This window comes from Apodemus sylvaticus, chromosome 5 (genome assembly GCF_947179515.1).
Source record: "Apodemus sylvaticus chromosome 5, mApoSyl1.1, whole genome shotgun sequence".
NCBI classification, from domain to species: Eukaryota; Metazoa; Chordata; class Mammalia; order Rodentia; family Muridae; genus Apodemus; species Apodemus sylvaticus.
In genome coordinates, this window is record NC_067476.1 from 105,363,430 (window position 1) to 105,507,608 (window position 144,179).

General features: G+C 42.4%; 2 protein-coding genes across 6 annotated transcripts; both read left to right on the forward strand.

The window, feature by feature from the left end:
- Positions 1-20,641: 20,641 nt before the first annotated feature.
- Bloc1s6 (biogenesis of lysosomal organelles complex 1 subunit 6) lies at positions 20,642-31,609 on the forward strand. 2 transcript variants are annotated; one of them, XM_052183442.1, is made up of 5 exons: positions 20,642-20,830; positions 24,983-25,124; positions 26,506-26,593; positions 28,315-28,401; positions 28,767-31,609. In XM_052183442.1, exons 1-5 carry the CDS (start codon positions 20,749-20,751, stop codon positions 28,884-28,886), a joined length of 519 nt encoding a protein of 172 aa, XP_052039402.1. In that variant the 5' UTR covers positions 20,642-20,748; the 3' UTR covers positions 28,887-31,609. The 2 variants fall into 2 exon arrangements, with proteins under 2 accessions (XP_052039402.1, XP_052039404.1); XM_052183444.1 differs by lacking the exon at positions 28,315-28,401.
- An 18,893-nt stretch (positions 31,610-50,502) lies between these two features.
- On the forward strand, positions 50,503-101,712 carry Sqor (sulfide quinone oxidoreductase). 4 transcript variants are annotated; one of them, XM_052183446.1, is made up of 11 exons: positions 50,503-50,595; positions 68,736-68,834; positions 78,189-78,439; positions 80,649-80,819; positions 85,256-85,309; positions 91,307-91,501; positions 92,101-92,310; positions 96,635-96,818; positions 99,840-99,907; positions 100,173-100,351; positions 101,437-101,712. In XM_052183446.1, exons 3-11 carry the CDS (start codon positions 78,206-78,208, stop codon positions 101,492-101,494), a joined length of 1,353 nt encoding a protein of 450 aa, XP_052039406.1. In that variant the 5' UTR covers positions 50,503-50,595; positions 68,736-68,834; positions 78,189-78,205; the 3' UTR covers positions 101,495-101,712. The 4 variants fall into 4 exon arrangements, with proteins under 4 accessions (XP_052039406.1, XP_052039405.1, XP_052039408.1 ...); XM_052183445.1 differs by lacking the exon at positions 68,736-68,834; XM_052183448.1 differs by lacking the exons at positions 50,503-50,595; positions 68,736-68,834 and adding an exon at positions 50,714-50,803.
- The last annotated feature ends 42,467 nt before the right edge of the window (positions 101,713-144,179 follow it).

Genomic DNA, 144,179 nt, shown 5'->3' on the forward strand with positions numbered 1-144,179 from the left:
CAAAATTCTTGAGGCTGGGTAGTTTACAAAGAAAGAGGATCAACAGTTCCCAGTGCTGGAGGCTGATGTCTCAGATTGTGTAGCCCATTCAATCCAGCTTCTGTGGCTCATGGTATCAAAACAGGTCACATCAAGGCAGAAGCCAGAGGGATTCGGGTACGAGGCTTGTTGTTTTGCTTTGTTTTGTTTTCGTTTCTTTAACATGATAAACAAAACTGGCTCTCCCAAGGATGGGATGATAACTACACTAATGTGATTATCTTCCAGTAGATAATCTGCCTACATGTTAGACTCTGCCTCTTAGACACAGTCCCAGTAGACACCGTGCTTTCAGCCTGGTAAGTGACACTAAGACCACATCTAAACTGTCACTTGGATTGTCAGGGTTTTGGTGTTGTGGTGATGAGAAACTTAAAACAATGGAGTTGATGATAGAAAGGAGTCACTCATGCATTTTCTTAGGAAAAGCCAAGTTACACACAGCAGAAGCAAGTGCTCCCAAGGAGCTCTGCCAATAGGGCTGGAAGATAACTCGCATGCTAACCTGCTTTATTAGAAACCTTAGGAAAGGCAAGTTTGCAGCACTGTTGCAGTTTAGGTTGCTGAGAATGTTTCTGATCATGCTTATTCACCAAGACTGACCTCTGGTTAGACTCCATTCTCATAATAAGAGGAGACAACCTGGACTTACAACCAGACATTTGGTCAACTCCATATCAAAGTATAGATCCCTAAAGGGAATCAGCCCAGGGTCACAATCACCAGAGAGTCCTGGTCTGCCATTAACTATCAGGAAAAGCATAATTCTGCTAAGTAGGCAGGATGAACCTGGGTAACACCTAGTTGAAAAGAACGGTATGGATGTACTTATGAATCTGGCAATATCTTTGCTGTGAGACTCTCCTATCTGCCCAAGTGGCCAAGAGTCTCCTGTCTCTGTTTAAATTGTTCAAAGTGTAACCTGGGCCTGGGAGCTAAAAGGGACTTGAGAATGACAATGTATATGTCTAAGCCTGAGGTGTGTATACATTAGTAAAATCCTCTGTTTGTGGCTGGCTTTTCTTTGGATATTAGCCAGAGATGGACATGTGCTGCATTAAAGAGATATTGATTTTATTAATCTCTAAGTGTGCAGAATGATTTCTCATCCACATGAAGGCATATTAATTTCAGAAAAGCTGTTTAATTTTGGTGACGTTCTACTTATCTTTTGGCTTTCTTTTGTTGCTGTTGTTTAGGGTATAATATCTTAGAAATCATTGCTTAATCATGGTCACAAATAGCTACACCTGTCTATTCCTTTAAGAGACTTCATTGTCTAGGTTCTGGACTGTGAACTCCTTTGAGTTACTTTTGAGTATGGAGTAAGGTGATGGACTGCACTGATTCTTTTGCAGGTGGCCATCTAAAAGTCTGCACACTGTTGAAAAGATGCTTTGTCACTGAATCATCTTTGCAAGTCCTTTGTGGAAGATCAACTGACCACAAAAGTATGAATGTATTTTTAGATTTTTCCATTACTCCATGTTACTCTGTAGCCTAACCTTGAGCACACTTTGATGTGTGATTCATTGGGCTCTAATTTGTGTTTTCCTGATGACTAATGACAGCTTTAGAATGGTTCTTCCTGCCTATTCCAGTCAGCTTCTCACCCCGCCCCACATCCATGCGTGCTTTGATGACTCTCTTAGTCTTGATTGTTTGAGAACTCTATGCAAAAGTAATGACACAGCATCCACACACTTGTTGGCATCTTTGTAGGCTATCAGCATACTTTTTACATTCATCCATGCTTGTGTACTATAGATTATTTCTTCACATCACTTTTTACAAAAAATTAACATTTCTATTTCCTTCATATGTAATTATGGTGTGAAAAATTATAACCTGTTGTTTACATTTCTCACCCAGTTGATTAATGTGTGTGGTCATGGATGTCAGATTTATTTTTTTTGCCTATTCCTAGTTTTTGTCATTTTTATATATTTAGTTTTAAAATTATTATTCCTTGATGGCTATATAAGAGTCAAGAGTCAGGGGCTGGAGAGATGGCTCAGTGGTTAAGAGAACCTACTGCTCTTCTGAAGGTTGTGAATTCAAATCCCAGCAACCACATGATAGCTCTCAATCATCTGTAATGAGATCTGATGCCCTCCTCTAGTGTCTGAAGACAGCTACAGTGTGCTTACACCTATAATAATAAATAAATCTTTAAAAAAAGAGTCAAGAGTCATTTTTTCTCTTTCTTTACTTAAAAAAAAAGTCACTTTATTTTAAAGAACTTAAAAATATCATGCTGCTAGATTAAGGTAGTCACTCAAACACTAGCCCTGTCCCCAATACTATACATCTCAACCTTTGTCTTTTTCCAAAAGATTTTATATATCTCTATTTTGTGTGTGTGTGGGGGGGGGCGGGTGTTTGCCTGCATGTATGTAATGTACCATGAAGACAGAAGAGGACATTGGATCACCTGGAACTGGAGGTACAGTCAGTTGTAAGCCGCAATGTAGGCGCTGGGTATTGTGACCATAAAAAGGGAAAGAGCTTAAGAGAATATGGTATACGGAGGTGTGGGGAAGGGGGTGCCTCAGTGGGCCCATGCCAAGGCATCCCTTCCCCCAAGGTACCAGACACACACATAGTATAGAGTAGAGTTTATTGAGAGCATGGGACGGAGTTAAGGGGGTAGTAGAGGCAGAGAAAGGCAGAGAGGGGGAGAGAGTAGAGAAGTGGAGGCCGGCCATGACCATGTGGAGAGGGGGGAGGGGAGCCCAAGAGGGGCAAGAGAGAAGCTGGGAGTGAGAGAGGTAAGAGAGAGATAAGTAAGAGGGGGAGGAGAGAGAGGAGGCCCAAGCAGCCCTTTTTATAGTAGGCCAGGACTACCTGGCTATTGCCAGGTAATTGTGGGGTGGAGCTTAGACAGAATCCTAACACTGGGAATTGAACCTGGGTCCTCTGCAAGATCAGCAAAGTGCTCTTAACCACTGAGCCATTTCTCTAACTTGGATTTTTTTTCTCTCTGTGCTCATGCATACTGCCATCATTTTATGTCTGACTTAACTCTATATTCAAGACATCCTATCTATTTAAACTCTAAATTTAATCTTGCTTTGAGTAACTACAGTATATAGAATACTTGTGAGTTTCTGTAAAAGTTGCCAGAATTATCCATAATGTTAGAACATTCTCACAGAGGAGGGGTTGTCCCTTCTGTGGCACTGTTTGCTTGCTATGTTTGCCTTTGCAGGTGAATGTGGAGACACTGGTTGTGAAGATACACACTTATTTCTCTGCCTACAAGAAAGGATAGACACAGAGAAAGAAACCAAAGTGAAGTTGGGCTTTCTGAAGAATAATTTTCTTTCATGCAGTCTGCAGATACTGAGGTCCGGTGTCCCCTCCCCCACCACCTCCACCCTGCCAGTAACTACAGCTGCTGAGGACAGTGGAGTTTGTGGTACAACCAGTTTCCTCACCTTTACACACAGAACTCTCAGTCTTTCCTCTTCTCCAAATAATCCTTGTCTTGGGCAGCTGTCAGCTAACACCCCTCCCAGGCTCCCTTTAGAGCCTCAGGCTCTTCCTTCACTGTTCTGTGCGGGCCTCAGGAAGCCCAACCCCAACTGAGTTAGACTTCAGTCTTCAGTTGGGGAATTAGAAACAAATGCACGTGTCTGCTAGGAGACACACAGCAGTGTAGGCACTCCTCCCTAGAGGGAGGGGTCTGTGTCTGCTCCGCCTACGGTGGGAGAGTGATGAGTTTGTTAGGCTGAATAAGGGATTATACCAGGAACTCTGGTCACCTTAGAGCTTCCACACTGGAGGGTGTGTTCTCAACACAGGAGATGACTGCCCGATGGCTGTGTATTACGGAGCGCTCTCCCTTGACCCTCTCCACCTAGGTGCTCAGATTCAGGTCCCTTGACCCTCTCCACCTAGGTGCTCAGATTCAGGTCCCCAGCTGGAGGCACTGTTTTGGGAAGTTCTGTAATCTGTAGGAGGTGAGGCATGCCTGGGAGGGGCAGATGGTTAGGGGTGGGTCTTTAAGGGGTAGGATCTGGCCCCACTTTCTTGTCGCAGGAAATATTTAAAAATCGTCCCTCCAGTAATCCTGTCCCTGCCAGGCTATTTCTTTGGTGGGGGTCCAGAATACCTCTTGCTTCCACGCAACAACACCCCCCCCCACGATCTGCCACCTCAACACCTAATTACCCGCTTGAATCAAGACTCTTAAAGCTTAATTAATCAATCAGATTTATGTATCAATAATATCACAATTTACAAGATGTCAATTCAATTTTAGAGCCAATTGATAATGATAAAAGATTTATCCCAATATTTCTAACCTTGTTGTAAAAAATAGCTACTTGTGGCTAGAAAGCGCCACGTGGCTACACTTTCTCTTCTGTTTTCTGCTTTCTTCTACATCAGCACAGACTTCTAATGCTTCATAGCCACTCTGCCATGTCTGCCCCACAATGATGAACTAAAATTTCTGAAACCACTAGTCAAACTTTTTTCTTCTTCTGTTGGGCATTTTGTCACAGCGATGAGAAAAAACCTAACTGGTTTTGATGAAGGGGGGAAGTAAGAATGAAATAATAAAGAACGGAGACATCTAAGGTCTTTGAGAGCTGGAGTAGGGCAGGCAAGGACTGAAACCCACTAGCTATTCCAAAGCTCAAGACTGCCTAGCGCTGTGCCCTTGCCTTCTGTCCTGTATTCTCCGGGGTTATCAACCATTCTTATTCTGTTATCTCTGCAAATTCCTTCATCTCTGAACCAACATATGTCCCACTGGCACTCCCAGGATTCTTTTCACACATGTGCCTTGACAGCTGCACCTAACATGCCTTCTTTGGGGCTTTCTCCAATCCCTGCAGCCCCGTGCACATGACACTTCTCCCAGATTTATCCCATCTTCTATAAAGGTTCTTACAAAGATCAAATTATTCTTCTGTCAAATATTTAGATAGAGGATGGGCAAGTAGTGCAGGAACATAAACAGATTAAGTTCTTTATCTAAAGACTTTGACTCCTAGAGCAGGGAACAGAGTGTAACAGGGAGGAGTGATCCGCAGATGTGAACAGTGTGTTCAGATTGTCAGATTTAAGAAAGCTGCGTGGAGCTCTTCAGCTGGAAGTCAAAGATTCAGAAGGATCCTAGGGGACGAAAGAAAGTTTTACATTAAATAAACTAAGTGAACAATGCAAGGATTCTTGAAGATGGGGAAATAATTCAGAGATGGCTTGTGGATTTAGTTGTAGCATGTAGATGGTAGATGGCTAGATAGAAAACCTTGCCTGGACCAAAATGGTTACACTTAAAATTGGCTAAACTGTTGTGGTGGTGAATAGGTATGGCCCCCTAGACTCATGTGTTTAAATTCTTGGCCCATAGGCAGAAGCATTATTAGGAGGTGTAGCCTTGTTGGAGTAGGTGTGGCCTTGTTGGAGGACGCATCACTGTGGGGGCAGGCTTTGAGGTCTCCTATGCTCAAGCTATGTCCAGTGTAGCACACAGTCTCCTTTTGCTGCCTGTGAATCAAGATGTAGAACTCTTGGCTCCTCTGGTTTCTCCATGTCATCTGCACACTGTCATGCTTCTCACCCAGCCCCAATGAGATGTTTTCCTTTATAAGAGTTGCCGTGGTCATGGTGTCTCTTCACAGCAATAAAACCCTAAGTCAGATGGTAAATCTTACAAATATTTTACTACATTTATCCTCTTCTGATGATTAGAATTCAACTCATTGTCCAAATCTCTTATCACCCTACCTAGACATTCCTTCCTAGAAGCACAGTCAAATGCATCTCTGCCTCCTCAAATCTCCACCTTCCCAAATCTCTGCCTCTAGGCTTTGTTTTATCTGAAATAAATCCACTACCAAGACCTAAAACATATAAACACAAAGATAAAATGTTTCCCTGTACCTTAGATAAGTCAGTTTACCTTCTCTCCAGCCCAGGCAAGTACTGACCTGCTTCCTATCACTCTAGATGGGTTTTTGCCAGGTCCAGAGCTTCTTGTAAATGGAAGTATAACAAAGCAAATTATCATAAATTTGAAAATATTCCATGTCCAGTGTACCAGCAACTGACCCTCTCAATATTATAGTTCACTCCATGGTGTGAATAGACTCAGTTTGTCTATTTGTTGTCTTCATGGTCAATAATTCAGTTGTTTTGAAGTATGTCTCTGTTTAACTTTTTATATATTTAACTTTTATAACAAGCTGTCAACTTATTTCAGCAGAGTTGAAGTAAAGAGAGAGAGGAGACAGGGACAGAGAGACAGAGAGAGACAGAAAGAATAAATCATCATAGGTGACACTGGAGCATCTCCTAATCCCACAAAATAAATCTAGTCTGAAAATTTAGTCAATGCCTAAAATATACTATCAGCAGTGAGGGCTATTGGCTCCAACCTAAGTTCTTCCTGTGCCTTCCTTCCTTCTCCTGATCCTCACCCTCCAAACACAAGGGAAAATTGCTCTTCTAGGTTTAGGATGAGAAGTATAACAGATAACTAATTTTTGAATAATTATTGACTGTGACACTTTTGAGTTATCTGTTACTTCCAATATAAGCGAGTATAAGTGAATCCCTTTGTGAGGTCCATGTGAGTCTGGAGGAGGAGGAGGAGGAGGAGGACGAGGAGGAGGAGGAAATAGTGGTAATGGTGGTGGTGGTGGTGGTGATAAGTGAAACAGATTAAAGTTCTGAGGGAAGTCACAATAGGAGAGTCTGATTCAAGCTCTGAAAGTGTGGTTCAGAGTAGATCTTGGTAGTTTATTTAATTCAGATAAAACAAAGCTGGAGGCAGAGATTTGAGGAGATGCATTTGACTGTGGTTCTAGGAAAGAGTGTCTAACTAGGGTGATAAGGGTTTTGGACAAGCAATTCTGATCACCAGAAGAGGGTAAATAAGCACGTTCCAGATGGGACAGGAGTATGTGAAGGCACAAAGACGCGGAAGGACGCAGCAGATCCAGAAAATAACCAGCAAAAAGGCAGAATGTAAGGAATGCAGAGAAAGAAGAGCCATGTTAAATAGCAGCGCGTCTGACGGCCCCTGAATCTGGCCCAAAGAACCTGGTTTCAGGCAGGTTGAGTTTAAGGTATTTATGGAAGAGACAGGAGATGGCGGGAAGGGACTCTGAGTCGGGAAGCAGGTGAGAGCTGCAGATGGAGGTCCGAGCACCATGCACCCTGAACGAGCTACGGAGGAGCTGCGGACTACTTCTCCAGGCGAGGGGGCAGCCTCAGGAAAGAGGTCCGGAAGTGATGCATGGAGGAGGGGAACTGGGAGAGGACTGCTTCTGGAGCCAGGGAGGTCATGAACAACCTCTACTTCCAACTAACGGCTCCATTATTTTTTTTTCTACTCGCTGACTGTTTTCCTGGGGTTTGTTTTAGAACCACATCTCTCCAAGCATCTATGTCACTTCCATGATCTCTTGTTGGATGGCTTTGGTGAGTTTCTTTCCCTGGACTCCTGACTCCGTTTACTGACTGATCTAGAATCACAGTGAGCTCAGGTGTGTTGCTAGGAGACCCCTATTGGCACAGAGGTGCTAACTTCTGTAGCTGCCCATCCCTGGCTGCTGACTGACTTACAGAACTGAGACCCTGACTAAAGGGATGCAGCACAAAGGCTGCACAGAGGAGTGCAAGGCCTAGACTCTTGCATTTATTTGAGACAATGTGAAGAGTCTTTACAGATCTAGAACTTTCCTCAGGACCAGGCAGTGTCTCTCGTGCAAGTGCAAGCAATTTAGCTCTCTACCACCAAGTCCTACTTTCTTCAGTTTCTTACAGGCATGTCCCTGAAAATGTATATCAGTAAACCTGCATGAAACCCTGGCCTTAGAATCCATTTCCATAAGAATTCCATCTAGGATGGTTGGTAGACCTCAGGCAAGCTAGCCATGAGGATCTCAAGGCTGGTAGCAAGCATGCTAATAGTGTGATCGTTAGCATGTACACTGCTGGTAAGCTGGGACAGAACATCCACAGAAGAATAAGGTGCTTGGAGGGTGCGGTAGCGGGGAGAATGTATGGATGGCTCTAGCTGTGTGCTTTTTGAAGCACTGTTAGGAAAAAGAGACAAAAGGCAGTTAACCTGGACTTGGGATGCCAAGGAGAAGCCAAGGACCTCCTTGGCAGCATGAATATAGAATCTGGCACCCAGGACTTGAGGGTATCTGGTGTGCCCATTGCCAGTTTGTTACCTCTTCACTTCAAGTCCATGAATTATTACTAGTAGACATGATCTAGAACTTTCTAGAGTGTCTTGTGTCTGGCATCTCCACCCTGTGCAACCACTCTTGTATTACACTCAGCCTGTGTGTGTGTGTCTAAATATGATAGATTAGGTTACATCAGTGGTGAACATGTCTGAAATCAGGTCTAAATTCATCTAGGATGATCTTCTTGTGTTCATCTAACTTAAACGGACGCTTCTCTGAATAGACTGGCCTATTCTGAGGAGAGGTGAAGCAGTGTAAAGGGCCTGGGTGGGGGATGGGGATGGGGATTCACATTGCAAGACAGCAGCCCATCAAGAAAGTGCTGACTCCAGTCCTGGGCCTGGAAGGAAAAGATTTCTCCTAATCACCTCTTGGAAACATCCTGTTCTAGTTGAGCCTCTGACAGACATGGCTCCCTCTGTTACCTTTGAGCCTTGTGAGATACTTAGAAGAAAATAATGAGTGATTGAGATTCCTAAGCCACAGACACTGTGAGAAAATAAATTTGTGTTAAGCCATGGAGTTTGTGGCAATGTGTCACAGGATAAAAATAGTATCCAAATGTGAGTTAGCATGCTAAACCTTGTCAGCAGGGGGCGCTGCAGAAGCTCTGCAGGAGGAAGAGTTTTGCTCATCTCCCATCTTGATCTCTTGAGCTCAACAGACTTGGCTTCCTTTGCATCCAGCTCCTGAATAGCACTGGTATTTCCTAGGCTGCTGGACCTTCCTGGGCAGTTTCTGTAGGCATCCCTTAGGCCGCCTTTTAATGAGTCACAGTGGCACTTCCTTGTAGGTGACTTCTCCCAGTATTCTAAGAGTTCTTAGGGCACGGCCCCTCAGAAATCTTTTCTACTGTTCAGTGAGCCATGGTTCACAGAATCTTGATCTTGGCCTTGGTGGGATCGAGCAGGACCTTATTGGAGGCAGTATCTCAGACAGTTGGTAGGGCTGTTCCCTACACCAGCAATACTTGTAGTGCCAGGTCTCTTTACTCCTTGCCAGATAGTCCTGTGTCACCTCATTGTCTGAAATAGGAATTTTTCATATTATACTTTCTGCTTTCAAATAACCGTAGGTGTTTTCTCTCTCAACTGGGACCTGGCGTATACTCTCGATGTGGACCTGAGGCCGGATCCAATCTACTCACTACTCTAGCTGCCTCATGAGGCAAAGGGAAGAGATGTCTTGATTTCCCATTTATGCCTTCCCTTCCCATCTCCCAACCTTTTGTCTCTACCAGTTCTTCCTTTGGCAAAATCCCACTGAAAAGCAGTTAACTCAGGGAGTGAAGAACAGTGACTCTCAGAGGCAGCAGAGCATGGGGAGGTGAGGATGGCACCAGGGCCAGCCAGGCCCGACAACACCCTTCAGTAGCCATCGAATCTACCAAGGTCATCACGAGGTGGGACAGACTGAGCTTAGTTAGCACTTTAGAGAACCAACAATTATCTCCCTCATCCCTGGCACACATAATAAGGGACTTTTCTGAAACCTTACAAGGAAATACAACGTTCTGAAATCTTCAGTTCTCAGTAAAGCTAATGACTGTTACTATGCCTTTTCATTTAGTAAATTAAATGAGCAGTCTAGAAAAAAGTCCTCCAAGATGAAGGCAAGTGAACAGCTCACTTTAAAGATAGCACTTTCATAAAATAGATCAAAAGATGCTGACCAGAAACTCAGAGGAAGGTCAAAGACCAAGGCAATAACCTTGAAGTATTTTACCATGGACATTCTTTTAAACAAAAATGAACTGGAGACCTGGACTCTCTGTATTACTGACCACATCATATTAGAAAGATATCAAGGGGCTGGAGAGATGGTTCAGTAATTAAGAACATTTTTCTGCTCTCGCAAAGGACACAGGCTTGGTTTCCAGTACCCATGTAAGGTAGGTAGCTCATAACTACCTGTAACTCTAGGTAGTTCCAGATGATCTGATGTACTCTCTGGCCTCTGCGAGCACCTGCATGTATGTAGTGAACACACACACAGACACACTCAGGCCAACACACTTACATGTAAAATAAAACGTAGACAAGTATCTAGAAAAGAAATTGAGTTTTTGAAGGCAGTGTACACTTACCTTGTTCTGGCACTAGCAAGTCTGCCTTTCCTTTTGTTTGACCTCATTTTTCAAAAATTAACCAAAACAGCCAGCCTTGCCTGAAGAGAACACGAGAAAACATCAAAGAACAAACCCCCAGATACCAGCCACGGGGCCTCCTGATCAGTAATCTTTCCTCAGGGATCAGAGTGACCTGAAAGTTGGTGACCTGAAGACACAGAAACACACAGAGATATTTACTGCTAGACAGAATGAATTTCCCCTGGAATTTGGATGTGAGACTTCTATTTTATATCCACTAGCTTATTTGTCAACAAAGTTGATGCTTTTCCTGTCACCTTGTCTCTTGAGTTTTTATTCAATGGCAGAAGAGTGGACTTCTCATGATTACAAACTTGGCTGGCCAGCCAGGGGAGTCCGTAGACTTGGGAATATGCCTATTAGTTCCCACAGCTGCCAGGTTTCTTAGTCTTGCCCTTTGTTCCTTGAAGTAGGATGCCCTTCACACCGTGATGGAGTGAAGCAATGACCCAGGAAAATCACCTGGCTGACTCTGAGGTTGGGTGAGTTACTTGGACTAAGTCTTACTCAAGAATTCCCATCACTTCCTTCTTGGCTCTCTTTCCCTTTTCCTTGTGGGAAAGGATAAGTGAGGGCTTTATCTGTTCTGTTCTAGTTTCTGTTTGTTGCTGGCACCTCCCTGTCATTGCTGCTGTGTTGCTGCACGATGGGAACCATATCATCCGTTCCCAGCAAGAGCCCTCTGGATTTAATCATGAACAAGTGGGCTGAGAACAGCGACAGTACCGTGACACAAATGATGGCTTTAAACTGCATCAGTGCCTATCCTCAGCATGCAGGTCTGAAGAGGAGGGCTTGATAAAGGATGCTCTAACCATTATAGCAGTCTAGAGTTAGACCTATTCTGCTAAAGGGTGGGGTGGGGTAAGGTAGGGTGGGGAGAAGAGTTCCCTCCTGTGAAGGCTTCATGTTATTCCCTCGAAACAAGAAAGCTTTAAATAGAATTTTGTTATGGTTCAAAGGGCCAGATGGGAAGCTGGACACTATCATCTAGTAAAATGGAGAATGAAGAAGATGAATTCTGGCTTAACCCCTTACCCTAACCTCCCTGTCTCACTTCTACACATCACAGAGGTGCAGAACAAAGCATAGATAACATTGCAATGTGCAAAGGGGTCTGCAGTGTACTCTGAGGCCATCAGCACACTGGATGGCACTTCTCCTCCATAGACCCAACAAGGAAGAAGAGTCAAAGAAGAAACTGCACTGGGAAGAGGCAATTTTCAGTACGCCAGTCTCCAACAGGTTCAATGCTCATGGAGAAGTAGTTGAATGCATATACAAGTATACAACTCACTTTCTACTACTAATGTATTTAATCAGAATAACAACACTCTATACTGTCAGGATCCTGCACAAATGACTAAGCTTTTTAAAATCCATATTTCTTTCCTTTGCTTTTTGCTACATATTACCCCTCCAAGGCCAATGCTTATACCTCCAGGAATGTCACCCTATGAGAAGACAGAAGAGCACAGTAACAGATAAAGCTAGACAGAAAGCTCATAAACTTCATCTGAAGATCCCTGTCAGTACTTTGGCAGCAAAAAGGCTGTCCCTACCACCAAGGTCACATGGAAACCCTACAGCTATGGAGGTAGGGATGATGAGAAATCACTTCCAGTACATTTATGCAGGACTAAGCAAAAGGGTTGTCTCAAGGCCAAAGAACCTCCATCACACACGGGGAGGTTCACAAAAATCTGATGATGACAACCAGAATTTCCAGAGAGGCTAGACCAGTAAAGACACCAAAGAACTTGAAGTTTATAAGTCATTAGTCTAGCTTTGCCAATGTCTCTAGTCTATGCCAATGTATCCTAGGCTTTTTTTGTTTGTTTGTTTGTTTTGGATTTGTTTTTTTTCGAGACAGGGTTTCTCTGTGTAGCTCTGGCTGTCCTGGAACTCACTCTGTAGACCAGGCTGGCCTCAAACTCAGAAATCTACCTGCCTCTGCCTCCCAGAGTGCTGGGATTACAGGCATGCGCCACCACTGCCCGGCTAGGCATTTTTTAAAAAAAGCATTACAAAATCACCTTTCCAGACTTTGTGTCTTTGGGTATGAATATCTCTCTGCTTGTGTTGCTTTTAAGGTTTATGCTTCTTTTTTGGTTCTAATGTTTGGAAGCCTCATTAAAGCTTATGTCCAAACTTCAGGTGTTGTGTAACCTCTGTGCGTAAAACTCATTTCTCACAGGTTTACCATTCCTGTAAGGTATTCCATGTCATCGCAATTGTCCCAGAGATGGAATACTTTTGAAGAATTAGAAGGAAAAGAGCAAAGTAACTTCTTAAATGGGTAGGATCTTTGACATTGTACTAACAATTCATTCTTCTGTTGGCTTGACACCTGATGAGGCCACCCTCTGACCACTGCTCAAAGTCAAGCAAGCACTGGAATTTAAGACCAGAGAGGAAGGCGATTACAAACAATATCCACCATGCCTTTGAACTAATCCAATAACCCCAAGAGCTACTTAAAAAAATACCCAAACAACAAGATTCAATCAATGAAACAATTTACATTAGTGTTGTTTATGATGATGATGTGAAGCCTGTTGTTGAAAGAATTAAATTTACTTTTCAGTTGGGCCCAACAGCATGCCAAAATATGGCAAAGACGCTTGATAGATATGTAGATTATTACTATATACATTATACTATATACATTATAGTCATTAATACAACACCAGAAATAAGATAAGCATTTGCTTTAAGATATTGCTCATGCTAGTATTATCTGATTGTACACAAACGAGACTCTAAAACAACCTGGTCAGAGGAGAACTTTTCTTCTTAAAAGATAACGATCTCAAGGCACAGACTATTACTAAATTTCAGTTAGATAAATCTTCCTATCTAGAGAGTGACCACAGACAGAATGAAGCGAATTTTCAATTTTAGAATCAATTAATCTGGCTTACATGTACTTTGGAACACATAAATCAGAAGGCTCTAATGTATTGCAGGATAACCTAATCACCCCTATGACTTATGGCCCAATTGTACTTGGTGGTTTTGATGGAGCCCTGATTTCTCAGGTCCATGATTAGATTGAGAAAAACTGAGTACTTATGCCAGTAATTAGGTGGTTAGTACCTTAAGGTACTCTGTGGCTACAAGGACAGCTTTGTAATCCTCACTTTCCCCACATTAGTTGGGAAGATGCACAATAAGCAAGAAAGACCCAAAGATATAATTTCCTACATAGGTGGATTTGATCTATATAAAATTGATATTGTCAATCAGCATCAAGATTTGTCCTTCATATCAGTCTGGAGACATATTGTGGCACATGGAAGCTCTAATTTCACCCATAAATCCTGAAATGGCAGTGTTCAAGCAATTTCTTTAATTAATACAGAAGGCTTGTAATGAGGAGAGCTGTTTCCCCCAAACTGAATGCCATTAGTCGTTTTACCCACATCTGAAGGAGCAGCATGTGTTATTGTGATGGCCTTTCCTGGTTGTCACCTTGGCCACATCAGGAGTTAACCAAAACCCCAACATGGAGAGCTAATTTGAGCTGGAAGAGACACACCTTTAATCTCAATCTTGAGGTGGGAAGACACACTTTTATTTGAGATCATTTGAGCTGTGAAACCCCATTTCTAATCTGGGCCTCACCTTCTGCTGGAAACCTATCATAGGAGAAGGAAGGTTTTGCTCTTTGCCTGTTTGCTCTCACCTTGCTAGCAAGTCCATTCCTTCACTGGCATTAGAGCCTACTTCTTAGAGATTCCAGTGTCTATTAAAGGCCAGTGGAGACATCCATCCTCATGGGTTGAACAGCTACTAGATTCTTGAACTTTTCATTCGCTGTCAGCCATTGCTGAGTTAGCTGGACTGCAGTCTGTATGTCATTCTAATAAGTCCCATATATATATTTATAAATTAATTATAAGTCTATATTTAGATATAGATTCATTCTGTAAGTTCTGTTACTCTAGAGAACCTGGACTAATACAGTGATTATATTCAAGTTGACTGTTGTATGCATATTTTAGATAATTTAGGGATAAAGCCTTTTTAGATCTGTAGGAAATATATACCCAAGTCAAGGACACAGCTGATGACTCCACTTTTAGTCTAAGCGAAAGGTTTAAATCATGGTCTGGGGGAAACTCTCACTGAGTCTGTCTGGAATTATTTGCATAGGCCGATGTGTGCTGTGAGATGTACTGTTGCCATAGATGATGTCCTGACTAAGGAAAGAATTAAAGGACCAATGTCAGGAGACATAAGAAAAATAGAACTTTGTCCTTTAAACATTTTTGATTGGCAGGTCTTTTTGTTCTACACACTGAGATGCCACCATAACTTCCCTGTGCAGCAGGAAGAGCCTCTCTACCTTCACCCCATACACATACACGATGGAACACTCCTGGAGCACACGGCAGCGGGGGTGGGGGTTGGGGGTGGGGCTGGAATAGAATGACCGAGCTAACTCACCCTAGCCCAGTCTTTCACTCCTTGTTTTTCTGCCCTATGTCTCACTCTCAAAATAATGAATCACTGCCGTCATCCCTGACTGAAAAGAATAAAAGCAATCAGGAAGGAACAGCCATCATGTGACCTCTAAATCAGCAGCCTTTCAGGAATTTATTACAAAGCTGAAAGACCATTGCAGTGCTCACCTGGCTGTGGCTGACATCAGACTCACAGAGACCCCCTACATAAGCTTTTATATCTAAGGCCTGCGGCAGGCTGGAATGGGGTGAGAGCCCTCCACTTTCCACCTGCCAATTTGTCGTGAGTGAAACTCCATTTTTATCCCATCAGCAACGTCATCCAATAACAGAACAAGATGCTCCCAGTTAGGGTCTCACCTTTTGATTTAAGAGATATTTGCAAGTTTTTTTCCTACCTGGCAACTAAAACACTTTGAAGACTAAGTAGGAAATAAGGGCTGTTTCTTCCTTCTTTTAGCAGTTTTAAATGAGGTAGGATTGAAAGAGCATAGCTAATTTAAATAAGTGTATTCAAAAGGAAAGCTGAGTATTGGAATACTTCACAATGCTCATAGTCATTAAAATAATATTTCTGCATAATGCAGAAGGAGAATGAATCAGCAACGGTAGCTGGATGCTTTGGTGTCTACACACGAGATTAACAGATGAGCTTGTAAGAAACCCCTCAGCAGAGAAATCAGCATCTTATAAACAGTCATTTGAGCGAATGAACATTTACTACTGTTCTCATGAACAGCCTTAAAACAGATTTCAAATGACTGTCACTCAGTATTTTGATTATTGATTAACTGTCAGAATTATAATTTTTCTTCTTATATTTAACATTTTAATATTAGTTTAAAAAGAAGGGTAAACAAATGAGCAAGGATCAAATTGAAATAGCTTACAAAATGAGGCAAGCTCATTCAAAATGTGGACCAACATGGCCGTAGCTTCTTCCTTCACTCCAGATCCGTCAACTCACGCTTTGCCCATTTAATTCTTCCCCTTCCTCCTCTGTATCTCTTCCCCCTCCTCCCTCTCCTCCTCCTGCTCCTCCCTCTCTCCTTTTCTTCTCTCACCCTTTCCCCCTTCTCCTTCATCTTCAATAGCTTCGTTAGTAAAGTTTAGTGGAGCTCCTGAGGTTGTATAGTTACATAAAGTGTGAGAGTTTTGACATCTGCTGTGCAAGGGTAGCTTCAAGTACGGTATGGTGTTTTATGGAGACTGAGCTGCATACCTGGGGCCTTGGTGCAGCCCGTGTGGTGTGCGCTCTTTGTGTGGTGGTTCAGTCTCTGAGAGCTCCAAGGGTCCAGGTTAGTTGATTCTGTTGGCCTTCCTGTGGAGTTCATATCCCTGTGGGGCCCTCAATCTTTCCCCCAACTCTTCCATAAGACTCCCCAAGCTTATAACCAAGATTATTTAAACCAGGGTTGAAGCGGGTCTTTTGACATTAAGTCCTTTGTTGTTTACATTGCAGTGTACTTCAAAATCCTTCCCCCAACTCTTCCATAAGTGTCCTGGAACTCCATCCAATGTTTGGGTGTGGGTCTCTACATCTGTTTCCATCAGCTGCTCTTTCAGAGGACAGTTAAGCTACGCTCCTGTCTGCAAGCATAACAGAGTATCATTAATATTGCCAGGGATTGGTGTTTGCCTAGGGGATGGGTCTCAATTTGGGCAGGTTACTGGCTAGCCACTCCTTTCAGTCTCTCTTCCATCTTTGTCCCTGCATGTATTTTAGACAGGACAAATTTCAGGTTGAAAATTTTGTGGGTATGTTGGTGTCCTTATCCCTCAACTGAGGGTCCTGCCTGGCTATGGAAAGTGGCCTCTTCAGGCTCCATGCTCCCACCGTTAGGTATCTCCTCTAAGGTCACCCACACTGACTCCTGGGGGAGTGCACCCCCGCCCCATGCCAGGTCTCTGGGACATCCTAGAGTTTCTTTCTTTCTTTCTTTCTTTCTTTCTTTCTTTCTTTCTTTCTTTCTTTCTTTCTTTCTTTCTTTCTTTCTTTCTTTCTTTCTTTCTTCCTTCCTTCCTTCCTTCCTTCCTTCCCTCCCTCCCTCCCTCCCTCCCTCCCTCCCTCCCTCCCTCCCTCCCTCCCTCCCTCCCTCCCTCCCTCCCTCCCTCCCTCCCTTCTTTCTTTCTTTCTTTCTTTCTTTCTTTCTTTCTTTCTTTCTTTCTTTCTTTCTTTCTTTCTTTCTTTCTTTCTTTCTTTTTTGTTTTTTTGGATCCCTCCCCTCCCCCCAGACAGGGTTTCTCTGTATAGCCCTGGCTGTCCTGGAACTTGCTCTGTAGACCAGGCTGGCCTCAAACTCAGAAATCTGCTTGCCTCTGCCTCCCAGAGTGCTGGGATCACAGGTGTGTACCAACACCACCTGGCTATTTCCAATTTTTCTGAGAAACTGCTAGATTGTACAAACTTGTAATCCCACCAGCAATGGAGGAGTGTTCCCCTTTCTCCACATCCATGCCAGCATGTGCTTTTGTTTGCAGATTTTTTATCTTAGCCATTCTGATAAGTGTAAGGTGGAATTTTGGGATTGTTTTACTTTTCATGTCCGGGATGACTGATGATGCTGACCATTTCCTTAAGTGTTTCTCAGCCTTTTGAGATTACTCTGTTGAGAATTCTCTGTTTAGCTCTGTACCATGTTTTTAATTTGGTTATTTGTTTGTTGGATTCTAACTTTCTGACCTCTTTATCAAGATCAGGTAAACTAAACAGTCCCATAACCTCTAAGGAACTGGAAGCAGTCATTAAAAGTCTCTCAGCCAAAAAAGCCCAGGATTTATGTAGGGTGTCTCTGTGGAGTCTAATTTCAGCCTGACCTAAAGCTGTACTAGAGAACAATAGTGATAAAAACTGCATGGTATTGGTACAGAAACAGAAATAATCTGTTGTAGGGTTAGGGTTAGGGTACTGGATCCAATTTGAGTAATTTTTAAAATGTTATTGGCCATTAGGAATGAGTTGGCTTTGCCTGGAAGCTGCAAGGACATGACAGATTGGGGATTTTTTTTTCTGCCTTACTGAGAGAGTTTCTTCAGTTGAAGCCTCAGAGTGGAGGGCAGACTAGGGACTGCAGAGAAGGAAGGGAAAGGATTCCTGACTTCACACAAGGGAATGCCTAGACTCGAACCCCAATGAAAACCTTGAGCTACTAATCTGAGGATATTTTTGCTATTTATGTATCTATCATTCCAGCAGCCACCCACCCACCTGCTATTTATTCTTTTACTTTGGCTTCCTATATACTTAATAAACATTCACTCAAAACCCAGCCTTTGGCTATTGTAGATCATTGTCTGGACAATACAGTGTTATACATTTTTTAATGTATAATATGTAAGCTCAAGAACAAACTCTAACACAAACTATGGCATCTGGTACATAGCCTTCTGGTAGATAGGAACCAGAACTCTGTGTGGCATAACCACCTAAGGGGCCTAGTTCAATCTTAAAAGGTATTACATTAAAGTATTTGGAGTGTATAATTTTGATATGGAAAAGGGAATGGGAAAACTAAGGACCCTACAAAAGACATAATGCAATTCAATAAACTGTTGTGTTCTTTGCAATCAAATTTTAGCAATTGCTTTGAGCTCTGTGTCACATACAGAGGGACCTTAACAAACAAGTGGCACACTGAATTGCAATCTGTAAGAGAAAAAGAAGGAAAAGATCAGAGAGAAAGGCAAGATGAATCTGGTACAAGCTCCTTGTTCATTTAGGTGATTTTGTTACAGTAAGTTAAAAATGTTGAAAAATAGTATTAAAATTCCTAACAAGAATTCTCCTTATAGCAAAACTCATCAAAAAGACAGTCAGGACATAACACTTTATTTCATCCATTAAATTTAGATAACCAGTATTTAAAATTTCATGAACTGCACTTAATACTGGCCAAGAGATGAAAGCAGCCAGTGACAAGTCATAGGACATGGCTCCCCTCCAAAGGTCCCACTACACTGTTGGTACATAAAACTTATAACTCAGCAAGGGTGTCAGGTGTTTAGTCAGGTTTACCATGTTGTATAATTCAGACTTTGGAAATTACAGATATTTGGAATTAGGGGCTACAGCATCACTAGTTCACGAATTAGCCAATTTATCAAGGATTATTTTGGTACTCTGTGCATAAGAGTTTCTATTTGGCATTCTTAATCCAAAAGAAGAAAACATGAAATAATGAATGCAAGGAGGAACCCAGTGCTAAATGGCAGGAGGATGCTTGTCGTTGTGAAATGTCATCACTGTGACTTCTGAATGAAAGCGGGGAGTGAGATGAAGAATGTTGTGTTTGGGTGTGCTGGCTCCCGTCTGTAATCAGTTTCCTGGCAGGCAGAGACAGGAGGACCAGGAATTCAAGGCCAGCCCTAATTACACATTGAGTCTAAGGCTACATAGCACCTCACCTCATGAAACAAAACAATAATAAAAAAAAGATATTATTCTAGAGCACTCAAAAGATGAATAGACCTTTGAAAAGGATACTCTAGTTTAAAGCAGGGGCAAGCATACACTGCACACATGGACAGCTTACAATGCCCAGATTGCAAAAGATGTTTGAAGAGTAATACATTGTTCTCCTATTTGTAGGACAACACTAATTATTACACATTCTATAGTTCAGCAACCTCACAGGGATGAAAATGAGTTCCATTACAAAAGCTTTAGGGGAGGAATTGGTTTCCTTGTTTTTCTGGAGCTCACCCACCATCCAGACGATGACTCCTTTCCTCTGTCTTCAAACCCATCAGTGTGTGTTTAATCACCCTTTGTAATCAAATCTTTTTTTTTTTTTTTTTTTTTGAGAAACACCTCCACCCCGTCAGTTTTAAAGACTCCTTGGGCCCATGGAGTAACCTCCCTATTGTAAGGTGTGTTAACTTGTAGCTTTTATTCGTTGCAACGCACCCTAATATATTTAGAAATCTCAAGGATTAGTCTGTGGACATTGTACTGTGAAGAGTTGAGAAGTTACTCTTGAAAAGTGGCAGGGGTGGCACCCGCCTTTAATCCCAGCACTTGGGAGGCAGAGGCAGGCGGATTTCTGAGTTCGAGGGCAGCCTGGTCTACAGAGTGAGTTCCAGGACGGCCAGGGCTACACTGAGAAACCCTGTCTTGAAAAACAAAAAACAACAACAAAACAAAGAAATAAATAAAGAAGTGGCTAAAGTGAAATTGAACATACGATGGAGACAATAGGGAGCCAGTGCATTCCAAAGGCATGACATACGTATTTATATTTATTTTTTTGGAGACAGCTTTGGCTGCAGTATGGAAAACTGAACAGGTAATCCGAGGAGCAACGTTAGATGCTACTAGAGGTCAGAGTTTACAAAAGTGTAGAGGACCGTTACATTTGTTGTGGTGCTGAGTCTGTCCACGTCTACATACTTTCCTTTAGAACTCCTGATGCCATCTTACAGGATCTCCGCAGATGCTTTTCGTAATTTGACTTAATTTGTTCAAATGACGCTCCAAGAGAGCCTTTATGTCATTTCTAAGCACTGGAAGAGATCCTAAACAACGCTGAAGCTTAACTTAGCGTCCCGAGATATTAAGGCTCTCGCTTAAATTGGACACAACACTGGAGAGATTCACGATTCACTCGATTAGGGCGACATCCGGTTCTCTAACCGTTCTTCCGGGTTCCACCGGCCACTCCGTGAAACCTAACCCGCACGCGAACAGGGGCGCCTATCCGGGGGCGGGCTTTCCTGATTGGCAGTAACGAGCTGCGTCGGAAAGAGACATCTTCCGCTTTCGTCACTTCCGTGTGCCTCGGCGGCTTTCATCCGGCTAGACTCTGGAAACCCCTTAGGTTCCTTTGCCTCTGACTTCTGCACACTACTCGCTCTACGCAGCGCCCTGTGCGGGGACATGAGTGTTCCTGAGCCACCGCCTCCGGACGGGGTCCTTACGGGGCCCTCCGACAGCCAGGAGGCCGGCGAGCCTGCGCCGGGTACGGCTGCTTTGCGGGGCGACTGCCCACAGGGGCCGGGACCGAGTGGGTGGGACTCCAGCGCAGGCCACCCTCCTGCCTGGAGCACCCTGGCAAGGCAACCTTGGTCCCGGGAGGAAACGCACTGTTGGGTGCGGTTTGTGTTAAAGGTTTGCTTTTGTGTTGCTTTTCAACTGTTTGTCATAGAGTTAGTGGCTGGTGATGAGTTTGTCAGAGAGAAGGTCGATTTTTAGAAAACTATCCAATATTGCCTACCAATGAAATATTCTGACTTCCTTGGTGATATTACTTCATCCGATACTCCAGCAGCCGTCCTCATAGTTCCAGAAGAAATTTAAGCATTAATGCCCGAAGGCGTCCCTTGAGCGGAAGGGTTAATTTGCTGTATAACCAGATGGGCACTGTTTATGTGTACCATAGTTTTTGTGAAATTGAAAACACCACTCCATCCATTTTCTGTGAGCAATGGTTCATATGAGAGACGCTAGATGGACCTAAAAATAGTCTCTGTGTTTCAGAAGTAGGAAGCTACAAATCAATCAGCATTTCCTGGCCGTGCTTTTCTTTAATGACGCATTCCTTTCATGACTTGTTCAGTCACATCAGTAAATACTCTGTAGTACTTGGAGCTTGAGTCTTTCTCTTTGTCTCTGTCTGTCTGTGTCTCTCTCTCTCGCTGCACATAACACATGAGTGTCATGCATATAAATATAAGCAGATGCCAGAGAGTAGGTGGGATGCGTGCTAGCCGCAGATTCAACTCAGTACTGTTTGCATGCTAATGCTCTACTACAGAGCCAGATCCCTAGCCTCAGCTCTCTGATCGACTTGCTAATGTGTGAGCTCACTCTCCAGTAAAACTGAAATTGCACTCTTGGGTTCAGCTCCCTCTGTTTCATATAAAGGATTCCACAGTGCTTAGCATCTCCCATTGGTGTTTGCACCCTGGTGTCAACAGTTGTAAAGCCACCACCTCTAGTCTCTCATTCTCACATTGATTGTCCATTGTTGTAACTTTACTGCCCCAAGACAAGCTCCAGTCATGAATCCTTAGAATCCTAAATTGGCTCCTTGCCACTTACTGAATTTCCCATAGAATTGGCACTCAGGCATCCTCACAGGCTGGCCTATGGTGTATACTAATAGCTCACTGTTGCTTTTCTGTGCATGGCCTGCCTTGCTGTTCACCCTCGCCTTTCCTCATTCTGTTTCCTTGGCAATGTTATATCCCTTCCACTCCTATCAGATCGGTGTGCAAGTGGTGGCCGCAGTCTAAGTTGGGACTGGCTTTTAGGAGGGTTTTACAATGTCAAAGATGGGTACATGTTCTGTCCCAACTGTTTTCTAAGAATGTCTCCCTTAGAAATAGGAGTGTGTAAAGATCACCTAGAAAGATCACAGCAGCATTGTTTATTGAAAAGTGGAAATAGTGTAATCTATCCAAAGGGGATTGAGTGAAGTACTATAGAATTTCGTTCTTCTAAGATGAATTTCGATCTTCTAAGAGGGGATCTGTAGACATTGCTGAAGAAAGGTACTTAAGATATATTTAAGAGAAAACATGCTGTGTGGTGCAGCACACGCCAGCACTGGAAGCTGACACAGGAGCAAGGCCAGCCTTTGATAGACTTTGTCTTAAAACAGACAGACAGACAGACAAATAGAAGACCTTCAGAACATCGATAAAAAGATTATGTGCATGGTTAAGTAAAGACAGTTTCTGGCCTTTTATGTGAGAAAACTTCAGAGTGACTCCATTGGAGTGAGGTCATGCTTTTTAAGTTGTGCCTTTTTCCATGGGTTCACATTTTTATAATGGGTGACAAAGAGAACAGAAGATGGGGTGGGAGGATGAGGTGGGCATTTATCATCTTCAACACCAGCCTTCCTTAGAAATCAGCTCAGATTGTCAGATTCCACATCAGTTTTGTAATGGCTTTGTATACTCCCCTGTATTGTGCACTCAGGGAGGAGAGTTTACCTTATTTATTGTTGTGACTAAGAAATTAACACACAGTAGGTGTTCAGCGCACATACATTGTATGACTATGGTAAGGATCATATTCCTTTTTCTTTTAGAACTGTGTTTATTAATCGTCTAATGCCGTGACCCTTTAATATTTTTGTGACTACTTCACAACTGTATCTTTGCTACTGTTATGGATCATAATGTAAACATCTGTGTTTTGACGGACTTAGGCGGCCCGTGTGAAAGGTGCTGCCAGCACGTGGTCAGAGCCTCTGCTCTAGAGCCTCACACAGTGAGGTCCCTGAACTAAGCAGCTAAATATTAACAAAATCAACTGACGGCTATCTAATGGCTCAGAATGAGAATGGGGAAGGGAGGCCTATGAGTTAAAATGTGTGTGTGTGTGTGTGTGTAGGCAAATTTATTGTTACATCTTAAAGTTGAAATATCCTTAGTCAGGTGTTTCTTTCTGATCATCTATTATATAGTGTCCATGTTTACTTGAAGTTGGTGTTTGTTGTACTGTTATTATAGACAAAACTTAAGTATGAAATTACTTGCCAAAAGTAAGCGTTTCATTCCTCATCCAAAGGCACAGCAGTAGTCTTCCTCCACCCTGTTTCCTTGTTGCTTGTGGAGAGTTTCACCTTCTGTCAGCCCTCTCTCACTTGAGTTCTGTCCTGCAACTTTGAGAATTCCAATGTGTTTGTGTTTTCAGGGTTAAAGTTACAGTTGTTACAGAGGTAAGAGCATCCAGTGTGTCTAACCACGGAGCTGCCCCTCCAGCCGTCTTAATGTGATGTTCCCTGATTCTTACTAGACTATTATTGACAACAGGTGTTTCAGAAGTTAACATTAACTACGGAATGCTTTCTGGGCACAATTTTAGTAAACACTTTATCTTATTCAAAATCAATGATTGTAAAAACCTTATAATCATTCATTGACCCCACTTTGAAACTATTTTTCTGGGAACAGTAATCTGTGGGTGTTTACCCTGGTTGTTTGAATGCCTGGAGAAGGATGCAGCGCCATTCCTGGCAGCAGGTCTAGACTAGGCTGTGACACAATCAGCACACTGTTTCCTATAGCAGACTAAGGTATGGAATGTCCCCTTTGAACTGAGTCATCACATCCTGAGCTTGTGTTAATAAGCCCAGTCCTGGGGCCCCATTTCCCAGCTGACTCTCCTAGCTTTGGCCCTGGTTCACAGAAAGTGCTGTGTCTTAAGTAATAAATGACAAACCAACCCCCTGTACATGTACATACATTAAGCAAAAAGCCTCTATTTCTTATGAGTTTAAAACAGTGTTTTAGGCATTGCATCTTTGTTTATATAATTTATTTAACAAATTTTATTTTCTTGTCTATTTGGTTTTGAGCCTAGCCTTTAATGGTTAAACCATCTCTCTAGTCCTCCTTGTAAGTTTTTATTTTCTTTGTTTGTGTGTGTGTGTGTGTGTGTGTGTGTGTGTGAGAGAGAGAGAGAGAGAGAGAGAGAGAGAGAGAGAGAGAGAGAGGGAGAAGGAAGGGGGTAAGAGATCATATCACAGTATTCCTGTGAAAGTCAGAGAACAGTTTTCAGGAGTCTGTTCTGTCCTGTGGGTTTCAGGGATGGATGTCAGAAGGTCAGGCTTACATAGCAAGGATGTTTACCCACTGAGCTGCTTCACAGCCTCTGTCTCTGTTATTCATTGCATGTTTTTAAAAGCATTGATGTATTAAGAATTCTTTAATTCAGTAGCTGTAAACTCATCCTTTAGCCTGGCTCATTTGATAAAATACATGAACATGTAGAATTTGAATACACTAATGTACACTTACCTAAACTTTTATATACTCACAGCTTAAAAAAACCTTTTTCCCAGATGTGGTAATACATGACTCAGGAGGCTGACACAGGGGGATTGAGAGTTCTAGGGCAGCATGGGTTACACAGGGAAACCTCACCTCAAAATAAGAAATACTCAAAACAACACAAAAACACTTCTTGTTCCTTTTTACCAAGTTTTAGAGAAAGCTTAGAAGGCACACATTTAAAAGAAGCAACTGTGTAGTTAGGAGAGGGTTCGTGCTCTTAGCTCCCCGAGGGCTTCTGTCCTCCCTGCTTGAGCTCTGCCAGCCTTCTTACCATGCAGCTTATATTGTAGCACTCCCTAAATTTGTTTTTATCTTGAGCACAGGCTTAAGCGACGCGTCTCCAGATGAAGGACTGATAGAGGACTTCCCTGCAGAGGACAGAGCTGTAGAGCACCTGGTGGGAGGCCTGCTGTCCCACTACTTACCAGATCTGCAGAGGTCCAAGCGAGCACTCCAGGAGCTCACGTAAGCCAACAGAAAGCTAGTGGCTCTTCAGCTCTTCTGTGTAGTCAGATGTCACCTAGTAATCTCATGGAGTATGAAAGTCTTGTCTTCTGGAATGTTGAATCATTGAGCATGACTGTGTTCTGTAAATAAGAATCACGGAGTAACCTGTAGCCTAAATGTCAAAAGCGAAGTAATAGTCCTAGAGAGCCTAGTTTCTTTGTAGTAGATTTTGAGAGTGAGTAGTCCTTGTATGAGTTTGGATCATTCGTGTGTTAGGATGAATTGGTGTGTTCCCTCTGGAGTGTTCAGAGTAGTTGGAGTTTTATGTCCTTAGAATACAATCATATCAGCAGTGTCTTAATGAAAAATTCTTGTAATTTGTTCCCTTTTTCCTTGTTTGGTCAGGCTGGTGGCTTTTCAGTTTTATTGATACTGAAGCTGTTGTTTTCATGTTTACTCCCTAACTCCACCCCACCCCTGCCTCTGTTTTCCAGTTGTGACCCCCCTGGGTTTTACTGTCTTGTGGTTGGCAAGTTGCTGGGTATTTTGTTCTCCATGATACACATCCTCTTCTGCGATCCCTAGTCTGCCACAAAGGGACAGACTAGTGAGTGACCTGTTGGTCTGCAGACCCAGGCCTGATGACCGACATGTGATTGGCCTTCGTTCTCATTGCTAATTCATTTTTCATCACAGCCACGTTATATTTTTCATTTAAAATGTTCATTTAGGTGACCCTTCCCTGTCACTTAAGCCTGTGATCATACTGCTCTGAGAGGAATGGGGAGGAAGTTAGCTTCTCTCCTTCCATAGGATTTGAATCTAAAGGTTAGCACATGTTTGAAGTTGTCTGCTCTGACCTTCTGCCTGTATAAATAATATTTAGGTCAAGAGAAGTGACTTGAGTGCCTAAGACCACACAGCTGTGGGGGGAAGGCCACACATGGTTCCCAGTCCTGTGCTGACTCCTGAGCTGCTCATTGGTCTTTGAGGAAAGGCTGTCCCGCAGTAGTGCATCTTTTCCAAGTCTAAATCAGGATGTTCTTGGTTTCTAGTTTGCTTTTGGGGATGCATAGAAAATTGAGTTTCATGAGCAAAATACTATAAAATAGCTTTTAGTGTGATAATGCAGAATGTTGCTAAAACAGTAAAATACTCTGCAATAATCTGATTATTTTAGTTACTAAAGTCTGAAATTATGTCAAGAATAAAGTATACACTTAGTTGTTAGAATTTATCTTTGAAATAAGATATTGGAAAGATTATTCTGAGGCAGGTAAATCTCGGAGAGGTGCTATATTGCCAGCTTTTTCCTTTAGCCAGAATGAATGTGATTCTGTGAAAAGAACCAACATTGAGAAAATGTCAAATTAGCTTTGGCTGTGTGCTTTTTTTTCAGACAGAACCAAGTTGTGTTACTAGATACACTGGAACAGGAGATTTCAAAATTTAAAGAATGCCACTCTATGTTGGACATCAATGCTTTGGTAAGTATGATTTTGCTTATCTAACTTAATGAACTCTGATTGTAGAAAAGCTTTGTACTTCTGCATTTTGATGATCTTATCCTCTAACTTTTAAGTGTAGAATTTGTCTTTTTAACAAATCCTGATTGATTTATTAGAATTCCCGGTGGTTGCTATCTTTCATATGCTGAACATGAATTAGGAAATTCAGCTTATTTGTATTGTGGAGAAGATCTCATGAAATGATGACATAAGAAGAAAATGGAAAGTGAGGGATATTTGAGGCACTGTTTCTACAACCAAGGAAAGTGCAGGCCCTTTTGAAGGGCCAATTATGTGGTCTTTTCATTAATACTTAATTATCAGTATTCCTGGTGCTGTGACGAGATGGGTTCCCTGAGGAAGAGTAGTTAGCTAGAAGTTGAATTTCACTAGAAGCTGATAAAAGAAGAACAGACAGTCTTTAAGTAAACAGACTTAGCATAGGCACGGCCATGTTGCTCCTTTCCCTCCCTGGACATTAGCAACTGCTTGTCTGCATGACTTTGCAAGGATTCCTATATACCTCAGAAGTGGACCTCTTACTGGACAGGGGTGGGTTAGGATTGTCTCCCTTCCTGCTGTGGAGTGCAGTCTTCTCAGTGGCTCGCTGACTCCTGTGGAGAAGCGAGCATGGCCATACGGACTTCCTAGTCCTCCCTGACTTGACGCTGTGATTGGATGGCTGTTTGTTACAGGGGAGAGTTGAATAAATGAGCAGATCCTGTCACATCAGCCTGGAAGGGCACAACTGAGGTTTTCACCTGTTTCTTCCCTTTGCCCAAGAGTGGTTTTAATTCTCATGTAGGAATGGGAACAGGAAGGCCCTGAAAGACACACACAGGGCGTCTGTGAACTGCCTTGACTTGCAGCTCTGTGAGAGGCAGCTGCTCTCTGCAGGCCTGCCTCTCATTCCGTCTCTGAGTTGTCTGAGAATAAGGTTCCCTTCCCATTCTCTCTCCCACCTGTTTAGGCCTCCATCACCCTTCGGCTTCTCCCAACAGGAGACTTCCCTTTTGACTTCTGGCTGAGACTCAGACTGTACTCTGGGAAAGCAGTGCATGTCCTTTAATGGCTGCTGTCATTCTGACCTCAAGAGACGTGACTGAGTTTGTTCTCTCAGAGTCTGGGCACCGGCTGGGTTTCCCTGACAGGAAGACAGCACTCACAGTCCTATGTGCTGACTTGTTCTGTCAGAAAGGCCGTAGTGACTGTTAGAATTTTTAGATTGCGTGCTATGTTTTTGAAGCAAAATGTTGTTTATAACCTTTTTAATATAAATGTCTGTTTTATGTTTAATAAACTTTTTTGAGAGAAAGACAGAGAGTCAATGAGAGACAATCTCAGTCTCTCTCTCTCTCTCTCTCTCTCTCTCTCTCTCTCTCTCTCTCTCTCTCTCTCTCTCTCTCTGTGTAGCCCTGCTGGCTGGCCCGCAACTTTAATATACAGACCAAGCTGGCTTTAGACTTCACAGATCTACCTGCCTCTGCCCCCTGAGTGCTACAATTATTTTTTGTCAGCTGAATTGATTCAGATGTTTTCAAAATTTTGCTAATGGTGGAATGAAATGTGTATTGTAGAATTTAAACTCTGGTCATAAGCGAGGCTCTACATTTCCAGCTCAGAAGGTGAGCTCTAGTTCAGGTGCTGACATAGGCGCAGTCTTGGCATTCATTTCATGCCTCTATCTGACTCTGTGACAGTTCACGGAAGCGAAGCACTATCACGCCAAGCTGGTGAATATTCGGAAGGAGATGCTGCTGCTACATGAGAAAACTTCCAAGTTGAAAGTGAGTGGCTCTCAGCCCTCCAGCGCGGCAGGCGCCTCCGTGGCAGGACACGCTTGGAGCTGTAGGATTCTGTGTGCAGTAAGATGGGCACTCTGCTGCACTGTCCCCTTTAGCACCCCTGGCTCCTTCACCCTTCTCTGAGCTGGTGGGCTCATCTCTGCATATGAACTTGCAGTTCACACTAAATGCGAGCTTGGAGTAAGGCTTGCTTTTTTCTTTTGTTTTAAATTAAGGGGATCTTAGATTACTCCAAATAAATTTAAAAATTAAATGTAGAATTTACTAATATGTATTGAATAACTCAAGTCAAACATTTTTTAAGTTATGTCATAAATGTACCTCCCTGCCCCCATCTCTCTCCTCAGAAAAGAGCACTGAAGCTGCAGCAGAAGAGGCAGAGAGAAGAGCTGGAGAGGGAGCAGCAGCGCGAGAAGGAATTTGAAAGAGAAAAGCAGCTGACAGCCAAGCCGGCCAAGAGGACGTGAGGAGCCTGCTCCGGGTTCCTGTCTGGTCATGCCTCCTGGATCTCCAGTGCTGTTCACAAGGAGCGAGGCGGGGACAGTGCCTTATGCCGTGGCATGTCCTGAAACCTTTCCCAGGGTTGCTGTGTCTCCAAGACTTCACTCAGGCAGCCTTGTTGATACTTAACGTTTTCAGTTCTTGCTTAACTTTAAACTTATTATTTGATCTTAAATCATTTGTAAACTGAGAACACTTTGGTTATTACAAGAGTCTGGGTAGTAGTTCAAATGACTAGAAGGTCAGAGCTTCATGAGAATCAATTTTAGTTTCAGTTTCTCCTTTTTTGAGGACAGGCCTTTCCTGCACAGCCACACTTGATTTTCAGCAATTGCTTTATATTGTTTAAATAGAAATACCAATTGTCTGATCACAAGTCTCCCAGAAAGAGAGCTGCCAAGCTTTTATGAGAAACACAGGAAGTGTGTGTACACTGGAAATGCCTACTTAGATGTAGGCTGGGAGTGGACGCCAGACGGGTTCTCCAGCCATTCTACTTGGTTTTCACTGTTGCTGCTGATGTAGATTTTGGGTTCAGGGCAAGATTCTATCCATTGCTAAAGCTGTGCAGCAATGATGGACCTGCCAGATACTCAGAGGTTTTGTGTGTGTGTGTGTGTGTGTGTGTGTGTGTATGCTACACTTGCATGCTAAGTCATCACAGTGTAACAATGTTTCTGTGCTTTTTCTTTTTCTCTCTTTTTTTTCTTCTTCTAGAGATAGGGTCTCTATAAAGCCCTGGCTGTCATGGTATTTACTGTAGAGACCAGACTGGCCTCAGATTTAACAATCCACCTGCCTCTTATTCCCAAGTGCTGGGATTAAAGGTGTGCACTGCCATGCCTTGTTCTGTTTTTTAAGTAGAAAAAAATCTGCTGCTGCTCACGTCATATGTAAATAGTGTACAGAAGAGAGGTACATGATGCCTTTACTGTTTTCTAGAAATTTTTCTCCCTCTTGTTGTATGTAGGAACTTACTCTGTAGGGCAAGATGAAGCCTCATTGTTGGACATCAAGAGTGTAGTAGTATACTTTGCTGTTTTAGTGTTTAATAGGAAGCTTGTTTCTAGCCCCTACTGTGTGTGAGCAGCACAAGCTCCAAAGGTGTCTGATTAGAATGCACATGCACATCGTTTATAACCGTGCAACACTTGGTAAGCTGGAGTTATACTACCTCTGATCACATATTGGGTGATAGAGAGAGAGACCATTACAGATGACCAATGCTAAGAACTCGTCAGCTAAGAACGTTAAGAATAAGGTGTAACTATTTCTCTGAAGGAGTCCTTTCCTTCTTAATGAATGGTGATTCCACAGTCATTGATCTTGACTTCTGTTCAAGTCTATTTGAAAGGCGGTTACTCTTAGTCACTTGCTGTCACTCCCAGAGCACAAGTCACTAGGATCTGCAGGACAATGCCATTACATTGCAGAATGTACTTGTTACAATAAAGTATCTGATACCTGATAAAGGCTGGAGATTGCTTTTCATGCTGACTTTAGACCAATGGTGTTGGTTGTTTCAAATGCTGTTCCTGGACACTTCTGGACACTTCCTCAGTCTCTTAAAGTGAATCTTCTTTGTTCTGCTTAGGATTTCTTCCAGTGACTCTGGTGTACATTAAAGGATGAGACACTTCTGGGTCTGGTTGCCCCTGCAGGGTTTCCCACACTAAATTGCATGTCCTTTTCCCCTGGGAACAAGAAAATGCAGACATCCTCAGTTCTTACCCACTAGTTCTGATGTGGAGTGACAGAAGATTTAGCTCCAGATTATTCTGATGTTAGGAACTGGTAGTATAGACTGTCCAGTGATTTACATTCATAAGCAATGGAATAGTTTCAAAGCTACCTAGTAATTAATCTTGAGAAATAAATTATTCATTGCTGCTTTTAATAGAGTCAGATTTAAAACAGAATCTTAGCTGGCAGGAAATTAAGAGTCCTAGTTAATTGGACTTTTTGACTTGTATTAAAGTAAATCATATTTAATGAATGGATGGCATGTGACACATATGTTTTGAGAATTATATTAAGTTTTAAAGATTTAACATCAAAACGATGGGCTGGAGAGTTGGCTCAGCAGAAGAGCACTGACTGTTCTTGCAGGGAACCAGGGTTCTAGTCCCAGCTCCCACTTGGCAGCTCACGAGCATCTGTACCTCCAGTTCCAGGGGATCCAGTCCCCTCATCTGGCTCTGTAGCATCAGGCACATATGTGGTGCATCCACTCCATGTAGATGAAACACCCACCCACATAATAGAGAAATAAATCTTTTATACACACACACACACACACACATCATTACCCACCACTTTCAGGTCAGAGGAGAATCAGAAACACCATAGAGGATGAAACCCTAAAATTTTAGCTGTATTTCAGTAACATGGAAACACAATAACCAAACACTTGCTGTGTTTTTGAACAAATAGGAATTGGCCAAAAGAAAAGTTGCCTTTGTTTTGAAATAATACCAGATATGTATGGTGCTGACACATTGAGCTGACTTTATCATGAGTATCATGTAAATGTGCAGACACCGAATGTAATGGAGCTGTGTCCACAGTGAATTTTGGTGTGAATTCAGTTTACCAGTACCAATTGTATGCTGAAACATCTTTGTCTGATTCTGATGTTATAAATGAAAACTGCTTTTATGAACTTAATAAAAACGTCAGAATCACCCAGGATTGTTTATCAGGCACCATTCTGTGCATAGCAGAGTATATTCCTCTTCCTGTACATTACGTCACACATTTGTTTTACTACCTCTCCTGTTTTACTCTTAATGCCCTCCATGTATTGAATGTTCTTTACCTTTCATGTCAAAAAAGGCCAGTCCAGGAGCTGGAGAATTCTCAACTGCTGGTGCAGAGGACCCAGGTTTGGTTCCCAGCACCCTCAACAGGTAGCTCACAATCATCTATTGTAGGGAAAACTAGTGGGGCCGCATAACCGTGTAGGGATGGTGGGGGCTCCCGTGTATCTGCAGAGGGAGGCTGCCCAGCTAGGGGGAAAGGTCCTTGCCCAGAATGTGGGGCCGTTCTGGCACAGGCCCTGTGTACCTGTAGAGAAAGTCTGGCCAGGCAGGGAAGTCCTGGGTCCTTTCTGGCTGGAGACGCTGAGGCCTGTTCCATTGCTCCTGCACTGTGGGTTTTGATAAGAGGCAGCCCATGGTTTCAAAGCTTTATTATAGAAAAGTAGAAAAAGGAAAAGAGAAGTAAAGACAGAAAGAAAAGATGGAGGGATGAGAGCTGACCATGACCTCGTGGAAAGAGGGGAGAAGAACGGGGAGAGGGGGAACAGGGGGACAAGAAGAAAGGCAAGAGAGAAGGAGGCAGAGAAAAAGCAAGAGAGCGAGGGGGCACCAAGTAGTCCCTCTTATAGTGGACTGGGTTGTCTGACTGTTGCCAGGTAACTGTGGGGCAGGGAAAACCTGGCTATAGCCAGGTGACTAGGGGTGGAGTCCAGCCAGAACACTGGGCCTGGCCCTAAGTGTGACTGATGGCTACAGGATTATGGAGTTGAGTCAGGAGTATGGAGTTGGTGTCAGGAGCCTTAGTATCTGGGAGCATGGCTCACTTTGTAGAATATTTTACTGGGTCTCCAGAGTAAGCCTCGCTCAACCAGGGCACAGACTGCCTTTCACTGTCCCACATCTCTCCCTTTTACTTTTTTTTTTTTTTTTTTTTTTTAAGAAGGGTCACTGGAATTACTGTGTCATTTGTAGTGAAAATTTTGGGTGGGGTGGAAGTATCAGAGGTGTTCCTGTAGGGGAGCAAGCAAGCAAACCTCGGTGTAACTTTGGAGGGCTTAGGTAGATGCTAAGAGGGACCCACAACCTCTAACTCCAGTTCCTGAGGACCTGACGCCTCTTCTGAGGTCTGTTGCCTCGTGCATGCCCATGGTACACATACATACACTCAAGGACACGGGCATACACATAAAACAAATATGTTTTTTTAAAATAAGGAATTACCAGTCCAGTAAGTGCCATCTAAGGCTGGCTGGAGCATCCAACTCCACGAAGTTAGCTTTTCTTTGAGAGTAAATATAACTATAAGCTGGCTGTGAGAGCAGCCATAGGGAATGACTGGAAAGTTGAAAGTTTGAGGCCAGCCTGGGCTACAGCCTGAGACCCTGTCAAAAAACCCAAAAGTCATCACTTTGTGGTTTGCTGGGAAGTACTTTTAAACCATAGCTGCCAGTGTAATGCTGCTTTAAATCTAGTTCCAGCAGTAGTGTATTGTAGGCTGCATTCAAGGGTGATGGACTGTCTTTGGAGAAGGCAGAACTTAGAACTTTCCCTGAGAACTCTGTGTATATCTCTGTCAGTGTTTGCTCTGTAGATCTCATCAAATTCATTATATACTTATTACACATCATATTTTTCACCATAGCATATATACTTTATTCCAAAGCCATGATTTTTAAAATTGAGCCTCCAGACATAACTGTCCTCATATTTTAAAAGTTGTTTGGGTTCTACATTTTCTTTTGGATGAAGAGAGTTCCTGTGTCTTCCGTTATTCAGATCAATGGGTAGCATTTCTGTTAGTTTACTCTTGCCCTTCCTGCATGTGTGCAGACAGATTCCATCTAGTAGGCAAGGCAGAAACACCATACAGATGACGCAAAGAAATGCCAATCATGTGGATGGGTGCACTGTGGGGAGAGCTGGAGTGTAAACGGGGAGTCGGGTTGAGGGGAGATCTAGGCACAGTCTCTGATTAAGGGTGGCTTATATGGATATGTAAAGAAATGAAAATTCATCTAAAGATAAAATGGTAAAAGGCTGCTCCACTGTCACTTTCCTGTAAACGGAGGAAGAGGAAGCTGCTGACTGTGGCCCATGACCTTCCTTATTCCTTCCAACACCAGGGAGGAAAGAAAGAAGGTTAAAAGGGAAAAGGGATGTAGGTCTCTTTAAACTACTTCCTGTTGATTCTGGGTGTTGAGTTCCTTGGGGCAAGTCCAATCTTCATCTCATCAAGATATTGCCAATGTCTTTTTCTTCTTCTTCCATTTAATTAATTAATTAACATCCTGATTAAAGTCTCCACCTTCCCAATCTCCTCCTCTCCTTCTCTGAGAAGGGGAGACCCCCCTCCCCTGGGGGTACCAACCCATCTTGGCACATCAAGTCACTGTAGGACTAGGCACATCCTCACCCACTGAGGCCAGACAGGGCAGCCCAGTTAGGGGAACAGGATCCACATGCAGGCAAGAGTCAGGGACATCCCCGCTCCTGTTGTTGGGGGACTGGAATGAAGACCAAGCTGCTTGTCTGCTAAATATCTGTGGGGGTTGGGGATTAGGTCCAGCCAATATATGCTCTTTGGTTGGTGGTTCAGTCTCCCGGAGCCCCCCAAAGATCCAGGTTAGTTGACTCTGTTGCTCTTCCTGTGGAGTCCCTAGCCTCTCCAGGTCCCCCAATCCTTCCACCAACTTTTCCACAGGATTCTCCAAGCACCATCTAATGTTCGGCTGTGGGTCTCTGCGTCTGTTTCAGTCAGCTGCTGGGTGGAGCTTCTCAGGGGATGATATGCTAGGCTCCTGTTTATAAGCATAACAGAGTATCCTTAAAAGTGTTAGGGATAGTTCTTGCCTATGGGGTGGTTCTCAAGTTAGGGCCATAATTGGTTGGCCAGTTCCTCAGTCTCTGCTCTATCTCTGACCCTACACTTGTTGTAGGCAGGGCAGATTTGGGGTCAAAAGCTCTGTGGGTGGGTTGGGAGTCTTGCCTGGCTACAGGAGGTGGCCACTTCAGGCTCTATGTCCCCCACTGCTAGGAGTGTCAACTAGAGTCACCCTTGTAGACTTTCTGGAGCCTCCCCCATTTTAGGCCTCTGATGTGTCTTAGAAATTCCAGCCTTCCCCCCTCCCGCCCCCCCCCCCATTTCCATTCATTCTTTCCTCTCTCCCTAGCTCTCCCCACATCTGGTCTCTACCCCATTCCTCTCCCCAAACCCTTTCCCACCCAGTTTCCTCCCTCCCTCCACCTCCAATGACTATTTATTTCCCCTTCCGAGTGAGATTCTCCTATCCTCCCTTGCACCCTCTTTGTTATTTAACTTCTTTGGGTCTGTGGATTGTAGTAGCATGGGTATCCTGTACTTTCTGGTTAACATCCACCTATAAGTGAGTACATACCATGCGTGATCTTTTAGGTCTATGTTACCTCACTCAGGATGATATTTTCTAGTTCCATTCGTTTGCCTCAAATTTCATGATCTTTTTGTTTTTAACAGTGAGTAGTATCCCATTGTGTAAATGGACCACATTTTCTTTATCCGTTATTTGTTTGAAGGACATTTGGGTTGATTCCAGTTTCTGGCTATCACAAATAAAGCTGGTATGAATATAGTAGAACAAGTGTCCTTGTGGTATAGTGAGGCATCTTTTGGGTATATGCCCAGCAGTGGTATAGATGGGTTTTGAGGTAGAACTATTCCCAATTTTCTGGGAAAATGCCACACTGATTTCCAGAGTGGTTGTACAAGGTTGCACTCCCACCAGCAATGGAGGAGTGCTCCTCTTTTCCCACATCCTCACCAGCATCTGCTGTCACTTGAATTTTTGATCATAGCCATTCTGATGAGACAGATGTGCTTATTTTAAACAGAGACTCAACTCTCCACTGAATAGTTAGTGTTGCAGGATGAAGTCCTAAAGCATCTTCAGTGTTTCTCAGAGTTGGTGATTTTGGTTTTATAATTGTTGGTTCTGAGAACACCACTTCATAAATTCGTAGTGTAAAGTAGTAAGAGTGTGTTTAGGATCGTGATAGAAATCATTGGAAGGTCAGAAGTCACGCCCCTGCCGGAGCATGAGGCCAATAGCTTGCTGCCAAGGATAATCTGAAGTAGCCCCACATCCACACCTGGGATTAAAACAAAAAGCATAACTGGGGTTTTAAAGAAACCAAAATTCTCACTACACATATGCATATGTGTGTATCTGGAATATATATGTAATTTTACCATTTGTCTTAGTTTTCTATTTCTCTAATAAAATGCATGACAAAGGCAGTTTAAGGGAGGAAGGTCTTCTTCTGGCTCACAGTTCCAGGGGCACACAGTCATTGTGGCATGGCTGACACAGCAGTAGGAGCAATGGGAAACAGGGTAAACCGGAAGTTGGGCCAGGCTCTAAAGGACTTCTCACGGTGACATACTTCCTCCAACAATGCTCCAGCTCCTAAAGGTTCCACAACCTTCACAAAGGCACCACAGCTGGAAACCAAGTATTCAAACACGTGAGCCTATTGGGGGCACATTTCATAGCCAAGTCATATCGCCATTTATTAAAGAGAAAAGCAAATTTGTATGCTAATGAGATGGATGTGCTTATTTTACACAGAGACTCAACTTTCCACTGAATAGTCAGTGCTGCAGGATGAAGCCCCAAAGCATCTTCAGTGTTTTCCAGAGTCGGTGATTTTGGTTTTATAATTGTCAGTTCTGAGGACTCCACTTCATAAGTTCATAGTGTAAAGCAGTAAGAGTGCGTTTGGGATCATGATAGACCTTATTGGAAGGGCAGCAGTCACAATCCCAAGTCAAAATTCATTCAATGAAAAAAACAACCCCTCATGTTACCAAATAGCAGTTTAGAAAAACAAAACATTCTAATGCCGCAACCCAACAGCACACTGATTTGGTATACACTGAAGAAAGCTGGTAGGGAAATATCACAAGCCATCATTTTCTATAATCGAGCTATTATGTTTCTGTAGGAAGGAAGGAAAAGCTTTAGCATGTACAGTAAAAAACTCTGCGGCTCACAACAATTAGCAATCTTGAATCTTAGCCGAAATATCTCAGGCAGCATTCTTTCTGAGCTGTGCAGCTTGTGTAGCACAAAGTACTTGTTGGGTGTCCAGAACCGAGGTTGCTATGAATATCACAGCGTTGGCAAACTCTGCCAGAAACACCTTAGATTTGTTACCTGCTCGATTTTTAATTAATTTTTGATTATTGCACATTTAGAAACGTTTTAGTGTTGCCAGCCACTTCATGGTCCCTATATTTAGTTATATGACTCTATCATACAGGCTCACAGCCCACAGTTTAAGAAGATAAGGTTTCCACCGCTGCTTTTTGAGTTGTTGGCCAATGGGCCACATAGACTCCCACCCCCAAGCACTGCAGGCCGTTGCCAATATTCTTGACTCCCATCCATAACTTCATGGTAAGACCTTATCGTGAAGACATCACACACGTGAGGTATAGAGCATGGAGATATCATGCTACCACTCACCAGGAACCTTAATCCCTTTGCCTACCATGCATGCTTTTGAATGATGCCATGCAGGATGCTGGAGAAGCATCACTCTGCCGTGAAACCTCAAGCCTCAACGGTGACTATCCTGCCTGAATCTGCCCTCTGGTGTCATAGTAACATGAATGTCGTGGGAATAACCAACCACTCTGTGACTGGATCTATGGCCGCCTTCCTGAGGTATAACCAATATCTAGCACTGTTAAAGATGCTTGCGGTTAGACAGGTAGGTCCAGGGGAGAACCTGAAACTATTATCCTGCTAAATCAACATAGTATTAAAATGAGTCCTAATCCTTTACATGGAAGGGAGCATCTCTCAACCATCATCATCAGAAGAGCTCCTTGCAGTAGATGGCAACTGACACATAAAAATGTCAATGTGCAGACAAGAGACTGTGGCATGTTTAGGCACCAATGGGGTCACATATATCACATTCTTCCCCGCCAGTGCTCTGGGATCTTTTTGGAAGAAAGGGCAAAAAGGTTGTAAGAACAAGAGGTGGTTCATAACATCAAAGAAAGTGTTTTCCAGGCACAACAAGGTAGTTGTACTCACAGCACTCATGACAGCAGGCACAAGCCTTGCACATGCTCCAGCCAGAAAAAAAAATCTCTGCACAGAGGGCAGAAGGGAGGGATGCTAATTCCACCACTAGCTGAGGAGCCATTGGTATCTGATAGCCTCTGAAAGAGTCTGGGTTCAAAGATGGGTAGAAGGCCCTTTTCTTCAGGACCTCTCTCAAGAGAAAAAGACCCTCGGTTGGATAGGCCCTTCCCCTCCCCCTGCATTCTGGAGGGTGATCTGCTTCCTGCAAATGGTATGCTCTGCTATTGAGGGAATCCGCTGGGTGACTTCTGAACAGAGCTGGGAAGTTTCTTGTGATTGCTGAGACTCTGTTATATGTTTTGCATGTATTCAGCACCAACACTGATGTGGGCAGCAGAAAATTGCTAAGCTATTCCTATCACCCAGGAGGTGTGGCAAAGATGGGCTCCTGTGCTAAGGGAAGCAAACACAGACCTTCCCAAAAAGGCAGAGAACTTATTGCATGGCAAGGACATGCCAGAGGGTCACAAATGTGTGTGTGTGTGTGTGTGTGTGTAGACTGAGACTGAGCCCAGGGCTTCATACATGCTAGCCAAATTCACCTCTAAACTATACCTCTGATCCCTCAGACTGGTTCTCTAATAACAGAAGAGAGTAAAGAATGGGAAGGACATCTGGGTTCTGGCCAGCGCTATGGGTGAACAGCGCTATGAAGATCTGTAACTCTGGAAAGAGATGAGAGACCAAGGACAGCCTCACTGGGGCCTCTCTGTTCCAGACCAGCAAGCCAGGAGCATGACTGATGAGTCTCTATTATGATGTGTCCCAAGGAAATATCTACAGGCCTACTCTGGTAATAGTTAATATATCTCTAAAGTGTACTCGTGCATTTTAGTCTCATTAAAAACACTTTCAGAGTACAGCCTAGACTAGTGTTTGACCAAACATCTGGGTACAATGACCTAACCAGGCTAACATGTAAAACTAACCATCACAGTTGGCCTTTGTTGTATATTTGTGTATATATAATTGGCTCTAACCTCTGTCTGTCTGTCTGTTTATCCATCCACGTCTATAATAAAATGGATTACATACATATAAAGCAAAGATTATTACAATATAATTCTTCAAACTAGGAGATAGCTAGGAGGCTTCTAATCCCTGGATAACTGAAGCTACTGTGTTCATGCCTAATTACATACATAATTAAGCCAACTATAATACCAAGTTCCAAGACCTTGGGTATCAAATAAATTCAAAGACAACAAATGAATCAGAAAGTAGAAAAATAGATGTCATATGTACTGTTTAGATTTATCTTTTCACCAACCGAAGGCTTCTCAGGTCTCTCAAGAATTAGCTTGAAGATTACATCAGCAATTAGATACTAAACTCAGATGAAACATTTTTAACAACTGAATAGACCACACATGGAGCAATGCTGCCATCTTGTGGTATTTTGCAGTTCTCTGCTCCATTAGAATAGATTCTGTAATAATTCACTTGCTTTGATGACATCTGGCTAAACCTTTTTGTAAGCTATTTTTTCTTTTTTCTTATTTTCTTTTTTTATTAGATATTTTCTTTATTTACATTTCAAATGCTATACCCTTTCTGGTTTCCCCTCTGAAAACACTCTATCCCATCCCCCCTCATCACCAACCCACCCACTCATGTTTCCCTGTCCTGGCATTCCCCTACACTGGGGCATCGAGCCTTCTCAGGACTAAGGGCTCTCCTCCCTTGGATGTACAACATTGAAAGCTATTTTTATTAATTATTTATTTACATTTCAAATGTTGTCCCCCTTCCCGGTCTCCCCTCTGCAAGCCCTCCCCATCCCCCCTTCCCTTTGCCTCTGAGAAGGTGCTCTCCCACCCGCCCACTCCTGCTTCATCTCTCTAGCACCCTCCTTCACTGGGGCAACAAGCCTCCACAGGACCAAGCGCATCCCCTACAATTGATGCCAGATAAGGCCATCCTCTGCTACCTATGTAGCCGGAGTCATGGACCCATCCATGTACACACTTTGGTGGTTTAGTCCCTGGGAGCTCTGAGGGATCCAGTTAGTTGATGATGTTGTTCTTCCCATGGGGTTGCAATCCCCTTCAGCTCCTTCAGTCCGTCCCCTCTCTCTTCCATAGAGGTCCTCAGGCTCAGGCCAATGTTGGCTTTTAGTATCTGTATCTGTTTTAGTCAGGTGCTGTCAGAGCCTCTCAGAGGACAGCTATACCAGGCTCCTGTCTGCAAGCACTTTTTGGCATCAGCAATAGTATTGGGGTTTGGTGTTTGCAGATGAGATAGATTCCAAGGTGGGGCAGTCTCTGGATGGCCTTTCTTTCATTCTCTGCTTCATGTTTTTTGTCCTTGCATTTCCTTTGACAAGAGCAATCCTGGGTTAAAGATTTTGAGATGGGTGGGTGGCCCCATCCCTCCACTGGGGGCCATGCCTATCTACTAAAGGTGGTCCCTTCAGGTTCTATCTTCCCTCTGTTGAGTATTTCGGTTAATGTTGTCCCCATTGGGTCCTGAGAGCCTCTTGCATCCCTGGTATCTGGGACTTCCTAGTGGTTCCTTGCCCTTGTTCCCTATCCCTCCACTGCTATGTATTTTTGTTCATTCTCCAGGCCCTTTTGACTTCTCTCCTGTCTCTTCCCATACCTGATCAGCCCCCCTCCCCTCTCCTAACCAGGTCCCTCCCTTCCTCTGCCTCCCATGATTATTTTGTTACCCCTTCTAAGTGGGATTGAAGCATCCATATTTTGGCCTTCCTTCTTGTTAAGCTCCATATGGTCTGTGAGTTGTATCATGGGTATTCTGAATTTTTGGGCTAATATCCACTTATCAGTGAGTATATACCATGCATATCCTTTTGGGTCTGGGTTATCTCATTCAGGATACTTTCTAGTTTCATTCATTTGCCTGCAAAATTTGTGAAGTTGTCATTTTTAATAGCTGAGTAGTAGTCTATTGTAGAAGAATGCAAATTAACCCATTTTTAATCTCCTTGTACAAAGTGCAAGCCCAAGTGGTTCAAGGACCTCCACACAAAACCAGATACACTGAAGAGAAAGTGGGAAAGAGCCTCGAACACATTGGCACAGAGGAAAATTTCCTGAACAGAATATCTATGGTGCAGGCTCTAAGATCAACAGTTGACAGATGGGACCTAAAGAAACTGAACCGCTTCTGTAAGGCAAAGCACACTGTCAATAGGAAAGCCAATAGAGGGCTAATATCCAAAATATACAAAGAACTCAAGAAGTTAGACTCCAGAAAACCAAATAACCCAAATTAAAATGGGGTACAGAGCTAAACAAAGAATTCTCAACTGAGCAATCTTGGGTGAGCAGTACCTAAAGAAATGTTCAACATTCCCAATCATCAGGGAAATGGATTTTTGGATTTGTTTTTTTCGAGACAGGGTTTCTCTGTGTAGCTCTGGCTGTCCTGGTCTACTCACTCTGTAGACCAGGCTGGCCTCAAACTCAGAAATCCACCTGCCTCTGCCTCCCAGAGTGCTAGGATTACAGGTGTGCACCATCACCGTCGGATCATCAGGGAAATGGAAATCAAAACGACCCTAAGATTCCACCTCACACCACTCAGAATGTCTAAGATCAAAAGTTCAAGTGACAGCAGATGCTGGTGAGGATGTGGAGAAAGAGGAACACTCCCGTCATTGCTCGTGGGATTGAAAGCTGATACAACCACTCTGGAAATCAATCTGGTAGTTCCTAAGAAAATTGGAGATAGTTCTATCTGAAGACCTAGCTATACCACTCATGGGCATATACCCAAAAGATGCTGCAACATTTTACAAGGACACACGCTCCACTATGTTCATAGCAGCCTTATTAATACTAGCCAGAAGCTGGAAAGAACCCAGATACCCCTCAACAGAAGAATGTATTGGAGATGCCAGTACCATGGGATGATCACCAAGAACAACATTGGCAGTAGAGTGGATTAACCTGAGCTTAGAGTGTGACAGAGGGCAGAGCTGGAGAAGTGACACAAGACCTTTGGAGGAGCCTATGAGATCATGTGTGGATCCCAGACATTAAAACAAGAAGTTGTAACACTGAAGTTGCCTTGAAGACCCAGGATGTTTGAGATGCCAGAACCTTGGGCTATCTGCTAAAGAAAGCTGATAAAAGGGAGTGGAACCAGCCCAAGCTATTTTTTTTTCTAGTGAACAAAGATGAAAAAGGAGTTGGAGACCTGAAGGTCACTTTGACATCAGACATGGAGATGCAGAGTTTGGAGTTTGCCCAGCTGTTTTCCTGACTTGCTTTGGGATTACAGTTAAGTGATTGGATGAGTCTCAGAAGAGACTTTGGACTTTTAATATTGTTGAGGCTGCTATAGACTGTGGAGACTTTGGAAGTTGGACTACATGTATTTTTTTATTATGCTATGGCTAGGTATGGCCCCCATAGATTCATGTGTTTGAACAAGCCTGTGGAATGGAATGTGATGGTTTGTATATGCTCGGTCCAGGGAGTGGCACTATTAAGAGGTGTGGCTCTCTTGTGTGTCACTGTGGTGTGAGCCTAAGACCCTCATCCTAATTGCCTGGAAGTCAGTGTTCTGCTAGCATTCTTCAGGTGAAGATGTAGAACTCTCAGCTCCTCCTGTACCATGCCTGCCTAGATACTGCTATCGCACCTTGACGATAATGGACTGAATCTCTGAACCTGTATGTCAGCCCCAATTAGATGTTGTTCTTATAAGAGTTGCCTTAGTCATGGTGCCTGTTCACAGTAGTAAAACCCCAACTAAGACAAACATGTTACAGTTTTCAAAGAATTGTACTTGTACTATTTAATAATAAAGGGGCTACCCAGGGGACTGGGTATTTCTACACTCTTGTACTCAGGAATTAAAAAAAAATATGCCAGTGACCAGGATGTAGATTCAGTCCTGCAGTCTTTATTGTTTGTATGGTGTTTCTCTGCCTTTATCTAATTTTGTTTGCACCTCTGGGCAGATCTAGATTTCTTAGATCTACATTAAGCCACTTTGAAGATCTGCCCCATACCAGGGTTGCTTGACACAAATTACCTTCTAACAGCAACAGGAAGGTGTAGAAATGGAAGCAGGGGCTGGAGAGATGGCTCAGCGGTTGAGAGCACTGACTGCTCTTCCACAGGTCCTGAGTTCAAATCCCAGCAACCACATGGTGACTCAAACCATCTATAATGGGATGTGATACCCTCTTCAAGTATGTCTCATGACAGCTACAATGTACTCATACATGTAAAAATAAATACATCTTTAAAAAAATTACAAAAAAAGAGAAAGAAAAGGAAGTAGGGTTCGAAAGTTGAAGCACACATATGGAAGTGGTGGGGCTAGGAGCCGATTCTGGAAAAATCCCAAAACTCCTGCACCACAGCAGAATTTTCTTAAGTGGGAGCCTCAGGGACAGGGACAAAAATCAACCTCCCATTTTCCTTTACATTTCTTGAACGATGTACAAGGTGAGGAAATACATGAATATGAATTCCATCTGCTGATTTTATAGATTCAGTCTGGTACTAAGGAAGACCAAAGGTAGAGAGGGTGTGAGCTTCTCTTCAGCAGAGAGCTCAGCAGCAAGGCTGCTTTAACCTTAGACAACACCCCCTGTAGACATGCAACAACCAGACAAGCACTGGGCAAGATCAGTCCGGAGCCTTCTTTTGGGATCATAATGTGACTCAGCCTGGCTCATTTTGCCCATGGTGTGGTATGTGTGTCATCTGAAACAACCAGTTCTGCAAAAGAGAAATAATATCAGGTGACCACATGTGGAGCTGGGAGAGTGAGTCTCAAATCCACCTCCCTGAGGGAGGATTTGGGGGTGTTTATTTCTCTATCCTAAGGGGTGTGAGAGGTGATTGGAAGGAGAGGTGTTGGGGGTTACATCTCGACACTTTTTTACCCTAGCGCTTTTACCCTAAGTCTTCTGTGGCCAAAAGACTTGAAGAAGGTATATCCTTAGCACCTCGGCTGCCACTCACCAAGCCACTGAAATGAGCTGATTAGGAGGTCTGTAGACCGTGGTTGACTGTAAAACTGGTGTTTGTGAACATCCACGGGTATGAGATGGGTAGTCAGCAGGATTCATCTGCTGAGGGCCAGGAAAGTGGTCGGTGAAGTATAGTGTCTGCTTTGAATCAGGGGGTAATACAAAACAGTCATTGATATTCATCATCAACAAGAAGAGTTACCACATTACTAGGTAAGGGGTTAGACTGTAAATTCTTTAGGCTTTGTGGGGTCATAGGCCTCCAATATAGCTGCTAAAATCAGCTGTTATAGCATAAAAATAAACACAGAATATAGTAAGTGGGTGTGGCTTTGTTTTAATATGAATTTGCTCATAATAGGTGATAGGCAGGCTTTGGCTCTTGGGCTATTAGTCAATGATCCTTGATCTATCTATATCTATGCACTGATGCCTGGGAGATAGACACACGGTAGTGAGAGACAACATGAGAAAAGCCACTTCAGCCAGAAGTCACAATGCTTTACTCAACTCTCAAAGGACTCAGCCTTCAGATCTGGAGCCCAGCGACTGAAGAGGTGGCCGGAGGCAGTACCCGTGATGCCTTCCTAGGCCTTCATCAAAGGGACCTGCACCACTGGCTTCTGTGATACTGTACTGGGAAAGGGGCATAATTAGGCGTTTTCAGTACTATTGGATAAAGAATCTGAGCTAGCATTGGTATGGATAGCAAATACTGTCTTTTTTTTTCTTCTAGAGATTTCTGGCTGAAGTGGCTTTTCTCATGTTGTCTGTCACTACCGTGTGTCTCTCTCCCAGGCATCAGTACATAGATATAGATAGATCAAGGATCATCGACTAATAGCCCAAGAGCCAAAGCCTGCCTACCACCTATTATTATGAGCAAATTCATATTAAAACAAAGCCATATACATATTAATTACTGATTCAACCTGATTACTTGCTATTAGCCTAGTTGGATGATCTATGCTATCATGATTTTTGCTCTCATAATTTAGTCTTGGTGAGTTTTGTGATTTTGGGAATTTGTCCATTTCATGTGGATTATCAAATTTATTACTTTACAATTATTCATTCTTACAATTGTGTGCTTTTCTGTGGAGTTGGTAGTTATGCCCTTCTCTATTAGTTTGCTCATTGCTGTTACAAAATATCTGGCAATAAGCAACTTAATGCAGGGTTTATTTTGTCTTACTGTTCTGCTCTAGGAGACACAATCTGTGAGAGCAGGGCAAGCATGGCAGGTGGCAGACAGGGAGGGAGGGCGGGGTCTGCTGATCACCTTGCAGCTGGAGTCAAGAAGCCAAGGGTGAGCAGGTTTGATGACCTTCTGAAATAGTGCCACCATCTGGGAACCAAGTGCTAGTATATGAACCTAGGGGAAACATCTCACAGTCAAACTACAATAATCCACATTTATATTTTTATTGTAATAATTTCAGCATTTTTTCTATATAGCTTCTTCTGAGATGGGGAAGCCACTATGTTGCTCAAACTAGCCTCGAAATTTTAATTCTGCTCCAGTTTCCCAAGTAACTTGGATCCCAGTTGTTCTGCCTCAGTTTCACAAGTGTGCGTCATTGTGCTATGTTCTCTTTATATTAGGAAAGATTTCTTTGTTGTTTTTTTGTTTTTGTTTTTTGTATTTGGTTTTTTTGAGACAGGGTTTCTCTATATATCCCTGACTGTCCTGGAACTCACTCTGTAGACCAGGCTGGCCTCGAACTCAGAAATCTGCCTGCCTCTGCCTCCCAGAGTGCTGGGATTACAGCCGTGTGCCACCACTGCCCGGCTTAGGAGAAAGATTTGTCAGTTTCACTTTTACATTTTCTTATTTTTCTGTATTCCTTTTAGATTTTGTTTACCTTTGTTTTAACTTTTGTTGTTTTCTACTTCTGGAAATTTAGGGGTTATCTTGTTATTCTTTTTCTAATTACTTGAGTTATAAAAGTAACTTATCAATTTGAGTATTGGGTTGAAGAGTCACTTAGGGAAGAGCCAGAGAAACAATAGTATTACAGGCGTCTTCATTGTCTAGATATTGGATCAGACACTGAAGGTTAAGCAGGCTGGGGACAATCTGTCTCTATCACCTTTGAATGGCAGTTTTGATGGACATAGGTGCATATTTTGAATATATTGGACGTATGATCTCTAGTTTCTGGTGAGAAACTCATGACATTACTGTGGATCCCTTGTATGTGGTGAGTCATTTCAGTCTTGCTGATGAACTCAGGAGGCCAGGTTTGTGCCCTTAACGGCATCTAGAACTTAGTCTTATATAATGCCTTCAGCCCCACCTATGAACATGTAGTCTTAACACAATCACCTCAAAGGTCTCACCTTTTAATACTGTTACAATGGCAATAAAATTGCAACATGAGCTTTGGAGGGGACACACATTCAAATCACAGTAGTAACATAATAACACAGGAAGTATAAAAATCAAGCAGTAAACATCAACTGAATACTTTTTCTATGCCAGGTACAGCACCAGCCAGTTTTAAATATTAACCCGTTAACATTTTACAAGGTTCATATGAGACAGGAACTCTGCTAATGCAGTTAACTGAGGTCAATTAATGTATTTTCCTCGAGAAAGGTGATGTGCCTGGGCCACAACCCTGCATCATTCTAAAATATGGGTACCCAGAAGAACCCATTGCGGATGAGGCGTTTAGAACAGATGGTAAATTATGTGTGGACAAAGAACTTGTATTTACAAAGCCTATAAGAGACATTGTTCTTTACCCCTATTATTTAGTATGCAACCCCTTCCCCATTTGAAACAGAAAGCCCATCATGGTAGTGCTGGTGTGAGCAGCAGGACCGAGCATGCTGTCTTCCTGCCCTGACAGTGGGACCGAGCATGCTGTCTTCCTGCCCTGGCAGTGGGACCGAGCATGCTCTCTTCCTGCCTTGGCAGTGGGACCGAGCATGCTCTCTTCCTGTCCTGACAGTGGGACCAAGCATGCTGTCTTCCTGCCCTGGCAGTGGGACCAAGCATGCTCTCTTCCTGTCCTGACAGTGGGACCGAGCATGCTCTCTTCCTGCCTTGGCAGTGGGACCGAGCATGCTCTCTTCCTGTCCTGACAGTGGGACCAAGCATGCTGTCTTCCTGCCCTGGTAGCTACAGTGCTAGTCATTCATGTACAGTCAGTCAAGTGAACACTCTCTCTAAAGACTTCAGTTTTTGCTTCTTTTATATTTGTGGCACTCAGTCATTCATGGTGGTGTGGGGAGTATCCTGGGAGTGGCCAGCCTGCTTTTGATAATGATCAACACGGTAAGATATACCTGAAGAAGTAATAGTGGCAGGTATATCTTGGGGTTAACCAATTGTTGTCTAATCAGACTTAAGGATAACTTAATAGGATGGAACACATGAATGGGCCTGTAAACCCAGCCAACTACCAATGACTGGTGAGGTCATGAACCCTAGAGGAAAACCGAATCCTGACACTTTCCTGGAAGAGTAAAATTCCCAACTCATTTCTAAATACATTTATATTCACAGATCATGTAGGTCTCACCCCTCACCAAAGAAACTTCCTTTTGCAGCAGGTGGAGACCATCGCAGAGAGCCACCTAAAGCTCAGGACACATCATGGAAGAGGGGGTGGAAAGACTGTGAGCCAGGGGACCAGGATGTCTGCTGTGAGAGAGTGCCTTTCATATGTGACAGGAACTGCAGCCATGAAATTTCAACAATATGATCACCTAAATAAGACACACACAATGACAACACCAGTTGACATCCCAATGTGGATGGCGGAAATCTCATAGATCTTACCAAAGACAGAGCTATAGGCAATGGCTGCTGAGAGAGGGGAAAATCAGCCTTCTCCTGGGATGAGCCCCCCCACCCCATAATTCCAAGAGGCCAGCTCTAAATGCATAAACATATGAGCAAGACTAAATGGACTCAGTTGTAAATATATATATATATATATATATATAATCAATAATAAAGAGAAGTCATGAATTTGAGGGATATATTCAACGGCTTAGAGTGAAGAGAAGGTAGCATGGAAATGATGTAAATATAATACTAACATGCAAAAAATCTCAAAAAGAAAATAAATTTATTTTATGTTTTTTGGGAGAAGAAGAACATCAGCCAAAAGAAGATGTTTGGGCTCTTTGACGCCTTAGAACTTTCCTAAGTCAGGTTCATGTCCCTAGCCACCATCACTCCAGTGTTTGATGGAAGCCTTCTACCAATCTCTCTTTTAAGTTAAGGTGTCCATAACTGGCTTCTTGCTTGCAACCAGTGCTTATTGGGATAGGGAACTTTGTATCTGAAGTACAAATACAAAGTATTTGGGTATACATTAGCGCTTTCTGACTGGAAAATAACGTGATCTTCTGTGATACAAATGAAGAAACTCTGCACTGTGGCTTGATACAGTTTTGGTTATTTTACAAGCAGTTTGGCTGCGAGGAAAGCAGCAACCTGGGAGAGATTGGAACTGCCTTTTAAAGGCCACATATGAACCGATTATATACTCTTTATTTCTGCTCACTTCCCTTCTGGTTAGCAGACTTCCTGTTGGTCTGTCAGGAGGGACAGTGTGTGCTGCTTGTTCCAGAAATCCCCACCCCCAACTTCCCAGTGAGTCTCACCCTAGCTGGTGAGGTTTAGCGTTTCTTTGGATGAGTGGCTATCACAGGGAGGAAGGTTTGCTGGGACAGAATAAGCCACTTCTACAGCTAACATTCACCCAAGAAAGCTTTTGCTTCAGGGATGAGGGTGGGGCTTGTTTAATGGGCTCTAAGCAGGTGCATTTAAAGTGGCATACCTGCCGAGTCCCCAGCCCTGCCCTTACTCTAGCGTCTTCGCTTTTGACAGTCTTCCTTTTTCCTTTCCACTTTCCTTTTTCCTTTCCAGTAATTGCTGCTTCTTCCTGCTGGTGCCCTTCCTAGCATGGGTCTGCGTGGCTTCCCAGGGCCGGCCAGTCTATATTTTCTTATGCCTGCATCTTCTTGGATAGGGATTTGTTCCTCCCCATCATGCTCCCTCCCCCACCGCGCTCCCTCCCCCGCCGCGCCCCTCCCCCACTGCGCCCCCTCCCCCACCGCTCCCTCACCGCGCCCCCTCCCCCACAGTACCCCCTTCCCCACGATGACCGCTCTCTCGCTATGCCCCTCCCCCACTATGCCCCCTTCGCCATCAAGCTTTCTCCCCCACCATGCCCCCTACCATGCTCCTTCCTCCACCATGCCACCTCCCCACCATGTCCTTTCCCCCACCACGCTCCCTCCCCCACAAAGCTCCCTCCCCGAATGCCCTCTCCCCCACCATGCCCTTTTAGTTTCCTCTCTCCCTGTCTGCACACTCAGTACTCTGGAAACCTCATGTGGATGGGTCCAGGGTAGGTCCAGACAGCAGCAGCCCCAAGATGAAAGAATGAAGGGGCAGGCGAGCTGGGCCAGCAGGTAAAGAGGCCAGCCTGGGTCTAAACCTGATGGCCTGGACCCGCTGTTGGAGGACAGACTTGACCTTAGGAAGTTGACCTCTAACTTCCACGTGTGCCTCATGACACACATGCACACGTGCACACATGCACACAAAATGAGTAAATACGATATTATAAAAAGAAAAAGGCAGCGGCAATGGATGGCTGATAGGCAAGTCCCAACCCCAGCAAGCAGACCACCAGCCTTGATCCCGTCACAGCCACCGGGACTTCATAATGAGGATGGCGAGGAGGAGAGACAATGGAGTGAATCGGTTCGGAAATATGTGTGTGTAGAGTTGTATTTTTTGTCAAAAATTAGGGCTACAGTTGTTGGTACTTAGAGGGTGGAAATCAGGGTAATGTTCGGTGCCAAACAATAGCTAACTGTCTGTCCTGAGGCCTGAACAAGTTTTCTGGTGCCCCGGCCCTTGCCTCACCTCTCAAGTGTGTGAAACATTTTATTGATAATAAATTCAGTTTTAGGTAAGAGTACAGCAAACATTAAGGATTATTTTTACATAATCTTAATACACTGTTTCTAGTAATAGCTCTATCAGTAAATACAGATTACATTTGGTTTTGCTTCCAGGTTCTTTACTAGACTTACCTATTGCTGTACAAAGTCACAGAAAGTCACTAGGGAGGCGGTGCTGCAGGGGCGGGTGCCAGCAAGCGCCACCAGTGTTACCATCAAACCCATAGTTGTCTTTGGGACCAAGCAATTTTACTATCGATCCTTCAGAATGAAGACAGAAAGTTTGAAATAAGAGACTCAAAAACTATTAACATGAACATAATCAAACAAATGCAAAAGAAACTTAGTTAGCTTTAAAAAAAGTTGGTGGCATTAGTGTGTTCTCTGAGGTGTTTTAAAGATGACACCTTAGCAACTTTTAGGGACCATATTTGTTTTAACACATGGGGCCGCGGTCTCTGGCTTGTGCCTTCAAACAGTCAGTCCACTGTAGAAGCGGCGGGAAGTTGACTTGTCTGGCACCAAATAACTCCCAGGAGCCTGCAGGTTCCAAGGCAAGGTACCAGCGTGGTTCTGAGTAGCCGTGGCCCTGTCTGCACCCTCGGCATAAGAAAAGCCTCTAGGCTGCGTGGGGATAGTAGCGGGTCACAGGAGCAAGGGCTACCCATGCGTCTGGTGTCGGTGCCTGACCCCTGGTGCGCGTTCTCTGGGCAGCGTCCGGGGCGTGCTTTCCAGGGCGGGAGGTGGGTGGTGGTGGTGGTGGCTGTCCCCGCCCCTGGCCTCCGCCTCTCCGCCCCGGCGGCCAGGCGGGGCTCGGAGAGGCCAGCACTCCAGCGCCACTGTAGTTTCTGCTGCGCCAGCGCTGGGGCCCACGGTGTCGCTCAGCCCGGTAAGACGTATCCCTCGACGTTGTCACCCTCCCACAGCTGCTCGCTGTCTCCCGGCTGCCCCTCTTTCTTTCCAACCCCTGACACTCGCCACTTTGGTCTGGGACTTGGTGGACTTCAGAGCTTTCTCCGGAGTGGTCGAGCCTCAGCGATGCGGAGAGAATGGCTCTGGCACCCTCCCCATCCACATCGCGTGGACCTGTGGTCTCGGTGCGTGGGAATTTCAGAAATGTTAGTCCCACTTGTTGGCTACCACTCAGCACCTTGCCTTGCCTGCACGGTCGAGTCTGGGGAGGTGCCCAGGGCACTGGGGGGTCAGCAGAGGAGCACAGGCCGGGCTGATTGGCAATTGGTACAAGGGAGAAAAGGCTCTTTGATGAAACCTTTTCACCTTTGTTTTATTTATCAGAGAGCCACCCCAGCTTCTAGGGCTCACAGACTCAAGCTGAGCCAGAGAGTTTGTGCAGGCTGTAAACCTCTGTAAACACAACGCTCTGACTCATTTTTGCCTGTAGGTACCTCTGACAGTTCTGAGTTTGGGGAAAAACTAAGGACTTTTTCTCAGAAGATTTCCCTTTTTGCTTTGAACTTTATTATTTAATTTCATGTGTACGTTATTTCGTTTGCATGTGTGCCTAGTGCCCTGGAACTGGAGTTATACACTTTCATCTGGGTGTTGGGAACTGAACTCTATTCCTCTGGAAGTAAGTCCTCTCTCTCTAAGAGCTCTTAACCACTGAGCCATCTCTCCAGATGCTCTCAAAAGACTTTTAAAAGCATAAAATTAAAGGCAGGTTATGCTGAAAGAAAACAGTCGTCACAAAAGTATTAAAAGAATACCATGTAATTTTAAAAAAGCAAATTACTATTATAATTTTGAAATACCAGAGAATTTAGAATTCAATATATAAGTACTACCTGGAAACACATTTCTAAAAAGCCCTAAATACTGCTAATATTGCTGTGACCAGCTGCCTACACAGTACTTGAAGAGAACCTTAAATTTCAAGTAGACATCAGTGGAAGATAAAGATTTTTTTCTTTCATTCAGCTAAATGGGCTTCAATTTAGATAGATACCCTCTTAGCAGAAATGATGTGTTTGTTGCCTTGTTAGGCAACTTAGCTTCTGGGGTTTAACGCTTCCTTGCGCTGCCGTTGTGCCCTCTATCCCCAGCTTCTTTGGGCATCTGCTTCTCCTAAGGAGGAGGAAGAGGAAAGCCCAGCACCTCTCCCCCAAACCAAACAAGCCTAATCATTCCCATGGTGGAAAACATCCCGACTGACCATGATGTAGAGGGATACAGTAGGTGCCCCCTCCCCCCTTAAAAACCTTGTCTAATACTGGCCTTCACTTTCCTTAATCTGGTACATAAAAGGTTTGCTGGATGACTTGGAGGTGGTTGCTTGTGAAGGCATCTGGGAGACAGCTGGAAGCTTAGGACATGGCTGTTTAGAATGAATTGCCTCTTTTGAATCTGTCAGAGCAAATCCGTGAACACGCTGGGACTTGGGAATGTGAATTCTGCTGAAGGCCCTTGGGTCTGGTGTGGGTCTGGTGCCGCCTCACTATAGAAAACAAACTGTCTTGATAGGAAAACAGGATTCCAGAAGTTTCTTTTGCCTGTGTGTAGGCTTGTTAATAAGACATGTTGTAATGCAGGAAATGTCTTGTAAAGAATGGAGACAGAACCCATGAGGAAGCATTTCTAGATCTCTCTCTCTCTCTCTCTCTCTCTCTCTCTCTCTCTCTCTCTCTCTCCCTCTCCCTCTCCCTCTCCCTCTCCCTCTCCCTCTCCTCCCTCTCCTTCTCCTCCCTCTTTCTCCCCCACCTCTCTCTCTCTTTCCACCCCCTTTCCTTTCAGTCCCTCACCTGTTGAAAACACTCTGGAGAGTTGATAAATGGAGAACAGTGGGTAATTTATTAAAAGCTGCCCAGACTAGGCCTAAAGCCAACTGAGCCAACATTATAGGCAGTGAGAACTTTCGATGGAAGTATTGGTCTTGTTGGTCTGCTTCTGTGCGTATTCATACGACAGCTGAGCTGGATGAATGTCAGTCCATTCTTCCCCTGTCTAAGTTTGGATGATTATCATGAGATTTTCCCAACTCCTCAGATCTAAGCTTATTTTAAATCATAGAGGAAGACCTTTACATTTAAGAGAACACACCCAATATATTCAAATCAAACTTCTACCTTCAAAGTGACCTACCCATGGCCCTATAGATTTCATTTTCTTGCTTATGAGAGGGAGCCAATAATTGCCTCTTCAGTGATTGTCACGAGAAAGTATATATAACACACATTACAATAACTCTCACAAACGACCCCTCCCCCACCTCACCATGTTTGTTTTATACTTTGAAGCATGCATTGAACCAGAGCTGCTTTCCAGAGGATCATAGTGCACAATGGTACACGGAATGGGACATCTGGTTTCTATTCTGATTGTGTCTCAGGCCCAAGCATTTCATCTTGCTATTCTTTGCCACAGAAATTCCGAGGAGCCAGTAGACAAATGTCCTATTGGCTGTCCGCTTCAACACCCGCCTCTCCTCCCTTTTCAATGAGAAGTGAATGCAGTTTTAGGAAGTGAGAAATCTTTAATCCATCTAGCAGAGTCCCTTTACCTGGTGTGAAGAAAGCATGACCCATAATGGTTAAAGATGAGCCCAATTTGGTACTACCTGTAATGAGGACCTGGGTGTCCTTCAGACAAAGCTTCGTTGCAAATGGGTAACTGCCATTAGGTCAGACATAGGAGAGTGAGCTGTAAGGGAACCTGACATACCTGCTACCTTATGCATCTCCTTATGTTCTAACCATCAAAGAACTGAATTCAGCGTCTAGGTTCAAACAATGTATATATAATCTGTAATCAAAGAGTTTTTTTGTCATTGAGACCTTATGAACTAGATTCCAGGTAATGGCAAGCCAAAGTAATTGACTGGCATGCTTATAGTGACACTCCGCCCCTCATAACTTTCTTGCGTGTACCTTTGAGTCCCAGTGTACTTTGGTCTGATGAGTAATTTTATCGTGATCATTTTAATGATCCAGGAAGCCAGGTGTGGTGGCTTGAATACTGTAATCCCAACATTTGGGAGATGGAACTGGAAGGACTTAGAGTTCAGTGTAATCTTTACTTATGTATCATGTTAGAGATTTTCCTGGGCTACATGACAGTCTGCCTCCTTGTCTGTCCATCCATCCATCTACCCATCCATCCACCTACCCATCCATCCATCCATCCATCCACCCACCCACCCACCCACCCATCCATCCATCCACCCACCCACCCACCCACCCACCCGTCTGTCCATCCATCCATCCATCCATCCATCCATCCATCCATCCATCCATCCATTCATCCATCCAAAGAGACAAATTCAAGAATCAGGAAATCTGGGTCTAAGCTGACCCTTGCCGTGTGACCCAGTTACTTCACTGGAGACCTCCATTTCCAGGGAGTCTGTAGCTGGACCGACACAAATTTGTAGAGACCTTGACAGGGAAGTTGACTGGAAGCCTACTGTGCATGAGGTAGTAGATGGGGAGTCATTTGTTTTTGTTTATCGTACACTAGACTGTGAGGAGACAAGTACCCCTGGCAGTTAGAAAATGGGAGCAGGCTTAAAACAGGCTTGTTGATTGTTTTGTGTGAGCCAGGCAAACCCTTACCCCTCAGTTAAAACAATTCAATTCACTCATGTGCAATACCTTTACTAAAGGAAAAAAATCTTTTCTTATGTAAATATAATTTTTGTTTTCTGCTTGGTGAAATAATCAGTTTTATCATTATAATGTTTGGTTTGATTATAAAAGATTAAGTACTTAAGCTTGGAGGGACTTTCTCGGCAGCAAAGGGAGTCACTGCTTCTTCTCAAAGTCCTCATTAGTATTTTTCTTTCATTTTTCTATTTTTTCAGGATTTTAATTATATCACATTCCCCTTCCCTTTCCTTCCTCAAGTCCTCCAATATACACCTCAGGACCTCTTTTTGTTACATGCATATCTATATCTATATCTAATCTCTATATCTATCTATCTATCTATCTATCTATCTATCTATCTATCTATCTATCTATCTATCATCTATCTATCTCTATCTATCTCTATCTATCTCTATCTAATCTATCTATCTATCTATCTATCTATCTATCTATCTATCTATCTATCTATCTATGTGTCTATCCTCTTTCTATGTATATATATATCTGTATATATATCTATACATTATATGTATATATTTCTATAATATATATATAATATTGTTCAGCTCATGCTTAGGCAGTCAGGTTGGTGAGTCGTTTATGGGTACAGCTTCTGCCTTTACTAGGAGACACCATCTCACAGCAAATTCCCTGCTCCTCTGGCTCTTAAAATCTTTCCACCCCTCTTTGCAAATATTCTCTGAGCCTTTGTTTCTCTGAATGTTTTGTAGCTGCTTCCTTTGGGACTGGGCTCCATAACACTGCATTTTGATTGGTTGTGATGTTTTCTGTAGTGGTCTCCATCTGTTGCAAAGAAAAGATTCCTTGATGAGAGCTGAAGACTACACTTATCTGTGGGTGTAAGGACAGTGTTTAGAGGATTAGGGATGATGTCGTTTGGGTAAAGTACTGGTTGTCGGTTCTTCGAGAGTCATGACTTCACTACCCTAAAATAGTTGGCTAAGTGTCCACTTCCAGGCATGGTATCCATCTTGATGAGTGGGTCTTAAATCCAATTAGAGAGCTGCTGCTGCTCACCAACATATGTGTGCCACTACTGCACCCTCAGGGTTAATGTGCCATGTTGATTGCTGTTCTGGTTCATATGTATCATAATTGGGTAGGACTCTTTGCACTCATTAAAATATAATTCTTACAGGGCTCCCTGAAGAAATTAGGGACCCAATGTGACTGCAGGTCTTAATAAAGCTGTATGAAATCATTCCTGTTTCTTGGACAGCTTAGTTTGGGTCCATAACTGGAGCTCTTGCTTCACAGCTTAATATTCAAGCAAATGTTTGGGTTGATTGGATCCCAAATAGAGAGTCCTATCATGATTTAACAGCCCTGAGAGAAGATTGCTTCATTTCCTTTATTTGTTAACAATATAGTAATCTAGTTCCTGGATATGTGGGCGGGCGGGGACAGCTGCACATTACTCAAGAGGAGTTGAGCCAAAAGCAGAGGCGAGGCCTGTGGGATCCCTTCTGCTTTCTTCTTCTTTTTATACATTATTTTTATATGTTCCATATTTTATTCCCCACCCGATAACCCCTGTCCACCCCTCTGTTCCACATCCCATGCCTCCTCCCCTCCCCCTGTCTCCATGTGCATGCCCCATCCCCACCCCACCTATCCTCTAAACTCCCTGAGCCTCCAGACTCTTGAGGATTAGGTGCATCATCTCTGAGTGAACACAGACCCAGCAATCTTCTACTGTATGTGTGTTGGGGGCCTCATATCAGTTGGCATATGCTGCTTGTTTGGTGGTTCAGTGTTCAAGAGATCCCGGGGGTCCAGATTAATTGAGACTGCTGGTCCTTCTACAGGGTCGCCCTTAGCTTCATTCAGTTTTCCCTAATTCAACAGCAGGAGTCAGCTGCTTCTATCTATTGGGTCGGTTCAAATACCTGCATCTGACTCTTTCAGCTGCTTGTTGGGTTGTCCAGAATGCTGCCATGCTAGGTCCCTTTTTGTGGTCGCTCCACAGCCTCAGTAATAGTGTCCTCCCCTTGTGCTGGATCCCATTTTGGGCCTGTCACTGGACCTTCTTTTCCTCAGACTTCTTTCCATTTCCATCCCTGTAATTCTTTCAGACAGGAACAATTATGGGTCAGATTTATAACTGTGGGATAGTCCCCCTCTCCCTCATTTGAAGCCCTGTGTTCCTGCTGGAGGTAGGCTCTATAAGTTCCCTCTCCCTACTGTAGGGGGCATTTCATCTAAGGTCCCTCCCTGTCCTGTGAGTCTCTCACCTCCCACGTTTCTGGAACACATCCTATCTCCTCTGTTCTCTGCTTTCTACTGGCTCTCAGGGTTTCAGTTCTTTTCCCTCCCACAATGTCAGATCAGGTTCCCCTCTCTCCGCCTCTCCCCCGCCCCATCTACTTTCCCTCCCATGTCCCTCCCTCCTTCCCCACTTGTGATTTCTCAGTGGGACTGGGGTTTCTCACTTGGGCACTTCAGCTTGTTGACCTTTTTGAGTTCGTGGACTGTATCTTGGGTATTCTGTCCTTTTTTTCTTTCTTTCTTTTTTCTTTTTCTTTTATTCTTTTTTTTTTTTTTTTTTTTTTTTACCAATATCCACTTATTAGTGAGTACATACCCTGCTTGTCTTTTCAAGTGGCATAGTTTCTTCTCACACAATACTTTGGACTGTTGTTTTTCTCTGAGTAATCTCATAATGCTGCTTTTGTCTTTGTTACACCAAGTGAAGACGTGGATGTAATGTCAATGTTTGAATTTGTTCTTCTTACACCAACTGAAGATGTGGATAGAATGTCAATGTTTGAATTCATCCTTCTTTATCCCCCATATCTAGTTGTTCCCCCCACCCTCCCACACACACATGTGTCTCACATTCACGTTAGTTCCTTCCTGCCTGCAGTTCTGAAGAGCTACCCAATGGATCATTATATTCCTGCATCTGCTGTGAAGGTAGACAACTTCTTCCTTTTCATCATTTCTCTGTGCCTAGCACAATGCCTGGCAGAGAGAACACACTTGAAAATGCTGAAGTTAGGCATTCCAACCCATTCTCCCAGATTCTCTGTCTAGATTCCATTCCATTAAGACCTTCTAAGGCTCTAACTTCCATGAGCAGGGCACAGAAGCTGAAATCCAAGCCATGGCACAACAGGTAACTTCCATGACTCAGTCAGGCTGGGTGGAGCTGTGAATTAGAACATCTTGTAGGGTGGAGATGGCCCTGACTATGTAGCTCTAACCGAGTGTTTCCATGTGTGAATGTGGGCTCCCTGTTGTCAGTAAGACTATAGGATCACTTTTTAAAGGAAATACCTTCAAAAATTTTCCACATTGGCAAGTAAATCAGAGTTTAAGAAGATACTATAAGCTAAACAAAACAATCTGGTCTAAAGGCATGGGCTTTGTTACTGGTTTATGAGCACTGGATGGTTGCCAGTGGTCCTGGGTTGAGTTTTGTATTAGCCAGGGTTCTCTAGGGTAGAAGAACTTACTGAACGGATCTCCTTTTAATAGAATAGAATAGACTCACAGGCTAATGTCCAACTAATCCAACAATGGCTGGCTATGAATGGAAAGTGTAAGAGTTCAGTAGCTGTTCAGTCTACAAGGCTGGCTGTTCTCAGCTGGCCTTTAGTAGATTCTGGAATCTCAAAGAAATAGGTGCTAATGGGAGTGAAGGAATGTATTTGCTAGCAAGGTAAGAGCAAGCAGGCAAAGAGAAAAGCTTCCTTCTTTTCTGTCTAGCTGAAAGTGTGGCCCAGATTAAAGGTGTGTCTTCCTCCCTCAAGATCTGGGTCAAAGGTGTGTGACTCCCTGCCTCAAAGGTCCAGAATAGAAGTGGATTTACTCCAAACCAAACCAAAAAATCTCTCACAGGTGTGCCCCCTCCTCCCATTTCTGGATTATAGTTCATTTCAGATATAGCAACCAAGAACAGCCCCCACAGCTTTTGATCCGCATTGTCAGAAACATAGGTCTACTCTCTCTCTCTCTCTCTCTCTCTCTCTCTCTCTCTCTCTCTCTCTCTCTCTCTCTCTTCCTCCCTCCCTCCCTCCCTCCCTCCCTCCCTCCCTCCCTCCAGTGCACACCTTCTCAGGGGTGTTCTCCTTTTCATCTACATCTAGGTGATTCCCATTCCAAGAAAGTCGTCTTTGTGACCCTCAACCTCAACTGTCCAAAACTAGCTCCAGGAGGCCCTTGATATAACCTCTCTAATCAGTTTATATAATCATTTCCTCGGCTTCTTTACCTACCTCCAGAGGCTCTTTCCACTTCTCACCTGCTTATTTTCTCTTTTATCTGTATTTATTAGCATTTAAGGCCCTTATCATACACATTCATTAAATGCAGTAGACTCCTGACAGGTTTACAGGACTGGGTGTATTGGTCCCCCTGATTAATTTACCCCTTTTTGTCTGATATAGAGATATACTTAGTAAACCTACTCACAAATGAACTCGTTCCTTCTGATCTCCTTCACTGTAACTGAGATTGCCCGTTACTGGTACTAACACCATGGTATACCACATCAGTCCTAACAGAGCTTATGGGGTGCGGAACACAGCATGTGTCAGCTCCCCCACCTCAGTACTGTCCTACCTTCCTTTCACTGGAGTTTTATTACTTCCCCCAGCCTCCTTGGGACTTGCATTTTTTGTTGTTGTTGACATTTTGACGCATCTCCTTTCTCCAGAGAGAGAGTGAATTTTCTTTGTGAGTTCAGAATGGAGCTTTATGTTCCAGTCTGTCAGCACTGATATTATGGAGTATCTGGGCTCCTCTTGCCAGTCCCTGAGGCACTCTGGATGGTTAGGTAGACAGGCAGAGAATCTGTGCTTTCTACCAAGAGAGTTACATCAAGCTTTTCAGCTGTGTTTTTAGGAATAGTTGCTAGGAAATGCTGTATCTTTACTTTCAAGCACATCTCCTCTAGACTAGTGGAAAGAGGGATGAGATTAGCTTTCAAAAGGATCTAACATCCTATGCTATTGCAGACTTAACTAGGGAGTCATTTGACTTCTTTTGAAGCATAGCATTGATATCTGTGAATGGAAATAACAGCACGTACTTCTCGTTGATTTGTTGGTTTTTTTGGATTTGTTTTTTTTTGAGACAGGGTTTCTCTGTATAGCCCTGGCTGTCCTGGAACTCGCTCTGTAGACCTGGCCTCAAACTCAGAAATCCGCCTGCCTCTGCCTCCCAGAGTGCTGGGATTACAGGCGTGCGCCACCACTGTTCGGCTTCTTGTTGATTTGTTGTGGAGACAAGATGATGTATGTACTGAAGCTGCTATAACAAACCACAGACTTTGTGGTTTAATGGTACTGTGATGGCTATTCCTGGTTATCAACTTGATTACTTCTGGAATGAACTATGATCCAGAAATGGAAGGCATACCTGTAGTCTAGATCTTGAGGCTGTAAGACAAGTTTCTGACCTAGATCTTGACATAGAGATCTTGAGGCATAGTGGCCTTGAAAAACTTTGGCCAAGGCCAGGTAGTACATGCCTTTAATCCTAGAAGACTGAAGCAAACAGATCTCTGAGTTTTAAGGCCAGCCTGGGGCAAAGCATGTTTTAAATCTATGCATGGTGGTACACACCTTTAATCTTGGCCACACTTTCTTCTGGAAGCCAACATAAGGACATTGGAAGAAGGAAGACTCACTCTTCTTTTCCTGCTTGTACTTACTTGCCAGCATATCAGTTGGAACCCACTTCTTTAGGAGTCCAGCTTCTACAGAAGAAGACCAACTGAAATACCCAACCTTGTGGTATTGAGCAGCTAGTAGCTTCTTGGACTTTCCATTATCAGCTGCCCACTGTTGGGTTAGTTGGGCTACAGACTAAGTCATTCCAATACATTCATTTTTTTGTAGAGTTCACAGTACCATTAAACCACAAAGTCTGTGGTTTGTTATAGCAGCTTCAGTACATACATCATCTTGTCTCCACAACAAATCAACAAGAAGCCGAGCAGTGGTGGCGCACGCCTGTAATCCCAGCACTCTGGGAGGCAGAGGCAGGCGGATTTCTGAGTTTGAGGCCAGGTCTACAGAGCGAGTTCCAGGACAGCCAGGGCTATACAGAGAAACATTGTAGAAACAATGTAGAGACATTTCCATACGTTCTGTGACTCTAGAGAACCCTGACTAATACAGGCACATAACCTCCCCCTGTTTTGTGGCACTGTGCATGCTAGGTAATTGCTGTGACAATCAGCTATGGCCTCAACTCCAGCAACAGAATTTATTATCTTGAAGTAATCCATTTCAAAGGTCCAGTGAAGATCTTACTAGGCTAAACTCAAGGTTCTGGGAGGGCCATGTGCTTTCCGGGAATTCTAAAGGAATTCTGTTTCCTCGTCTTTTCCGGCTGCTTTAAGTTGCCCGCATCCTTGGCTCGTTAGCCTTGCCCTCCATCTTCAAAGCTGGCAACCTTTCGTTTTTATGACCAGTCTCCCATAATCATACTTCCTCACTACTGGGAAAGCCTCTCTATTTTTAAAGGATTTAGAGAGTTAAGACATGCTCATATGGTTAACTTAGGGTAGTCTCTTGGTGATGATTTAGATATTTTCTAAGGCAAACTGCATTCTCTGTCATTTTCTGAGTCTTCACTAACTGGATTTTCAAGACAATGTATGACATTTCTATCATTCTTTGAAGAGTCTTCTAGCCTCTGTTCATTGCCCAGTTTAAAATATGGCCCAGAGAAGGAACACACCAGGGAAGGAAATCCTATTTCCATTTTGCTTAATTTCCTTTGAGATCCTGTTAACATCCCCCATTAGCCTGATCCAATCAGAAGTCAGACAAGAAAAGAGACCAAAGGATGGGGCTTGGAATAGGAGGGTAGGAACTGAATGTTAGCTGGTGTGTGTGTGTGTGTGTGTAGAATAACTAACAAAAAGGTAAAAAAAAGTAGTAAATCTGCTATTTTATCTGAGTCATGTCTTTGGTGTTTGTTAAGCAAGCTTCTATCTTGCTAAGAATGGCTTCAGTTTTCTTCTAGGATGTTTGTGGGCTTACTTTCAATACTTAAAAATTAAACTATCTAACATTAACAAGAGAAAGCCTTTCCCCAGGGTTGGGTCCACCTTCTTCTTGGTCTGTGTTACCAGCAGCTGCCCAGCTCTACTGTTCTTTTAATACCTGAAGTTGATAAATTAGGCGTGGGCCAGGACCAGAATGAGCAACCATTTTACCACTCAGCCCCAATCCTTACTAACCATAATGGATACTAAGGCAACATTCTTGAGTAGTGAAGTAAGCATGACTGTGCATATGCCACATAAGTCTCCGTTTCACCAGATCACCTTATACATTTAGCTAAGTAAAACGTTATTTAGTGCATATACTTTTATGCAGGGAATGTAAGCTAGAATATTGATTATATTCCCTGTCTCCACATTTGAAAATTTAGCCACTGCATGATTAAGATGAGCCTAGGGTAGGAAAGAAGCCGACCTCACCCATCATATTTCACCTTGCAGAGAGCTCGGTCCTTAAACCCTTGTAATGAGCACATCTGGCTGGTGCCACTTGGTTGCCAAGGTTAAATGAATCAAAGGGATGTGAAGAATTTTCTTGGTGGAGGAGATGCTGCCAAGTTATGTTCAGTAGAGTATACTGAACTGAGTATACTCAGGATGCCAGAGTGTGATGAGGGAAGGCAATGCCAGGTGTCTATTCTTCCAGACTAATTATTGCATTAAAAAGTCAAACTGTAGCTTATATCATGGAGCTGAAAAAATTGGCCCAATCACCCAGGTCATTACAACATTCTTCAGTAGTATGTAATTAAATTGCCTTTTAAATGACACCTGACAGTTTTGCACATATATAAGGAGAAGAAACTTAACAAAATTCTGTTCAAAATGTAAACCTTTTATCTGGCAGAGCAGTTGGCACATGCAGTTCCATGTAGGTGTATTAAAACACACCCAGAATTTGTTTTTATCAAGTATGGCAAGCACCACAAATCGCAAGGGGACAAGGATCAAGAAGGAAGACATTTTTACTCATGGTTCTTAAGAGACCAGAGGCACAGCATCCATGTCGGGCCCTGTGAGAAGCAACTAGGATTTGTTGGAAGGCAGAAATGGGACGAAAAAGCATAAGCAAAAGCTTGCATTGTGAGGCAGGCAGAAAACCTGACTCAGGTCAGGACTGAGCAGTTGGGACTCTGTGCTCCCTGAGTGCAGAGACTGCTTCTGGTTGTCTGGTGTCTACTGTCAATGTGATTATATGAATATTATATAATGATTATTATGTGAGTATTATGTAATGATTATATGAATGATTATATGGATGTAAAAGCCAGGCAGAAGACAAGATGGCTTATAGCCTTAGAAGCCAAAGGTATGAGGGCAGGCCAGACCTTCACTGTCTGAAGTTAGCTGGGCCTGAGATAGACAGTCTCTGTAGGAACTAGCTAGGTCTCAAATCAAATATCAGCCTATCATAAGCACAGAAAACAATGCTGTAGCTAATACAATAGGACTTAAAATATCTCCAGGAAGGGGAAGCAGCCTGCTGTCTTGTTCAGACCATGTCTATTGCCATGAATAGCTGGCATGTGTTACTTGCAGTACTTCAGGGGGAGATGGGGCTGTCTGAGGGCACAGCATCCCTGCAGCAATGCTGGGCATTTCCTTAGCACGCCTGCAGTGCTAACCTAAACAATGGTATTTCCTCTTGAGAGTGTTGGACTGGGCCTTCTTTTTCATCATATTTAGTGTCAGTCACTCATATTTGTCAACTTTACTGGGCCATGCGGTACCTAGACATTTGGTCAAACCATTCTGAGTGTGACTGTGAAGGTATTTATGGATGAAACAACAGTTAATGTGGTAACTAGAGGACTCAGATTGCCCTTCCCTGCGTGACAGGGCTCGTCCAAACAAAAGGTCTACCCACCTATGAACAGGACACAATTGCTGTCTAAGTGCTATACAGTGGAACACTTTTCTGCCTGCGAGAACAGTTTAAAACACAGCCTTTTTCTCCTTCCTGGATGGGTCATTGGATCAGAACTTTATCACAGGCCAGAGGTGAACTAGGTCTTTGGCTTGCTGACTAAAAAGTATGGGACCTGTTAGGTCCTATGTAGTGGTTTGAATGAGTATGTCTGCTATGAACTCTCTTATATGAACCCTCAGTCCACAGGTGGTGCCGTTGTGAGGTATAGGAAGTGTGGTCTTCGTGGAGGGAGTGTATCACCGGGGGCGGGCTTTGAGAGTATATAGCCTTTCCTACTTCCAGTTTGCTCTCTCTATTTCATGCTTGTGGTTGAAGACCTGAGTTCTCAACTTCCTGCTTTGGCTACCATACCTGCCTGCTGCCATGCCTCCTGCCATGTTGGGTTCTTATCTCTCTGGAATTATAAGTCCAGATAAACTCCTTTCATAAACTTCCTTGGTCATGGCATTTTATCAGAGTAACAGAAAAGCAACTAACACAGTCGTATGAACTATTTCCCAGAAGCACTCCCAAGTAGTAGGGCGTGTGTGGGACAGTTTGTTTTGGTTTCCTCCCTAGTTTAAAAATCTCCTCCCTATGAATGTTGGTCTGGTTCTGAATTGGTTGTGTAATCTTGAGGATAGAACTACTTTCCTTCAGCCTCAATTCTTCCAGCTAAAAAATGGGCATAATGCCCACCTGAGTGCTCAGCATTGTGACTGGCATGTAGGACGTGTGTCTAGCATGTAGGACATGTGTCTGGCAAGTAGGACGTGTGTCTAGGGCAGTAATGGACAGTCTTATGTTGAGGATCGGGACCTAGTCTCAGATTGTTCAGGGAAACCATGATATATGTCTGCATGCTGATGTAGGGGGAGGAAGGTCAAAGGTCAAGACTGGCATAGAGAGGGCGCAGCTTAAGGGAGCCTCTGAGAAGCAGTTGAGGAGGGTGTGGCCCCTAGAGACAGCTTTGCTGAAAAGTGAATGAAATCTGTTTCAGTGCCTCCATCCTACAGGGCCAGCCAGCATGCCAGCGAGGGAAAGATAGTGTCTAGTGAGGGAGATCTGTATATGTGCATTTCTGGTAAGTCACCTAACAGAGAGCTCCAAAGAAAGAGTGCTGGATTTCCAGGGATCTGGGCAGTTGTTAGAATTTATTTTCTCATTTAATGTAAATATTAAATGTTGAGTCTAAATTTATATTCCTAATTTTAGATTCCTAAATTATTTCAGTTTCAAGCCCATAAATACATAACCTGCCCTGTCTAAAAGCTCGCCACTTGCAACGGCTTTAGGCCCAGCACTCTGGAGGCAGAGGTGGGTGGGTTTCTAGGCATCCCAGGCCAGCCTGGTCTATTTTGTGAGTTCTAGGCCAGCTAGGGCTACATAAAAGAGACATTGTTTCAAAACAAAACAAAACGTTTTCTACTTTGTGGGGATGTGTGTATGTGTATGAGTATGTATGTATATGTGTATGTGTATGTATATATGTATGTATATGTCTATGTGTGTTTATGAATGTTGTGTTTATATGTATGTATGGGTGGGTGCACATATATGTGTATGAGTATGTGTGTGCATATGTTTGTTTGGTCTAATCATATGTGTGTATGAGTATGTGTGTGTGTATGTGTGTATGAGTGTATGTATATGCATGTGTGTGTGGTGTGAATGTGTGTATAAGTCTGTGTGTGTCTGTGTGTGTGCACGTGTATGTGCACGTGTACATACGTGCCTGTGTATAAATTTGGAGATGCAGCACTCTTCTGCTCTGCCAGGGCCTGCAGGGGGTGCTGCTCTGAGTCTAGATCTGGAAAAGTTCCAGTCTGGGCTGTTCTTTTTCTGGGTTGGACTGCTGGATGTTGCAAATTCCTGCACTGCTGCTGCAGAGGACATCCAGAAAGGGTTGCTCTTCATAAAGGAGTTCATTCTAGAGCTCGCCCTACTGCCTACACTGGGACTTTGAAAAAGCATGGCCCTTTCTGAGCCTCCGTTTCTCCATTAGTTCAATGTTTTTGAACTAATGTTCAAAAGTTGTTCACTTTTGACCCCAGTATTGACTCAGTTGTGGACAGTGATGAACAGTTTTAAGTTGTGTTGCTGGGACTCACATCAGTATTCTCTTGTAATCACTTAAAATATGCCCAGGGTTTAACTTTCAGTGACAAAAGCCTGCCACCTCCTTGCACAGTTTTGGATTTGACCTGACTAGATGCCGTGAGGGAATGAAGACGTGACAGACACACAAGACACAGAGAAGCAGGGATTCGATGGGCTATGCTCATCCTGATGGAGAAGCCACACACCCAGAAGCTTAGTGTTTTATGCACACAGTTGAATGTGAAGGTGTGGTTTTCACACACTGCTAGGCAGGGTTACTGTGTATAGTGGAACGAGGAGGCAGGAGTGTTATCTGGAAGGGGAGCATCTTCAGGTGGTAAACTTCTGAGGAATAAATCTTTGTCGATCCTATGGGGATTGGTTTTTGATGTGTCCATACTCATGTCAACTGGAACACAATCACTCAGGATGTCACTTGATCCCTACAAATAGCCAGCATCTGTTCTAGCACACTATTTCTTGTTTGTGTATTTACTTATCCATTCGACTTTTCATTGTTTGCTTCCAAACACACACAAAACCAGACCCAGGGTCACAAGAAGCACTCATGCAAATCCCTCAATTGACTTCACATTCTTACCTCACGGGCCTTCTTGTTTTCTCTCCTCTCCCCTATAGAGTCATATCTACTGTAGTATCTTCAAGGGAATTCCTCACCAATAGTAATAATTTCAATACTATTTCTAAGAGTCAGGGATGCTTAAAAGTTATATTACTATTCTTATTTCACCTTGCTCCAACATCTAAAGCTTAGATTCTTTTTTTTTTCCAATGCACTTAGTAACTTAAACTTTCATATCACATATCTCTCTTCAGTATTTGGAATACAATCCAGCTATTTTCTATGAAAATAAAATTTTATTTTTCTCCTGAATTATTGAAGAGTCAGTTTTGATGACTCCAACCGTGACAGTTGGTGGACCTTACATCAAGAATGCTGTGGATAATACTTGCTGGGACATCAGCTCTGTATGAACTCAGCTAGGCATTCCGGCTGCTCTCAGTCCAGTGAGAGGCGTGTCAAGTGACTTAAGTCTGAGGACCTTTGACCACAGGCAGTCTGTACTGTTTGTTTAGGAAGGGCCAGCTGTGAAAAAGTTGCCAATAAGTGATGGAAGTAAGGATGTCCAGGCAGCTGCTGACACCTCGGCCAGCAAGTGTTGTTCTATGTCCATGTGTCTAGTTCCATCTTTTAAAGGAGGAACTCAGTTGATTTAGGGCCAACCGAGTGATGCTTATCTAGCTTAAAAGCATAGTATCATTTAATCGAAAACTGTATTGAATGTGCCACTTGCAAATGGAAGTTAAGTTAGTCTTATTTATCGATTTATTACAGTGTGTCTCACTTTATAAGAATGTAGTGATACAGTGGCTGCTTTGTTCTGTAACACTGATAGTTAAGACACTTAAACTAACAAGTGCACAGGGTCCAGGCTGCTTTCTGGGGAGATTGACAAGCTTGTTAGACTTATGCTTCATTCTAACTTGTTGACTGGGCTGTCCATTTCCTCTCTGCTGATTTGAGGGGTAAGTTTGGCCTTTCTTTCTCTGTCTCTCTCTGTCTCTCTCTGTCTCTGTCTCTCTCTCTCTCTCTTTCTCTCTCTTTCCTTCCTTCCTTCTTTCCTTTCTTTCTTACTCCCTTTCTCTCTCTTTTTCTCTAAGGTTCTTTTTTTCTGACTTCTAGTTAAGATTGTGTTGCCATCACTCCCTGATGTCCTGGCTGTTGTATCGTACTTGATTTAGGTCAATATCAGAACTTCACATGGGCTCCTTAGTGCCATTTTCTGACATGGCTTCTAACAACAAATGTCTGCTTTTGCTCACCAACACCAATCCATTCTTTGATAACAATAGAATATTTCAACAATTCAATAAAATATTTATGTCAACATTAAGAATTCCAGTCTTGCCCCCCCCCACACCATCTTCTCTTTAGATTTCCCCAACAAATGATTACCCAGGTTACCCACACATTTGTTCAATTGATACAAATTCAGAACATCCTACGATAAACTTATAGGTTTAATAACTATCTAGAACTTCTCAGAGAACTCAGGAACTCACTTAGCTGGCATTTACTGGTTTATTATAAAGGACACAAGAATGCCTGAATGGACGGTATTGGGAACACAGTGCTTCTATGCCTTCTCTGGACATGCTATAGTCCCAGAGCCTCTGTGTCTGTAGCCACAGAGAAGTTCACGATTTTTACTAGAACCTACTCTCCAGCCTCACTGCTTCTCTTTCCTTCTTGTGGGACAGAGGGTGAGGCTTAAAATCTCAACCCTGTAATTGCAATCATGTTTGTTTTTTCTGGTCCTGAGTTGAGTCTAGGGGTCCTACTGTGAATCACCCCAATGTTGCAAAGTCAGAAAATGTTAAGGTTGAAGAAGCTTTGATCATAGAATGTGGAATAAAGTCACAGCTACATTCATGTATACACACATGTATTCACATACATGTATCCACACATGCAAATGTACTACAGTTCTAAAATGAGATATTAAATATCATGCTTACGGAAGTCGCTGGCTTCTTCCTCACCTTTGACAATGTTCCAGGCTTCATCTTCTTCATCCTCAATGTTGGGTGAGGGTCCTGTTTTTCTTTAGAATTTTGATGTTATATAGCTAGAGTAAAAGGGATGTAGAAATTTCAAGTATTTTAGGGCACGAGACATTTGCCCTAATACATTTGTGGTTTTGGAATTGTATATTTTAAGGTAGAATATGACTTTAACAGCTGGAGTGCTATGGTGTTTATTAATGAAGTTGAAAAAAACCTGGCTTGGAAGGCATTGTGCTCAGATACACCGAACCCAGAAACGGACTGTTGGTAAACATCAAACTAAAACAGACATAGCTTTCTTGGCTGAGCAAGGGAAACATTTGTGCAAGGTTCGAAGAGCTGAGGTCAAATAACTCAAGCTGGAGTGGCTGCAAACCAGAAACTTAGCTCTTCCTTCTTTTATGTTGCCTTAAAAAAGGCAAATGAAACAAAACAAAACTCTTCCTGTGGATCTAAACTGCACTGTGAGAGCAATAGGAAATGGTTTCCCCTTCTGGAAAGCCATGGGAAATAATTTTTTTCTCCATTTAACATTATCATCCGGTTCCATCCCTGTGATGGAAATCTGATAATCTAACAGCTCACACTTCCAGGGGTCTCTGTTGGTCGTCACTTGGCCTCACTGTATTAGGTCTGTGCTGAGGCAGAGCATCACTGCTTGATGGAGGACTGTTCACCTCAAGGTAGCTAGGTAGCAGAGAGACGTATCTGTGTGGAGGATTTAGAGATTAGGGTCCCAAGGTCCTCTTCAGGTGCACACTTTCTATTACCCAACTTTCTCCAATTAGGTCTCACCTCCTCAAACAACCACCACTTGCCAATAGTGCCAATAGGCTGAAGACCAAGCCTTAATATTGGGGACTTTGGGGACCATCAACATCTAACAGGTATGTATAACATGCATCCCAGAGACTGCATGCATCCCAGGATAGCTATGAATGTGGCCTGACACATTTGTAGGTGACAAAACACTTATCACAATGTGAAAATGTTGGCTACTCATGGTGCTGACACATACTTGTCCTGAGGATCACAGATACAGGATAATACAGAAACTTGAAGTAGGAGTCCCGGAGCTAAGTTAGTCTGCCACTTCTGGGAGAGTCACAGAAATGCTGTCTGCCTCAGTTTTAACATCTATCCATTAGGATGATTTAGCCCACTCAGAAGTTCAATGCTGGCAGAAAAGACGTCACCAATGTCACTTATCATTGAAATGAATATTTTATTCTCAAATAGGTATCTAGTATAACATGTATAAAATTCAGAAAACCAGAAAAAAGTCATAATCATTCCTTGTTTTAAAACCCAGAGAAAGTACTTACTCAATGTAACATTTTGACTCTTTTTTTTTGTTTTTATAATACATTTTCCCTTACTTTGTTGGGATAACATATATATTTAATATGCCATGATGCAATATGTTCATTTGTATCCAAACTGTAAGCATTTGATTTATTCTTTAAATATATTAAGATTTTAGAGGACTTAATGAGTCATTGTTATAATTTACCTAAGCTTTCCTTAATATTCAATAATCAGAACACTGTCTCCATATAAAACTGAAGTGATCAGAAATGAATGTCTGTGGAAATAGTCAAGAGCCAGGAGTGCCCCACCCTGAGTGGAGTCAGTTGTTTGTTCTAGGATTATCAGTATTGCTCCACAAACTGTTAGCAGAGGGCTGGGCATTTTATGAACAAGTATGCTAGAGACATCTTTGTAATACTTTCCTCTTCCGCATTACAAGTTTCTTCCTTAGAAGCACAGCGGGGAGACACGGCGGGTGTGATTTTGTAGAGCAGTTGCTTTACTTTTAGACTGGATGCAACAATGTATGAGACTGCTCTGCTTTCCGTGGGATTGGAAACTTTGAGGAATGTTCAGCTCTGCAACTGAGCTAAAACTGGCATCTGCTCCCTGGCCCCCACCATTTCCTCCTACAGGGTTTTCTCTTCTCCCCTTCTCTTTATCTCTCTCCTCTCCTCTCCTCTCCTCTCCTCTCCTCTCCTCTCCTCTCCTCTCCTCTCCTCTCCTCTCCTCTCCTCTCCCCTCCCCTCCCCTCCCCTCCCCTCCCCTCCCCTCCCCTCCCCTCCCCTCCCCTCCCCTCCCCTCCCCTCCCCTCCCCTCCCCTCCCCTCCCCTCCCTCCTCCCCTCCCCTCCCCTCCCCTCCCCTCTCCCCTCCCCTCCCCTCCCCTCCTCTCCCTCCCTCCCTCCCTCTCTCTCTCTCTCTCTCTCTCTCTCTGTGGTATAATTAAATCACTGATGTTAGTTAGAAGTTAATGATGTTAGTGGCTAGGAATCTTACTTCTCTGGGAGTGTTTGCATTTTTATAAAAAGTTCTTTTTAATTTTTTTAATTTTAATTTATTTACAATTCAAGTGTTATCTCCTACCCGGTTTCCTCCTCTCCCAGAAACCCCCTCTCCAGTCTCCTCTCCCGCGGCTTCTGTGAAGGTGTTCCTCTACTCACCCAGGCACTCCCACCTCCCTGCCTTCAACTCCCCTACACTGGGGCATCTATCAAACCTTCATAGGATCAAAGACCTCTCCTCCCATTGATGTCTGACAAGGATGACCTCGGCTAAATATGCAGCCAGAGCCATCCTTGGTTGGTGGCTTAGTCCCTGGGAGCTGGGGGGCGGGGGGCTATGGTTGGTTGATATTGTTTTTTTTATGGGGTTGCAAACCCCTTCATTTCCTTCAGTCCTTTCTCTAACTCCTCCATTGGGGACCCCACACTCAGTGCAATGGTTGGCTGAGAGCATCTGACTCTATTTGTAAGGCTCTGGCAGGGCCTCTCAGGAGACTGCTATATCAGTGTGCTTTCAGCAAGCCTTTCTTAGCATCCACAATAGTGTCTAAGTTTGATGACTGTGTCTGGGATGAGTCCCCAGGTGGGACAGTCTTTGCTCTGCACTTTGTCTCCATATTTGCTCCCATGAGTATTTTGTTCCCCTTTCTAAGAAGGAACGAAGAACCCACACTTTGGTCTTCCTTCTTCTTGAGCTTCATGTGGTCTGTGAATTGTATCTTGGGTATTTGAAGCTTTTGGGCTAATATCCACTTATCAGTGAGTGCATACCATGTGTGTTCTTTTGTGATTGGATTACCTCACTCAGGATGACATTTTCTAGTTCTATCTATTTGCCTAAGAATTTCATGAATCCATCATTTTTAATAGCTGAGTAATACTCCATTGTGTAAATGTACCACATTTTCTGTATCCATTTTTCTAGTGAAGGACATCGGGGTTCTTTCCAGCTTCTGGATATTATAAACAAGGCTACTATGAACATAGTGGAACATGTGTCCTTGTTATACGTTGGAGCATCTTTTGGGTGTATGCCCAGGAGTGGTATAGCTGGGTCCTCAGGTAGTATTATGTTCTATTTTCTGAGGAACCTCCAGGCTGATTTTCAGAGTGGTTGTACCAGCTTGCAATCCCACCAGCAGTGGAGGAGTGTTTCTCTTTCTTCACATTCTCACCAGCACCTGCTGTCTCCTGAGTTTTTGATTTTAGCCAGTGTGACTGGTGTGAGGTGAAATCTCAGGATTGTTTTAATTTGCATTACCCTGATGACTAAGGATGTTGAACATTTCTTTAGGTGCTTCTCAGCCCTTCGAGTTTCCTCAGTTGAGAATTCTCTGTTTAGCTTATTCCCCATTTTTTAATAGGGTTATTTGGTTCTCTTGAGTCCAACTTCTTGAGTTCTTTGTATATATTGGATATTAGCCCTCTATCAGATGTAGGATTGGTAAAGATCTTTTCCCAGTTTGTTGGTTGCTGTTTTGTCCTATTGACAGTGTCCTTTGTCTTACAGAAACTTTGTAATTTTATGAGGTCCCATTTGTCTATTGTTGATCTTAGAGCATAAGCCTTTGGTGATCTGTTCAGGAACTGTTTCCCTGTGCCCATATGTTTGAGGCTTTCCCCAACTTTCTCTTCTATTAGATTCAGTGTATCTGGTTTTATGTGGAGGTCCTTGGTCCACTTGGACTTGAGCTTTGTACAAGGAGATAAAAATGGATCAATTTGCATTCTTCTACAAGTTAATCTCCAGTTGAACCAGCACCATTTGTCAAAAATGCTCTTTTTTTCACTGGATGGTTTTTGCTCCTTTGTCAAAGATCAAGTGACCATAGGTGTGAGGGTTCATTTCTGGGCCTTCAATTATATTCCATTGATCTACCTGTCTGTCACTGTATCAATACCAAGCAGTTTTTAACACAACTTTTCTGTAGTACAGTTTGAGGCCAGGGATGGTGATTCTTCCAGAGTTCTTTTGTTGTTGAGAATAGTTTTCTCCAACCTGGGTTTTTTTGTTACTCCAGATGAATTTGCAAATTGCTCTTTCTAACTCTGTGAAGAATTGAGTTGGAATTTTGATGGGGATTGCATTGAATCTGTATATTGCTTTTGGCAAGATGGCTATTTTTACTATATTAATCCTGCCAATCCAGGAGCATGGGAGATCTTTCCATCTTCTGAGGTTTTCATTGATTTCTTTATTTAAAGACTTGAAATTCTTGTCATACAGATCTTTGACTTGTTCGTTAGGGTCACACCTTCACTATTGTGAAGGGTGTCATTTCCCTAATTTCTTTCTCAGTCTGTTTATCTTTTGAGTATAGGAAGGCTACTGATTTGTTTGAGTTAATTTTATATCCAGTCACTTTGCTGAAGTTGTTTATCAACTGTAGGAGTTCTCTGGTGGAGTTTTTGTGGTCACTTAAGAATGCTATTATATCATCTGCAAATAGTGATATTTTGACTTTTTCCTTTCCAATTTGTATCCCTTTGACCTCTTTTTGTTCTATTGCTCTAGCTAGAACTTCAAGTACTATATTGAATAGATAGGGAGAGAGAAGGCAGCTTTGTCTAGTCCCTAATTTTAGTGGGATTGCTTTAAGTTTCTCTCCATTTAGTTTGATGTTGGGTACTGGTTTTCTTTATGTTGCTTTTACTATGTTTAGGTATGGGTCTTGAATTCATGATTTTCCCAAGACTTTTAACATGAAGGGATGTTGAATTTTGTCAAATGCTTTCTCAGTATCTAATGAAATGATCATGTGGCTTTTCTCTTTGAGTTTGTTTATGTAGTGGATAAATTGATGGATTTCCATATATTGAACCATCCCTGCATCCCTGAGATGAAAGCTACTTGATCGTGGTGAATGATCATTTTGATGTGTTCTTGGATTTGGTTTGTGAGAATTTTATTGAGTAATTTTGCATCAATATTCATAAGGGAAATTGTCTGTCTGCATTCTCTTTCTTTGTTGGGTCTTTATGAAATTTTGGTATCAGTGTAACTATGGCTTCATAGAATGAATTGGGTAGAGTTCCTTCTGTTTCTATTTTGTGGAATAATTTGAAGAGTATTAGTATTAGGTCTTCTTTGAAGGTCTGATAGAATTCTGCACTAAACCATCTGGTCCTGGGCTTTTTTGGTTGGGAGACTTTTAATGACTGCTTCTATTTCATTAGGGGTTATGGGACTATTTAGATTGTTTATCTGATCCTGATTTGATTTTGGTATTTGGTATCTGTCTAGAAAATTGTCCATTTCATCCAGATTTTCCAGTTGAGATGAGTATAGGCTTTTGTAGTAGGATCTGATGATCTTTTAATTTCCTTAGTTTCTGTTTTTATATCTCCTTTTACATTTCTAGTTTTGTTAATTTGCATACTGTCTCTGAGCCCTCTGGTTAATCTGGCTAAGGGTTTATCTATCTTGTTGATTTTCTCAAAGAACCAGCTCCTGGTTTTGTTGATTCTTTGTATAGTTCTTTTTGTTTATACTTGGTTGATTTCAGCCCTGAGTTTGGTTATTTGCTGTCTTCTACTCCTCTTGGGTGTATTTGCTGCTTTTTGTTCTAGAGCTTCAGGTGTGGTGTTAAGCTGCTAGTGTATGCTCTCTCCAGTTTCTTTTTGGAGGCACTCAGAGCTATGAGTTTTCCCCTTAGCAGTGCTTTCATTGTGTCCCATAAGTTTGGGTATGCTGTGCTTTCATTTTCATTAAATTCTAAAATGTCTTTGATTTCTTTATTTCTTCCTTGACCAGGTTATCCTTGAGTAAAGCATTGTTCAGCTTCCATGTGTATGTGGGTTTTCTGTTGTTTTTGTCACCATTGAAGACCAGCCTTAATCCGTAGTTATCTCTTAGGAGGCACAAGATATTTCTTATATCTGCAGAGGTCTGACAGATTATATGGTCAATTTTAGAGAAGGTACAATGAGGTGCTGAGAAGAAGGTATATTCTTTTGATTTAGGATGAAATGTCCTATAGTTACCTGTTAAATCCATTTGGTCCATAACTTCTGTTAGTTTCAATGTTTCTCTGTTTAGTTTATGTTTCCATGATCTATCTGTCCATTGACGAGAGTGGTATGTTGAAGTCTCCCACTATTATTGTATTATTGTATGTGTATTTTGAGCTTTAGTAAAATTTCTTTTATGAATGTGGGTGCCCTTGTATTTGGAGCATAGATGTTTAGAATTGAGAGTTCTTGGTAGATTTTTGCTTTGATGAGTATGAAGTGTCCTTCCTTATTTTTTTTGATGACTTTTGATTGAAAGCTAATTTTATTCGATATTAAAACAGCTACTCCAGCTAGTTTCTTGGCTCCATTTGCTTAAAAAACTGTTTTCCAGCCCTTTAATCTGGGGTAGTGTTTGTCTTTGACACTGAGGTGTGTTTCCTGTATATAGCAAAATGCTGGGTCCTGTTTATGTATCCAGTCTGTTATTCTATGTCTTTTTTATTGGGGAATCGAGTCCATTGATGTTAAGAGATATTAAGGAATAGTGATTGTTACTTCCTGTTTGTTTTTGATGTTATTTTTATGTTTGTGTGGCTATCTTCTTTTGGTTTGTTGAAAGAAGATTACTTTCTTGCTTGTTCTAGGGTGTAGTTTCCTTCCTTGTGTTGGAGTTTTCCATACATTATCCTTTGTAGGGCTGGATTTGTGGAAAAGTATTGTATACATTTTGTTTTGTCATGGAATATCATAGTTTCTACATCTATGGTAATTGAGAGTTTTGCTGGGTATAGTAGTCTGGGCTGACATTTATGATCTCTTAGGGTCTGTATGAGATCTGCCCAGGATCTTCTACCTTTCATAGTCTTTGGTGAGAAGTATGGAGTAATTCTGGTAGGTATGCCTTCATATGTTACTTGACTTTTCTCCCTTTCTATTTTTAATATTTTTCTTTGTTTATTGCATTTGATGTTTTGACTATTATGTGACTTGAGGAATTTCTTTTCTGGTCCAATCTATTTAGAGTTCTGTAGGCTTCTTGTATGTTTATGTGCATCTCTTTCTTTAGGTTAAGGACGTTTTCTCCTATAATTTTGTTGAAGATATTTACTGGGCCTTAAATTGTAAATCTTTGCTCTCTGCTATACCTATTATCTTTAGGTTTAGTCTTCTCATTTTGTCTTGTATTTCTTGGATGTTTGGGGTTAGAAGTTTTTTTGTATTTTGTATATTCTTTGACTATTGTGTCAATGTTTTTCTATGTATCTTATGCATCTGAGATTCTCTCTTTAATCACTTGTATTCTGTTGGTGATGCTTGCATCTATGACTCCTGATCTCTTTCCTAGTTTTTTTTTTAATCTCCAGGGTTGTCTCCCTTTTTGATTTTTTTTTATTATTTCTATTTCTATGTTTAGATCCTGGATGATTTTGTTCAATTTCTTCACTTGTTTGATTGTGTTTCCATGTAATTCTTTAAGGGACTTTTGTGTTTCCTCTTTGATGGCTTCTACCTGTTTCCCTGTGTTCTCTTGTATTTCTTTAAAGGTGTTATTTATGTCCTTCTTAAAGTCCTCTATCAGCATTATGAGATGTTATTTTAAATCAGAGTCTTACTTTTCTGGTGTGTTGGGGTATCCAGGACTCATAATGGTGGGAGAACTGTGTTCTGATGATGTCAAGTAGCCTTGGTTTCTGTTGCCTATGTTTTTTAAAATTAAAAAAAATTTTTTTTATTCGATATATTTTTTATTTACATTTCAAATGATTTCCCCTTTTCTGGCTCCCCACTCCCCGAAAGTTCCATAAGCCCTCTTCCCTTCCCCTGTTCCCCCTCCACCCCTTCCCACTTCCCTGTTCTGGTATTGCCCTACACTGCTGCACTGAGCCTTTCCAGAACCAGGGGCCACTCCTCTGTTCTTCTTGGACATCATTTGATATGTGGATTATGTTTTGGGTATTCCAAGTTTCTAGGCTAATATATGCTTACCAGTGAGTGCATACCATGATTGATCTTTTGAGACTGGGTTACCTCACTTAGTATGATGTTGCTTATGTTTTTGTTCTTGCCTTTCACCATCTGGTTATCTCTGGTATTAGCTATTCTTGCTGTCTGTGACTGTTGTTTGTCCCTCTTGCAAGCCTCTGTGTCAGTGCTCCTGGGAGACCAGTATTCTCCAGGAAGATTTACGCATGATGGGCTGTGGTGCAAGTTCAGTTTTGGGATGCAGGCAGAAAGGAGAAGGATCCTGTCCCCAGCTGTTCCTTGGTTCCTGTGACCTGATGGCGCTGGGAGTGTTTCTATTGTGCAAGGAATTTGAACAGAAGTGGTGGTCTTACCTGTGCTCACAGGTGTGTCAGCTCTTCTTGGAGACTGGATCTCTCCTGGTGCTATTTGGATATGGATTCCTGAGGCAGAGAATCAACTCAGATGGCACAGGTGTAGACTGGAAGGCTCCTGTCACAGGCTTCAACTAGGTTCCTGTGTCCTGAGGGTTCTGGGTGTGGCCCTCTGAGCAGCAGTGGTGGTTTTCTCTGTACTCACAGGCTTTTTGGTACTCTTTGGAGGATAACTCCCTGTGCTGTTGCTATTTGGGTATAGATCTCTTTGGTTGTGGATCAGCTCAGCTGTCGCAGAGGGAAACTGGAAGGCTCCTGTCCCTAATAAAGGGTTCTTAGACCCTGTTTGAACTCACAGGGATGAAACTGATAGGAACACCTGGGGTTCCCAAAGTCTGGACCCCTAGATTATACAAGTCAATGATGTTCTTTCATGCAAGGCCATGCTATGCATGGGAGCACAGGGCAGTTCTTGAGAAGCCTCACTGGTCTCTCTACGGAGGAGCTGACTGCTCAGAGTGGCTGCTTCCCTTTGTAAGGAAAGGGCATCTCTGGGAGAGTCTTAAGGAGGAATTGTTTGTGAAGTTGATGCAATGAAAGACTTGTTAGCAGCATGATCAGATCTTTTACATAAAGCACAACTTTATGATGCCAGGCAGGGATTGCTCTATGGCTTACGTTAATCATCTGCTTGAAATTGCTCAATGTACTGAAGGCCTTTGCTTGTACAGCTAATGAGTTTGATTTAACTGCGTTTCCTCGGGTAAGCAGAGCAGGGACATTACCGGGGAGCTGAGACCCTGACAGCCATGGTCAGAGGGAACTCAGTGGCAGAAAGCTGGGTGTTTATTTAACTGTTGCTCTTTTAGCAAGGTTACAGGTGCTCCTTGTGGCAAGGAGCGTTATAGGTCTCTAGGTGCAGACCTGTCTACCCACTTTAATCAGCTTAAAAGCCAAAGAAACATTTGCACGTGCCCAAAGAGAATGGATGACAGCTGGAGAGAAACAAACAGTACCCTAGGTGGACAAGGATGGGCAGAGACAAATGATTAGTGAGATTCTAAACTGGGAAGAGGGCTGGAGAGATGGCTAAGTGGTTAAGCACCCCTCCTGCTTTTCTAGAGGACAGAGTTCAGTTCCAAGTGCTGATATAAAAGCTCATAAGCACCCATAAAAGACTGTCAAGATGGCTCAACAGGTAAAGGCACTTGCTATCAAGCCTGATGATCCGAGGTGTTCCTCAGGACCCACATGGTGGAAGGAGAGACTGGACCCCCACAAGTTGTTCTCTACTTCTACATGGGCACACATAGTGCACAAATAAATATAAAAGGGGAGGGATCCTTCTTTAAACAATCCTAGATGTCCTGATAGCAGGTAGAAAGGAAAGAAGAAGAGAGGAGAGGAGAGGAGAGGAGAGGAGAGGAGAGGAGAGGAGAGGAGAGGAGAGGAGAGGGGAAGACCAGCTTTTAGACAGGCATCAACCCATAGCTCTCAGGAAGCTGGCTTCCTGGAAGGAAGTTAGACTTTAGACCTTTAGACAGTAGGTACCAAATAGAGCTGATCTGATGCCAGCCTCTCTTTTCTAGGGTCACAGAGCGAACTTTTCTTGACACAGTCTCATTTGCTTTCTTTTAGCCTGATCTACCCTGGTGATGGCCCCACTGGTCACTGTTGTATCCAGTCCACGTGCCCGGCTCCTTGCTTGTTTCCTTAGGCTGGGCACTCAGCAGGCTGGACCCCTACAATTGCACACAGGCGCCTGCTGCACAGCCAGGAACCACTATGAGGTGCTGGTGCTTGGTGGGGGAGCTGGGGGGATCACCATGGCCACTCGCATGAAGAGGAGAGTTGGAGGGGAGAATGTGGCCATTGTTGAACCCAGCGAGGTAAGAGAGCATGTGTGAGAGCATGCATGTGCATGTGTTAGGCTGTGTGGGCACAAGGTTTTTATGTCTTTTGTTTAATGCTTTTCATGGGCATAAAAAGAGGGGATGGCAAAGATCTGGGAGGAGTTTGGGAGGAAAGAGAATATGGTGAAAATATGTTGCATGAAAATTTTCTTTAAAAATAATAATAAAGTACTGGAGAAGAATGGAGTGTCCCCAGAGCTTTAAGCTTTTTGTGTCTTGTATTTCTAGCTCATTAGGGATGCTACACAAGTGAGTACAACATAAGTGGCTTAAAACAGCTTCCTCACACATACTCCCTCACAGTTTTTTGAGCCCCAAACTATTGAATAGTCCCAAACTATTGAATAGTCCCAAACTATTGAAAGAGTCATGCGCTCTCCGAGGGTTGAGTGTAAAAGAACAAAGGGTTTGCTCTGCCTACCTCCTAGGCTCTAGCAAAGATTGCTCATGGAGCAATCCTTGTCAGCCCAGGTTTGCAACATCATCCATATTCCTGGTCCTTGCCTTTGAGTGGTACCCTCTAGGTGTCTCTGCGTTGTGGGCATTTTCTCCTTGGGGGGGATGGTGGTTAGGAAAAGTATGCTCCAGCCCCATAAAGTCCCAACAATAAATCAAAGTTTGACTGCAGAAACAAATGAGCTTAATAGAGCTACCCACAGATCATTGGGGAGGGACTTTGCGCAGGAGTATAGGTAATCCTGAAGCAGCTTCACGTCAAGGTCTGCATTAAGCATGTCTGAGGATTCCCTGTGTATTACAGAGCTCTCTCTGTAGTCCTTACACACTTGTGTACTCTAACCCCTTCCTGAGATCCCCATGGAATTAGGGCAGAATCGTGCACCACTAGTTGGGTGGAGTGGCAGATGCTGTATCGTGGCTGACCCACAGTGGGTCTCCCACTGGTGCTTTTCTTTCTCATGTGCACTGCTCTTCCAGGAACAGAGCGATCATTTCTGTCCTTCAGATCCTCACCAGGCCCGGCCCTGCTTAGTTTCCAAGATTAGACAAGATCAGGTGCTTTTGGGATGGTATGGCTGTAGGCTGGGCAATCTTCTCTGTCCTGCCCTCTAAGGAGGCACTCATGGGACCTTTCTTGAAAGAGATGGCCATGTTAAGGCTTTGGATGCCTGCTGTGGTTGCCTGATTGCTGGAGCTGATGTTTGTAGACCCAAGAAACTCTTGAGCTGGAGTTTTTGTTCCATTTTCTGTTCAAGATGGACTCAAACCTGATGAGCCCTCACAGCTGGAGACCTCTGCCCTCCCTTTTTCAGGATCACAGCCATTATTGACCTTAGGGAGATTACAGGCTATTCGTGTGTGTCTCCTTTACCACCCTCTGAGTTCTAGGCTGCTCTGGTTAGCCAACCTACCCAAACGCCAGAAACAGTTTGGCAATATGGGGGAGCTTTTGGTTTCTTGGTCCACCCAATGAGTGAATTCTCACAAGCCATTAAACTTGCCATTCACTCTGTACTGAGCCCAAAACAGTTAATCACAATTAATGTAGATTGGGGTGGAGATCAGGATGTAAAGTGAATAAATAAATAAATAAATTAGTGAAAAAATAAACTATCTGAAGCAAGATCATTGCAAAAGACCCTGATAATTTGTGTTTTGTCCTATTGGCTTTGGGTGTAGATCTTTTGAGACAGAAAGGACAGATGAACCAGAAATATCTGCGGTCCATTGTGGAATCATAATTTGAAGATAATGAGGTTTTGAAAACCCCTAGAAATGCCAGTGAGCTTCCAGACTTTCATAATCTTCATTCTTTCTAGGAACTATGGGTTGCTTTTAGACTTAATTTTCCTTACTATCTGTATACATAAATTATGCACATATGTATATATATATATATATATAAATCTATTTCTATTGCATATATGTAATAATACATAACAAATATCAAATCAGCTTTTAGCAATAAACAATTGTGGCTAACTCAGTGGTCATTAAAGACAGCTTATCATTTTGTTTTGTTGGTCTTAGAATTATTCTTGGTTGGTGACAATCTTCCAGAGTTAAGGTATTAGAAGAGTGGGGAATTAACTATCTGCTGACTTTTCTATGCAGTGCTCTGAGGGTTAGGAGGGAAGGATTGAGAGTCTAGTTGAAAGAACTTCAACTAAGATGCTTTGGATAAGGCTCAAATGGAAACAAGCTCCCTTAATATTTTGTTTCTCAGAGGCATTTCTACCAGCCAATGTGGACATTAGTGGGTGCTGGTGCCAAAGAGTTGTCCTCGTCAGACCGTTCCACAATGAGTGTGATTCCATCCGGTGTGCAGTGGATTCAAGACAGAGTGGCAGAGCTGAACCCAGACAAGAACTGTATCCGCACAGACACTGGCAAGGAGGTAAACATCGGTGCTGCTGGGTTTCTTGTTATCTGGGGGCAGCATAGCCATTGCCAAGCTGCACACCCCCAGGATGGAAGATGGCATAGCAGCCTGTGTTTGTGTTTACAGGGCTGTGTTAAAATCTGCATGGCATGGCAGTGTATAGTATATGGAATAGGTAGAAGGACTGAGCAGTTTTGAATAAATAATCTAAAATAAGTTTGTTGAACATTCACTGTGTGATACAGTGGACCTTGATTAGTACAGCATCTTGAGACTGAATTTTTGTTGAACAAATGCTATTTCTATGTATTGAAATAGCAGCTGCATTTTCCCTTTCTTTTGAAGTAAGCTAGTATTTCTAACTGGCATCTGGCTTTCCATAGGAAGTGAGTATTGGGAAATATCTACCCCAGTCACAGTCCAGGCATGCTTCCAGACAGTTAAGGGAATCATGCAACTAAGGTTTGTCCCAGCACTAGGGGAAATGATGCTGCTGGAGGACAAGTTCAGAAGGGCTTGGCACTAGCTAGAAGTTACCTTCTACACTGGACCCACAGGGTTTCCAATAATTGTTTCCTCTATAATTGATGGAGTCGAAGTCCAATGGTGAGACCCCAGGCTCAGTATACAGCTGCAGTTTCATGGTTTCTGTCTGCTGCTGAGCCCAGACCTGCAACCTCCAGTCAGTTCGTCAGGGAACTCACCTTGCCACAGGCCCCTCCTAGAGCTCCCTCAGCACAGAGCCCATGATGCTTTATGGCAGTGAGCATGTAGTACAGAAGCCATACCTTCCCTCATGTCACAAATCACCCCTAGAGGATGGAGGTTCCGTTTTCTTCTTGCAGTTTTAGAACTAGCGAGGGCCTCAGCAGTGCTTGCTGGACGAGTGAATCTACAAACACATTCAGTTGCTGGTGAAAAATAAGAGTTTTATCCAAGTAGACAGATAATAAAATCCATCCTGATCTGTGCTCTGTGCCACCCAGAGACTCGAGACCTTGAATGTCTTGGTTCTGTAGGGAAGCCAACCGTTAAATGGTGTAGGAAGTGATAGAAGACCTGGGATCTGTGGTGATGCCCTAAAGGGAAAGCACAGGCAATCTGTAAAGGAAAAATACTTGGCTCTACACATATCTTGGTGCTTTTGTCAAAGTGTAATATCGATTATTTGTAAGGACTGGGCATCGACAAGCTTATGGGAGGGAGGTCATTAAAAAAGAAGAAAGCCCAGCTAGAAAAAACACAACAACAAAACAAAACAAAACAACCCCGTCCCGCCAAAAAAAAAAAAACCCGAAAGGCTGAAGGCTTTTGAACAAACTTCCAAGTCTGCTGACCCAAACATGAAGGAACAGTAAAGCTTGTAGACTTGACTTTTGAGCAATTCCAAAGAACAACAGGGACCTTGCCAGAAGGCCTAATATGGACAAGTATTCTCATTGCATACAGGAGGTTGGGGTGGAGACAGGGGAGGGATTCTGACGCTAAGAACCTAGTAAATCAGCAGCCAAACCCTTGCAAAACTCCTGGCGCACCAACTAAATACCTGTCACATAGTAATTTAGAAATAGAAGGTTGCCAACAAAAGGTTCAAAGATGAGAAACCCGCCCTCAGCTAGCCACTAAGCCGGGCTGGCTCATGCTGAAGACACAGTCCATATGTCCCTGTTTAAATGTTTTTTAGAAAACAGTAACAACACTTCCTGAGCTTGCACCTGTGCAAAACACTACCCTAAGTGCTTTACAGGTTTCTGCTCATTGAGTGATCAAGCAGCTCACGGAGGAAGGTACACAAATGAAGAAACTGAGACATGGTTTCCTTACAAGTATTTACTACACACCTTCTATGTCCTAGATGCTAGTCTGAAGACTGAACTTACAATGAGAGGGTTTAGCTCTTCCAGGAACCCAGTCTGATGGGAAAGATAAGGGTTCAGGTAATAACACAAAAAATTACTAAGCCACAGCACAAGAACCAATTGGGGATTTTAGGTTGAGGAACGCCTGCCTAAAGGCTTTCTTTCTTAGTTAAAGGGTGAGTAGGCATTAGTTAGGGTTAGAGGTAGGAGCTACATGCAAATGCCTTGGGGGCAGTGGGGGAAGAAACAGAGATAATGGAGGAAACAAGCTAGTGTGGCTAGAATAGGAAGGGTAAGAAGGGAAACACTAACGTTCAGAGGAGAAATAAGGCTTGTGGTCTAGAACACAGACTCCCAAGTCAGGGGCATCAGAGACAGTCTAGGTCATAGCAGTGTCCCCAAGTCCACTTTTCATCTGGTGTCTGTGACAGGAGACACAATCCTAAGAATAGAAGGATTTGGTAAATTGAATCATGTTTGCTAAAGAACACTGATTAATTTATGCAGTCTGAAGAAGGCTCTCTAGGGACATGCTACAAAATTAAAACTTGAACTTAAAGGCTCCCATCTGTGGTGAAAATTGCTAAGTGGGTGACAAGAATCATAAATCCAAAAGACTCAGACAGAGTGGGAGGATGAATTAAAAACCAACAAGATTATCTCCCGAGAGATGTTATGTACTGATCTGTGATGCCATCAGCCTGGGCAGTGCTGTGCTCAGTGGAGTCCTGGAAGAACCCTACCAAATTCACAAACTTCTTCCCCAACCTCACAACACTCTACAATTTCCCAAGTTTCTGAGCCTTAGAAGTCACAAATGATAGATGGCCAGAACATCTACTGGGGTTCTTCAGAGTTGTAAATAATTTATAATCCTCAAGATAATCAACCCTATTATAGAGACACTGAGGAATCCCTGGATCTCCAAGAGGACCACTCAGTGAGGCAGTCCTGGTTGCTGTATTTATTAGGGAGAGGCCTGCAGATCTATGAGCAAAAGACTGCCAGGTAAACAAGCCATGATGAACAAAGAGTAATGATATGTAATTTAATCTGGTCTCCTGGAGATACCAAGGAAAAGAAGGAAGTTATGAGCTATCAGCAGAGGAACAACAATATATAAACCTTTAATTTCCTAGAAAAACATATGCACATATATTTACTTATATGAGGTAGTATATATGACTTTCTGCTTTTAAGTAAGACTCAGAGTGGCGGCGTTACACTCTTCCAGGACAGGGAAGCCTGACTTAGCGTGTGTGTGGGGGGTGGGGGGTCATGTAGGAAGGACAGAGAGTTGTGAATTGACCTTGAACTCAACATGAATTGACACTGTGCTGACATCACTGAAAAAGGCAAACATAGCACCTGACTGTGGGAGAGAACAGTCCTGCTGTTTCTAGGCCATTCTGTTGTCTCCCCGTGCCTTCTTCCTGGGTATTTTGTTCATAATAGCCTTAATAACCCAAACAGCATTCCAGAATCCTAGACTCTTGACACACCCGTACCCTTCAATGTCTGGGTTCCCTATGTAACTAAGCTGTTGACTCTGGACAGAGGATGCAGATCTGGATGCTCCCTCCCCCATTAACTTTGATAAACTTTTTTTGAAAATACAACTAAAATTATTCCTTCATATATTTATTCATACAACCAGCATTGCTTAGTTCCCCTCTAGGTTCTAGAACTGCAAGGAGAAGAAACAACCTTTATACTCTGGGAGTGTTGTGGGAAGTGAGGGAAGGCTTGGCCTCTGTATCACATGCTCACTTCCAAAAAGCATCATGGGCACTGGGTTAAGGGATCTCTGGGAAAAAGTAAGAGGCACAGGGAAACCTGGACACTCTGGAGTCAAGTCTCCTTTATAGCAAAAGTGGGTCTTTTCCAACAACCTCTCCCGAGAGAGTGGGACATTCTTACTCTGTTCACCTGGTGTTTGCTCAGTGTGCTGCCTGTTTTCTATAATTTAATCTGAGACCAAGGGGGTCCCCATCCACATCATCTTGCTGGACTCCTGGCTTTTATCTAATTGCTTTCTTTGTTTAGCTTTTTAAAGGAATGCTCTTACACTTCGCTCTTACACTTTCTCCTGCTATATCTTCCCCTTGATCCTGTACATGCATGCACATTAACACTTTTATGGGTATCATTGTCTTCAGCACGAACAGTCACAATCCCTATCTGAATCATTAAACATAAACAAGTGTATAACATACTTTTCAGTGACCTTTGAAGGAAGTTTCCCAATTGTGATATTGGTTCAGTTTGAACAGATTCATAAAATTATGATATGTCATAAAAACAATCATATTGCCCATCTTTTGAGATTAGGAAGTTGTTCTTAGTAGGCTCCAAGGCCTAAGATGGCTCCAAGGCCTTTCTGAAGCACTGAGATGTGAGGCAACAGAAAGGGAAGAAGGGTGGTCAACTGTGGGGTATATTCACCCCTGCCCACCCTGCCCACCCTGCCCACTACCATCTACTTGGAAACACTTGAGTTGATAGATTGAGGCATGGGGTGCTGAGTTTTGAGCATTGGTCTAACACTATATATGGTTTTTTTTTTTTTTTTTTTTTTGGTTTGTGTTGTAGATCTCCTACAGATATCTTATTATCGCTCTTGGAATCCAGCTGGACTATGAGAAGGTACGGTCTTCAGTTGTTGCTGTGTTATACCCTCTGATTTATGCTAAGACAACACTAAGATACAATATTCTCTCCTTACATTCATTGGCAATTGGGAAATGATAGGGAAATGGTTCTAAGATACCCATGTATCCCCCAAGTCTAGCTTATTTCTCAGAGTATTTTCCTTATGATGAAAAAAGTCTTCTCTAAGATTCTGTCAATGATAACAATGTGCTTTAGCTTTAAAGTTTAAGTACAATTCAGTATGTCTGTGCCCTAATTGTGTTTCTGGCAGAAACAAGATCTTTCTGTACTCACAAGAAGCTGGCCTCGTTATGTAGGGCTGAGCTGGCCACATAAAAGAATTGGCTTTCCTTTGCAAATCAGATCTAGCTCGTGAGTTCTTAAGCGAACTCTAACAGCAGAACATAGCTATTTGCTCATCAGGCTCTGAGCATGTTTAGGTTTTACTGTATAGAGACTTGAGTGTCTTCGGTATGAAGCGACTAACACAGTGTAAATGATACTTGGAAGTTTCCTAGATGTGCTTTCATCAGGCAAAGGAGCTACAAGTTCCCTGAGAACTGTGAGGTTCGAGTTGATTTCCCCAAAACACTTTAGAGTAATTCATTTGTTTTTTGTGATTCCCAGGAGCATTTTGGGGACTGCAGGCAAATAGTTACAGCACATAAAGCCTGGTGCTGACCCAGGCTGCAGACCCATGATCCCAGCTCATACAGGTGGCTTAGAGAAGGGCTTTGGGTGTGTTTATATGTGAAGAATTGTCACATGCCTGGGGTGTGGGGAAGGTAGTGGAGATGTGTTGGGATATGTTATATGAAGGTTCTCTAGAGGCCTTATAAGGAAAAAGCCATGATTGAGAGTTTGTAGCGCCCTCTTGTAGTGAGCTAAGAAACAACAGTCTTTTTTTTTTCCAAATATATTTATTATTATTATTTGGAATAGCGGCAACTATTACATTTCTTGAAGCATATAGGAAACTGATTGTTATACAGTTGTGTAAATATACAATAACCCAATGTAGAGCTATTTTATCTTCACCTTCAGTTTTTAAAAGCATCACTATGGAAGCATCTATAGATATCAATATCCAGTTGTAATTATATCTGTGCTAATACCCATATGCTTTCTTGTTCTGGACTGCTCCAAATTTACCCTTTAGCAACTGTACATCGACGTATTCCCTAGACAGCTTTTATAAACCATGTATGTGAAACCAGGTATGTAGTTGTAAATAACCTCTAAGTTTCTTGCATTTCTCCGGAGGTATTTAAGTCTAAAGAATAGAGTATGAAAGTATGCGTAAATATACTGATAAGGAAAAAATGCAGAGGATTGATCCTTTATAGCTTCTGGTGAGAAGGTCTTTTTCCTCTGTCTCATAAATGAAGAAACTGAGGCTAAGAGAATATAACTTAACTGTGGCTAGCGCACTCCTGGATACCCGTTGCTTGACATTTCTAGAAACTTCCCAAGTGAATACAAAGCAGAAAAGAAGGCAGTCGTCTGCAGATACAAGACCCCTGTGGAGCACTAGGCAGGAATGGGATGGTTTGTCAGGCCGGATCTCCACTCTGTCTGTTAGATACATGGCCTCTCATGCTTGACACAGACCATCTGTCCCTGCTCATTCTCAGGCTAGCCCCACTGACTGTCTTCAGCACGCTGTCTTGCGGGACAGACTGGATGGTCCCCAGCCTCCCTCTGAACTATCAAAGAGCGATTCATTTCTTCTCTTCCCTGATGTCATGTGTCTCCTCTCTGCTCCCATCTCTTTGCCCTTGAAAGCAACACTGGTGGCTGAGGGAGCATAAAACACCACTCACCACCACATAGAACTTCAGATAGCAGGTTACAGCAGCCTCTCTCTCTCCCTCTCTCTCTCTGTCTCTCTCTCTCTCTCTCTCTCTCTGTCTCTCTCCCTGTCTCTCCGTCTCCGTCTCTGTCTCTCTGTCTCTGTCTGTCTCTCTGTCTCTCTGCCTCTCTCTCTGCCTCTCTGTCTCTCTGCCTCTCTGTCTGCCTCTCTCTCTCTCCTCTCTCTCTCTCTCTCTCTCTCTCTCTCTCTCTCTCTCTCTCTCTCTCTCTCTCTCTCTCTCTCTCTCTCTCTCTCTCCCCCTCTCTTTTCGAGACAGGGTTTCTCTGTGTAGCTCTGGCTGTCCTGGAACTCACTTTGTAGACCAGGCTGGCCTCGAACTCAGAAATCCACCTGCCTCTGCCTCCCAAGAGCTGGGATTACAGGCGTGCACCACCACCGCCCGGCCAGCAGCCTTTCTCTTAACAGTGGCTTTTACGTACAAGGCAACTTACTCAGCTACAACACTGTTAAGTAGAAAAGGAAGATGGAACCCAGGTTTTAAATATTTCAACGTCCATGCCTTCATTGCCTCTTTTACTCTCTCACCAAGAGTTTGATGTGCACAACCCAAGAGGGTAATTTCAGTCTTCTGTTATGGGCATTGTGGAAGAATGGCTAGCTCTTGGTCCTTCCTGCCTCTCCTTAGAAAGGCAAGTGGTTCCCCTGAAGGCAGTTCTGGTTGGCATCCTGTCCTCACTCTGGAGGTAGGAAGAGCTGTACCCCAACTGCAGCCTCTTGTCCAGGGAGGTGGAGGGTGGGTTCTTCAGGACTGAGCCCACTCTGCAGCTTGACAGGTGATTTCAGGGGCCACTGGTCTAAGCCTCTTGTTTGCCTGTCTGTTCTGTGTGTGAGTACTGGGGAGCTGATGCTACCATCGTGTCTGAAGGGCTGTAGAATTGGAAAAGACCAAGGGCTCCAAAAAGGATTGACATAGTTTTGTTTTTATAAATATGTAGATTTGCTTTAATCCCTGATAAATGGTAAATTTATATGTATGCCTAAAAAGAAATGCACTTATTTCTTTTAATTTTGTGAATTCGCATGCATCATAATGGTTTTCATAAGGAGATCTTCATGTGTTTTTGACATCCTGACCTCCATTAGTAGGCCCCCTTCCTTCCCTTAAATATCCCTGCCGTAGGTTTTCATGTCCGGTAGACTACCTTATTTCTCTTCCCTTCCTTTCTTATGGCCTCTTTCTTTCCTCTTATGGTTTGTTTTCCACTTCCTTGATGCATGCACACATCCTTGCACATGCACACACACACACACACACACACACAAGTTGAAATCTATAATATGCATATGAGAAAAATATGCTATTTGCTTTTCTGACTTTGGTGTATCTTACTTAATACAATGATCTACATTATATTAATTTTCTACAAATGTCATGATTTAATTCTTCAGGGCTGAGTAAAATTTTATTATCTGTCTCACACTTTTTATTGATTTTTTTCCTTTTTATTCTTTTTTTATTTATTAGATATATTTTTCATTTACATTTCAAATCTTGTCCCCTTTCCTGGTCCCCCCTTCCCCCCACCCGCGAAAATCCCCTAATCCATCCTCCCTCATCCTGTTCACCAATCCACCCACTCCCACTTCCCTGTCTTGGCATTCCCCTACACTGGGGCATCGAGCCTTCTCAGGACCAAGGGCCTCTCCTCCCTTTGATGTCCAACAAGGTCATCCTCTGCTGCATATGCATCTGGAGCCATGGGTCCCTCCACGTGTACTCTTTGGTGGATGGTTTAGTCCCTGGGAACTCTAGGGCTACTGGTTGGTTCAGATTGTTGTTCCTCCTATGATGCTGCAAACCCTTCAGCTCCTTGGCCCTTTCTCTAGTTCCTCCACTGGGGACGCTGTGCTCAGTTTACTGTTTGGATGAGAGTGTCCCCCTCTGTATTTGTACTGCACTGGCAGAGCCTCTCAGGTGACAACTATAACAGGCTCCTGTCAGCAAGCATTTGTTGGCATCTACAATAGTGTCTCGGTTTTGTAACTGTATATGGGATGGATCCCTAGGAGGGGCAGTCTCTGGATGGTCTTTCCCTCAGACTCTGCTCCACACGTTGTCTCTGTATCTCCTCCTATGGGTATCTTGTTCCCCCTTCTAAGAAGGACCAGAGTATCCATACTTTGTTCTTCCTTCTTCTTGAGCTTCATTCGGTGTGTGAAATGTGTCTTGGGTAGTCCAAGCTTCTGGGCTAATATCCAATTATCAGTGAGTGCATACCATGTGTTTTCTTTTGTGATTGGGTTACCTCACTTAGGATGATATTTTCCAGTTCTATCCATTTGCTTAATAATTTCATGAATTCATTGTTTTTAATAGCTGAGTAGTATTCCATTGTGTAAATGTACCACATTTTCTGAATCCATTCCTCTCTTGAGCGACATCTGGGTTCTTTCCAACTTCTGGCTATTATAAATAAGGTTGCTATGAACATAGTGGAGCATGTGCCCTTATTACATGCTGGAGAATGCTCTGGGTATATTCCCAGGAGTGGCATAACAGGGTCCTCCAGCATTATTATGCCCAGTTTTCTGAGCAAGCACCAAACTGATTTTCAGAGTGGTTGTACCAGCTTGCAGTCCCACCAACAGTGGATGAGTGCTCCTCTTTCTTTACATCCTCACCAGCACCTGCTGTCTCCTGAGTTTTTGATCTTAGCCATTCTGACTGGTGTGAGGTGAAATCTCAGGATTGTTTTGATTTGCATTTCCTTGATGACTAAGGATGTTGAACATTTCTTTAGGTGCTTCTTAGCCATTCGATATTCCTTAGTTAAAAATTCTTTGTTTAGTTCTGTAGCCCATTTTTTAAATAGGGTTATTTGAATATCTGGAGTCTACCTTCTTGAGTTCTTTGTATACCTTGGATATTAACCCTCTGTCAGATGTAGGGTTGGTAAAGATCTTTTCCCAATTTGTTAGTTGCTGTTTTGTCTTATTGACAGTGTCCTTTGCCTTACAGAAGCTTTACATTTTTATGAAGTTTCATTTGTCTATTGTTGATCTTAGAGCATAAGCTATTTGTGTTCTGTTCAGGAACTTTTCCCCTGTGCCCATGTGTTTGATGCTTTCCCCCACTTTCTCTTCTATTAGATTCAGTGTATCTGGTTTTATGTGGAGATCCTTGATCCATTTGGACTTGAGCTTTGTACAGGGAGATAAGCATGATTAATTTGCGGTGTTCTACAAGTTGACTGCCAGTTGATCCAGCACCATTGATTGAAAATGCTGTCTTTTTTTCCACTGGAGGGTTTTAACTCCTTTGTCAAAGATCAAGTGACCATAGGTGTGTGGGTTCATTTCTGGGTCTTTAATTCTATTCCATTGGTCTACTTGCCTGTCACTGTACAAATACTATGCAGTTTTTAGCACAATTGCTCTGTAGTAGAGCTTGAGGTCAGGGATAGTGATTCCTCCAGAAGTTCTTTTATTGTTGAGAATAGTTTTTGCCATCCTGGGTTTTGTGTTATTCCAGAATAATTTGCAAATTGCTCTTTCTAACTCTGTGAAGAATTGGGTTGGAATTTTGATGGGGATTGCATTGAATCTGTATATTGCTTTTGGCAAGATGGCCATTTTTACTATATTAATCCTGCTAATCCACGAGCATGGGAGATCTTTCTATCTTATGAGGTCGTCTTTGATTTCTTTCTTTAGAGACTTGAAGTTCTTGTCATACAGATCTTTCACTTGTTTGGTTAGAGTCACACCAAGATACTTTATATTGTTTATGACTATTGTGAAGTGTGTCATTTCCTTAATTTCTTTCTCAGTCTGTTTATCCTTTGAGTATAAGAAGACTACTGATTTGTTTGAGTTAATTTTATATCTGGTCACTTTGCTGAAGTTGTTTATCAGCTGTAGGAGTTCTTTGGTAGAGTTTTTGGGGTCGTTTAATTATACTATTATATCATTTGCAAAGAGTGATATTTTGACTTCTTTCTTTCCAATTTGTATTCCTTTGACCTCCTTTTGTTGTCTCATTGCTCTAGGTAGAACTTCAAGTACTATATTGAATAAATATGGAGAGAGAGGGCAGCCTTGTCTAGTCCCTGATTTTAGTGTGATTGCTTCAAGTTTCTCTCTTTTTAAAAAACAAATTTCCTTGTGTTTCATTGCAGATTAAAGGACTACCTGAAGGCTTCGCTTATCCCAAAATAGGGTCTAATTATTCAGTGAAGACAGTGGAGAAGACATGGAAGGCCCTGCAGGACTTCAAGGAAGGCAATGCCCTTTTCACCTTCCCAAACACCCCAGTGAAGTGCGCTGGTGCTCCCCAAAAGATCATGTACCTATCGGAAGCCTATTTCAGGAAGGTGAGGCTCCTTTTCAGGACAGAGTGGACAAGGGCAGGTACCACCAATCGAGCACCTGCTACAAGTCCACTTTAATTTCTGTCATGTGACCGTACTGTTTCTCAGAGTTTTGTTCCATTTGAACACAGTTACATAGCTGGGTGTGGAGACCATTCACCATGCACATTCTCTCTTACAAAGCCATTCTCACAAATTAGAAAGGTTTTTCTATAGTTTTAAAAAATATGGTGACAATCATACTACACACACACACACACACACACACACACACACACACACACACACACACGAAGGATTGCCTGAGGACTATGACCTGTGTTCTTGGAACCTGACACTAGGCCTGTGCTCCCCTGAGCTCTGTAAACTGCAGTGCGTACTGTGAGGTGATCAGTTAAGGGACAGCTCCAGGAACTGCTTCTGATGATGAGGAAGTTCTTCCCAGATCATAGGGGTTGTTACAAGCTTTTGAAGTTCTACCAGCTTAATTTGTGAGAAAATCTCTACACAGTGTTTTAATTCTGGTCTGGATGAAAAAATGAAATAAGGAACAAAATGGCGACTGGAGTAATTGTCTGGCTTTCCTCTTTGCTCTTTCTTAGACTGGAAAGCGACCCAAGGCTAATGTCATCTTCAGTACAGCTCTTGGAACAATTTTTGGAGTTAAGAAATACGCAGATGCCTTGCAGGAGATCATTCGGGAGAGGAACGTCTCTGTCAACTATAAGCACAACCTTATTGAGGTCCGAGCTGACAAACAGGAGGCTGTTTTTGAGATCCTGGACAAGCCTGGGGAGAGGCACGTGATTCAAGTGAGTGGCAGGTTAAACTGGCTGCTTGGAGCCTTTTCTGCTGCTCAGAGCTGCAAATGCAGGAGACAGGAGGGCACATCCCCCTGGACCAGCATTGCTACCTGCTGGGGAAGATAGAGCAGGAAAGGGAACTGAAGAGGGCAAGGTTGGAGAGACTGTGCCAGCAGGGAGGCGGAGGGCTGATCTGCAGCGCCAGATGATTTTTTTTTTTTTTTAATATTCTTTAACTCCTCTTTCCCTGAGACTCAAACTATTTCACTTCATTTTATTTCCTGGAGAGTTTAGGGAGCGCTTCTTCAAATGTCCTGTGAATGTCTAAACTTTTGGTGTGTGAGACACAGCCCTGCTTGTGAACTGGAAGGGAGCTGTGGGTTGCTCAGGACAGACAGGACAGCCACCACCTTCCCTGTAAAGATTTCAGCCTGGGTTGTGGGCCCTCGGTCTTGGGCAACTGTGTCTTTTGCCACCGAGTGAGAATACTACGTTTATGGAAGAATTATAAAGATTAAGCACAAGATGCCAGGGTACTGGAGAATGTTTGTTCATACTACTTTGTAGAAGCTATGCACAGTGAGAAAGCATAGCCCACTCACATTGTACTCTGTATTTAGTGACGATGAGTTCCATAAAAAGGAATTTTGAATGAATTGAAGATTAGTCTTCTAAATATCAAACACTTAAATAAGAGCCTTTCAGCTTAAGCTCTTTCTAAAACTCACTGTACCCTTTTTTTGTTCTTAAACAGAATATATTAAATATCATTAAAATGTTACTGATGGCTCAGGGGCATACTTTGAAAGTCTCATATTTGAAAATATCTTCAAACTTAAAGAGAAGTTATAAAAACAAAAATAGCAGAAATAGGATCGTGCATGTCTTTAGCTAGATTCACGTAGAGAATCTTACGGCAGCTGTTTTAGCTCTATTGCTGGATTGCCTCTAAATCTCTATTTCTGTTAATTTCCCTAGATACAGCTGGTCATCGTTGTCATGCATTATTCTCCTTAGCTCTAGATAAATTTTCTAGATAAACTTCCTAAGATAAGGGTACTTTCTTATGTAACCATGATAGTTAATTGCTAGTTACTATGTACCTAGTAAATTTGGCACACACATGATATTTTTATCTACTACGTGTATGCAGTTTTGTTTGTTGACCGACCCAATAGCTCGACAGCATTCTTCCATGTCTAGCACAGCTACAGTGATGTCTAGCACAGCTACAGTGATGTCTAGCACAGCTACAGTGATGTCTAGCACAGCTACAATGATGCCTAGCACAGCTACAGTGATGTCTAGCACAGCTACAGTGATGTCTAGCACAGCTACAGTGATGTCTAGCACAGCTACAGTGATGTCCAGCACAGCTAGGCTGATGTCTAGCACAGCTAGGCTGATGTCTAGCACAGCTACAGTGATGTCTAGCACAGCTACAGTGATGCCTAGCATAGCTATAGTGATGTCTAGCACAGCTACAGTGATGTCTAGCAGAGCTACAGTGATGTCTAGCACAGCTACAGTGAAGTCTAGCACAGCTAGGCTGATATATAGCACAGCTACAGTGATGCCTAGAACAGCTAGGCTGATGTCTAGCCTCCTTCAATCAGGGGCATTTCCACAGCTTCCCTTTATCTTCTGTGACTCCGACACTTTGATACAACATAGCCTTCCTCTCTGCACTTTCTCAAAAAATGGAATTTTCCATTTATGGTGATGACTTTTACTTTATGAGCGTTTCATAAGCAACCTATAGTCCAAGGAGTTCCTTACAGGCACTCAGGAGGTCTGTTCTGGTCACCAGTCCAGATGAGGCTTGCTTTCTCACTGAGTTACCGTCCTTCCTCCTTGTCTTTAGAGAGGCAATTTCAAATCACGCATGCACTCTGTTCTTTAAAGTATTGCCCAGACTTGGTACCACTGAAGATGCTCATCTACTTTGCTTTCTGTGTGGTGATTACAAAATATATTTTTTTTTTACTCCAGAATTTCATCCAAACTTAGTAGGAAGCATTTTATCAGCAAGTTCCTTTTCTTTTGTGTTTATCAATTAATTACTGGTAGGGACTCATGGCTGCTCATCTTCTCTAATATTTTCTCATTCATTAATGCTCTAAAAGTTATTTTTGTTATCAAATTGTCCCACATTTGGTCAGAAGCTTCAAACTGGTTTCAGTGTCCTTGTGACACAGCTCTTTCTTCTTTTCCCTAGCACTTCTGTGATGTCTGCTCGTCTGGGTCTGTTCCCCCCAGATCAGGGCCCTCACTGTGAACAGCTCTCATATGGCTGTGCCCAAAGGGCCCACCGGAGTTTTTGTCTGGACACTAGTTATCACTTTAAACAAGTTGTTGTCAATGTTGGTTTTTGCTTTCTAGATTGTCACAGTTGTGAGGTCTAGAAGGTCCTTCCTCTTCTAGATTTTCAAACTTGCTGCTCCTGAAATCTGTTTTTCCTGGAAAACAAGTGAGCCAGCATTGTGAATTTTATGCAAAGCAGAAGTGAATATATTGTGAGTGGCTGACTTGCCAAAGCAGACTTCTCTGAGAAAAGTTTGAGCTTGAGCAAAGGAACTTGATTTGGCGATGTTTTAAAAATGTGGCATCCGGCTGAGCTGGAGAGTAGAGGCTGTAGGCAGAGAGTTGGAAGGATGAGAGGAGATTTTCCTTTACCAAGTTTGTAAAGGGGAAGGTGTTTTATATCACCTCCGAGTGATAAGATTTTCAGCTCAAATATTTCAATTAAGATCTTAGACTATGAATACCAAAAAGCCCACTGAAGACTTTTAAGTAACTGTTACCAGGGCTAGCATTGCCCAGAGAGCTTTCAAAATGTGCTGATTCCTGGGTATCTATAGCCCACATTTCAATTAATTGGCCTGGAGAGTGGACTGAGGAACACTGAATTTCAAAAATTACTCTAATGACCGTCATGTTCAACTGAGACTGGGAACAGCCGTGTAAGGAGTTTTATATACCCTAAAGCCTAGTGGTCTTGGATACTTTATGATAGAGAGTGTGTGAATTGGTCCAGGCTTCTCCATGCTCATTAACAGACAGACATGCTGTCAGGGACTCATGCCCTCTAAAGGCCCCTCAAAGGCTATAATGCTCAGGAGTACTAAGCATTGCGGCCCTTTCCTGAGGTTATGTAATCCTGTAACTGAGAGTTTGAATAAATGCAATTCAGCTTTTTGATTTCTGGCCCCTCAGTGAGTGTTGAGCCCCATGGGACACTAGAGGCTATTGACATTCTCCCCCCCCCCTTTCTTTTTGGTTTTTTGAGACAGGGTTTCTCTGTGTAGCCCTGGCTGTGCTGGAACTCACTCTGTAGACCAGGCTGGCCTCCAGCTCAGAAATCCACCTGCCTCTGCCTCCCAGAGTGCTGGGATTACAGGAGTGCGCCACCACCGCCCGGCTGACATCCCATTTAAAGAGAGCTTTACACAAGGTTGAGATAACCTTAACATATAAACATTTTTACCCTGACGAAACATAGATAATTGAATAAATGTGTCCCGAAGTAGATCTGACAAGACATTGAAGTTGCTACATGGGACTGTAAAATAAAGAAAAAAAAAGGCACGCCCTACAAAAAGTGGAAGAAAATTACACAAATAAAACATTGGACGAATGGATGGATGGCAGGGATCATCTGGGACAGCCTTTATGTATGTGTTTGGGAAAAGGAAACTCATCTCTGCATTCAGCACTACTCAGAACACCGGATGCTAGCCAAGATCCCGCTTTGCTTCTCCAGGATGTTAGAGAACGTTATCCCTCAGTTTGTCCTCTTGTTTGGTGACTTGGAACTTTTCTTCATGCATTTTTAGAGTTGAGACCTTTGGAGGGGTGATGTTCACACCAGCATTTAACATGATCTTTACAAGTTTCAGAGACTCTAAGCATCTCCTTCCAGAATACAACTGAAGGACCAAACCCAGACAGCACTAAGTTGACAGTTGAGGGGCAGAGAGTTATAAACAATATATACCACTCCTCCGTATTTAGTAACAATGGTAGCATTGATAGAGTATTTCAGAATGTTAGTGAATTCTACTTCAAAATGTTGGGTTCCCCATCCTTCCTATTGAATGTATTTGGGCTCAGTATAGTCAGATCATAGAAACCTGAGAGGACATCTGTTTAGTTTCTCCTTATCCTCCACCATATCCCCTAAAGTCTTGGAGAACAAATGGATTGATACATTCACTAGTGCATTACGTTCCCTGGGGCCATTATGATATACAAAATGAGGAAGACAGAGAGAAGCCTGTGGGCTGTAGACACACTGAAAAGATACAAATGTGGATGCTCTTGTTTTGTATAGTATGAAATGCTTCATGTCACACCACCTATGAGCTCACCAGATGTCCTTAAGAAGAGTCCTGTGGCTGATTCTGCTGGCTGGGTGGACGTGGATAAAGAGACTCTTCAGCATAAGAAATACCCGAATGTGTTTGGCATCGGGGACTGCACCAACCTCCCAACCTCAAAGACTGCTGCTGCAGTAGGTATGCTACCAGCTCTGATTCTCCTCCAAGTACCAGAAAAACAGAAGTTTAGCACAAACTTTCAGGATTCAATGATTTTAATATATTTTATTTATCATGGGTAAAACCTTTTGTGATCTAAAAATGACTTTGGCTTCCTCAAGGCAGACAGAATGAAATCCTCAATGAACTGGGTATCTTAGGGAGAAGAAAATAGCTTTTAAGGGCTTTACAAAAATACCAAAAGAGTGAGTCCTTACCTGTCACAGAGACTGTTTTTCAGGGCAATAAAGAGGTGGCCTCTCCCAGTTATCTAGGTAGTAAGTTTTGTGATTGCCACACTTACATCTCTGGTACTCTTGGTCCTTGATACCAGGCAGCATGGCTATTTTTCTTTTGCCTAAAACACTGTAGAGCTAGGGAGGCATTTGTTTCTCTAGGAAACACATGCAAGTCAATGAAAGCTTGCAGACCAGAAAATTGTTCTGTATAGACAAGCACAGTGGAGCATGCCCTGATTGGTACACGATTAAGGCCTCAGCCTGGAAAACTAAATTCTTTACCCAGATGTTCTGCACTAGCAGTGATGGGGAGAATTGCCTTTTAGATTCTGTCCTCTACAGACAGGAGCTGTCTTCAGTGGAGGCCATAAAACATGGACCTTTCTGCTGATGGCTGGATAGCATTTTTTATGTGAACTGGATACCTTTCTATGAGATCTAGCAAATGTCTTTTTCATTATCAATGATATTTATCTCTTGCCTCTTTAATTTTAAAAATCTCAACCAATGAAAAATGTGACAAAAATGCATTTTTGATTTACTACTCTTTATACTTTTAGATGTTTTTAATGAGTCATTTGAAAGTAGTTGAGGTGTCATGATGCTTCTTTGCCTTAAATAACTTAATTTGCCTCTTCTAGAAAGTACACATTCCTCCATATCTACAGAACCCTTATTATGACCAAGAAACTTAACATTGTATAACAAAACTGTCTCACATGCAGTCTAACTCATACTTTCTAAAAACATTCTTGTAGCTGTGAGGTTAGTTTGTATTGTGTTTGGCAAGCCTAGAGTTCATTACTTGGCTAAGGTGGGCCATGCCTGTTGCATTTATGTAATTACATTTATTTATTTGTTTATGGGCATGAACTCACAGAGGTTAGAGGACAGCTTGGAGTTGGTTCTTTCTACCCATCCTGTGGGTCCTGGGAATTGAACTCAACTCCTCATTCTTGGTGGTAAACACCTCTGCCCACTGAGTCCTTAGCCTGTTTTCTCTTGGTAACTAATAGATAGTGTATAAGACAGTACCTTTAATTTATATCCACATTACATGCATTTCAGTGGTAGAAAGACCTAATATGAGAGGTCAGATTGCCTAGCTTTTAGCCTATGCCAGACAAAGAAATATTAGTTCAGTGCTTCAGATACAGTTCTAAGTATGACCAAGCAATACTTATCACGTGATGCCTTCCTTCTGGCTCTGCCATCTGGTGGGTGTTTACCTTCCTCAGCCGTGTAAACAGTGTCTCCATTGTTATCACATTTGCCTTTTTACAAACCATGTCTTATTACGTGATTGCTTCAAAACTGGAAAGTCTTACTTGCATTTGAGTATAATTTTATTTTACAGCACTGCCGTGAGTGCTCCATTGTGTCATTTCACAGGGATACTTGCCTGTGTCCTTAGTGCCTAAGAAACAATGACTCCAGCTTTCCCCATGCGTTTCCCACTAGCTTTCCTCCCGCAGGCTCCTGGCTGTCCCATGCGACACCTGCAGGTATCCACCCCTCCTTGGCTCTGCTTGCCTCCCAGGCTCTGTCCAGACCAGTGTGAGCAAGGGCGTGTTCTCCCACGCTGAATACAGCTTCCCGTGGCTTAGCCCGCTTTCCTTGCTTCTCTGCCAAGAGACTTTTGAGCAAAATAGGAGATTGAGGAACGCAGCTAGGGGCTGGCCACACCCACACACTTTTTCCACCTTGCTGTTGGCTGTGACTGCTTCCAGGCCTAGTCTCTCTGCAATGGCACCTAGAGACAGCTTTTCTCCTTCGACATTGAGGTTGGCACCCTGCGCCAGAGACTTCCTCATATATTCTCAGTGCAGTTTCTTCATGTCCTCCGTGATATCTAATTCCCCAAAGAGGGGCAGGATCTTTGCAGATATTACTTTGTTATCAGTGAGGACAGCCATTAAGTAGTTTCATTCAATTGTGCTGTCCACTTCTAGAGCCAATGAAATCATTTTTTTATTTGAGTGCCAGTAAACTATAGTTTTCGGGCAATATTAGTCTGTGGCTTGTTTTTGAATGAGATTAAGAACAGCTTCTACAGGGGAACATTTGTTCAGTTCAATGGTAGTTCCTCACTGTTTCTTTTACTCAATCTCAAAAATATTCCATTGTTCTACTAATAAGAACTAGTACACCCACATCATAAATATTCTTTGAATTGTATCTATAAGGCTTTTTGTGGATTTTTTTCCTACACTTGCCTTATATATATTCACAAATACATCTATAAAGACCCTATCTATCTATCTATCTATCTATCTATCTATCTGTCTGTCTGTCTGTCTGTCTGTCTGTCTGTCTATCTATCTATCTATCTATCTATCTATCTGGTTTGGCCTCAGTCAGGCAATACTGTAGAGAGGAAATTTGCTCAGCACTTTGCCTTAGTGGGTATGACTGGGGCTACCAATCTGGGCTCTCTGTGAGTGGGGATACAAGATGCTATACAACATGGTACCCAGACCAAACCTGGAGTGGGAGAAATGGGATTTGAGAGGGCTACCCTTATCATCCTGTGTGGGAGAGAGCTGGGTCCTTAATTTCAAACTAAGAGTGACAGCTGTGTGGCCTTTGATGAACTGAGGGCTCCTCCTGATAGTAAGGACTTCAAGTAAAAGGAAGGGTCATGATCTACTAACAATCTGGACGGGTATGGATGGAATCACCATTATCTTGTTTATGTTAAATTATATACAAATGAGTTTTCTTGGAGGACCTGATGCTTAGACTTCCTGTTCTCTTTTAGCTGCCCAGTCTGGAATCCTCGATAGAACGATTTCTCTGATTATGAAGAATCGAAGACCCATAAAAAAGGTTTGTATACCTATAGCAGTTACTGCCTCATTTATCACCTCGTTTATTCTGTATGAAGGAAGTGTTCTTCCATAATTCTGACACTTTCTTATTAGCTTATACCATAAGCATTTAATTTGTCTGTAGTATTATTACATAATTTTCATTTGTCACAGCCCAAAACCTAGAAACTACCACACACACACCAATTTCAGTCACTCAGCAAATAATAAATTATGAAGTTCCATGACAGAAAGCACCTTCTTGCTTATTCTCATGATTTCAGTATGACGGCTATACCTCGTGCCCACTGGTAACTGGCTACAACCGTGTGATTCTTGCTGAGTTTGACTACACAGCTCAGCCCCTGGAAACCTTCCCCTTCGATCAGAGTAAAGAGCGAATTTCTATGTACCTCATGAAGGCTGACATGATGCCGTTCCTGTACTGGAATATGATGCTGAGGTGGGTGTCTCGTCGGTGCTTGTGCAGAGGGCACCGGCTTGCTTGGGGGTGGGCTGTTATGAGGGAAGGGTCCTTCTAGCTTCCATTCAAAGCAGGACTTGCTAATGAGTCCTACTCTACTGCAGCATTTCTCAAGACTTAATGGTAGTCCTTAAAGAACTCTGAGCCTCATCCATGCTTGGCAAAGAAGGTTGTCCTAGGTAAGGGCAAGGTTTGCAATGGCTCCACCTTGTGGTGGGGCGCCTCTTTTCTTTTTTGTTCCCAGAAGAATTAGATAAATAATAATGCTAACAATAATACTATAATAAAAATTCTTTTACATGCCAAGTGTTTTCTCATATGTTTGAGAAACATTAAAAGTAATTAAGAGAACAGAGATAGACTCAAGCTCTGACCTAATTTTGAATAATGTTTCTACCGTTGACTAGCTGAACAAGTTGATTAGACTATGTTTAGTTTATTATCCCAGAATTGAAAATAACATTAAGGAGATAATACAGAGTCAGACAATGGTAGGTATTCAATAAGTAGACTAGTACAAATTAATAACTCCTCTATGCTTAAAAAAAGCACTCTTTGACTTTCTCAGAGGCATATGAGGTTGATAAGTTAGGATATCCACACCAGTGATCCTCAATCCAGGATGATTTTGGGGACATTTGGCAATATTTGGAGAAATTTTTGGCTGTTATCACTGGAAGGATGCTGTTGACATCTGGTGAGCAGAGGTGAGGGATACTGCAATGACAGGGCATCCCGTGATAAGGAACTGCTGGGTCCTAATGTCAGTAAGGCTGAGAGACTATGCCCTCCTTTGAAGTCCTGAGGTGAAGGTAAGTAGGTAGCAGTATGCATGTAGCAGCAGCTTTGTGGGTGTATGCTGAGTTTAGTCAGCATGCTGGGCTTACACAGCAAGTTCACTGTCAAAACTGGGACCCATCGTAGGTTGTTCAATCATGACAGCCTTTCCACTTCAGTAGATATATCTTGCTTTGTGTGCTGATAGGCATCCCTAGTGACTTCTTATAACATTATGTCACCTCATCTCCTTTGTCTCCATGACCTTTCTGTGCTATTTCTTACAGAGGCTACTGGGGCGGTCCAGCCTTCTTGAGAAAGCTGTTTCATCTGGGCATGCATTAAAGATGGCTCAGAGCTTGCTCTTCTTGGATGGCTTCTGGACCAAAATCGCAGTTACCAGTTGACATGACAGATACAAAGGACTCAGACCCTTACCCTTTAAGGAGTTTCCTACTGGACATGGTGACCTTTCTAGACCTCTGAACAGCTATCACATGGACAACCCAGAATGAGTCTTTGGAAACATCCAAATGAAATAAAATTCTATTTTCTAAGTAAAACTTTGCCATTGGTTTACTTATTTGAGAAAATATCTTGACTAGCAGGAATGGGAAGTTGCGGCACTTGGGAGAAGAAGCTGGTGTTGGGGCAATGGCTTCCTTGTTGTTTACTTGGTGTGTTCAACTTACTTTCTAGAGACCGAGTCACTAAACAGAACAGTCCAATGACATTATATCAAAGACTGCACCACAGCCCTATACTTGCTTTCTTAGAACTCTTGCTGTAGGAGACAATCATGGAGATTCTAGAGCCCAGGTGCCTCGACACTGCACTGAGCCTGTGCTTTTCCAGCCAGTGACAGGCACTTCCAGTCCCAGGTCCTCTGCTGGGCAGTGTCGGCTCTGGGAGTCCTACAAACTTGGCTGAACCTAAGATTTTCCTCCTCTCTGTATTCCATCAGGGATCCCACCCTTGTCACAGTCTGAAATTAAGCCCTTCCCCTTCCCCTTTAGTCTCCTCTATCCTGCAGGGCATTTCCTCTACAAAATTTCTTGTTGACCTAAATCTGTCATGGCACCTGAGTTTCCCCAGAGAACTTTCACGAATACAGTGGTGTTGGATCTGAAGAATTCCAGTGGCTAAGGTAAGTGTTGTCTCAAGTCATCTCCAGTTTGGCCAAGAAAGTGTTGCGTGAGTTTGGACTGGAAACAGCTCCAATTTGCCTGAAGTTCAATAGTAGCTCCAACCTAATACACTCCCAGTCAGTTGATTGTGGAAGTTCAGTTTCAGGCAGTCTAGAAGTTTAAAGGCATGTATATTTCATATTCATAAAAGACTTTGATTTTATAACATTTTAGAATTCAAACCCTTTAATGTGTTACCAAATCTCTCTGGGTTCTTGGAATTCTCCTTAAGACTCTAGAAATCTTATTCAGACATATATTCATTCAACGACTATTTACCAGACACCTACTAACTGCTGTTTTCAGCCTGGGGAATGCAGTGAGAAACCAGAATAAGGGCTCTGTTCTTTTTTTTTTTTGTGGCCCTTGTGCTAGCTTCTTTTTTGGGGTGCTGGGGAGCTTGCTGAGTTAGACATGCATTGATTGGGAGGGCACTTTCCATTCAGCTCTGGGATAAAGTTGAGCACCACCCTAGCAGGAGGTCTCATGCTGAGGGAAATGGAAGATTGTCCCTGAGCTGATCATGCATCAGGGATTTTTACTTGGGCAATACCTGCTCCTACCCAGGCATCAGTGGCAGTCCTTTTGGTCTCCAGGATGCCCCTGTTTGGACTATAGCCCGTGACTACTCCCTCATCCTGCTCCCAGAATGGCAAAGCCATACTACACACAGTGCTCATATTGGGCTGGCCACTTGCCTTCTGGTGGCACACACAAAACAATTACCTGAAGTCAGAGAAGCCCCGTGCCCTCCTGGGATTCCTGCAGCCCGTCTCTACACTCCTGCAGGATTGAGTTCACTATACAGGCTCCAGGAACAATCCAGAAGGGACTAGCTTCCTGGGTGTGGAAAGAAAGGCTAGAAAGAATGGGGCATGAATTCTGGTTAAGGGCTGAGCCTCTTGGTGGAGGGAATTTGAAATTCTTTGCAGACTTAACACAGCCTCCTGGGTCTGCTTATGCTAATACATTCCGAATAAAACCTCCAAGAGACAACTGCTTCAGAGGTGATGTATAGAGTGTAACTTATTGCCACTGCCGTGGAAGCTCTGACCCTACTGGTCTGCACATTGCTCTCCAGATTTCAGTTTCTCCAGCTGGAGAAGATAGCAAGTGTGCTCAATTCTAGAAATGCTTAGCCTTTGAAATCTTACCACTTTATTGTTATGGGACTGGTCAAAGGAGAGGGCATTTTTTTGGAGTTATCTTTGAATCAGGAGTAGGGGGCAGGAAGAGGAACATGAGGCATGGTGTGGGTCAGGGGTGCAGAATGAGGAATGTGAGGCTTGGCATGGGACGGGGTGCAGGTTTTTCTCAGGGCAGTGTCTTTGGGCAGGACTGAGACACAGGTTCTGCTGGTAGACACATGTTTCAGTTACACTCACTCAGAATCCAGAAGTGACAGGCTGGGCCTGCCAAACTGGACAGTTCTTTGTGCCTGCAGTTACCTTTACCTTCAGAAGTTCTTCCTCCTGACTTTCTAGAATAGGAATTACAGGTGTTATGAACCACAGTGTGAGTGCTGGGAAGAGAACCTGGATCCTACCTGTCCTGGTGTGTAAGCGATGCATTTAGGTCACAGTGTAGGGAGCATTGGGATAGAGGGAGAGGTGGACTTAAGTCAGCTAGGGACGGCCGAGGTTTGAGAGTTAGATGTTTTCTTTTGTATATGTATGAGAAAGGTTTTCTTCTATTTAAATTTTGTAGAAAGTGTAGAGAGCAGAGACAAAAGTGATCACTTTATCCAACATCAAGACAGCCAACAGCAGGTAGGTGTCTCTTTTTCAGCTTAAATATTACAAATAATGTTCAGATTGAACAGGTTATATTTAGGAATATACACATACATATACATGTATATATGCACATTTGTGCATGCAATAGCAATTAGTGAAAAAAAGAGGCATGAATTTGAAGGAGTGCAGCCAGGGAGGGGTATAGGCTTTGGAGGGAGCAAAGGGAAAGGAAAAATGATGTAATTAAATTATAATCTCAAAATAAATTTCAAAACAAATTATTCCTCTTTTTGAGGAAAGTGGCTTTTGTAATGCAATATGTAAAAGCAGTTCATGTTATTAAAAATGTATTGCAGAGCTCTGATCTGATTTAATTATTTCTTTCCTGTAGTTCTGGGAGTTGAAATCAGGGCCTTGTGCATGCCAAGTAAACACTCTACCACAGTGAGCTACATCCCCAGATCCCTGATCTGATTTTTTCCTTCATGCCTTAAAACCGTAGGGCTTTCATTCAATATAGACTTACTTTGATTATCTCAGGGAAAGAAGAAACAAGAAAAATGTTTGGGTAAGATGAGGCCTTCTGATTAGGTTAATAAAAATTACATCTGTCTTGTTTGCTTTACTGCCAAGTAGCTAAGGGAGGTGCTTGTCACATGATGGGAAAAATTTAAGGTCAGTATCATGTAGTAGAAATATCCCATGAGGTTGACAAAGGGGGGGGGAGGGAGACACTTTTCTATCCCAATATTGATTATTTTTTATATTTACTAACATGTTTCCGTGTGTGTGGCTACGAGTGCCATGGAACACACATGAATCAGAGGACAACTTACAGGAATCAGTTTTCTCTCTCTGCCATGTGGGGCCTGGAGATGACACTCGGGTGGGCAAGCCTAGCAGCAATCACTTTATCCACTGAGCCATCTTACCTGTGTATTCACTAGACTGCTCTTCTGACATGTGTGCACAAGCTATAACACACATGCACACATGCTATGACACACATGCACAATGCTATGACACACATGCACACATGCTATGACACTCATGCACACATGCTATGACACACATGCACACATGCTATGACACGCATGAACACATACTTACTCCCATGTGTGCTCTCATGCTCTTCCCACCCTCTGCCCCAGGAACACACATCAAGTGTGATCTGAATCAGTGGTCTCTTCCCGTGCCTCTGTTCTGGTTGGGTTTGACCACTCAGTGATGGCGAGAGAAGATGGCAGGATAAGGGAGACAGGGAGTCAGTGAGCCCTTTGTCCCTCTGATTTCACCCTTGCCTTGACCCCACGATGAGGTTAAAAACAAAAATTCAGACTATAAATTCATGATGTTTTATAGCAATTTTATATAGATTTTCACCTGTTGACTCTAATGGTTTAAAGAAGTTGAGCTTGCATTTAGTGTACATTTTTCAGTCTCATTTTTCTAATCAACTTATTGTTGATTAGTGAACAGAAAACCCATCAACCTGATCCTTCAGCACTGATTGTTGGCCAAGATCTGCTGTGGGTCCTGGTACCCACTCTCTGCCTTCTGATGGGCTGGGTACCAGAAACAAGGCCTAACAGCAAACCCTGAGTGACAGCATTGAGCCCATGCCTGTGTCTCCCCTCCATCTGGCTTCTGCTGTGGTGCATCAACCACCTTGAATTATTCCAGTTAGACTCCTTGTGTGCCCTTTATTGGGATTCAACTGTCACTAGGAAAACCTAAAGCAAGGCAGTGATGCTGACAAAAAAATATATGGACAGATTGTGGAACCACAATGACGCACTAGAGGGAAGATGAGATGAAGGTGAGAGAGAGAGAGAGAGAGAGAGAGAGAGAGAGAGAGAGAGAGAGAGAGAGAGAGAGAGAGAGAGAGAGAGAAACGGGCCAACTAACTTCAAGATGATTAGGGCTTGAGCTAAGGTCATGTCACCAGACAAGCAGGGTGTTCACTGCTCACACATACTTGGGCTAGGTGTCATATCAGCAGTACTGCAGAAAACACTGTATGGCAATCATAAGCAGAAAATTTAAATACTGTGGCAGATGTGAAATTATAACCTGTGAGACACACACAGCCTATTACCTATTTTTTAAAGTAAATAAACATTTCTTGGAATATGATTACAGGTGTACTTACACTGTAAAGACATTGCTGGGTAATGATGAGGGAACCCATGTGGTCTGCAAATCCTGAAATATGAACAGTCTAGCCCTGGAGAAGGACTCCTGGCTCATGGAGAGCAAGTCATCAAGAACTCTTGAAACAAGAACCTGGAAGGATGTTGGTTTTCAGAAGGTTGTGGACCTGCATAAATCTCCAGGATTCTGGCCCCAGTGGTCCTGGCTGTTGACCACATCAAAATAGGCAATTGCAAGGCCTGAGAGATGGTCTAAACCTTATAGTTTTTAGGCTGGTGTGGCTGTCCTCACAAACATTCTAAATGAATCTAGGTGTGTGTGTATGTGTGTGTGAGACTTCAGGTAATAAAGAGATGACTGAGGAGATGGGTGGGAAGCCTTTTTCTTTCTCTTCTGTTGGCTGTTTGCTCCTGCAGGTCCTCTCTCTGTGCTGATCATGGCTGTAGCTTTCAGGTTTTGTACTGTTTATCACTTTCCTGAATCAATCATGGATCCATTCTTGGGGGTGGTTTTGAGTTGGCCTTGAGCAGGACGGTAAGACCTGAGGATGGAGCTCATCTTCAATGAGAGATGTGTTACAAGGATACAAAGCTGTGGCTGACCCGTCTGCCCAGTTAACAGTGCTTCTTTCTCCAATTGTCTTGAACTTGAGAACTGTATGGGTCTTGGTTGGCTGCTGGAGGTTCTTCGGTGAATAAGATGAGAACTAGTCTTGGAGGGAGTAGGAGGTGCCTGTGGTTTAAGAGGAATCCAACTTCTCAGAGAAGGACCCTGTGAACCTTATCTGGCATCTTCCAGGGCAGGCAGAAGGAATGAGGCGTCTGCAGGGAGGTTGGAAATCTGCCTGCTGGCACCTTTTACAGCTGGTAGCACCTGTTTATACCTGCTCACAGGAGCTTTTGGTGGGCTCTCTGCCTAAACCAGTGACGCAATGGTCTAAAAAGGGGGAGGAAAGGTCGACAACTTCTCCGCCCACTTCTGTTACCTGATGGTGAGCACTTCCTGTTAGAAACTGCAGGCAGGGCCTGTTCAGAAATCTGCTTGGTCATTATTCTTCCTGATGCACTTTTACGAGCTCTGCTTAGCAGTGCCTGACTGGATGGGTACAGACCATGCCATGCTCATCTCGTCTGCTTTTCCTGGCTGACTTGAGGTTCTGCGAGTGCTGCCCAGAGGAGCCCGGTCATCTCCCAGCCCATCTCCTCAGGCCTCCCCCCCCCCAACAAAGCACGAGGACCTGCGTCTCCAGATGTGCAACATGCTTTTGCTTCTTCCCCTTTCAGCTTGATCCCGTCTGTGTGGCAAGGTCCCACTTTTTGTTTAAGACTCTCTCTGGGAGATAATTATAGGCAAGAAAGATGCCCTTGTCTACACCTCCAGGGTATCATTAAAGTGTTGAAGCGTTACTCATCTTGATTCCGGTCCTGAGAGCATGGACTTTGCTTCTCTAAAGCTACTCCTTACACAAAGGGGTGTGTAAGAAAGGAGTGTGCAAGTGAGAGGATGCACCACACAAACATTGGTGGTGTTCAGGACTGCCTCTGGTCACCAAAGCTTCATACTTGCAGATAAGGCATTTTTGGTAACCTGACTAGCACAGGTGTCTAAGTTTTCTTCTATTATGAGACATGTTTGGGAGATGAAATGCTAAATCTGCTAGCTAGAATTGTGCACAGGAAAATAGTAGGAGCAAAACTAACTTGTTAAGTGGGACTGTTTTGATTAAGTCCCATTGGCGCTGTAAGGAGGGCAAGGTAGTTTCTTGTGAGGCTGAGCTTGCTTAGTCCTAACCACAGGGAGTTGAGATGGATGGGTAGGCACTTGGAAGCATACGGCTGGTCAGGAGCTTTGCATACAGTGTCTCATCTCACCCCGAGGACCTCAGTAAGGGAAAGCCCGTGCTTTAGAGCGGGTCCCTGGCTGAAGGGAAGTAACTTGCCTGGGTCATGTGACTATGAAATGACTGTGACAGGGCAGTCAGAGCCTTCTCTCTATTGAGCTAAAGGCTTTGCCTTTTTCCTCTCACTAGTGGACACGCCTTTGATGAGTAAGAATGACACACCTTCTCCCTCCTTTCCTTGTTGGCTTATTTATGTCAGAGGATTGGCAACACTGAGAGCTACTTGGGGGAACTTCTAGAACTGGAAATTGTGCCACTTCCAGTCTAACAGGGAACAAAGTCTTTCCAATGAAGAGTCTTGTAGAAAGCTGGGCTGTCATATGAAACAGAACGAAGCTAATGCTCATGGGCCATTGTAAACTGGGGTTGGCAGGTCACATGGTGTGTGTGTGTGTGTGTGTGTGTATGTATACAAGCCTACACAGTTAATTAGAACACACTCCAGCCCTATTCTGGGTTCTCCCTGGGATTGATATCATTTGTTTTTTTAAATTTATTATTTTTCCCATACAATGGATTTTGATCACATTTCTCCTCCCCAACCCCTCCCACCCAATTTTATTATCTTTCTTTAAAACAAAATGAAAACAAAGATGAAAATCAAACCGAGAGACCAAAACGACAAAAGAATACCAAATCAAAATAAAATATAACAAAACATGGAATCCATCTTGTGTTTCATTAAGCCACTTTCAGTACTTTGACTGTCAAACCATATTTTAGAAATTTGGAGTATAAAACCCCTGTCTCCCTCTGGGGTAGAAGCCTTCACTGTGCCTGTGTTGGATGACTCCCTATTCATGCTTCTAAACGTGGTAGCACATTGTTTTGTGAAATATTGAAAAATGCAATCCACATTATCACCAACAAGGCACTGTTGGGCCTTGTTCTCACCTTTGGTAGACTCTTTGACCCGGGCCTCCGAAATTGTGCGACCTGGCTTGCTAAGTTCCCATGGTGAGTCACTGCCACACCAGCCCCACACTTCCAAATTCCTGTGGCTTGCTAGGGTGCCCACCATCATACCTTTTCTCTGGAACTCAGTCAAGTCGCCGAGTGAAGGAAACACCACAGTCTTACTTTAGAATCAAAAGGCAACACAATCGTTGGGCACAGCAACAAGCATCATAATTGTAAGCCATTCTAAGTTAAAACTTCCAGTAGTGGATCCAAATGGATCCAAACAGGGACCTTTGCTTTTCTCCTCTATGCTCCCGTCCCCAAGCCTGTCCTTCCCTTCTCCTCCTCTGCTGTCCATCTCCAATCGGGAAGTCCCACCTACTCGCCCAGTGATTCCTTTCCTTGAAATCTTTATTCATTAGAAGGGTCACATGAAGTCCTGAGTAGTGATTCGCTCCTCATCTTAGGCAGCATCTCTTGGGGAAGCGGAATTAGCACCAAATACAAACAGCAGCAGGGCTATGCACAACAACACCTCCCAGCAAACTTGCTGTGGTCTGACTGTGAACCAGTGGCTGCCATCTGCAGGTGTCTATCTCTGCATAGAAGCCTCAGATCATGCCTCTCTGCTCATACTATGGCTTTCAGGGCAGGCAAGGGGCACCTTTGACACTCGGAGGAAAGCTTGGGTCTGTTGGCAGGGCCAGAACCACCTTTCTCTTGAGTTTTCTTTTTCTTTCTTTCTTTTTTTTTTTGAAGGATGAGGAGGAGGAAATTCACCACTGTGGGGAGAGCTGTTGGAGGCTATGAGCCAGATCTTTCTTTCTTTCTTTTTTTCTTTATATAAAAGAGTTTATTGTTGAAACACACATGCATCATTAGTTCTTTTTTGGATATATATATTTTTTATTTTCTATAGTCTTTGTTTACATTCCAAATGCTTTCCCCTTTCCCAATTCCCCCCTCTCCATATGTCCCATAAGTCCTCTTCTCTCCATCCATTCTCCAATCATTCCCCCTCCCTTTTCTCTGTCCTGGTACTCCCCTACAATGCTGGATCAAGCCTTTCCAGGATCAGAGCCCTATACTTCCTTTTTCACGGGAATCATTTGATATGCTAATTGTGTCTTGAGTATTCAGAGCTTCTGGGCTAATTAATATCCACTTATCAATGATTGCATTCCATGTGTATTCTTTTGTGATTGGGTTACCTCGCTTAGGATGATATTTTCTAGTTCCAACCATTTGCCTAAAAAATTCATGAATTTATTATTTTTAATTGCTGAGTAGTATTCCATTGTATAAATATACCACATTTTCTGTATCCATTCCTCCACTGAGGGACATCTGGGTTCTTTCCAGATTCTGGCTATTATAAGTAAGGTTGCTATGAACATAGTGGAGCATGTGTCCTTATTGCATGCTGGGAATCCTCTGGGTATATGCCCAGGAGAGGTATAGTAGGGTCCTCTGGAAGTGTCATGCCCAGTTTTCTGAGGAACTGCCAGACTGATTTCCATAAGCAGGCTGAGAAAGAAGTTAGGGAAATGACACCCTTCACAATAGCCACAAACAATATAAAGTATCTTGGTGTGACTATAACCAAACAAGTGAAAGATCTATACGACAAGAACTTCAGGTCTCTGAAGAAGGAAATCAAAGAAGACCTTAGAAAATGGAAAAATCTGCCATGCTCATGGATTGGCAGGATTAATATAGTTAAACTGGCCATCTTGCCAAAAGTAATATACAGATTCAATGCAATACCAATCAAAATTCCAACTCAGTTCTTCACAAAGTTAGAAAAAGCAATTCTCAGATTCATCTGGAATAACAAAAAACATGGGATAGCTAAAACTATTCTCAACAACAAAAGAAATTCTGGGGGAATCAGTATCCCAGACCTCAAGCAATACTACAGAGCAATAGTGCTAAAAACTGCATGGTATTGGCACAGTGACAGACAAGTGGACCAATGGAATAGAATTGAAGACTCAGAAGTGAATCCACACACCTATGGTCACTTGATCTTCAATAAAGGAGCCGAAAACATCCAGTGGAAAAAAGATAGCCTTTTCAACAAATGGTGCTGGTTCAACTGGAGTTCAGCATGCAGAAGAATGCAAATTGATCCATTCTTATCTCCTTGTACTAAGCTCAACTCCGAGTGGATCAAGGACCTCCATGTAAAACCAGACACACTGAAACTAATAGAAAAGAAATTGGGGAAAACCCTTGAGGACATGGGCACAGGGGAAAAGTTTCTGAACAGAACACCGATAGCTTATGCTCTAAGATCAAGAATTGACAAACGGGATCTCATAAAATTACAAAGTTTCTGTAAGGCAAAGGACACTGTTAAAAGGACAAAACGGCAACCAACAAATTTGGAAAATATCTTCACCAACCCTACATCCGATAGAGGGCTAATATCTAATATATACAAAGAACTCAAGAAGTTTGACCCCAGGGAACCAAATAACCCTATTAAAAATGGGGTACAGATCTAAACAAAGAATTTTCACCTGAAGAAATTCGGATGGCCAAGAAGCACCTTAAGAAGTGCTCAACATCATTAGTCATTAGGGAAATGCAAATCAAAACAACCCTGAGATTTCACCTCACACCAGTCAGAATGGCTAAGGTCAAAAACTCAGGAGACAGCACGTGTTGGCAAGGATGTGGAGAAATAGGAACACTCCTCCACTGCTGGTGGGAGCCAGATCTTTCAATGTCTATTCAGTATGCAGGAAGTGGGACTGGAGAACCTGTGTTCTAAAAGCTCTTCTGGTGAGGTGAGTTGGTGCCCTCCAAGGCTTGGAAGCCACCTGGGGTAGAACGGGGTGCAGTTGAAGCAGAAGGAGCCATGAGTGAGTCCTGGAGCCACAGCTTCCCATCACAGAGCCAGGAGTGAGTCCTTGCCACAGCATCCCATCACAGAGTCAGGAGTGAGTCCTCGGGCCAGAGCATCTCATCACAGAGCCAAGAGTGAGTCCTTGGGCCACAGCATCCCATCACAGAGCCAGGAATGAGTCCTTGGGCCAGAGCATCCCATCACAGAGACAGGAGTGAGTCCTTGCCACAGCATCCCATCACAGAGCCAGGAGTGAGTCCTTGGGCCAGAGCATCCCATCACAGAGACAGGAGTGAGTCCTTGCCACAGCATCCCATCACAGGCAGGAGTAAGGCTCTTCACTGTTGGCTTGCTCACTCTTACTATTTTCTCATTCATAAACTTGAGGTCAAGATACCAAATGGGATAAGTCTATGAACCATTATGGAATGTGTTAATATTTAAGGCATGTAAAGTAGTGTCTGAATTTCACAAGAGCATTGTAAAACATTAGCCATGTTTATGCAAATGAAATTGTCATTGTTAACAGTTTGTCATTGTTTCCAGTATTGGAAAGCAGCAGCAGGGAGATCAAAGGAGGCGTCTGCTTTTTTTTTCATATCTATCGGCTCTTCCAGTCCTCTATAGGAGACATGACTCCTCCCCTCCCCTTCCTTCTCCTCCGCTTTTGGGATCTGAATGTTACAATAAACTGTAAACATGATATAGCAGAAAGAGCGACTTCACTTAGACGACACTACTTTACTTAGATTTACCTATTGGAACATTTCATTTAACGCCCTTACCTGGTTCATTTGACTGACCCAATAGTGACATCTTTGAAGGGTACATGATTTCCCCTCTTCCTAATTTGTTGCTATAAAGCATTATTTTATTTTACGTTATTTTCAGACAGGATGTCTCTAGTCATCCTGAGCTGGCTTCAAACTTGCAATCCTCACACCTCAGAATCTGGAGTGGTATAATTACAGGCATATGCTACCATGTCTAGTGGTCCTCCTAATTTTTAAATAGGTATTTGGATTTTGCGATAGGTTCCTACTGTGCTTTTGGCCACTATACACTGAAGACTGGAGTCCTATTGGGCAGGGATATCATTTCTGATCAGATATAATGATGAATCCAGAGCTGCGTTTGGCCCTTCTCTGGCCTGACACCAGAGAGGAAGTCAGGGAGGCCAGAGTGGGAACAGATCTGCAACCATCAGGAAATCCTGAGTACTGGCTGTGTAAACCATATAACGGCACAGGCAGAAACAAATGAGAAATCAAGTCAATAAAACCAATCTGATCAATACCATCCCCGGGTTAAAACCAGCTGCGCATTTCTGATTTTGAACAATGGCACTCACAGGCTATAAAATAGATGTGGTTGGCTTCTACATATTCCAGCCCAAAATTTCTATCTTTATATGCATCTTTAAATGAGAGACTAAGTTTGGAGGGGCAGAGAAATTTGAGTAAGGCCCCACAATAATCACCAGAGCTGGAGTCAGAGTCCAAGCTTGCCTAAGTACCTGGGAGGGGAGGGGAGATTCTTCATATAAAAAAATTTAACTGTTAGTTTGAGGACAAGGGCTTGTATCTATATCAGTGAAGCCCTGGATAAACACTGACTGTCCAGAGCCACTCAATTCTTTGCCTCTTTTTAACCCTCACTTTAGATAATCCACTGTGAAATGTCTTGGGTTCAGAGACTTGTTACTTACGGAAGAACTGTTTAAACCAACTTCATGGTCTGCACTGTACCCTCTTTGCACACTGTTTTCTGGTTGCCAGATCTATATTTGCTAACTTCAGCTCAAGAACTTGTCCTTGGGCAACTGTACTGTATTGGAAGAAGGTTCTAGAAAAAGGATGGATGGCATGGGTGAAAATGCAGAGGTAGAAACCAGACAATTGACCCCTGTACTGAAGGTCACATAGCCTACTCCTTGGACTGCAGAAGTCAGGAGGACCTGTTTCAAACTGTATGTGTACGGAACCCTAGAATTTTCCTCTGGGCATGAGAGAGGCCTCTGTGTTCCAGAGAATATCAGGGTGTGTGATTTGTATGTATATGAATACTAGTTTGTTTCTCTGTCTGCAAAGGTGAAACATCATTTTAATTATTATTTATTTAACACTACTCTGAGGTCCCAGCACAGCCATTTCATCAAGATAACAATAATATACAATAATATACAAATACCAGCAATAATAATGATAATTGCTTGTTTCATTGGAGTACTATAGTGGCAAATGAGATAGATTATGGTTCCCAAAGTGCTGTGGCATTTGGGAAAAAACTATCATTATACTTGCATGTTGCTAAGTATCTGTTGTAATTATTGCTAACCAGACACGGGACTCCGTCATCACAAGAGCTTCACCCTCTTATGATGGAAACTCAGCCTTAGCATTTTCTTCTGCTCTTTGGAAGAGATAACTAACTGGTAGTATGGATTGACCATGTGCAAGGTGACGTCATACACTATCCTCTGTAATTAAAATAAAACCTTGTTATTATATATAGTCATTATTATATTACTCTTTTAAAATGAGATATGTTAGAGCAAACATCAGACATGATGCTGCAATCTTTTTAAATATGCCAGGTAGGCATTCCTGAGAAGGAAAATTTTCTAAATAACTACCATACAATCCTTCAAATAAGATGATAAACAACACTGGTACATTTCCATCTGTTGTGTGATACCATTCCTGGGTATCATGAGCAAATGTCTGCTTACTCTGGACAGGAACCAAAGGCAGACCAAAGTAAGGATACAGCCAAGGTCTAACCAGTAAATTTTATTCAGGTTACTTACAGGAATATGGGTGAGAGGTTACTTCCAGGAACAGAAATGACTCAGACAGCTACATCACCAAAAGGCCACCCCAGGATGGATGACAGACAGCATGAAAGCTGGAGACCTCGAGTTCACTGCACAGTCTACAGGCAGCCCAACAGGCTGGAGAATGTCCTCTTGGAAGCTCCACAGCTCTCTGCTTCTTCCAGGAAGCTTGTCTTGTCTGGGAGTATGAACACTTAGTGCTAATAGAATCTTGAAGGGGGAGGGCCCCCGCGAATCTGGTCAAGGTCTCCCAGAAGGTTTTGTATTGTTTACTTCCTTCAACAAGCAGGACAGAGTGTTTTCCCTTGTTTTAGGACACCCAGAGTCTTAATTATCTCTGCTCCAAGACCACCCACAGCCATCTAGTCTTCAGATCAGTAGACACAACTGTCCCAACAAGGTCATGTTTGCCATTCTGGTATGAGATCTTGCACCACATTTCCTTGGGTAGTTGTCATCTGTCCTTAGTTTCCTGCAGCCTGGAATGTCTGTCTCCTCAGCATTTCTTGCATGGTCTAGAAAAGCTTAGAGTACTGGCCTTTCATTCTGAAGGCCAACCCAGGCCTGCCAGGTATACCTGTCTGGCTAGGTGCTAGCTTTGTCTTCTTGGAGTCATGGAGATGACAATGTACTCACACTGGGAGGCACGTGATGCCAACCCCTCTCTTGGTTCTCTCTGTGGCACTCAATCACATTGGATTCTGTCACATTTCTTCACTGTAGTCACTATTTTTCACTGTGATTCCTAGTGTGTGGGGCTCCCGCTATTCACCCGCCTTATCAATTGCTGGCAACTTCCTTCATGATGGCTGCAGAGGGTGCTTTCCTCTTCCCATCATTCCATCTGCACTTGTTAGTTAGCACTCACTGGGAAGAAGAGCTCTCTCTCCCCTTGAATCTCTTGATTAGCCTGTTTCTTCAGTGTCACATGGATTTTTACTCTACGCAATGGGTAAACCATCACTATCGCTGTTTTCTTTAAAGTTTAACATTTCAAAGTTTGGCTAGTGGTACCCCTTCCAGGCTGGTTCTGGGTCCTTTTGACAGGTGTCCATTGATTTGTAAGTACTTCCATACTTTCAGACACAGGACATTCTAGACTTATGATCATTGATTTGTTCTTATCTTTAAGTCCTCAGAATTACATTTTATTGGAGGGTATGACCCATCACTATCAGCGTGTAATGTAGAGCAATTGTTTCTTTCACATCCAGTATCTTTCCCCTCAGAATCCATCCCATACAATTAAGCTTTGCCGGCCTAGGCATATTCACTGTTATCACCTTTTAGAGGAAACAGAAGTTATCCCAATCTTCTTGTCCAGCATTGGGGCTCCCTCCGTCCCTCTTAGCCATCTGCTTGTATGACTCGTGTTTCTTGGAGGATTAGGCTTAGGCCTTTGCTCCCTCCCACCTTCCCTTCCTTCAACCTCTCTTCTGTATTTATCTAGAAATTAGGGTCCCATCCCCTGAGCTGGCCACCGAGAAGAGCAGTGAGCCTAAGAATAGCAGTGTGACCCCGCGACTGTGTAGCTTGTCACGGGGAGGGAGAAAGTGACCGTGCAGACACTTGAAAATCAGGTGATGGGAAGTGTAGTGTGAAGAACATACCAGGGGACAAAGCAGAGCACTGTGCCTCTGACTGGTGTGGTATGGTGTGGTGTGTGTGGAGTGTGGTATGTGGTGTGTGGTGTGTGGTTTGGTGTGGTGTGGTATGTGGTGTGTGGTGTGTGGTGTGGTGTGGTGTGTGGTATGTTGTGTATGTGGTATGTGGTGTGTGGTGTGGTGTGGTGTGTGTGGTGTGGTGTGTGGTGTGGTGTGTGTGGTGTATGTGTGTGTGGTGTGTGGTGTGGTGTGGTGTGTGGTGTGGTGTGGTGTGTGGTATGTGGTATGTGGTGTGTAGTGTGGTGTGGTGTGTGTGTGGTATGTGGTGTGGTGTGGTCTGTGGTGTGTGGTGTGGTATGTGTGTATGGTGTGTGGTGTGGTGTGTGTGGTATGTGGTGTGTGTTGTGGTGTGTTGTGGTGTGTGTGGTGTGTGGTGTGGTGTGTGTGTGTGTGGTGTGTGGTGTGGTGTGTGTGTGTGGTGTGTGGTGTGGTGTGTGTGTGGTGTGTGGTCTGGTGTGGTCTGTGGTGTGTGGTGTGGTGTGGTCTGTGGTGTGTGGTGTGTGGTGTGGTGTGGTGTGTGGTGTGTGGTGTGGTGTGTGTGTGTGTGTGTGTGTGTGTGTGTGTGTGTGTGGTGTGCAGTGTGTGGTGTGGTGTGGTGTGTGGTATGCGGTGTGTGGTGTGGTGTGTGGTATGCGGTATGTGGTGTGGTGTGGTGTGGTGTGTGGTGTGGTGTGTGGTGTGTGGTGTGTGGTGTGTGGTGTGGTGTGGTGTGGTGTGGAGTGTGGTGTGGTGTGTGGTGTGCGGTGTGTCGGTGTGGTGTGTGGTGTGTGGTGTGTGGTGTGGTGTGGTGTGGTGTGTGGTGTGTGGTGTGTGTGTGTGTGGGCACCATTTCACATAGCACAAACTAGTACTTCTCCAGCTCCGTGACTTTGCTTATATCATCTCTTCTGTTGGCTTCATTCTCTATTGCCATTTGAGCTTGAACCTAAAGTCAGATTTCCCACTCATGAAGTCTTCTTTGACTGATTCGGACCCTTTCCTTCTCCGAGCAAGTAAAGGTTGATAGAAAGCATGGGTCTGTGTGCTGCAGTTTGATTATAGTGGAGTGGCAGGGTAAGGCTTGGCGGTACAAGTTCTGAAAGGCGGAAATTCCCCCCTGTGCTCCTTTCCTCTTTCCATCTGCTCTCTCCCCCTGGCCTTAATCGTGGGAGCTTGATCCATTTGACAACACACACACCAACACACACACACACACACACACACACACACACACACACACACTCACCCAAACCCCAATGAGGGTAGTCTTCAGACAGAGGAGGAACTGGTTGGAAGGTGACTGCAGAGTCCTTTTCAGAACTCTCGGCTGTGACCACACCCAACTCCACCTTCTGCAATGCTGAGGATTCTATGCCTCAGAGATTCTTTGGTAATTTCAGCGAAGGGAGATGAATGACTGCTTGTTACACATCATATTTCAATGTCAAATGCTCTTGACAATCTTGTCTGATTGATTGTACATCAGGGTGACTTCCTGAAACAGGTCTTGGAGGAAAAACCACCATGTTTTTAGAAGCTGTTAACAAATCCCCCAAACTATATAATCAATCAGGCATATAACCAATCAGAGATGAAACCTCCTTCCTGCCGCATTCTCCACCTTCATGCATCCCCAAATACACATAATACCTGCTAACCTTAAATAAGAGGCTCTGCTCTCCAGGGCAGCCTTTCAACAGGGCAGTGATGAGTTGCGCCTAGAGAGCTGTAGGTGGCGCTGTGAGCTCGGCGCATGGTCTTTCCGGAATCTTTTAAGATTTTCAAGAGAAGACAAGGCATCTGGCATCTTTTCAGTTAAATTTCATCCTATCTGCTCAGCTTCTGCAAAGCAAGTCTGAGAAACAGATTAGCCGATTTCTGACCCTAAACGGAAGGTCAGCCGTTCTGTGCTCAAATGTAGCATTTCACCGCAGGCTGGATCATGTCCTGGACTGGGCTTTGGAATTCTGCCCATAAGCTATGAAAATGACCCCAAGGTGTTTCTTAGAGCATTTCTTTGCCTGGGAGGCCTTTCTTGGTTTTGTACTTGGAAGTAGAAACCACATTAGCATCGCGTTTGCGCCTGTGTATAAGGAGGGTATGGTTTGGGGTGTGGTTTGGGGTGAGGGGTGAGGGATTGTTTTGTTGGCTTCAAGGCTGCTTGCTAGTTTCCATTACTTTCTGACTCCAGTTTGCTGTTAAAAGTGGGCCCCTGCTTGGATGTAGCCTTTATTACCTTCACCTGGTCCCCAACCCAAGTCTCTGGGAATTGTTCTTTGTTGCCAAGCTCTGTGGCTGTAGTGCTGATCCACTTAATAGCAGAAAATTGGGCGCTAACTGTATCATTTGTCAGCCTCGCTGTGGGATTTCAGATTCCTTAATTAAACTTGCCTGTTTCAGATTTCATAAAGTGAATCTGTGTTTTATGTTCACAGGATGTGAATGTGTAGAATGGAGAGAATGGGGCCTTAATGACCTCCTGGATGGATACAATTCAAATTCTTTAACCGCATTTACTAAAGGCATGGCTGACTTTCAATAGATCACAGAATTCCTAGTGGCGAGGGGAATGAGATGACACTTCACATCACATTTCTATAATGAAGTTATTAGGGTTGAATATATTTTTGTTTTCCCCCCATAGTCACTGTTTTCAGATGAACACTTGATTTGTTTCCTTACTAATGACCAGTAGATGGCTCTGTGGCATTTCTAGAACTGACATGTTTGTTTGGTGTCTCTTAATATATGAGAGTAATTTACTTTCCTTCTGGCCTGTGGGGAAATCTTGAGCTGTTCCATTCAGTCCCATGGATGAGGAGAACGGCTGATGAAGGTTCTTTTTCTCCCCAGGTTGTTAGGAAATGTGTGTGTGTGTGTGTGTGAGTTGTTAGGAAATGTGTGTGTGTGTGTGTGTGTGTGTCTCCTACATGGGCAGCCAGATAATTACCAACTGTGGTAAAAGACCTTTGGGATGAGCAGTGTGCAGTATGGTGGCCACTGCTGGCTATAGATTCTACCTCAGTTTCCATTTCTGTCTCCCCGGAGCTGGGGATCATTGGCCAAACACAGGTAAAGCAGATGGACACACCCCTGGATGCTGTCTCCTGTGTCTCAGTCTACCCTGTGCTTCCAAATGAATGCTAATTACCAGTTTCTCCCAATACTTTTTGTTCTGCCTTCTCTATCACGTGCTGTAGGATGGAGATTGTGAGGACTGTGTGCTCAATCACAGGTTATTATTATTATTTTTTAAAGATCTACTTTATGTGAGTACACTACAGCTGTTTTCAGACACACCAGAAGAGGGCATCGTATCTCATGACAGATGGTTGTGAGCCACCATATGGTTGCTGAGATTTGAACTCAGGACCTTCGGAAGAGCAGTCAGTGCTCTTAAGCCCTGAGCCATCTCTCCAGGCCCCCTGCACAGGTTATTTGTTAGTCTCGATCTTCTTGTCTTGCCTTCTGAGGCTGAGATGGTGAGTGATTGTTCATGCTTGGTTCTTCTCTCCTTTCAGCTATACTTGGAGCTGAAGGTTTTAGAACCTCTCATCAATTAGGTGTCTTCTAGTCAGTAAAATTTAAATAGGACCCTAGGATGTTATGAACTGAATTGTTTCCTCCTTGCTGAGATTGAACTCTTAGCTTCCAATGGGACTGTATTTGGGGATGAGGCCTTTGAGGGAGAAAATGAAGGTTAAATGATGTTGTAATAGTGGGGTCCTAGTCCAATGTGCCTGATGCCATTAGAAGAGGGAGAAACACTAGGGGTGTATACGCACAGAGAAGGGACCAATGAAGACTGAGAAAGGACAGCCATCTGCAAGCCAAAGAGAGAGGCCTTGACAGAAACCAAACCTGCTAACACCTCGCTCTTGAGCTCCTGGCTTCCAGACCCCTGGGCAATAAATTCCTATCGTTGAGGCACGAGTCTTTGGTAGTTTGTTATTACAGCTGTAACAGACTGATATATAAGCTGAGAATTTAAAAGTACAAGTTATCCATTTTCTCTTCTGCCTATTGACCTTCACTGGCATGTTCCCGAGCATGTTGCTAAAAGACAGAGAGGCTGATCCCAAATAATTTGTCTTAAACCAAGCCACTGATGGTTCTGATTCAATTTTGCTGCACTGTGTATGGTCTGACATTAATCAGGCAGACCAATCCAGCCTGAACTTTGCCTCTTGAAGGCAAAGGCCAAGCCTCTGACCATTTGGTTTTGCACTTGTGTGGGATGAATCCTCTGGTAGGGGATGCCTCATGCCTCAATAAGGGAATTGGTTGGTTTATAAGATAACTGGGATCACCGAGCTGAATAAGGTTGGTTAATCGATCACAATAAGTTGCTGTAACTATGTAAGGCTCCAAGGGATTGCAGAGGTTTTATTTGGTGTCAGTCTAAGTCCTCTCGATTCAGAGAGCAGCTGAGATGGTTCAGGTGGGGGTGGGAAGGAAGGTGAACCTTCCGCACCTTCTCTCTTGAATGAGAGTAACTGTATATGTGTAGAGTTTTGTGTTTACTTTAATTAGATGAATTACTGTGTTGCTAAAAAATTTAAGCTTACACTTATGATTTCACAGTTAAAATACAAAATTAAAACATAATTATTTGTGTGTATGTGTGTGTGAATTTTTTCACGAATGTATATATGAAACTTTTGGAGCTTGAAGTCTGGTTCAGCCAATTTTTTTTTTAATTGATGGATTTATGGTCATCAACCTTGCTTCAACTCAGTTTCTTCATTTTCTAGCTGGTCTGCAAAATATCTGTGGGGGCTAGAGAGGTGGCTAAGCGAAACAAAACAAAACTTGTTATTCTTTCTGAGAACTCAGGCTTGGATCCCAGCACACACATGGTAATTCACAACCATCTGTAACTCCAGTTCCAGCACCCCTATGACCTCCATGATCAGCAGACACACACAGTACACATACTTACATGCTGACAGAGTATACACTTATACACATAAAATTAAAAAAAAAACCTTTAAAAAGAAAGAAAACGTGTAGCTCATGGAAATAGATCAAAGTTCAGGAGTTGTAGCTGTTCAAATGTTAATTTATACTTAAAGAAAATTATAGAAAATATTGATGGCCTACAATTTTGTAAGAGTAAATCAGAAACCATGGACTGAAGTCACACATATATGTTTTCAGTGCCTGTCAGGAGTGTTTCAACCCCTGTCCTATGCAGACATTGCTAATTGATTCCATAACTAATTTCCACAGAGCCTAGATATTTTCATTTGATTTTTGGAGTAAGTGCATACAAGAGGATCGCTTTTATCATCTATATGCACAATCCCTGCCTATTTGGGATTCAGTCGTGTATAACTCTGACCATCCTTCAGGACTATAGTGAGTTTGTGACTGAGTTACTGGGTGCCAGTGAGCCGGAAGGCAGAGGGGCTGAGCAGGTGCTTTTTCAAGATGGTTCTATATGCACATGAATCTTTGGGGCACGTTGTCTTTCCTTCTGTACATGGCTTCTCAATCTCCAGGCCCTCTCCATGGGTCTTAAGATCCCTTAGGGTGTTTATCTCAAGGGAGCAGCTCTTTCGAATGGCAGCTGGCTTCTTACAGGCAGGGAGTAGAAGTTCCAGGAAGATTGAAGGCTGCATCTGAAATGCACACAGGCGCTCTTGCTGATCAAGAAATCGCAGGGATTGTCCGTGCCCAGGCTGGAGCCCAGGCTCCTCTCTCTCTTGGTGTTACCATAGCAGAAGAGCAGGTGGGATGGGAGGGACTGTTGTCCCTAACTTGCTAACACTCCCCATGCATTCTCCCATGCATCTTGCTTCACTTAGGCGATAGTTTCAGTTCTTTCACAGTGTCTTACTTGATTTTAATTTCAGTTATTAGGCCTGTCTTGTGTGCCCCACAGTGCTAATGGCTGGAATGCAGGATGCCCCCATTCCTCACACTGTGGTAGACAATACTACCTCCATGTCCAAGATGAGGAAGAGGAAGTAACAAGAGGATAATTATCTTGCCTAAGGTCAACAGGTGGCAACACTGTGTCAGAGGGACTTAGGGTGATTAAAAACCATGATACAAAATGCTACACAGTAGAGTAAAATTAGCAGGTAAGAAGATTGCTATTGTGAGAAATATATGATACAATGAAGGGAGAGAGTAGTGTGTGTGGCACCTGCCTGCTGTCAGGTCTGGCCCAGGGAACTTGCTTGGAAGTTGACCACCTGTTTCATTTTGAGATCTCTAGTAGCTGGTGCAGCTGGGAATATGAGCGCGTCCAAGAGATGGACTCAGGATTAGTTTTTCCTCCTGTTCTTGATGGCAAACTCAGAAAAGTGTTCCTTTCACAGTCTTGAAAGAATTTAACATTGCCACCCTTAAACTACTTGATGTTTCATTTCATTGGGATAAAAACAAAAACAACAACAATAACAACAAACACTTCAATGTTGACCGAAGCTTGGGAATATCCACAAAATGAAAATAGGTTCCCAAAGGTGAATTTAAGGACATATCTGTGAGATAGCATGAGATGTCTGGAAGCAAAGTCTCTACCAAACTTAGCATTGTCTCAACAGCCCATCGGCACCACTCAGAGGATGTCAGTCTGGAGGAGGAGATCTTGTAAGTCTGTTTGGAAGGTATGAGGACACTAGTGGTTGGGCCATAAGGTATAGTGGTTGGGCCGTCATAGGAATTGTATCTTACTCTGGAGTAAAATGGGAGTTTTCCTGTGTTTCCTGCTAGCAAATTTTAAGACCAATAATACAAAATAAAGATGTATAAGAAGCAAAGAAAGAAATGAAACTTAAGTAAAATAAGAAAATCAATGAAGGTTACAGAAATGTTAAAGATAAAATATTGAGATATGGTTAAAAATTAAAATGCAAAGAACAGAACAGAAAAGAGTAAAGGCCCAGTTCAGAAAAATGTAAAAGAATAGAGACAGATAAATAAAATTCAGGGTGAAGAGATTAGATAAAGAGAGTGAGGTTTGTTAAAGAAAGTTGGGGAATGAAAAAGCTGCAGCTAAAATCGGTTAAAAATGAAGCCAGGAAGCTGTCAATAAAATTTAAGATAAAAATAAGAACCGAGAATTACAAGTCACGATAATGTAACAAACAAGACTTTAGATCAGTATAAAAAATGAAAACTAAGGAAGTAAAAGGTTACCTACATCAAAGTGGAAGAGATAACAGGCTGAGAGGCTAACGGAGCAAAACCCGCGGGGAAATGGTGAAAAGACACAGAAGATGGTTTGAGGCTGAAGTGCAAGATTAAGGCATTAGGAATGTTCTTTTTGAGGGTTAATACTTTGAAAAAGAGGATTACAAAAAATACTTTCAAAAGAAAATAAAAGAAGTTTGAATGCATAGGAATAGATCATTAAAGGAAAGAATAAAGGAAAGGGAAGTTAAAATTGGCACAAACCAAGACAAAAATTCTCAGTAACCACAGAAACAAAAATTAAAATCTAGGTTAAAAAAAAAATCCCTGAATGTTTCCCTGGTAAACAAATATTCAATTAAAAAACAAAACAACACAACGCCTATCTATCTGATACAAACTTAAGTGTCTCCTGGATCTCTTGGCTGGAGAATCCTGTTTCAGCAGCAAGAACAGCCCTGAGAAAGCAGAGCACATTGTGAAATGGAGAGACACTTCCTTCTGCAGCGGATTGGAGACCCCTGGAGCAAATACGGAGACCCGCAGGCCAGACACTATGCAGAGAGAGAGAGTTTGACTCTGTTGACTCCCCCTGTGGGGGTGGGGAAGCTCAGTTTGAGAGGTGAGAAAGCTGGAGCTGGTTTGGGGGTCCCCAGGCCTGAGATGAGGTCTTGGGGCTCTCAGGCTCTTGGACTTCCAGGCACCACTGGGGGTTGCAGAAGAGCTGAGAACAGAGTGGGGGCCTGGGCTGGGTTTGGGGAGCTCCTGCTGGTCCCACGAGGAGAGTCCTTGGCTTGACACTGGCAGGCTTGGTGGTGGTTGTGAGACTAAACTGCCACTCTGTAGGCGAAGGCCTTCTCCATGGCTCTCTGAAGTGGATCTTGGTGAAAAGAGGCAGTCTGTGGTTCTAAGGCATTTCCTGTCATGGTGGAAAAGTAGATGTGTAAAACCATACTCCACTTCTCAGTGTGGGTCTGAAATTAAATCCTATTTGCAGGGAGGAATGTCTGGGAAGGGAAGCTTATTGGCCATTCCCTCCAGACCTCTAGGTACCTCATTAGCATGGAGAACTCTGTTTTGAGCCTACTTCACTGCAGTCTCTTCTCCTATTGTCTTGGTCTGAGATCTTAGGGATGCCTCATCTGCATGTGGAAGGGTTTGGGGCGTTGCCCTTATGTGACTGACAGCCAGAAATCTATAGGAGGTGCAGCTATGTGACAGGGGCGTGGTGCCCAGGAGCCGGTGAAGCTCCTACCGTCTCTTCAGGGTCTCTGGGCCTTCAAGCCTTTAGCTCAACCAAAGACCAGGCCTCTTCTCACGGTCCACTGTCCCACAGATACCTGGATCTTTTTACTTGAATCCTGGAATTGCAGCAAGGTGAGTAAGGAAAGTGGCTGTAAGTAAAGGAGACACAGCAGAAGGGCAGGCGAGGTGAGGGGGTGGAGGGAGGAGGAGGCAGGGCAGATGAGGTTGCAGGGGCGGGGGCAGGAGGAGGTGGGGCAGGTGAGGTCAGGGGAAGGAGACAGGGCAGAAGGGATGGTAGGGAAGTGGTGGAGGGAAGAGGTGGGGGGGGGGAAGAGGGAGTAGTGGGGGAGAAAGAGGTGGCGCAGGCGAGACCATGGAGGGAAGAGGACCATCCTTTCTCTCACGATGGGTGTGGTGTTAGAGAGGGTCTTCTTCAGCCTGGACAGATGGACGTCCACTGTGGAACTGGGCTACAGACTCTGAAGGTGTTGACAGAGGGGCAGATCTGTAGGCAGTATTGAGGGAGTTTGTTAACTTGCAATATGTGGGGAAACGTGATCCCCAAATCCTATGAAGATAAATACACCAAAAAGTCATCTGAGCACGTTGTGCCAGTCACTGTTGCTGGAACTTCACTAAATTAGAAATCTCGGCTACTTTCTGATCATCTGTGGGGTATTTTTTCCTAGCCTAGCCCTATCCTCCTGCCTCTAGATATGGAGGACTTTCTGTTGCCTCTGACACACTTCTGTGGTTAAGCTTTAATTATTCCTGATTCGCTCACCTGTCTCTTCAACTTCGTAGCATGTTCCGCCTTTGGCAGTCAGTTCCTGTGTCCTAGATTTTTTTTTAAAACTTCATTGGACAACCTAATGTAAGTTATCTCATTCCAAGGTTTTGATTTAGAGATGGAGCACTTTTCACATTTCTTGGTAACTGAGGACAGGGATTTTAGTGTTAGTTGTTTTTTAGGGGTGCAGGTGTGCCGTAGGTAGAGGTTGGAGGGTAGGCCATCCAGCGCCCACTGTCTGGGTCTGTTTATGATTTACACATACCCATGTAACTGAAAATGAATGGTAAAAATTTAGAACAGAAGAGTAATTAGAAATCATACAGATTTGAGACTCAGAATGCCCTATAGTATTAGAGAGAGTTGAATTGCAAACAGCACTGCCAAATGCACACTGTCCTGGCGTATTAGACAAGAGATATAAAGTACCCCTATGTGTCTGAAAACCATTCTGAGGCAATAGCTGCTGGCAACTCTTCTGCAGGTAATTGCAACACCAATCCGCACATATCTGCTTAGTGGATGGCCTATCAGCAATGCTTAACGATGATGATTTGTTTCTGGTAGGATGTGTTCAATAGTCAGTTCTCACACATTCTGTGTGTGAGACTGCCGAGAGGGATGTGATTGCAAGGGCTTTCTCAAAGCGAGTTCTCCTCAGGAGCAGCTCAACACCCTGTGCATGATCCAGCATCCATTTCTGTGAGGCAGAGAGAATCGGAAACATCACTTTGAATACCAATTAAATGGCTTAAAATGCCCCGGTAAATGCATTGATCCCATACAATCTGGCTCCAGAAGGAAAGAAGACAGCCTTTGATTACTATGGGAACTTAAATGCCAGGACAGATGACTGGCTGGCGAGGGTGCCTGGGTGATTTGCAGTTATTAGAAAAAAGGGTAAATGGCCTCTTTTAACCTTAGGCTCCTAAGGGGCCAATTGTAAGACGCTTTTCTTTTTAGGAAAAAGCTAGGGTGGATCTTTCAGAGAGAGAGGGAAGGGTAGACAAGATTTAAAAAAAAAATCTAAGTAATAGAACAAGAGTCACATAATTAGTCCTTGCTTTAGGCAACATTTGAATGTTTTGAACTTCTTTTCTTGTCTTTCCTTCCTTCCTTCCTTCCTCACTTCCTTCCTTCCTTCCTTCTCCCTTTCTTTCTGTTCCTTTGAGATAGGCTGGTCTCGAGCTTATCCTGTATTCTAGGCTCACATTGAGCTTGAGATCCTCTTGTCTCTACCTCAGTACTCTGAGAGACCATAGGCTTGTGACCCATGCAGAGCTTGAGTCTAATTATTTATCATTGCTGGGGACTGAACCCAGGGCTTTATATTCTGGGCAAATGTTCTGCCACTGAACTAGAACTCCAATCCCTTTTAATTTTTTCTTGCAAGACATGGGCTCTCTATGTTGCTCAGTCTGGCCTCAAACTTGTGATCCTCTTGATGAGATTTATAGGCATGTATGTATGTATGTTTGTAGGGTGCTACCAGGCCTGCTGTCTTGATGGTTTTTCTTTTCTACCCCTTCTCCCCATGCCTTCTTGCTTTTGAGAGATTATTTTTTCAGGGATATTGCCTAATAAATATTTAAAAGAATGGGAATAAAACCCCTTACATTTTCTTTCTTGTTTCTGCTTTGCACCTGTGTGTGTGTGTGTATGTGTGTGCATGTGTGTGTGTGTGTGTATGTGTGTGTGTGCTTGTGTGCATGTATGTGTATGTGTGTGCATGCATGTGTGTATATGTGTGTGTATGTATGTGTGTGTGCGCTTGTGCGTGAGTACATGTGCGTGCTTCAAATAACCATGGCTTCTTTTCTTTCTTGCTTTCTTGTTCTTTTATTCCTAGGAAAATCAGTTGTTTTTATGAGATGCCTACTAGGAAAATAGCTGAGGGAGGCCTTGTTCATCGTTGGCAAGTGTGGTGGTTTGATAGGGAAATGTCCCCCAGTGGCTCATGTGTTTGAATACTTGGTACTAGTTTGCAGTGCTGTTTGGGGATGTGGAGAAGAAATAACACCAAGAAAGAATAAAGGGAAAGAAATAAACTCAGGACTCAAATAAATGAAATAGAATCAACCAACCAATCAAACAGAAGGTCAATACAAAGAATCAATAAGATACATGATGGTTCTCTGAGAAAAAAATCAACAAAATTAGCAAACATTTAGTCAAATTAACCAAAAGAAAAAGGAAGAATCCACATTAATAAAATTAGAGCTGAAAAGGGAAATATTACAACACAGAGAGCATGGAAATTAAGAAAATAATAAGGACATATTTTTTAAAAAAAACTATATTCCACTAAGGTAGAAAACCTGAAAGAAATGGATACATTTCCTGATATACATATAGTACATACCAAAGTTAAACCAAGATATAATAAGCCAAGAATAATAAACTGTATAAACAGATTAATAACCACAAATGAAACAAAAGCAGCAATTAAAAATCTCCCAACTAAAAAGAACCCAGGACCAGATGGATTCAGCGCAGAATTCTATTAGACCTTCATAAAAGAACTAAAGCTAACACTCCTCAAGTTATTCCTTAAAATAGAAACTGAAAGATGGGCAGAGATGGTGCACACCTTTAATCCCAGCTCTTGGGAGGCAGAGGCAGGTGGATTTCTGAGTTCGAGGCCAGCCTGGTTTACAGAATGAGTGTCAGGACAGCCAGGGCTACACAGAGAAACCCTGTCTTGGAAAAAATAAATAAAAAGTAAAATAAATAAATGAATAAATAAATTGAAAGAAAGAAAGAAAGAAATTGAAGAGACATTTTCAAATTCTTTTCAAGAAGCCACTATTACTCTGATCAGTATCCCTTATGGACATAGATGTGAAAGTTCTCAATAAAATACTTTCAAACCAAATTCAAGTATTCCGTGATAAAATTTGCTTCATCCCAGAGATGCAGGGATGGTTCAACATACATAAATTGATAAGGATAATTTATTACATGAAATACTAAAAGACAAAAATCTCATGAACATTTCATTCGATATAGAAAAGGCCCTTGACAAAATCCAACATCCCTTCATGATAAAAGTCTTGGAAAGGCAAGGAATATGAGAGACATATCTCAGCATAATAAAGGCAATTTATAGCCAATTCACAGACAACATCACTCTAAATGGAGAGAAACTCAGAGTTTCTACTAAAATCAGGAACAAGACAAGGATGTCCACTCTCTTCATACATATTTGATATAGTACTTGAAGTCTTAGCTAAAGTGATAAGACAACTGAAGGACATTAAGGGGGTACATATAAGCAAAGAAGAAGTCATAGTAGTTTTATTTGCAGATGATATGATTGTATACATAAATAACCCTAAAAGTTATTTTCCACCAGGAAACTGCTACACACATTCAGTAAAGTAGCAGGATATAATATTAACTCACAAAAATCAGTAGCTTTCCTATAAATGACAAACATATCTAGGGAAGAAAACCATGAAAGCAGTGCCCTTCACAATAGTCCCCCCCCCCCACCCCAAATCTCTTGGGATAACTGTAACCAAGCACGTGAAAGACTTATATAATGATAACTTTAAGACATTAAATAAAGAAATTGAAGAAGACACAAGAAGATGGGAATACCTCTTATACTCATGGATAGGTAGGATTAATTCATTTTTTAACTTGCTTTTTGTTAGGGATCACAGACACAGAAAAGTAACTAATACAGTGAGGCACTGAGGATCTTAGTCCAGCAACCCTCAAGGAGCAAGATCCAAGAGACATGGGTGTGAGCTTGGGAGTGGATCTGCCTTCAGCCAAAATGATAGTTGCTATTTAGGAGATACTAAACAAGAAGTCAGATAGCCTGTTCTTGGATTCTTGACTCAAAGAAACCGTGAGATAAATGTATGAGTTTTTCACACTGCTAAAGTTTTGATCAACTTGTTATATGGCATTAGGTAGCTAATACAGTCTTATTTGCTTATCTTTCTTGTTGGAAAGTTCAGTAGAGTTGTGGGCCCTGGCCTTCCTCATCGAGTTAGTGTTTTCGAACTATAAGCTACTGCCTAATGTAACTCTTTTATATGGGTGTGAATTCATCTTTGGACAGTTTCATTGTTTAATATTTGGCCCTCATATGATTCTGATAGCCAATAACCTTCATGGCCTCATTCATGGTCTTGTGTCCCTTGAGTTCTGAGGTGATAGAATGTTTACAGAGAAGCATATGAAGCACACTAGGAATAATGGATTTTATCCAAAGCTACCAGCATTAATGGATGTTCATCTTTACGGTCAACATAGCTTGCTTAATTTGCAACTCACAAGACTTTGAGCACATGTAAGTTTGATATGACACCTCATTAATTTGCACATGGTCCTGGGCACACTAGGACACTCATAATCCCCTTTGATTTGACATCTACCCACTTAGACACTCAGAAGCAAGCCATCCCAGATGCCACTTTGTTCAGTCATGTGAAGAGCAAACTCAGAATGATGTGCTGGGCATTTAGCCTCGGCATTACTATTATCATGGTATCCACATAGAAGAACTGTTTCTGAAATTGATTCTCGCAGAACATGGACAAGATGCAACTAGAACTTGATAATCATGGTCAAGAGTAGGATTGTATAAAAAAGGTATGTCAACGGTTTAACATCTTTGAGTCAATGGGATATGCAAACATAAGACATGGAATAATAGGGAAATAGGAAAGAGAAGCCTTGCTGTGTACATGTATCAGCACTAAAATTTGGTGTTGTCATTTGCTAACATGGGATCTGAGCATATCTACAATGGCAGACAGATAGGATAGAAGTTGAGATGTCCTCACTTATAGATGACATAATTTTATACATAAGAAACTCTAATGACACCACCAGAAAACTCTGATTTGATAAACACTTTCAGCAAAACAGTAGGGTACAAATTAATATATAAAAATTAGTAGTCATTCTGTATAAAAATAATAAACATACTGAAAGCAAATTGTAGAAATAATCTAATTCATAGTTGTTTCAAACAAATACCTTAGAATAAGTTCAACAAAGGAACTGAAACTTCTACAATGAAAACTCTGACACACACACACACACACACACACACACACACACACACAATTGAAGTAGACACAAAAAGGGAAAGGCCTTTCATGCTAATGGACTAGAAGAATCAATATTGTGAAGAGTTGTGCTACCTAAAGAAATCTAAGGATTCAATTCAGTCTGACCAAAATTGCAATCCATTCTTTATAGAAATAAAAAAATAAATTCAGATCCATGAAAGTACAACAAATGGGCAATCCTGTCCAAAAAAAGAATAATACTGAAAGTGTGCATCACCATACCTGATTTCAGGTTATACTGTAGAATCATAATGAAAAAATCAGCATGGTAATGACACAAGGCAGACACAGATCAATGGAATAAAATAGACAACTTAGATATAAATCCACACAACTAAAGCCATTTGTGTTTTTCACAGAGATATCCAAAATATACCCTGAAGAAAAGACGACTGGGAAAACTGGGTGTCTGAAATTAGATCTCTGTTTACTAATGTATCCAACTCCAATGTATCAAAGATCTTAATGTAAGGTCTGAAACTCTGAAAATGTAAGAGAAGAGCAAGGAAAACACTTCATGCATATAGTGGGGACAATATCTCACCCAATCGAATAATCTATCCTGATTTGTTTAAGTTGATAAACATATAAAATGCCCAATCTATGTATGTTACTCAAGAAAGAGGAACATTTCCTTTGGGTATCTTAAGGTTTGTCAGAATACCTAATGAAGACTTCCCTCATTCTTCAGTTAGTAATGAACTCAAAGGGGGGATGGATGAAACAGTCACAACCCTTCAGACCTTCTTTGAGAGGATGTGTTGCATTTTTGGCTTAAGTTCTATGGTGGCTCTGAGATCTTCCCAGTATCAGTACCACATGGGTGGGGTGCAGTATACACCAGGATCAGTGTCAACCTCAGCCCTCTGCACATTCTAATGATGACTCTAGATTTGGGAGTAGCTCAAACTTCTCCAATAGGTCAGATGTAAGGCTAGGATGACATGCATTTCCCGATGGACAGCCACTGTCCATTAGGCTCTTCCAGATGAAGATGAATGGGATTATATTATTATGCTTTCAGGGGGAGAAATGATGGTGTTTTTATTGTTTTGGTGATGGTCTTGCTTGGAGTTTAGGCAAAACAAAAGCTAATGCTTACAGAGGAAAGGAGAAAGGACTGTGGCCTTTTGATGTCAAGGATGATGGTACATCGAGAAAAATGTTTGTCAGCTAATAATCAACGATGCCACACAAAGCCCCTCCAGTTCTTTAGGAGAGACCTTCCATAGAGCTCCTGCATGCTGGACAAGGGTTGAGGAAAGCAAAGAGAAGGGACTTGGGTTTGTGGGGACACATGGAAGGTTTTGAAGCAAGAGAATGGAGTGCCTGCAATGATATTTTACTAGTAATCTAGCAACAACCCAAGGGATACGCTGGAAGTAGAAGAGAGTGAAGACAGACGCCAGTTGGAAAGGTGTTTCAAGGCTACTGGTTGGAAATATGACTGATAAATTATTTGAATTTAAGAATAGTAATGATAATGTAGGGAATGGATGGATTGCTCGGTGGTTAAGAGCACTTGTTGCTTTGGGAGAGAACTGGGTTTGATTCCTAGAATCTACTTGGACCCTCATAAGCATATTTAACTCCACTTTCAGGGGATCTGATGTCCTCTTCTGACCTCAGGCACACACGGTGTACCTATATGCATGTAGGAAAGCACTCTTACAAGTAAGTAACTAACTAACTAAGTAAGTAAGTAAGTAAGAAGTACATAAATAAATAAGAATAGATTTAAAGAATAATAATGTACAATTATTTAAAAAATAAATACTTTCAGATGTGTATAAAGGTTGCAACAAAGAACTATGTATACTTCATCCAGAATTAACAATTTGTGTTTTGCCATCCTGAATCTACTGCTGTCTCAACCTACCCTGTTAGCATCTTTGGTACAGGAAGGTGCTACCAAAGAAGAAATGCAAACACCAGCCCGGCTACAAAAACCTTTCCTCTATAGTGGCGACCCACCTGTAAGATGTACTATGGCAATAGCTGAACAAGCTTGTGTGAGTAACCAACCAATATCTTACTTGACATAGGGCCACACCATGAGATGGAACCCATACCTGACATTGCTTGGGCGACCAAGACCCTGAGACTGGATATCCCAGGGATATAGAGTAAAACAAAATACTACTGCTTTTTTTTAAATGTAGCAATACAATGACTCTTAATGACTTCCTCTTTTACTTATAAATCAGTGCCTTATTCAACTGTCATCAGAGAAGCTTCTGCCTGTAGTGGATGGCGATATATACAGAGACCCACAGCCATAAAAAACCACAAGGACTGAGAGAGATCTAAACACTCAACCCTAAATAGAATGTCGCCACCAAGTCTATCTTCTTAGGGCTCAGGGAAGCCTGCAGAAGAGGAAGCAGTAAGAGGGCAAGAGCACAGGGGACGGACAGCAGGAGAACAAGGGGCTAAGAATGAACTGATCAACGTTCATGTGAACTCAGAGACTGGGACAGCATGTACAGGGCCTGCACAGGTCTGCACCAGGTCCTTTGTGTATCATGATGGCTTCCAGCTTAGTGCTTTCATGGGATTTTTGACTGTGCAAAGACAGTGGGTCTCTGTTCTCGTACCTTCTCTTGGACTCTCTAATTCCAATGTTAGTTTTTTTTAATTTTATCTTATATTTTATTTTTATAACAAACAAAAGAATGACTTTTCTGAGTTGTTTGGAAGAAAGACACTCAAAATGTTCTCTTACAGCTGAATACTTGTATGCATTTCCTAAGGACAGAAACTTCTTTTTTTAATATATATGTTTGTATCTGATTTAAAACTTGAACAGTACAATATCCTTTTCAACTTCCTATTATATAAGTTTAAATATAGAAAGAAAAATACGCCACATCTAAGGTTAATGATAAGACCTCATCTGTGAACAAGGAGAGAGCAAGAATGTGTGCAGTATCATTTATGTAGAGATGGCGTTAGAAGGATATTTGAAAATTAAAGTTAGTTTTGTCACTCAAATATCCTTAGGTTCATAGAAAATTTGAGCTGTTTATTATTCAGGAAAATTCATGGCTATTTTTAAATCTGATCATAGTTGGTTCTGCCACTGAAGTTACTTTTTCCCCTCAATGTATCCAAGTGTTTTATTCCCCTACAAAGATAAGCAAACAAAATCAGATACCCCATTCCTCCTCCCACCAATGTTTTATTTGGTTTACCAGTGTCAAAGAGCAGGATATTAAAATGATTAATCTATATAATTCAGGCCTTAAATGACTGGGCATTATGGGATCTGAACCCCTACTTCTCTCTCAGCTGTGGATGTGACAATACTGCAGAGCACACACAATACTCAGTCACAGAGGTCAGCAGACAAGTCAGCTACCGACTTGTTGCTTAATTTCATAGCTAAGGCCTCACTTCCGTTCTGATTGCTCTGACCATGCTGGGAATAGGTGTTTAGGAAAACCAACTGAGTGAAGAACAGGCTCAAAGACCCATCATCCTCAGTGACTTGGCCAAACTTCCCAGTCTTTGATTTGCATTTTGAAATGACTGCCAGTGAGGGTTCTTGGTCATCCTGTTTCTACTTTCTATTCCTCAGCCAATGTTTCATAAGAGAAAATGCTCAGACAGAAACTTCTTAAATTCTATGGGCTTTTGGTTTATCATAGTCAACCTTCCAAATAATGTAAATCTTCAGTTACAGAGTGATTAACATAAAACTGTATGTTCCCCTTCTGTCTTTGGTCTTCTGTGGGATTTTCATTCCTCTTTACTTCTATGTTGTAAGTATCACAAAACATTGTTAAGATCAACTGAATAATCAAAAGACCCACATGTATCCTTATTATGGATTCTCTTATTTTGTGCAGATTTGGATTTACATTTAACATCATTTAACGTTTTCTCTCATGCAGATATGCTGGTGTGATGAATTCTCTCAGCTTTTGCTTGCAAACTTTATTTTCACCCTTTTTGGGTCTGAATATAAGATTCTGGGTTGACAAGTTTTTGCACTTATAAAACTCCTAGATTTTTATAGCTTCTGGCTAGAAGTTAATATTTCTTTGAGTATTTGTGTCTGCTGCATTCTCCCTCTGAGTATTATAAAATGGTTAAAATTATTTCATTGATTATATTTATTATGGTATTGCATTATATAAGGGCATTTTCATACAAGTATGTTGAGTGTATTTCATACAGTGCATGTTGAGTGTACTTCATACACTGTAAAGTATATTGCATACACTGTATGTTAGGTGTATTTTATATACTGCATGTTGAGTTTATTTCATACAATGCATGTTGATTGTATTTCATACAATGCATGTTGAGTGTATTCCATAAACTGTATGTTGACAGTATTTCCCCCTTAAACTTCCCCTTTGCACTTAACATCTCTCTATCCTCTTTGTTCTGCCTAGACTTTTAATATCATTCTGCATCCTTTTTATTTTATGTATTTGTATAAACTTTATGACCTACACATAAGAGAAAACATGATAACATGTATTTGAAACATTTTATTCACACCTTCAATTGTATCCATATTCCTGCAAATAACAATGTTTTTTCCTATGGCTGAAAAAATTTATTGTAAATATATATTGCACTTTCTTTTCTTATTTTCTTAAAGAAAGCATTTAGGTTATTTTATTGCTGTCTGTGTGGACGCACGGCATGCATGCAGAGGCATGATGACAACCCTCTGGAGCCGGTTCTCTCCTGTTACCTCCACTTGAGCTATGAGGACGGCACTTGGGTGGTCAGGTCTGTGTGGCAAGCATCTCTACCCAATGAACCATTTCCACTGGCTCATACCACATTTTATTTATCAGTTGTTCTACTTCTGGACATTTAGGTTGATTCCATCAGTTAGCTTTTGTGAAGGGTGCAGTGATACGCATTATTCTGCAAATGTTTCTGAGATACAGTCACTTGGAGTCTTTAAGGTAAATATCTAAGAGTGACATTGATGGGCTAAATTGTAGACCTATTTTTAGTTTAGTTCTTTTGGGTAAGGGATTCTTCTATCTCCACCTGCCATCTCACTATGAGAGTTCTGGGATTACAGATGTGCACCTTGGATTCTAGGAATCAAAACTCAGATTCTTACACTTGGGCAAATGCTTTTACCTGTCGAACCAGTGAACTTCTCCTCAGCCCCATTTTTAGGTTTTTGATGAACTGCCTTACAGACTTCCACAGACTAGCACAGTCTTCCATAGCCAGGGCTAGTTCCCATTCTCAGTCGTCAAATCCTACCCAACATTTCTTGTCATTTGTTTTCTTGATGACTGACATTCTGACTTGGAAAGAGATGGAATATCAATGTAGATTCAACTCTCATTTCTATGTTGGAATTGAGTTGAACGGTTTTTCAAAAGTTCATCAATTATTTGTAGCTTATCTCTTGAAAAATGTTCATTCAATTACTCAACTTATTGATTGTATTGTTTGATTTCTTGTTTAATTTTTAAGTTATTTGTATATTCTAAGTATTAATCTTCTGTCAGCTGTATGGTGGTTAGTAAAGAATTTTCTCCCACTCTGCATTCATTCAATTATTTTCTTCTTTTGTACTGAAATTTTATTTATTTATTTTTAATTCTCCAAGGTCTCATTAGTGAGGAGTTGTCATTAGTTCCTAAGTGACTGGAGTCCTATTCAGAAGGTCCTTGGCTATGACAAAGTTTGAAGTGTTTCCCTACTCTCTTCTCTTACATTTTCAGAGTTTCAGACCTTACATTAAGGTCTTTGATATATTTGGAATTGGATACATTGGTAGATAGAGATCTAATTTCAGACACCTAGTTTCTCCAGCCCCATTTATTAGAGAAGTTGTCTTTTCTTCAGTGCATATTTTGACATTTGTGTAAAAACCCAATGGCTTTAGTAGTGTAAATTTATCTCTAAGTTGTCTATTTTATTCCATTGATCTTGGTCTGCCTTGTGTGATTACCATGCTGTTTTTGTCATGATTCTACAGTATAACCTGAAATCAGGTTCAATGGTGCACACTTTTAGTATTAGACTTTTTTGGACAGGACTGTCCATCTTTTGTACTTTCATGTATCTGAATTAATTAATTAATATTTCAATAAAGAGTGGATTGCAATTTTGGTCAAGACCGAATTGAATCCTTAGATTGCTTTAGGTAGCACAGCTCTTTACAATATTGATTCTTCTAGTCCATTATCATGAAAGGTCTTTTCATTTTCTTGTGTCTTCTTCAATTTTGTTTTTAGTGTTTCAGAGTTTTCATTGTAGAAGTTTCACTTCCCTGGTTGAGCTTATTCTAAAGTATTTGCTTGAAGCAATTCTGAATGAGATTGTTTCTACATTTTGCTTCCCAGTATGTTTATTATTTTTGTACAGGATGGTTACCGATTTTTGTTTGTTGATTTGTATTCTGCTTTTTTGCTGATAATGTTAATCAACTCAGAGTTTTCTGATGGTGTCATTAGTGTTATGTTTAGAATTATGTCATCTATAAGTAAGACCATCTCAGTTTCCATCCTCTTTGTCTACCTTTGTTTCTTTTTCTTTTCTTTTTGCTTTAGTTAGATGCTAGGCAGCATTTTGAACTGGAATGTAAATAGTTAATGCCACTTGTTCCTGATTTTAATGGAAATAGTGAGTTTTCTCCCATTTACTGTGATGTTGGCTATAGGACTTTTCATATAATTTTTATTATGCTGAAGTGTGATTTTTCTAGGTGTAGACTCTTCAAGGCCTTTTATCATGAATACTGTTAGAGTTCAACAAAACCCTTCTATGCACCTATGGAGATAATTACATGTTTTCAGACCACAAGTCCATTTATATACATCTGATTTGTGTATGTTGAACTATCTTTAAGTATTTGGAATGAAGTCAAATTGATCATGGTGAATTATATTTTCTCTGTGATTGAATTTGGTTTGCCAAATTTAATTTGTGTAATCTAATTGCCAAAATTTACATATTTTTTGTTATTATATATTTATCTAGCTTTGGTATCAGGTTGATTTTGGATTCATAAGAAGATTTGGGTAGCATTTGTCCTTTTCTATTTTTATGAAATATTTGAGACTCATTAGGATTAGTTCTTTTTTTAAACATCTAGTAGCTCTGATAGATCTAGTGTACTAGGACTTTTAAGTGGAGTTAAATTATTTATTTATTTATTTATTTATTTATCTATCTATTTATTTATTTATTCATTTATTTATGTGTGTGTGTACATGCAGGTGCATGTGCATGTATGTGCATGTACATGTGTTGTGGTATACATTGAGGTCAGAATATAAGTTTTGAGAGTCATACTTTTTTCTCTGTATAAGTGTGGGAGATCAAATTCAGGTAGTTAGTCTGATTTCAGGCCAAGTACCTTTACCCAATAAATCATCTTGTTAATTCCCACTAGGATTGAACAAATAGTGTTTCAATATCATTGCCTATTATAGAACTGTTTAAATAGTTTATATGACATTTGTTTAATTTTGGTGTATCATTCGCATCTAGATCTTCATTTTCTTCTTTTTATTTTAGGGGAACATAAAATTTAAAGGTATGTCCTAATGATTTTCTGAGTTTATTGGTATTTATAATATCTTTCATCTTTAATTTTAACAATTTGGACCTACTCATGTTTTGGTTAGTTGGATCAGGGCTTATCAAAAATGTCAAAAAACCCCAAATATTTGTTTCTTTAAGTTTTGTATTGTGTTTAATTTTCCTTTCATTGATTTCTGAACTATGTCTTTCCAACTACTGATTTTGAGTGTGATTAGTTCTTTTTCCCAAGGCCTTAAGGTAATTTGCTGCTTATTTTCGATCTCTCCAATATCTTTAACAAAGGCACTTGTAGCTACAAACTTCCCTCTCAGGGTGGCACTCACTGTAGTGCATAGATTTTGGCACTTTTTAAAGATTATTTTTATTTTTGTGTGAATGTGTGTTTTTACTTGTGCTTATGTGTGTGTACTGTGTGCATGCCTGGTAACCTCAGAGACTAGAAAAGGGTGTTTCTTTTCTTGGAAGTGAGGTAATAGATAACTGTGACATGTGCTTGGAACTGAACCTGGGTCCTCTGCAAGAACAACAAGTTATCTTCTACACTGAGCTATCTCTTCAGCCCTGATATAACTTGGACATTTATTCATTTATTCATTTATTTATTTATTTATTCATTCATTAATTCATTCATTTATCATTTACTGCTGAGGTCTGTCTATTGGTGCAAATGGAGTATAGGAGGCACCAATTTTATTGTTTTGGGATTAATCAGTGTCTTTACATTTGGAAGCAAGTGTTTTATGAAATGGGATTCATTTAGATTCAGTGAGTATATGTTTTAAATGATAACATCCTCTTGATGTGTTATCCCTTAATAAGTATGAAGGCTTCTTTTCCTTTTCTGCCTAATTGTGGTGTGAAGTCTGCTTTGTCACATAGCGGTATGGGGATGCTTGTTTGTTTCCTAGTTTTGTTTGTTTCGGATGTCATTTTCCATTCTTTCCCTATAAGTAGCATCTGTCTTTGATAATTAAGTGCATTTCTTAGAGGAAACAAATAGATGGATCCTATTTTTAGATCCAATCTTCTAGTTTGTGTCTTTGTTTATGGACTTTGGAGCATTAATATTCAGAGTTATTATCCTGTCTTTTGGGAGTTTTGAAATAGTTGTTTTCTGTTTCCTCATGTGTTTAAGTACTCTTGTAATGTGGCTAGTTTTTTTTTTTTTCTGTACTGTACAGATGTGCCCATTTCTCCCTGCAATCCTCAGGGTCCCTTTAAACACCTTCTGTAGAAAGCCATTTTGAAGAGGGGTCTTGGCAGCTGTGAATTCCTTGAGGCTTTTTATCATGGAAAGTTTTTCTTTCTCCTTCAATTATAACAAATTAATTAATTGTATATAGCCCAAGTATATACTGTATGCAGTTGTCTTGTCTTCCGGTTGTGTGTTATAGTTTCACATACATTTTTCCAAACCCTAGTTGGATGTTAGCATTTCCATTGAAATATTTGCTATTATTTTATGGCCTTGTCTTTATATGTGATTTGCTTCTTTTAGTATATTTCTTTCTCCCCCTGTACTCTAAGCATTTTGACTATGACACGGAATGGGAAAGCTCTTTTCTCATCTTTCTTGTTTGTTGTTTTAAATGTCTCCTGTGGTAGTGCATGCATCTATTTTCCTAGATGTCAGTAATTTCCTATTATTATTTGAAACTTTTTTGAGTGCTTTTAACATGAAAAACTTCTCCTCCTCTCATATCTATTATTCATAGATTTGTTCTTTTCATAGTTTACCATAACTGTTGTACATTTTGTTTGTAACTTCTTGTCCTGGTTTCTCTTTCTGTTACTATGATATAAAATTATGACCAAAACAGCTTGAGCAGGGAAAGGTCTATTTTATCTTGCAAGTACAAATCCTTCATAAAGGCTGTCGAAGCATGAATTACAGTAGAACATATGGAGGGATGCTACTTAGCGGCTTGCTCCTCATGGATTGCTTACCTAACTTTCTCTATAGCCCAGGCCTACCTGCCTTGGAGTAGCACTGCCCACTGTGGGGAGGACCCTTCTCCACCAATTAGTAATGAACTAAGCACCTCACAGGCATGCTCCCAGGACAATTTTCTAATCAAGGAAGTTCTTGAGATGAATTGTCCTCTTCCCAGGTGACTCTGGGTTTCTGCCAAGCTGACAGTGGATAATAACAATGTCATTTCTTATTAATTTATCTTTGTGTGAATAATCTAATACCTCTACCTTATCATCAAGCTCTAATACTCTGCCCACCCTTAATGTGTCGGTAAAGTTTATGATAGAGCTCTGTAACTGACTAATTGAGTCTTTCATTTCTGGTATTTCATTTCCCCCCAGTATTTCTGTCTCTTTGCTAATTTTCGCTTTCATGTCCTATATTGACTTCCTTACTTCAGTGAGCTTTTATATTTTGGGAATTATGCAGGAGTTTGTTTGGTTCCTCTTTGTGCTCTTTAAACTTACAATCATTCCTTTGAATTCTTTGGGATGATTTTATCTGATTCATTCTCATTAGAGTCTGTTAGCATGGGATTAATTATTTGTGGAGGAGTTATGTTGCCTTAGTTTTTTGTTTCTTGTGTTGTGTGTATAGAATTTATTTCTTGGTTAAATATAAAAACACATAATTTTTTTCAGTGAATTTGTTTGCAATTTATAAGAGGGTAGGTATAGGTTTTAGGAAAGGTAAGAAATAATCTTTATTTGCTAAACTGATGTTCAGGGAGCTAGGTTCAGCCCTCAGCACTCTGCTAAAAGTATAACACTGACTGTAACAACAATTACTAAAAGAAGATAGGTTCCCTCTGAACATGCAGTATAGTCAAACAACAGCAAATCAGCCCTTAAATGCCTATCCTTTTACAGAGTAAAGGAATGTCAGTAGTGCAGTGTGCACTAAGGTATTAGTTACAGCTGTTACAAGTGCAGAGGAAGAAGACTAGTGATTACTGTTGGGTTGATAGAGAAGTTGAGGAGGGGAGAACAAATAGAAGAGGTGAAAAGTAAGGTCAAGGGGTGAGATGGGAAAGCTTCGAATAAAGGTAGAATGAAAACAGAGGGGACAAGAAAAAAATCTGGCACCATACAGAGTCCTACACACCACAAGGCTAGAATATGTGGACCTCAAAATCTAAGCTGGCCTGTGCTTTTTAGGATAGCCTGTCAGAAGGAAAGTGACTCCAGGTGGGTACAGGCTATTAACACTGCTTTTGCCCACCCACCCAAACTAGAATGTAAGATCCTATTGCTGAAGATACCACATTCTTTGATTATATGACATTTTTAAAAAGAAGAAAACTGAGTTAGAGATGGAAGATGATAGAAATATAAACACAGACAGACAGACACAGACACACACACACACACACACACAGAGAGAGAGAGAGAGAGAGAGAGAGAGAGAGAGAGAGAGAGAGAGAGAGAGAGAGAGAGAGAAAGAGAGAGAGAGACTTGGCTTGATCTTATTCTTTCTTCTGGAATCCCCATATGTTGGCAAATTCCTGAGAAGTCCTTCATGAGGTCAAGTGCCAGATGATAGTCACAATTGTATTGTTTTGGCCTGGTGCTGCTTGCATTCTAATGCTAATATTGGTTCCTCAAGACTGGTTGCCCCAGAGACAGAGTCCAAATTATGCCCCCAAATTATTTCTGATTAGTAAATAAAGATGCTGACAGCCAATAGCTGGGCAGAAGAGACATAGTAGGATTTAGGGTTCCCAGGCTTGGGGCTCAGAGGAGAACCTCAAGGGGAGAAGGTGGAGGAGGAAGGAGAAGCCACTGTGGAATAGGCGTGTCATGAACATGTGGCCTTGAGGGCTGGCCAGTTGGAGCTAAGAGCATCCCAGATGAAGCATAGTGAGGAATAACTGGGGCCTATCCACAGAAAACTAGATTCTAACATCCTAGAGTGTAGTATCTGCCCAGCTCTTGTGCTGTTTAAGGCTTATTGTAAATATAAAGGTTGTGGGTGTCTTTTATCCAGGAACTAAACGGCCAAAGGTGGAGTAGAAACCCCAGAATTGGATTAAACATTTCTACAACACACAACTGCAGGCCATCCTTTAGGAATCTATTGTGAATGCTGGTCACACCCTTGGCAGTCTTTCCCAGGCTTACAGCTTGGAACCTGCCTACATCCCCTTTAGACTTTGTCTCTGACCAGGTTCCCAGACTTTCATCTTGCTGAGTACTGCATGAAGTTCTGAATCAAAGTTACCTTTCCATGACATATATGTTGACAAATATGTATGTTATCAAAACATTCAATGTATTTTCAGCAATCTTGGTGGGTTTCTGTTTCTTATTTTTTCTTTTTACAAAGAGATGTTTCTATCGCAGAGTAATAGAAATACTATTACAGAGTAATAGAAATAGACTCCACTGAGCAGTCTGTCCAATCTGTCTTTTTATTAACATGTGTTAACTACATGCATATAATACACTTTGACCTTCCTCTGTCAGCATGCCTCTTTTAATTTAAATTACCCCGGTCATGGACTTAGTGCAAGAAGGCTGATTGTGAGCATGTATGCCTTCTTTGTTCTGGACTCCCTAAGCGTTTTCCTGTTCCTTTCTTCCTTCCCTGTTCTTATGTTGCTTCAACATTCAACTTCTCTGAGTGATTTATACAGTGAGAAAGCTTCTAAAGGATTCAAATTGTGTTAGGTGTTTCGTGAGGTTGTAATACAATTTTAGACAAAAGCAATTTAAGAAAGGAAGGGTTCGTTTTAGTTCATGGTTCAGAGGGATATAGTCCATCACGGTGGGAAAAACATGGCATAGTGTTGGGAGCAGGAATCCGCTAATTACATTTTCATCCAAACACAGGAAGTGGGGGAGGGGCTATAACACTCCAAGCTGGCCCACAGTGACCTGATGTACTTCCTTCAACAAGACTCTGTCTACCTCCTAAATGTTCCATGACCTTCCGAAACAGTATTTCCAACTGGTCACTAAGTTTTCAGATACGAGAGCCAGGAGAGGACATTTAGTATTCAAACCACCACACTAGCCCAGTTCTTTTTTTTTTTTTTCTGATTTTGCTGTCAAGCCTCTGGAATTGCTGAGCTGGCTATTTCAAGAAACGATTGTCACTCAGACACATCTTCAGTTTATTCTGAGGTGCTGTCAACTGCACTACACAAACACTTCCATGTAGCTCCTGTTATTTTGGCTTCTCTTTCTTTCTTGAAGGTAATTGGTTTCCAGTCTGCATACAATATTGTAATTGATATGTACAAGAAGTCTTTCTGTTTCTTCTTTAGTTCACTCTCACTGATCCGTGTCTTTATCAGGTAGGCAGTGCTTCTCAAGGACTTCACGTAGCATCTGTCTATGGCTGCCTGTCTCATCCTGTAAAGCAACCCCCCACACCCAGCTGAGGGTCCTGGTTATCCCTTCCGGTTTGCAGCCATCACTCTCTGGAGACAGCCTGATTCCTGACAACATCTGAAATCTCTGGGCAGTTAGTCAATCAGCTTGGAGATTGAAGATAAGGGCAAGGACTGGCCTCAGGACAGGCCTTGGCCTAGCTGGGCAGTTTACGGTGTCAGAGGCAGCTCTTTGCTCTCAGAGGTAGTGCATCAGCAGTCATCTCAGACCACCCTTAAGGCTAGAATCAAAGGGCAACTCATTCCCTTTCTGCCCGCAACAATAGAAAATACAAAGTGTTGCTGGCAGGAAAGGCCACACGAAGGGCATTTTTTTCTTTCCTTGCTAATTTTTTTTTTTTTTTGTCTCCAAATATCTCTCTACCTCTCTAACTCTCACCCCTGGTATTTCTCTGTAAACTCAATTTCTTTTGTTAAATCTAAAATTTAAAATTTCAATTTAAAATTCCTCTTCCTTCTGATTATTTTAGAATGACCACTGATTCTAACAGAACTGAGCTACCATGCTCTTCATTCCAAAGGAAATGACACAACACCTTAAAATAGTAAATTTATGGTCACTGCAGAAAGCAAAAATAGGCACATCTGTTGGTATATATCCTTTTGCAAATAGACGTGATTTGTTTTTGTTTTTTGTT

What these genes read in the sequence shown, in the direction of transcription:
- Bloc1s6 (XM_052183442.1), top strand. Translation starts at nt 20,749, where the DNA reads ATGAGTGTTCCTGAGCCACCGCCTCCGGACGGGGTCCTTACGGGGCCC. An exon ending in GGCCGGCGAGCCTGCGCCGG is followed by an intron (nt 20,831 to 24,982) that starts GTACGGCTGCTT and finishes TCTTGAGCACAG; the next exon opens with GCTTAAGCGACGCGTCTCCA. An exon ending in TGTTGGACATCAATGCTTTG is followed by an intron (nt 26,594 to 28,314) that starts GTAAGTATGATT and finishes ACTCTGTGACAG; the next exon opens with TTCACGGAAGCGAAGCACTA.
- Sqor (XM_052183446.1), top strand. Translation starts at nt 78,206, where the DNA reads ATGGCCCCACTGGTCACTGTTGTATCCAGTCCACGTGCCCGGCTCCTT. An exon ending in TCCAGCTGGACTATGAGAAG is followed by an intron (nt 85,310 to 91,306) that starts GTACGGTCTTCA and finishes GTTTCATTGCAG; the next exon opens with ATTAAAGGACTACCTGAAGG. An exon ending in GGGAGAGGCACGTGATTCAA is followed by an intron (nt 92,311 to 96,634) that starts GTGAGTGGCAGG and finishes TGTTTTGTATAG; the next exon opens with TATGAAATGCTTCATGTCAC.